This window comes from Equus caballus, chromosome 6, assembly GCF_041296265.1.
Source record: "Equus caballus isolate H_3958 breed thoroughbred chromosome 6, TB-T2T, whole genome shotgun sequence".
Lineage (NCBI taxonomy): Eukaryota > Metazoa > Chordata > Mammalia > Perissodactyla > Equidae > Equus > Equus caballus.
In genome coordinates this window covers 45,993,933-46,138,111 of record NC_091689.1, presented here as the reverse complement: position 1 = coordinate 46,138,111, position 144,179 = coordinate 45,993,933, and the positions used below count along the sequence as shown (strand labels likewise).

The 144,179-nt window shown below is 46.9% G+C and overlaps 1 protein-coding gene across 5 annotated transcripts; it reads right to left on the bottom strand.

Moving 5' to 3' along the window:
* Positions 1 to 24,885: 24,885 nt before the first annotated feature.
* On the bottom strand, positions 24,886 to 91,893 carry NTF3 (neurotrophin 3). 5 transcript variants are annotated; one of them, XM_070269786.1, is made up of 2 exons: positions 91,748 to 91,893; positions 24,886 to 25,990 (listed from the first exon to the last, which is right to left on the bottom strand). In XM_070269786.1, exons 1-2 carry the CDS (start codon positions 91,784 to 91,786, stop codon positions 25,196 to 25,198), a joined length of 834 nt encoding a protein of 277 aa, XP_070125887.1. In that variant the 5' UTR covers positions 91,787 to 91,893; the 3' UTR covers positions 24,886 to 25,195. The 5 variants fall into 5 exon arrangements, with proteins under 5 accessions (XP_070125887.1, XP_023498780.1, XP_070125886.1 ...); XM_023643012.2 differs by lacking the exon at positions 91,748 to 91,893 and adding an exon at positions 89,922 to 90,205; XM_070269785.1 differs by lacking the exon at positions 91,748 to 91,893 and adding an exon at positions 87,665 to 87,758.
* Between the last annotated feature and the right edge of the window lie 52,286 nt (positions 91,894 to 144,179).

Here is a 144,179-nt window from a genome sequence, read left to right as displayed (position 1 = left end):
AAGTTGGTATTAGAATTTCTCAGTTCCTTAGTTCCGTATGGTAATATCCTGTCAAACAAGGACAATTCACATGGCATCCTAAAGCAAGGAAAATATTTTTCACATCTGATTGCTTAGTAAAGAAGATAATGTGTCCCCATAGCTTTTATGTGGTTTTCTGTTTTGAAGATGAAACAAGCACCAGCCCTCCTACCCCGAGTGAAAAATGAACATGTTTCATAGTTTACAAAACGCTTCCTCATGCATCAGCTCTCTCAGCAAAATAGGCAGTGTTCTGTCACCTTCAGGCTCTCTGTGCAGACAAGGAAACTGAGGCCGGGGAGTTAAATTTCCTTCCATCCCACCACTGTGCTTCTCCGAGGGCAGATCCGGCCCTTCTGGCATTAGTCCTGCAATGGAGGTCCCCTGTGGTCTCAGGACCCCGAGGCTCCTCCCTGATCTGTAAGTCCCTTGCTCTGCTGCCAGCAGTGGTTACTTCCATTGTAGCTCTAATGTTGGCTCCAGTTTTGGGCATGCCTGCTATATATTGGGCGGTTTACATACCTTGCCCTATTTCTCCATATGAAAACCTTGCAGTTTTGAGTAAATGCACTGAGACTGAGAGAATGTCCTGTAGAGTTTCCATTTGCTCCTCCAGATCCTCTCTCTACCCTTCTCCACCCCGCTCCATGCTACAGGGCTGACCCGCATGAACTCACACGGACCACACCAATGGACTCCTTTGCCCACTGGCATGTACTTTGGTCCAGCCCATGCAACATCCCTGTGGGAGATGTGAGAGAGGGAGGAGAGTGAGGTAAGGATGCGCAGGTCCCAGCTGCTGTCAGTCAGCCCTCTCCACACTACACTCTCTGTCTGCAGGCTCCAGCAAGCACTCCAACCATCCCCTTCCGCCTAGGGGTGGTCAAGGCCGTGTTCTGCAGGGCCATATTGGAGCCTGAGGCAAGAGGAAAACTGACTGCCCCTATACGTATGCTTTTAAGTTATTTTTAATGTTATTTTCTCTAGAACATCAGCTGAAAACATATTGAAAAATTGAAAAGTAGATGTATCAAAAATCACCTTATTGTAAGTTTAAATATTTTATTTATACTCCAAACTGAATGTATCATAATTTTATTTTCCTGGCTTTAAAGGAAACAAACTCATCATTAATACTTCCAAAATCTACTTCTTGGCTTATCTTCTTTTCAATTGAGAGTTGTGATTTACAACAAATAAGAGGAAATAACTTTCAAAATATGTTTAATGAGTGTAACACTTGATCAAGAGATATGAATAAATTTTCTGAATTTAGAAAGAAATGAAGGAAAAAGTAAGGGAATTGGAAATGTAGGAATCATGGATAAGAGTATCAGTTCGGATGAGACCAGTACATATCAGATAGATAGAAATTAAGATTTTAGATGTCTTATTTCACATTCAAAATGGAGATAGGAAAACTAAGAAAAGTATCTTTGGATGTTGAGTTTTTAACTGTAAAAAGTTATTTTCCACGAATAGATCTGGTTTACAAAAAGAAGTCATGGATTTAGCTCTTAAATTTACTGATGGTATAAGCACTGTAGAGATTTCCTCGAAAATAGTTTTAACTAACGTGCAATATCAATCGCTTATGCTGTAAAATCGGTATTGTATTTGGACCCTCTAAAACTGAGTCATACATTTGGCCTAGTACAATCTTTTCCAAATTTGGAAACAGCCCAAGAATTTTTTTTAACAACGCTAGTTAGCATTGCCCTGAGAAGGAAGTTTTGGTAAGCTGGATTTGATTCAAAATTATTTAAGACAGTCACTCGGTCAAGAGACATCGTTGAACGCGGCAATTGTCTCAATCGAAAACGACGTAAACCACGTGGATTCTGAAAATGGTACTGATGAGTTGCCTTCATTTTAAGTTAGGAAAGTAAAATTATAATACAATCTGCTATTTTGATGTTTTGATGTAAATAAAATATTCAAACTTAAAATAATGCTGTGTTTTATACACTTTTAAAATTTTCAAATTATTAAAAACTCCTTGCATGTTCTGGGAAAAAGTTAACCATTAAAAATGCACAGGAACAGGGCTGGCCCCATGGCGGAGTGGTTAAGTTCGCGCGCTCCGCTGCAGGTGGCCCAGTGTTTCGTTGGTTCGAATCCTGTGTGCAGACATGGCACTGCTCATCAAACCACGCTGAGGCAGCGTCCCACATGCCACAAGTAGAAGGACCCACAACGAAGAATATACAACTATGTACTGGGGGGCTTTGGGGAGAAAAAGGAAAGAAATAAAATAAAAAAAATGCACAGGAACATATATATATATATATATAGATATGAGGAAGCACATTTTCCCCCTTTGCCTCAGGCTCCAACATGCCTCAGCGTGGCATTGCTGGAGCCTATTTTTATTTAAGATTTTGATATTTTGTTCCCCACGGATTTTGTTTTTGTGTGAGGAAGATTGGCCCTGAGCTAGCATGCATGCCAATCTTCTATTTTGTGTGGGACACTGTATGTCCATGCCCAGGATCCGAACCTGTGAACCCTGGGCAGTCGAAGCGGAGTGTGCGAACTTAACCATTATACCACCAGACTAGTCCCTACCATGGATTTTTTTATATTAATTTTAAATTGAAAAATATTGCTTTAAAATATCTTTATCTTGATTACTGAGTTTTGGGGATCCCCTTTAATTTCGCGCCCAAGTCCTGGCCTGTGTTCTAGTCCCGGGTGCTGCACTGCCCTTGTGCCTTTAGATGGTGTCCTAATACACTTATCTTCCAATTACCCAATGTGACTGTAACTCTGCTTGGTACTGGAGACCTGACTAATGCAACAAGGTCAAGGAACTTGCTCAAGGCCACACAGTTAGCAGGTAGCAAACCCGGGTTCACATCCAATTCTCTCTGCCTCCAGAGTTCTTGCCCACGCTCTGTGCTGTGTGGCTGCCCTCATGAGAACAAGGCCTTGAAAACTCGAGACTTCCAGGAGCCGGCTAGCCTCCTGAGGGCCTGTGCTTTCTCCTCCCTTCTGGAAGGGCAGGGCTTTACCAGCTGCCACCTGGCTGGGGACACTGCTGGCTGGTCCCCCCCGCAAGCAGAAGGGTGGCAGGGCCCAGCCCCACCTGGGAGTCCCCACGCCACGGGCAGGCAGGCTTCAGGAGAGGCTGTGAGGCTGGATTTTTCTTTTTGTTTTCCAAATCATCCTGTAATTGAAAATGACCCCATGCAGCTGTCAGCCTGGAGGCCTCGGGTGTCTGCACCCCAGCCTGTGCCAATTTCAGAGATCCTCGTTTTGATGACATCAGGCACGCACGCCCAGGAAGACATTAACAACTGTTCATTTGCGCCTGACAAGAAGGCACTAGGGAGTGCAGCCCTGGGGTTCCTGAAGGCTGGCAGTGCTCCTAGCAGCCCACGTGCACAGTGCCTGTGCACAGACAGAAGCAGTTCAGCCTGCCTGCCTAGGCGAAGGGACAGCGGGACAGAGGAGGCGCCCAGGAAGGGGCGTGCTCTCCTGGTTGCAGGAGCTGAGACCATGAGGTGCAGCGGTTTTGCCTCCAAAGTGGTCCACAGAATGCCTTTCTCAGACCCCAATTGCTGGATAGCATTTGCCTCCTAAAGGTTGACCCTCTTGTTGAGACAGCACAGACTGAGGCTGCCTCACTGTGTCTGGGCTTCCGTTTCCTCATTGGTAAAATGGGAGTAACTATACTACCTCATAGGTTGGGAGGGGGGAAGGTGTGACCTAAAGAAGGAAAAGCAAATGCTTTTTTTTAATCTACAGAAGCAATGGGACTGAATTCACACCTGAATTCCAAGAGTCACGTTTGAGCTATACTATAGACTTCCTCATTCTCTTAATGATCATTCTACAAAGAAATTTAGAAACATTAGGAGAACTAATGTGAACATTTAGGCATTTATTCCACAAACATCTATTATGCGGTTGGGAAGAGCATGGTACTGTTCAAGGTGCTAGATACATGGTGGCACACAGATAGCTGGGACCTCTGCACTCAGGCAGCTCATATGCAGCAAGTCAGTAAATAAAAACATAACGTACAGTAGTGGTGAGCAGGGTAAAGGGATAGAGAGTAGAAGACATTGTGGAAGAGGAGTGGAGTAGAGGTGACGGTAGTTATGTTAGCTCTGGTGGTCAAGGAAGTTCTTTCAAGATGTAGAATTTGAGTAGAGACCAAAATGTCATGAAAAGTGATCCATGAGAAGATCTGGATTGGGAGGGTCACAGGCAGAGGGAACAGCAAGTGCAAAGGCCCTGAGCTGAGAATGTTTGGCAGATCTTAGGAAAAGCAATACCACCCATGCGGCTAAAGCAGGATTGGCAAGGTGGAGAGGTGATCAGGGCCGGGTCACCTGGGGCCTGGGAGGCTCTGATGAGAAGTTTGGAGTTTATTGTAAGCAGGTTGGGAAGCTATTAGCAGGTTTTGAGCTGATGATTAACATAATCAGATTTATGTTTAAACAGGATCTTTCTGTCTGCCGATTAGAGAGGTATGCAGGGGAGAAGGATGGAAGCAGAAAGATCAGCTTATGAGATTTTTGCTAAAATCCAGGTGAGAGGTGTGGATGACTTGTACGAGGATGGTGGTAGTGGAGGTGGTAAGAATTGGGTGAATTCTGTATATATTGTGAGGGTAGAGTTACAACATTTATAATGGATAAGCTATAGCATAAAAGAAAAATAGGTGTTATATAAATATGTATAGTTTTGTTTTCTTTTTCTGTGATGCCTCTCTATTTCTGGCCTGAGCAATGAAGTGGACAGAGGGATCGTTTACAGAGGTGGGTAAGACTGTGGGAGACGCGTTCCGGGAGAGAGCTGGAAAGCAAGGGTCCACCTTTGAATACGAATCATCTTTGCAAAGAGAAATGAGGTTTGAGTAAAATTTGAAGAACTATACCTTCATAAATAATATAAGTATCTTTCTAATTGATCTTTCTAATTGTTGATCATTGATTAATCTGGCTTTATCTCTAGACTTTTAGAAGAAATAACTAAACTTGAACCTAATGATTTGTTAGATTTGTTAGCGTATGCTACCAGTGGTTTTCAGCACCCTTGGGGTTATAAACTAGTAAATTCCTTGAGGGCATGGGCTCTGTCTTCCTCTCCTTTGTCATCTTTAGGGCTTAGCCCAGTGCCTCCCTGCTTTACAATAGACTTCTAACAGACGCTAATTGAATACATGAGGGAAATGAATGCTTGCACCAGAGAACAGGGTTGATTCTTAGCAACACTGTGGGTATAAACGTGTGTGAGGGCCCCTATGTCCTGGGCCTGCTTATTGCAGTGACCTCACCGAGGCCTCTGTGGAGTCCTCTGCCAGATCTGCATCCCACAGGGGTCCCTTCCCAACCATTAGAGTGATGGTTCCTGCATCGATTTCCGCTTCACCTGATGGCTCATGCCTCTGAGACTGAGGTAGGGGGTGTGTTCATCCACATGATGTGTATGGTCTGTCTCGTAATTCAAAAGACTAATTTTTTGGGCTACAACTTCAGATACCATGGCTGGCCCAAGTCACTGATACTTTATGCCATCCAATTTTTCAGAGACCTTGAAAAATAAAATTATATCATATAGACAGTCGTCTGTATGCCTTTATATGTAAAGTTGAATTTACAGGAGGGAAATTGCACTTGTAGGAAATAAGTTAGGCAGTGCAGAGGCAGAAAGGACAGGCCACGGGCAAGGATGCTCCAGGGCACAGAATAAGGGAGGGCTGGGACACCATGGGGGAAGATCTGGGGAGTTTCGTTTCATCAATCAGTTGTTGCTGCATAACAAACCAGCCTGAAACAGCCATTTATCATCACTCACAAGGCCGCCAGTCAGCTGCTCGGTTGGCTGATCTTGACCAGGTTTGGCTGGCAGTTCTGGTCTTGGCTGGGGCTCATTCATGTGTCTGGTGTCAGTTGACTATCCGCTAATCTAGAGTGGCCTTGGCTGGGCTGGCTGGCACTCCTCCATGAGTCCCATCCTCCAACAGGCTAGCCGAGGCCTACCTTCGTGGCAGTCACAGGTGTCCAAGGAGGAGCAAGGACTTGTGCAAGCCCTCCTGAAACCTGGGCTCCAAATTTACCCATTGATACTTCTAGTACATTCTTTTGGCCAATTTTAAGGATGGGCTCTACTTCTTGGTGGGAGGAGTGTGAACTCACACTGCAGGGGTCTCAGATACAGGATGGGGTGAAGAACTGGGGCCATTTTTGCAGTCAATCCAGCCTGGGGAGCAACTCTGCTTTTCTCCTCTTGTCAAATAGGGTCCTCGAGATGCGTTGTAGTGGCATATTCCAAGGGAAGGACAGCCCCAGGGTGCAAGCAGGCGCCCATGGGTGTACCAGAGGGCCCCAGGAAGGAGGCCTTCTGCTTCCTGTAATTTCCAGGGATGCTAGGGCATGAGGCTTCTCTTTGGGGGAGCAGCCCTCTTTGTGGATGTTACCTGGGCGTGGGCATCAGAAGCTCACAGCTTTCCAGATGGACCCTGGATAGACCTCAGCCAGCTGCTTCTCCTCCCTTTATAAAAAACTGAGTTCCAGAGAACGAAGTGCCTTGATCAAGGTCACACAGCTCCTGTTGACTGCAGGAGAAGCTAGAGATATCTGAAGGGATAGGAAGTGTTTTCTTTTTGACTTTTAAATGGTGAAATGACAACCTGTTCCAAACTGGGGGAGGAAGCCAGACTCATGAGGTTGTAGGAAACCATTTTAGAAATAGAGAGGGATTTCAGGACCAGAAATGGTACAGACGTGATTTACAAAGGGAGAGAAAACTGAGGTCAAGGGTGTTGGGAGGCCAACCCTGGGTGTCCAAGCTGCCTGGCAGGAACCACAATGGGATCTGAGCTCAAGGAGCTTGTTTGTTAAAGCAGATTATCCTTGAAGAAAAAAAAAAATTGGCATTGTTTTTCTTTCCTGATTGAGATCCCTCTCCTTAATCACTCCACCACGTTCTATTTCTCCATTCCTTCATCAAAGAAAATGCACAAGCTAGATCTTGCATATCATTCATTTATTCAGCATAATAAAAAGTATTTATTGAACTGCTCTATGCTGGGTCCTGTTACAGGTGCTGGGAATAATGCAGCACCAAGAACGGACCGGTCCCTGCTCTCAAGGTGTTTGCGTTCTCGCGAGCACAGAAATGTCAGGCGGAGAGGACAAAGCAGGACCGCGACAGAGTGCCCGCTTTACACTGCGGTCCTGGAAGCATCCGCAGGGAGGTGGCCTTCAAAGTTGCATTCTGAGAGACAAGAAGGAGATGGCCAAGTGGAAATTCCAGGCAGACAGACCAGCCAGAGCAAGAGGCTCCGTAAGCAAGTCGAGCAAGGAAGGTCCTGTCTGCAGCACGGCCTAACCTGTCACCTCTAACATGTCGCAGATTTTGCTCTCCAAACAAAGAGTTTTTTTTTTTTTTTTTGAAAACTCGTTCCTATTTGAAAACAGACTCTGTCCGAGTTGGCTCAGAGACCATTTGCTGGGCTGGTGGAGGAATGAACACACGGCCCTTGTGTCTTGATGGACTTGAGCGCAGCCAGCGCCCTGGTGTGTGCGGCAAGAAAGGCTGGAGCCCTGGAACCGCATCCAATTTCCCCCCAACCGCAGTAACAAGATCTCAGATACTCGACAATCGGGCCCTCTCCCCGCTGCCCGCACCGTCCCTGCCCCCCAGAATTCTTGGGCAGAACAGCTGCGCTGGGGGCTCAGTTTTCAATGAAACAATAAAATACTCCTGCGTGTCCCTAAGAGGATGGCATTTATGACTGGGGTGGGCCAGCTTCCCTGCACAGACACCCCCTCCCTGATTCCCAGGCTCACCAGCCCAGACGCCCACATGTCCCACAGCCTGTCCTTAAGCCTTTGGGAACTGCGGCTTGGGTGCTTCAGAAGGTCCTGGCCCAGAGCAGGCTGGTGGAGAGAAAAGGCCTGCATGTCCAGCAAACAGAAGGGCCCTTGCCAAGGAAGAAGTGCACTTTTGTGTCCCAGACCATGGAGCAGGGCACCCTCCCTGGCAGCGCACCTCCCCCAGAAGCCCCACCACCCAGCCCCACACACACAGCTGCCTCCAAGAGACTGTCTGCTCTCTGGTTCAAGGACAGGAAAGCCCTCCCTGGCTCTGAGGAAAGCGGGTGTGGCCACATTCCACCAGCACCGCCCCCCTGCCCCACTGTCTGCCTTGGCCCCAGGCTCTTCTTTAACAGAGCAAGAAGTCCTTGACTTTCATGAATTTCCCTTGCTCTCAGCACGCGCCTTTGGACGTTGCACACTGATACCTTGGACTTCCTTCCAAGTGCCAGACTGGAACTTCCATACCTGGGGGCCAAACCTTGCAAGCTCCCACGTCGGGGCGCAGTGTGCCAGCCAACAAGTCACATCAGCTGTCACCCTCTGTTCAGGCAGTTTGCTCAGTTATTTTGCACATTTAACTTAATTTTGCCCCACTGCTTTAAAGCAGTGGAAAGCAGGGGTAGAAAGCATAGGTCTTATCAAGGTAACATAAATGAGATGAAGATGAGCATCTGTAGGCATGCCCAAGGAAGAGCAAAGAAGCCACCAACAGATGCCCACTGGAATTAAGCTGACTGACAGTGTTCCAATGGATGCAGACATGTCTGCTGTAGGCTCTCTGCGCAGAACGCTCTTTTCCATGTGGCTTACTCCCTCACCTCCTGCCTCCTTTCCAAGCCATGCTCAAGGCACAGCGTATCAATGGGGCTTCCCCGACCCTCCTATTTTCAGTTGCAGCCTGCTCTCCGGCCCTCCATCTCCATCCTGGGTCCTGTTTACTCTGTTCTGCTTTCTCTCTCCCCCTAGCTCCCAGCACTTAATCACCATCTAACAGCCTGACTTGCTTACTATGTGTCATTTTTATTGTCCATCTCCTTCCGTTGTTCGACCATGAAAGATACATCCCAAACACCTTGACTAGTGTCTGGTACCTAGGACATCCTTTTGTTTTATAATAGTGACATTTCATTAATATCGATGAATGTTGAATTGTAAAGGAAATAAATGAACAAATATGTACCAAATATGGGTAGGATATTGTAAAAATCGTGCAAAAAAAGATAAAGTGTAATTTTGATGTCATAGTTTCTTTTAGATCCTTGGGAAAATACACCCCTGTGCCATGTCAGTCGAAGATTATGCTTTTGAATGTCTTATTTTAGTGCACAATTTTAGAAACACACTATACATGACAGTAGGGGATGGCTCTTGAACCAGCTCAGCCCAGAGTTATAGCGGATACAGGTCATGGGCAGAGTCCGAGGCAGGAGAGTGAAATCCAGACAGGCTTCTGGAAAGAAGCGGTGTGAACTGCTCTTCTAGTGGTTGATGCCTGGCACACCCTGGGTCAGGTTTTGCAGCAGGTCTTTGCCAAACAGGGGTGGCTGGGCACTGCAGCCTGGGTCTGTCTGGAACACTCCCAGGTGTTTGCTGGCGGGCCTTTGAGGTGGGAGCAGCCACCTAGGGCGCTCAGCCAGGGGGAGCTGAAGACCTGAGTCTCCCTGGGAGGAACCCCTGTCTGACGGGAAGCGGACTGGAGACAGGACGTGCGGCTGCTCCCCGGGCTGGAGGAGCAGAGGGTGCAGCTCGCAAGGAAGCCTTGAGGGGATGGGGTGGCCGGAGCCCTGGAGCAAGGACAGTTTCCCAGGATTCTCTGCATCACACCGTCCATAAAACACTAAGTTTCCCATTGTGAGCACTTGGGAGGGGCTCCGTCCGGTACTAAGTGCTTTACTGGCAGGCAACAATAGCTCACTTCTCACCGTGACAACCATGCTGTGTTATCAGGCGCTCTTCCCTCCACCTTACAGACTAGGAAAGGCAGGATCGGAGGGGTCAGTTTGCGCTAGTTGCATGGCTGGTATAGGATGGAGTTCACGTCAGAGTCCCAGCTGTCTGGCTCCAGAGCCCACCCTGACAACCACCAAGAAGGCCACAGAGGCCACGGGCCACGCTGGGGGACCCAACGGGACTCCCCTCACCCATCTGTAACAACTCTCACAGCCCGAGAGAGGACAGAGGCTCTATGTGGGAGGGATAGCAAAAAAGAAACCCTTTAAGATTGCTGGAAAAGACAAACAGAAAAAGCTCATACGTGAAACCAGAGAAAATCTTATTTCAGTAGACCAGATGAATAGAGTAGGCGGTGCCCCCAGAGCCAAATTTATTTTGGGTTCAGGAAATCGTTTCTCTTTTTCTACACACAAACACAAAAAATATGCATAATTTTATCCTAACTTCACAGCAATTTGCTGCAGCCTGGGACCACGGGTCTGAGGATGGGTGCAGCCGGCCGGGGCAAGCAGTGGTGCTGGAGGGGCAGCCGCAAGTGTGTGCCGTGTCGGGTCCTCTGTCTCGGTTCCAAGCAGGAAGCTGCTGAAGCTTGAGCATCAGGTTCCCACACTAGCTCCAGGTCCTGCCAAAGGCTGGGAGGTGCCCTAGCAATGTATTCACACGTTCTATGGTTTTAAAAATCTTGTGAAAGTAAGATTAAAATTATTCTGATATCAAGAAACAAACTGTAACAAAAAAATCTCAGATCACACTCAAGTAATAATTCATTAAGAGGAAGAGATAAATTTCCAGTACAAATGATACATTTCCAATAGAAGTAATGAGTAGACTTTGGATGGCTATACAATCTAATTAAAGAAAAGGGATAAATCATGTGTTCACAGTGGAAATAAGATTTTCCTTCTTTTGCTGATTCAACATAAACTGCTAACACTGACAAAGATAACGTGACCCCACAGTGGGACCCATGATGACAGATGGTTGATGAGTGTAGGCAATTCAAAGAGCATTTAAGATTAACCACTGCATTTAAAAAAATGGAAATGCCTTGACATAATTCAGCTGACATGTGAAAGAACCTTAACAGAGGTTTTCCTAAATTTGGTAACAATTCTGAAAATGCACATGACATTCCCAAGAATAAGTTGTGAGCCCAAAAGAAACTTTTCTGAAATATCAATATTCAAAAACAAAATTTGATCAACCATATTACAAGAGAAGCTAAATTATCTTTCTATTCTCTTTATAGAAAATAATATTATAAAATTATTGTTAGAGATAAAGAATATAGACAAGAAATATGAGCAATAAACTATCATCAAGGTATGCCAGGTGGTTAATGAAGCTATTAGGATTAGGTTTTCTATATTTTCTGATTTTTTTTGCGGTAACTGTCAGCCTTAGTATTTGTCACTTGCTGTGATTTTTCTTCTGTAAGCACCTGTCTTAGCTACAGCAGCCACATCAAAGGACGACCGACTGGGTGGCTTCCGCAGCAGGAATGTATGTCTCCCAGCTCTGGAGGCTGTCGGTCGGAGACCAAGGCGCCGGCCGGGTTGGTTTCCTCCAAGGGCCGTGAGGGAGGGATCTGCTCCGTGCCTCTCTCCTGGGCCTGCACATGGCTGCCCTCTCCCTGTGTCTTCACAGGGTCCTCTTCCACCCGTGTGTCTGTGTCCTCATCTCCTCTTCTTATAAATACACCAGTCAGATTGGCTTAGGGCCCACCCTAATAACCTCATTTTAACTTGTTACCTCTTTAAAGACTCTGTCTCCAAATACAGTCACATTCTGAGGTCCCGGCAGTTAGACTTCAACACTTGAATTTTGGGAAGACACAATTAAGCCCATAATAGCAGCCAGTCTTGTATTGTTTTTTAAGACAGATCCATATTTTTTTTAAGTTTCAAGCACCAGAAAATCTGGACCTAGACATGTGGGTGTTTCTTCTGCTCTTAGAATCCCCTCTTCTGAGGGTTGTAACCTCTTGCATATAAGAAGTCTTTCCAATTCAACAAACATTCTTGAGGCCCTACTGTGTGCCAGACTTTGCTCACAGCGGGGCTTCAGCAAGACGGCCACGGGTCTTGATTCCCCAGTGCCCAGGGGCAGTGAGTGCTGCAGGAACGTCACCAGGTGCTCTGGAGCCCAGACTGGGAGCAGGCCGGCTTCACGGGCGTGCGACCTAGGCAGTCACACAGGGCCCCTGATGGAGAAGGGCTCTGCGCTTGGGGTTTAATGTTGTACTGTCCCCATTTCGAAATTCTTAACCGTTTCTGACCAAGAGACCTGTGTTTCCCTTTTGCACAGGCCCCCCAGATTCTGGAGCCAGTCCTAAGGAGGGGAATTTACGCAGCTTCTGGTGACGGCCCAGTTTGCTCTAAAGGCTGGCTAGGTTTTCCCTTCAGGAAAAGTGGAGGATGAGCCCTCCAGGAAGAAGGAAGGTGCGTCGTATGCCAAGACATGTGGGCAAAGGGTCAGGAATCACTGAGGCTGTAATCTAGAACTCTCCCTCCTCTTGAGTCAGAGGACACGAGTTCCGTCTGGAGAGCATTTTGAGGCTTGAGCTCTGGAGCTGGAGGACACGGGCTCGAGGGCCAGCGCTCTCGTTTACGGCCACGACTGTGGGCGAGGTCCTGACTTGCCTGCGGTTCAGCATCCTCATCTGTCAAAGGGGGAATGAATTCAGGAGTCAGGACTTCGTACATGCGCTCCCTCTTCTCTTCCGGCCTCACTCTCGAGTCAGAGCAGGGGGAGAGCTTTGTGTGTGATGGAAGTTGCGGCAGGGAAAGGACCCTGGGGAGGGCTGGCGATCACGAACCGCCTCCGCAAAGGCTTGGAGGGGGACATGTTCAAGGCAGGGCTGGGAAATAGGGATTCAATCTGTCGGGCCATTCTCAGTGTTCGTGAGAGAGAGAAATAGCCGGAAAAGAGGCTGGGGCTACACTGACAATTACCTCAAGTGCCCAGCCAAGAGCTTGGACTCCAGACAATGGGAGACTACTGAAAGCATTTGGGTGGGACCTGATGAAAGCAGCGTTTGATGAAAATTCATGTCTGGGAATATTCTCATTCAGCCCCTTTAAAGCCTGGCCCAGAGAAAGGTAAGCCAGCTCTGCTGAGGGCTCCTGCAGATTGGGGAGAGATCTCATCTCCTTTGGTCAGCAATGCAGAGGAATCCACGGGCCGGCAAAGAGCCTAGCGCCCCTAAGTCCACTGGGACTGTGCTCTCTGTCTTCAGACCCTCCTCTGGAATTGCAGCCTCGTGGCCCCTGTGGTGAGAAGGGAAGTGTGGGTTGCCAGCCTGGACAGGGCTTGTAGGTTCCAGAGGCTGAGCGAGGCTGCAAGACCCACCCCGAGGAGGCTGACTCCAATGGGCTGACAGTCACGCTGGCATGAAACATGGTTTGTGCCCAAAGTTCAAGAGGAAGCATGATGAGGTTAGAGGGAGAGGAAGCAATGTGGACAGTGCAATTATTCCGGGACCGAGCCCCAACATCTGGACTTCCAGGTGCAGGAGGCCAGAAAGGGCAGCGATGGGAGCTGGCCCTCCCACCAGGCCGAGGGGACCCGGGAATGTGCAGAATGGTGCCGAGTGAAGCATCAAACCTGGATGAGGGGATGAGTGATGAAGTGGTCCTACTACCTCCTGAGTCTTGCCTCTGCCTTTTCCAAACATGGCTTTCCATCTGCCAGAACGCCCCTCCAAGTCACTTCCTTCAACATGACCTGGAGTACGTCCATCCTCCAGAAAGAATGTCTACAGTGCATCTTGAGGTCTACAGTGGGGCCACAGTATGACTGGCCACATCGGCTCCTCTGACTCCAGGTAGGCCCAGGTCTGCACAGATACAACGGAGCAGCCAATGTAGGTGGTCCAGGGGGTGCAGCGATGAAATTCAGAGCCCTTCTTGACCAATGAGATACATAGGCCCATGGTGACCTAGCTGTGAAGGCCATTCTCCTGTTTAATTCCACAGGACACAGGCTCCCACTTTCCTGTAAGATGAGGTCCATGCTCCTTAGCATGGCACAGTGGGCCTCCACTGTCTGGCCCTTGCTGTTCTCACTCTTTATGTTCCAACAACACAAACCTCTTAGTTTGCCTGAGGCAAAGAGTCCCTTATCTGTGCCCTAACAAGCTGTCATGAAGCTACTTCATGAAACACTGATCGCATTGCATCACAGCTGTCTGTGTCTCCCTCTCCATGCACTCTGTATCCCCAAGCAGGGCTGTGACACAGAGCCAGTGTTGAGGGAGGAGGGAGCGGCTGTGGTGTAGGGACCTCTTACTCATCTGAGGTCGTTCATGGGGACCAGGATTCCAGGTTCACATGTGCAGCTCTTGATGGGCACACTGGGCTCTCAGTGGTCTACACTATATCTCTACCACATCTTGCTAAAATGGAGCTAAGCTGTTAAAATCAGGAGGGGCAGTGCCCCATCCAGCAGCAGAGACAGGCCTGAACTCTGGCAGAGCTACTGTCTGCTGGAACACGAGGAGGAGGAAAGGCAGATGCTGCAAAAGAAACCCGTAGAGATCGGGCATCTTCTGTTTTGTGATCCCATTTCCCATCCAATTGGTACCCTGCTTTTGGAGCCTAGGGTATTTTTACAAGGGCTTTCGAAAGCCCTTTCTTTAGAAAGAGTTGGTCTGGAATTAAAAATCAAAAGCACGAAAAGAACTGACTTGGGCTACAGTGTGAGGGATTTGAGCAAGAAAGAGAGACCCCTCCCTAGAACTAGGGTGGCAGTGAACAGCAAGATAATGTGTGGGTCTGTGCGGTGGGGCCACTGGCCAGCTGGATTTCCTCGTCTGGAGGCAGCAGGCGCAGGTCCCAGCTCTCAGGGAGAGAGAGCTGATGTTACTGAGGGCTTCCTGGATGCCAAGCAAGCCGCCAAACTTGCAAAGACTTACGTGCTTGCCTTCCATCCGGACAACATTCCTGTGAGGTAGGCGGAGTGGATGTTAGGCTGGAAGATGCTGGTACAGCTGGCCAGTTGTTAAAATGCCCATTAGTAATAACAGTAATAACTGCTGTCTCAAGCTCCCCAAAGGATCTCTCCTTACCATTCCCTTCCCTTGGGGTCCGCAGACAGGAATTCCCTGTTCTCTATCACTTAACGAAGGCCTGGGGAGACCCCAGGACCCTGCTCCAGCTGACAGCTGTCCACTGGTCCACACTGCCTGTTCCAGCTACAGACATTTTCATTATCACCTTGAGAGGTAGGTCCTATCATCATCTCTGTTTTATAGGAAACTTGAGACCGAAGGAAATTGGGGAAATGCCCAAGGTCACATGAACATGAATGGTGGGATCAGGGGTCCAGTCTAGGTCTCCTGGACGTGGGTCACCACACCACAACACAAACCAGAGGGGCAACCTCTGGAGGGTCTGATAGCCACAGACGTGCGGACTTCATGCAGAAAGGCCGGGTCTCTGAGAAGTCCCTGGGAACAGCAGAAGCCCTTGAAGGCAGGACAGATGCTGGGGTGGCATCTGCAAGGCCTTTGCAAAACCTCTTCTGCTGGCCCAGTAGAAGCGTCTACACCCCTCATGTGGCTCACTCCTGTAGTTGGGTCAAGAAGGTGCCTCTTAAGGCAGTGTGGAGTCATGGAGGGTATTCTGGACTGGATAACAGAGGATCTCATTTTTATCCCTGCCCTGTCCTATATATTAGCTGTGTGACTTTGGCTGAGTTGCCTAACTTCTCTGGGGACTAGCTGGCTTAGTAGGTTGGGGTGGGAAGCGCTTCTAACAGTTTTTCTGGAGCTTCTCAGAGACCACTCCGCTGGCTTCTCTGTACCATCTCAAAGCTGTCGCCCCTGCCACTCATTCTTGAGTAGGCTGGGCTAGCTCTCAGGACACTTTGTTATCAAATTAGGAATGTTTTTATACTCACTCCTCAGGAAGGAAAACTGAGGGGTGAGGAGTACAAATGACTCAACTACAGTCCCAAGAAAAGTCAGTGTGATGCGACCCCAAGAACAGTTTTCTTGAAGCATGTCTTAGATTAGAAGAAACTTCCCTTGGGGACAAAAGCCAGAAGCCCAGCCTCGGGTTGGGCAAAGCTCCCCACCTCCCCTGGTGGAGGAACTGCCAGCAGGAGCTGGAGGCACAGGAATTCAGAGGGAGTGGCCTGCCCGCCACCTGCCCCCCTCCGCCTGCCTCCAAGCCTTTCAGCATCCGGAGGGGACCTGAGCCCGCCCAACAGCAGGAGGGGGTGACTGAGTCTTGTTTCTCTGGAATGGAACAGGTTTGACAGGGTAGAAAGGCCCCGGGAGTAGGGGAAGGCTGAAGACCCTCTGGGGAAATCAACACTGTGCATAAGGCTGTTCCCGGGGTGGGGGTGGGGGCAGGGGGCGGGGACAGGGTGCCTAAGGTCTCTGATAAAAACCTTCACCCAGAGATGGTTCATAAATTGGGCCCCGTTTACACTTCCATTGCCCAAGCTTGATTTTGCTTTTTGGTTAAAAGATTGTATGCTTAATTAGGGTCATTAATTACTCAGAGTACATGAAAATCTGTTTGGCTTCCTTTAGGCAGACTAACATTTCATGTTTCGAATTTCATAGCAGCAAGCCTTTTCTCTTCTTTTTGGTGAAGAAGACTGGCCCTGAGCTAACATCCATGCCCATCTTCCTCTATTTTTCATGTGGGATGTCACCACAGAACGGCTGGATGAGCCGTGTGTATGTCCATGCCAGGGATCTGAACCGGTGAACCCTGGGCTGCTGAAGCAGACGGCATGAGCTTAATCACTATGCCACTGTGTCAGCCTGCAGCAAGCATTTTAATCATGAAAATATATAGTATATAATACCACCATCACCCTGCCCCAAACCGCTTGTCTACACTATGTGCATTCTCTATCCTTTTATGGTTATATATTTCCTCTTATTGTTTACCACCACCTGAAATTATTTTACGTGCATATTTGCTTATTTCTTTATTTTTTTTCCTGCCACTCTCTCTAGATGGGATGTTCCATAAGGTGTGAGTGTCATCTGCCTGTTTGTTACTATACTAATCAATGCCTAGGAGGAGAGTTGGCACATAGTAAGTCTATAAAAATTTGTTGAGGGCCAGCCCCAATGGCCTAGTTGTTAAGCTCAGCATGCTCCACTTTGGTGGCCTGGGTTCGATTCCCAGGCACAGACCTACACCACTCGTCTGTCAGTGACCATGCTGTGGCAGTGGCTCACACAGAAAAAAAGGAAGATTGGCAGCAGATGTTAGCTCAGGGTGAAGCTTCCTCAGCAACAACAAAAACAACACCACCAAAATCCATTGAATGAATTGAATGGATGGATTGAATGACTGAATGACTGCTCAACCAATACATGATGTTCTTTATCTCAGAAACATGAACATGGCCCTGGTTCATGACCTTGCGTTTTGTTTTTCTTTACTTATATTTAAAAGTTGTTTTCTTTCAATTTGACTGCTCTTCTCAACATTTCACCCGTGTAATAAAGGAGTCTCAAATCTTTGGACCAAAAAGGACATTATGATTCTATATTGTTGAGCTTCTTGCCTCCGAGATATATTCCCCTAACTCATCAGGGACGTTTAAATAACCAAAGAGCAATACAGACTTTGATACTAACTCACTCATTCTCCCTTGGGTTTGACCCAAATGCTTCTTCCTTTTGTAGTCCCAGTTTATTCGGGGGATTCAGTCACCATTTGCACAACAAATATTGATTGAGTGAGAACTTAGCGCCCAGCCTTTGGGTTACAGTTGTGACTAAAATCTGCATGATAGCTACTTACAGAAATTACAGCAAATGGGGCAACAACTCCAACAAGTCATTACACAAAGAAGCATCCAGCCGTCATTTCAGAGGTATTATATGATACGAAATAAAATGCTGGGTGCTATGAGAATATAAAATGGTGGGGAAGGCTAGATGACAACGAACTCAGGAGGAGGTGTCAGGAAAGGCCCCACCCCCCACAAGGAAACGGAATCTACACACTGAGAACTGAAGACTGAGCAGGAGTGAGTCAGACAAGGGAGCCAAGGACAAAGGAAGAACATTCAAGGCAGAGGGAATGGCCCGTCTGCCCCTCCGAGCAGAAGGGTGACTGGCTCCGTCCAGGACTTCCTAAGAGAGACGAATCTTTCATTTTCCTGGTTGACCAAGAGGCTTTCAAGGAACCACTGTAACAGCTGGGAAAGGTCCTAGCCCAGAAAATAGAACCACAACAAGTCCTTTTTTTGACCAGAATCTTTAGATTTTGGCTTCCCAACATCTGACTTTTTCCTTTAAAATGTAACCTGAATTGTCTCTGAGAATAGACTCCTTAAGCTGCCCTGAGGCACACCTCTGTGGAGGGACACTGGAGGAAGACACAGATGCTCTGGGCCTCAGCGTATTCATTCCTTCTCCTCAGTCATCCCCAAGCAGTTTGTGCAGCTTGCAAAGCGATGACGCAGGTGGACAGGACAGGCTGTCAGCCACGGAGGCCTGACTGTAGGCCCTAGAGGGAGTCCTGATACCACACCCTGATTTGCTGATGAGCTTCCACCCATTTTGGCTTCCACTGATCCATTTGTAAATGGAGAGTCTTATCTATGCTGCATTATTTCTAAATAAGTAAGAGCTGTGCTTTCATAATTTCAAGCATACTTCTATCTTGATAATTAATTGTCTATTGGATATCTCTACCTTGATGTCCCATGGGCACCTCAAACTCATTACCATCCCTGCCTTCAGACTTAGTTATCTTGCTGTCTTGCGGAATTTGATCTAGACCCATGACGCCTTGAGAATGTTGTGGTCATCTGCCTTAATGCCTTACTCTCTCACATCCAATTGGTTACCACATCTTACTGATTACATCTCAAAAATGTTTCCCTGATCTGATGTTTTTGCCTGCTCCCACTGCCTTCTCCTCAGCCTCGACCCTCCCTTGTCATGTTGACTACTGCTCTTCCAGCTGTCACTCCATCAGTATCTCTCCAGTCCATCTGTCAGTGATACCGCCACCAAAATCATCTGCTGAAAAAACCCTCGTTGATTCCTCATTGCTTAGTAAACCAGTGATTCTCAAAGTGCGCAGCAGCATCACCTGGGAACTTGTTAGAAATGCAAATTCTCAAGCTCCACCCCAGACCTAAGGAACCAGAAACTCAGGTGTATGGGGCCCAGACGTCAGTGTTAACAAGCCTTCCGGGTGATTCTGATGCTTAAGTCGGGGGTGCCCAAAAATCAAATCCAAAATTCATAACCCTTCACACATGATCCAACTTCTCTCTCTAGCTTCCCACAGTTATGAACTTCTAGTTACCCCAAACCTTTTATTCTTTTCTACGGATGTCAGACCCTTTCATCATTATGCACTTTTGTACGTTGTTTCTCCATCTGGAACATCCTTCTCCTCATTCTTCCCTGTCAAGCTCCTACTCATCCTTAAGAGTCAGCTCAGAGGTCACCTCCTCAGCGAAGCCTTGCTTGACTGTCCCAAACAGCATTTAGGAGATCGTTTTCTGGGTTCCCGCAGCCCCTTTTGTTGACCATCTAGTTCTAACTGTTTTATCTGTGGATTTGGCGTCAACATAGAGAAGTACTTTCTATCAGATAATTAGAGCTGTTTTAAAATAAAGACAGCTCCTTGTGAGGAGGTGCTTACAGAGCAGATGTGGAAGCCATCCAGGCTACTCTAAGCTGCGATCCCTTAAGGTCCCATCCTTTCGACCCTCTGCTCTGCCAGGAGAGATGACATCTTTTCTGCTGAGTCCATACAGTAGAGCAGGGTGTCTGACATCTAGTAGGCACTCAACAAATTTAAAAAAAAAGTATTGAATGAAGAAATGATAGAGCCTTGAAGGGAGAATGAAAGTTTCTGTCCAAATTTGAAATTCCTGTCTTTTACCTCCACTAAAGCCCCAAAGAGATATTTATTATAGCCCTGCTGATCTTTATCCTTCAGGGAGCAGCCACAGCCCCCTGCACCTCAGTGCGTGATTGTTAAACTGCAGGCGAGGGATGGAGGGTGCGGGCGGGGGCCGCACTCCCCTCCCCCACCTACTGGAAACCCCGGCTGCAGTGAGCAAGGATGACTCCGGTGTCCACGCAGGGAGAACAATTGTGGGAAGCCCTGAGGTGTCGACCCTTGACTCTCTCCCTGTGTGTCAGGTGCATGCCACCCTCCTCACCCCCCATCCCACTGAAATTCAGCAGTCAGGGTCCTCTGAAACACTCGGCATCTTCTCCATCACAGTCTTACTCATGCAGTTAAGAGCACGTGCTTCCTAACCACACAGACCCCCTGGGTTCCTATCTGGGCACTCCCCCTAACCAGCTGTACGACCTCAGGCAAGTTAACTTTTCTTACCCAGTGTCCTCAAGTGCACAAAAGGGTTAAAACTACCAGGGTGTACACAGTGCCTTACATGGAGGAGGCAGCCGGGAAATGATGACCATTATTATTATTATTATTTATTCTTCCATGTGACCTTATCTTCCACTCCCTAACCCCAGCGCCAGCTTCTGATGCTTTCGTACCAAATCATAAGGCCCGCAGCTCCATCGCCTTCCGTTTTGCCTGGTGGAGTCTGCCTGATGCCTCTTCTGTCTTAAATCCTCAACCCTGATCAGCCTGTTTTCTGGCCCTAGGAATGTTCATTTTCCATATGCTCCCCAGCTGGCTACCAGCTCAGTCTCCTAAAGGTTAAATTCGTGTTCCAGAACATTCCTTTCAAGCATTACCTTTCTTTAAAAAAATGCAATACATCAACGGTTAGGATATCAAAGGAGCTACACACACACACACATACACACACATGCAATCGCATGCATGAGCGCCCACCCACCTCCATACGTCTCTGTGTGAAAAGCCATCTAACTCATTAAGCCGTGTTTCATAATTTCCCAGTAAACTTTTATATTTTCTTGCCACAGAGGCTTCTGTAATTGAATTGGCAATGTCATTACTGAACTCTCTAACAGTTCAACTCAGCCAAACTCATCAGCAGTAGCCAGTTTCTAGAAAAGGCTTTTGATATCTCTGGGCCTTTGCCTTCCCCACCCCCTTGCTCCTCCCCACCCCAGGCCCCAACCCCAGGTACAGCTGTGCTTGTATCATTGGCCTTCCATGTACTATGACTGAATACAGGCCAAGGACTGAAGGACACAAACCCACGGTCCTCCCAAATGCTTCCGACCTGCTCTGTGGTTCTGCTCTTCCAAGCTGAGCCAACCTTCAGCTGGAACCAAACAAGAACCCAGGGGCTCCAGTCAACTCAGAGGCGCCTGCATTTCAGCTTGTTGTGAAACACATGTGCCTTGTGAGAAGACCCCTCGGCCACCGAAACTGGAGAAGGCATATGTGAAGAGTTTGAGTCTCCTTTGATTTGGGCGTGGGGACATTGCTAAGGAAGAGCATTAGCCTGAAGAAGGCTCCAAGGGACATAAGCAGCCTTCGGTGGCCGCGGCTCTTCCTGGGTTTGTGGATCAGAGCTCACGCGAGGCCCTTGGGCCAGGGGGTGGGGTAGGTGGTGGTGTAGACAGGTGGCTGTTCTCTGGGCTGCAGAGTGCCCTGGCCGAGGCCGAGCAGAGCTGGAGCTTGGTGAGGCAACGCCGGGCCTAACCGAGGACCCAGTGCTGCCTCTGCACACCCAGGGCCGTCGGAGCTTGAAGCCTGGGAGCTGCGTCTTCCTGGGGAAGTCAGCTCTCTAGGTGGCCGTAAACTGACTACACAGACTCTTTCCTGAACACGTGTTCAAAGGTGATCAAGTAAATGCAGACAGTTTCTCCAAGCCTCAGCGGAGGGTTTCTACTGGAGTAAATGAACTAAAAAGCACACATAAACACACATACATAGGAAAGGGAACCACAAAGGAATGCTCAAAAATGCCAAATCCTAATACACCAGCCGGGAGAAGGCATGGTTGGACACAAGTGGCAGAGTGAAAGAGAGAGAGTACAAGAACAAAGCTGTCTGGGAGCTTTGCAAGAAGGCACGCACACACACACAGACACACTCTTCAGAAAATCATGCAGGGTGCTAGCAGTGCTGCAGAGAAACATTAGAAATACCTGCCCTGCAGTGTCAGCTGAGGAGGACGAAAACCCTGTTGGTGACACTGGACCAGCGGTTTGATGGAGAAACCTGTAGAAGAGCACTGGGTAAATGCTACCCTGGGGTCTGCCTTCCGTGGGATAGCTGATTGATACACTGTAATTAGGACTAATCCTTCACCCTTCCTACCAGAATTCCAGAATGAGGACGCCTGCAAATCCCCCAAAGCTAATCATCATCCTCATCATCACTAACACTCAAGGGGGCTTCTCATGTGCCAGGAACTGGATTTTTTCCCTACATTACAAAATAATCCTATGAAGTAGGCACTATCCTTGTTTTACAGATGAGAAAACAAAGGCTCAGAGAGGTTAAGCAACTTACTCAAGTTCACACAGCCTGTAAATGGGGGAACCTTGGAGACTTATGAGAGGGCAGAGAGAAGCCCCCACCAATGGCCCACAGAGCTTCTCATTGTCGCATTCATTAAGGAAGTGAGGACTGTCCAGTCTGGATACTGGCCCTCTCTGCAGGAGAGTCTCATGATGCTGAAAGTCCGCATTAAGACAGGCGAGTTACCCAAGGTCATGCAGCTACTGGCAACAAAGCTGGGCCAGAACGGGTCTTCTCCATCTGGTCAAGTTCTTCATGCTACAGCCGGGCTCTCTGTTCAATGAAGCTCCGACAAGAAACCAAGCAACATGGGAAGATGAAGGCGAGGGTGGAGTTGTCCAGGAGCTAGATACCAGCCCTCCAAGGCCCTGCTGTCTCAGAGATGAGTTTACTTCCAACCTATCGCAGTGGCCAATGTGCACATTGGCCAGAAACAGGCCTCCTATGAACCTTGAGGAAGGCTCTGCCCAGGGCCTGTAAGCCAACATGTTGACCTTGGCAGAGCTCGAATGCCCTCTTATGCCAATAAAGTTACTAAAACAGAACTGGGTAACACTTCATTGCCCTGCCCCCAGCATGGGAGGTGCAGAGCTGTCACATGGCCTGAAGCCCAGAGTTCCTTCAAGGATAGTTTTTGTCTCATCCCCAGGTTCATTTCCTCCGCAAAGTTGCACGTACCGGAGATGCCTGCTGCTCCAGACTCGCCCTTGACGTGCAGGCAAACTCCTTCCGTTCAAGGCAAAGCCCAGGACTCGCTCTGCTGTTTAGGGGCTGTGCCTTCCCAGGCTGCGGTCTGGGACCTCCATCACCCAAGCGCATCTTCCCAGGCAGCCGGACCCTCTAGACAGGCTCTGTGCCCACTCGGAATACAAGTTCCAGAAGAGGAGCATAAGGCCTCCTCAACTCCAGCCTGAGAACTGAAGACATAAGACTCCTGTTATCCTAGCAGTGGCTTTATTGTGCTCCTGACGTAGCTCATGAAGCAAGAGCTACAAAACGTTTCCACGCAGAGAACTCTGCTTTTCATTTCTCTAGGATGGTAATGTTCATTCTGAAGTGCAGTGCTGCCATGCAGAAGGGGTGGGGAGGGGCGAGCGGGAGGAAACGGGCCTGCGCCATCACTTAACCAGCGATTAAATCTTCACTCTGCCACTTTCCTCCTCAGTAATCACAGGCAAGTTAAATTCTCGAGCCTGTTTCCTCACTTGTAAATGGAGATGATCATGGCTACCTCGAAGATTTGTGACAACTAATGGTGGCAGTGTCTGAAAGTGCCCAGCACATAGTGGGCACACGGCAAACTCCTCATTTCCTGCCCTCGTATTTTGGGCATCCAGAATCGGGTGCAGTGTAATGATGCTCTTAACTGAAGCCACTGCTATTTGCTGAGCCCGTTTCAAGAGGTTCATGTCACATAAAGGACATGTGCTATTAGGCGTGTGTTAGAGAGATCTTGGGGCGTGGTCGGCCCTAGATGGAGAGAGCACATGCAGGCCTTGAAGGCAGGGGATGCAGAGAAGGCACAGGACAGGGTTTCAGGGCAGAAGGGCAGCTTCCATAGTGGGACAGTGGGCACATTGTGCCTCTGACAAGATGGGAGATGAAAGTCCTTAGGCTCCAGCCCCAAGAGGATGAACTAATTTTCAGTGGAAAAAGGAATCAACGAACCCCTTGGGGCACACAACTAGTGTCCTCCTCAAGGCAGGACAGGGGTGGCCATCGCCACAGTGCTGCCTCGGCTGTTGCGGACCCCTTCTGGAACTCAGTAGGCACCGGGGAGCTTCCTTCCATTTGGGCTTTTTACATCCAAGGGGATGAATCAACCCACAACAATGCAGAGGAACACAATACCTAAGAAAGGAGCGGGAGGGAACGGACAAGGAGCTATCATTCTCGCATGCCTGCCCTAGGCCGGGAAGTGGACGGTGCATCTTCCGCTGAATCCTCAGGCCAGCCCTGTGAGGTAGGCAACGATCCCCATCTGACTTTCTGACCTGAGTAAACCTGGGCTCAGAGAGCCTTCAAAATCTTGCCCCAAGTCACAGGGAAGAAACTGGAATTTGAACCTAGAACTGACTCCGAAACATGAGCATTTTCCAATTCCTCATGCAGCTGTAGGAGGGGCCGCCACGGGAGGGCACAGGCCATACCATGAGGATCTCCTATCAGTAAACTCTCTTGTGTGTGTAGATTATTCACGACCTATTTCAGTTTACTTCTGGGTAACCATACAATTACTCTGTCACAAATAGTTAAAAATTTTTTCCTATGTGCCTAAAAAGGATAAAAACCGCTTGCAAAAAGCAAAACAAAAACTAAAGCCAAAAAAGAATTCCAATCCTTAAACAACACCAAACCCCAAAACAACAAATGTGCTGAAAAGAAACTTCCAACACTCAAATTGTAGGTTCCTTGTTATTGTTCCAGGACCACGACACTGGAGCAAGTCATCGTTCTAATCGGCAAAACTGATGGCAGAGAGAGGGGCACAAGTTCTGGACCGCGAGCTCACTGGCCGGGATTAAGAGGGAGCTCGAAGCTGCCGGCTATCATTTTCAATGCAGGTGGTAACAGTTCTTTTAATTAACTCATCAAACGTGAAGTATACCAGAAGCGGGGGTATCACTGCGTCTACACACAACTCTGACATCATCTGATTTTAACAAGTTTACTAAAACGACAGTCATGGCCTTGACAATACTGAATGCAAAATACTGGTGTACACAGATTTTACAGACGGCTCCCGAGAGCCGGGTCACAGAAGAAGGTTTAACAGATGGGAGAGGCCTGAGGGAAGGCAAGCACACTGATTTTATTGAGAAAAAAGCTTATATACTGTAGGGTTGCTGAAGTTTAATAAATAAAGGTCAACTTATAATATATAAAAACAATATAAACATTTATATGCTACATGCATATCATATAATTTAAAGTAATAATTTATATATGGGGAGAGATGCCAATTCATGTTCTTCCGATTTTTCTCGACAAGGCACACACACAGGAAGTGTCTATCCGTATCCATCGCCAGCCTACGAGTTTATTGTTTTCTGACGTCAGTGCTCGGACGTACGTTTGGGACGTTTTGCACTGAGAGTTCCAGTGTTTGTCGTCGATCCCCCTGCAACCGTTCTTGACAGGCCTGGCTTCTTTACATCTCGTCTCATAAAAATATTGTTTGACAGGAGAGTTGCCGGTTTTAATCTCCCCCAGCACCGTGACCTGGTGTCCCCGAATGTCGATGGCTGATGACTTGTCGGTCACCCACAGACTCTCGCTGTCACACACGGAGTACTCCCCTCGGTGGCTCTTGTGCTCCGCGTACCTCTTCCGCCGCGATGTTCTGTTGGCCGCCACGGGGTTGCCCACGTAATCCTCCATGAGATACAAGGGCGGGGGCTCCAAGGGCGTGCTGTCACTCAGCAGGACCCGGGGTGAGTTGTAGCGTCTCTGTTGCCGCAGCAGCTCGGTGTCCATGGCAATCATTGGCTGGAATTCCGCCCTGGCGGGCTCTCCCCGCGCCGGCTCCCGGGGGGCGTCTGCTTTGGGCAGGGTGCTCTGGTAGTTTTCCTTAACGTCCACCATCTGCTTGGAGAGCTTGTTTTTCAAAATATCTGCCTGGATCAGCTTAATAATCAGGGAATTGAGTGAGTCTTCTGGCAAACTCCTCTGATCCATGTTGTTCCCTTGGATGCCACGGAGATAAGCGAGAAATATCACATAAAACAAGATGGACATCACCTTGTTCACCTGTAAGAGCTGAAAAGGAAACACAGGTGTTACTAGCAGGCTGTGGCAGCTGAGTCCACGTCATTCGGGGACCAGCCACCTGTGAGAGCGGGAGAGCCAGGCATCACCACCCTCGGCGAGCACCCGAACTCTGGATGTCCAGACAAGGTTGTCTGTTTCTTCCCCGACCCTGGGAAACACTGCTTTAATACAAGCCCTCTGAATCTCTAAGGCACCTTCTCTCCTCGACTTTCACATGCCTTCACTCAACAATCTTTCTTCTAGCATTGTGGTTGTGTGACAGGGCAAGAGATGTTCTCTGTGTCTGCATGTGGGTTGTGTAAGTGAGAGAGAGAGGACAAAATCATTTTTTAACAAAGTACCAAAAACGTTAATGGAGAGAATATGGTATAGGGCGTTTAAATCTCTTTCTAGGACCAGGCCACAAGGAGCATGAGAGGCTGAGGCAGGATGAGGAGGCCGCTCCGGTCTGGTCTCTGCTTTCTCTCCTGGACAGACAGCACCTACTGCATCTGCATCTGAAGTCTACTATATCTGCAGCCTTCTGTTGTGTGTGGACGATGTCCTTCTGCTTCTTTAAATATCACTTGAGCCTGGAAAGACCATCGCCCACTTCACCTTGGCAAATTATGAAGAAATTGAACCTGAAAATTATAAACACGTGTTTACAGTCTTTTATCATCAGCAGTAGCCTTGCAATTGTCTCAAGAAGTATAGCTCTACTGTCTCCCGTCCCCGGCCAATGCAGCCCCTGGGGTCTCTCAAAGGAATGAACACCCTGAGGCTGGGGGCTGGGTCAGCTGCCTCTATACTGTGGCGCATCCCTGGCCGGGCCAGGCCCGGTGGAATCATTCTCCTACCCCTGTAAATGAACATATGGGGCCACAGCCCACTCTGTGCAAGGGGCCTGAGTTTCGGGGTGCTCTGCCAAGCTCCCCAATGGACATGCTTCCCCAGGGCACCTAGTTGCTTCTTGGACACCTCCCTCACAAGGCAGCAGCCCTGCCAAAGCTCTACTTGCGAAGATGGAGATGCAGCAACAATCAGCTCAGATTAATGGGCTGGACTTGCCCTGAATAGCAAGATTCCTCGTTGATTAATTTTTTCTTGCTTGGTTTTTTAAAGTTTCCATTACAAACTGTTTCTTTTAGTGGTTCTATTTCTAATTCTCTCATCTAGCGTAAGTGGCATTTTAACCGATCAACGCTCTCATCCCGTTGCCATAGTGGAACCTCAGCACAGGGTTTCTGTTGAGTCCTGGTGGAATTACACGGCTGATCTTGAGACAGCTTCCTTGCTGGTCTCTCCCTCACTAGAGCAAAGCCCAGATTTTCCAAAGCTTGGCGCTCTCCAACCTCTCCGGGGGGTGGGGGGGGGTGCGGAGTGGTGGCTACGCTAGCGACATGACCTGTCCCCTGTGATTCACGTCACCTGCCTGGAGGAATTCACTCTTTAATGACCATTGCTACCACCTCACTGGCCGCCAGGGGAACATCGTTTCCTCTTTAAAGCTCTGTCTAAAATGGAAAATAAAAACCCTTCCCTCCGTTCACCTTTGGTATTTCCAGACTTTGCTAAACCTAGGGGGAAAAAAGAAGGGAAATAAACAAAGGTGACACAAGAGATAGAAAAGCAGTCCAGCTTACCAAGTACCCACGTCCGAGCCTGCCCTGCCAACCTGCTCCCAGGACTCACAGCCGTGGCCGCTTCCTGTCTTGTCTGAAGAACCGCTCTCCTGTCCCCAGGGGCCAACAGCGGCGCAGGCACTTTGCTCCAACTTCCTCCTCCCACCTCCTGGCTTGTCTCTCTGACAAGGGATCATCTTCCTTCCATGGGAACCCCTCTCTGGACCACTGAGTCCTTTAAGGTCAAAGATGAGGGGAGCCTAACTTTGCTGACCAGCCCTAGAGATTGCCCTAGGAACTGTATGATCCTAGGAAGATGGTTCCCACAGGCTAACTCATCTCCCTCCCATTCTGGATATGAGTGACATTTCCTTCATCCTGCGGGACCAACACAACAAAACTTGAACAACCCCAGAAGTACGGCATACACGCAACTAGAATTATACCTCCCTCTCCCCATCAAAATAGAATAGAGCTGCAATAAAATAATTTGGGACTGAGAGTCTATCAAAAAACAATTTATTAAATCACCCCAAAGTCCAGCCTTCGTAAGCTAAGAATATACAGGCTGTCTGCTCCCAGGGAAACAGATCAGGTGTGGTCAGCGGAGAGGTCCCAGGTAGAAGCAGAGTCAATGTATAGATGTGTAAGGTACTGACAAGGGTGAGTTGATAGGAAGGATGATGGATGATGCTGATTGACTGGGGATGCAAAAGGAAATCACTTTACGGGCGGTGGCCTGCATATGGAACCAAAAGGTATTAGAAGGAGGAGAGCGTTCAATCCAACTCCTTCATTTTATAGATGATGAAAACCTCATCCGCAGTTTAAAGAAGAGGAGAGACACACCTGGGTAGGGAGGGGTCCTTTGCACTCCAGGCCCAACCTCTCCTTTCAGCTTATTAAGATCAGGCTCACACGCCCCGTGTTCGGCCCCGTTCACCGTTCAAAAGCTGCTTGAATAAGCTTTACGACCCCCGCGCATGTGCTGTTGCCCTCACCTTCACCCTTTCAACACCTCTCCTGCTGACACTGGCCCAGTCTTCAGTGCTGGTTCAAACGCTAACTTTTCCACGATGCTCTCCGAGAGCAGCGACCACTGCTTCCTCTGCATTCCTGCACCATGTTTCCAGAATGGCTGGGGTGGTAGGTATCACATCCCTTATGGCATTACATGGCTTCTTCACTAGATTCTTTCTTCTCGGAGGCCACAAACCCCTTCCTTCCCGTGTGTGTCTGCGCCTCTCCCTTGTGTCCACGCCGCAGTGAACACAGGTGGAGGTGAGGTCCGGGTGCAGTGAGTCAGAGAGAGAAGTGAGGGTGGCTGAAGGCAGAACCAGCCACAAAATTTGCAGGGCACAGTGCAAAAATTATTCAGAGGCGGGATAGTGGCAGGAAGCATGAACTTGTTTGAGCCAATGCTTTGAGCCCCCAGGCGCATGCTCCATTGTCCCATTGGACCTCACTTACAGAACACACATTCAAAGATAAAATTCTTAAGAATTTCAGGAGGATGACCAGATAGCATTAAACCCTAAGTGTGGGGGTCCCTTTCTGAGTGCAGGACCCTGTGCAAAGGCAGCAATTGCAAGTCCATGGAGCCAGCCCTGGATTCAGGGACTAAGACATTCCATCTCAGTGAAACGGTTTGAAGGTAAGAGTAGAAATCCACTTTTGGTCAGGAGGGATGCGCAAAGCCCAGAGAGCACTGTGCGGCAGGGGCTCCTGTTGAGAGCTGTGGACAGGAGCTGTGATGTCAGCGACAATCTGGCGGGGAGAGCCTGGGGTTATGGAACATGAAAGAGCCCTTGAGACTGCCTGCTCTCCCCTTCCGGGAAGCCGCGACCAAGGAGCGGTGAACTAAACGGGGGCCATGGGAGGGGTCAGGATCAATAGGGAGGAATATTTTATCACTGATGTTGCTAAGAACTGCCAAGCACTGATCCTAAAAAGTAGACTGACTTTTACTTGATTTTATTATTGTTTTTAAATTCTCTACAGACAATATGACTGCTTGTACCTGGGGGGACTGTTCCTACCACCCAACCCGGGTGTGCGCATTTGGTTGATTACAATGCGGATCTCCTGATTCTTTGAAAAAACCCTCCCCCTTCTCGGGTCCCAAGCACGCAAACTCAGCACAAAGAAATCAGGCCACCACTGTTGCAGGTGGTGTGGCACAAATGGAAAAGATCTATAATATAAAAAGTTCCCAAAATGCCCCTTAGCGTAGGTCCTACCCATTTCTGGATCTGTACTGTTTCTTATCAACAAATCCAAAAACCTGCCACGATACTTTGGAATAAGTAATGTGAGTAAATCATCTGCAGGTTGGTTTCCAAACTATTTGAAGGCTGCATTAAAACCCAGCAGGCTTCCTGTGAACTCCACTTTGATAGTCTTTTTTAGCTTTTTCATAGAGAGCGAGCCCAAGAATGTTGCTAGTAGAACTTGCCAAAACACAGACGTTTAAAGCTGCAAAAGACTCTACAAGACCTCTTCCTTTTTAGAAATAAGGAAACCGAGGCCTGGAGTGGTGGCAAGGTGAGTTGTGTAAGGTCAGACTGCTAAATCTCGGCTGAGGGTGATGGAGGACACTCAGTTCTTAAGTGCAACAAAAACCATGTGGCTTGTGCGTAATCATGATTATTGTGGGTGTAAATAATGAAATCTATACGAAAGCACTTAGCACAGTATTTGGCACATAGTGATACACTGGAAATGTTCAGTGAACGTGAACCTGAATTATCTGTGACAGCAGAGATGATGCACGCCTGCCCTCTGTGAACACATGGAAGGTACCAGAGAACTGGTTTCCTGGAGTGCGGTGGTGAAAAAGGATAGGCAGTGCCAGCTTGACCCAGGCAAGGCACACCAGTGAATTCTCCAGTTGAGAGAGACTTTCATGCTCCTTCTCTGGTGGTCACTGTAGTTTATAAAGACTCTCATTTAAGCAACTGACCTATTGTGTTCTCATTGTCACTATGTCCCCTCTTTGATGATGGGGCCATGTCTTTTTCATCCACACATGCCTGATGCCTAGCACAAGGCTGGACTGTTGCAGAGTCTCAATGTCTATTTGTTGAATGAGTGCCTACTACGATCAAGACCCACCCAAGACACTGGCCTGAGGTCCTGTATGGCCTTCTGCCAAGCCTGGTTTGGAAGCCAATCAACTCTGCCTTCTTTTCCCAAAGAAAATACAGGCCCTGGCTCTGAAGTAGGCCATGGTCCCCAGGCTCTTCTTGGCTATAATTGGAAAAAGACCTGTTAAAGACCTCAGTAAAACCCCTTCCTACCCTCTCCCCAGTGCCCGTTTCCCCTGCTCAGAGTTTTCCAGATCCTGACCAACTTGCATATGCTATTTCCCTCACTTAGAAATGCTTTCCCACATATGGTGTTTTCTCAGTCCCTGGAGCAACATTCCTACAAGGTTTCACCATCCCTCAAAATACTCAAAAGAGAGCAATTTCTGATTCCTCCTTTTTGGCTCAGTTTACAATACACACATAGCGTTTTCGGGTATTCGGGAAGCAGCTGAAATGGAAAAGGAAGCTGGGCTGGAGAGTGGCACAGGACCTGAGCCCCTAGCAGGCACCCGTGCCTGTCCTGTCACATAAAGAGATGGGGGCTGTACCCCCTGAGTTCCAACTGAGCTCTCCAGGCCTGGCTCCCTGACACAGGAGCACCTCCTCCAGACCATGTACCATCGCTTACTGCACGTGTGCGGGGTAAATTTTTAGCCTGGTGAGAGGGGGAGCACCAAGAACAAAAACGCTATGTGCCAGGGACTGACATACATTAAATCTTTAATCTTGATGACGACTCCTCTGAGGTAGCTGCTTCCATTTCCCATTTCAGATGAGGCACCACATGGTTTAGGAACTGGCTAACAAGCAGCAGAGCCAGGGTTTGACCAGTCTGGCTCCAGAGTTGATGCTCTTAACAATTATACTGTGCTGTCTCTCTGTCTGTCCCTGCTCTCAAAGAGCCCAGAGGAAGCTCCAGTTCCAAGCCTGGAGCCAGGACAGCTGCCACCCTGCAGGTTAAGCACCACCCCCTCCACGAAGCCTCAGATCCAGGCAGCATCTCCAGGGACTTGCAGCCACCACTCCTGTCCCCTCCTCCCCATATGCCCTCGGGAACTGTCCCCATGAAAAGAAACAAAATTCAGCTGACTCCTGTCCCTCCTGGGCCTGCTGTTCTCTGAGGTCAGGCCCTCTGCAGGTCAGCCGTCCCTGCAGAGGCCATGTGTTGTAGTGGACACAGCACCGGACATACCTCCTCAAGCCCTGGGTTTGGCACCAGCCCTGGAAACCAGGGGGACTTACAGAGGAGGCATAAAGCCTCTGTTCTAGCTTTCCTCAGGGAGAAGGCATCAGATCCAATGTGGAGCCATTTTTTTAATTTGCCAAGTTTTAAATATGCAAATTCAAGAGATTTTGTTATTTCTGGTCCAGCCACATCCTCTGGAGGCAAATGCATTCTCTGGCTGGGGTTAACGAGGACACAGTCCAGCTGCATCCAGACGGGCCTAATTCTTTGGAGAATTTCTGCAGCTATGACATGGTCTCTGACTAGTGCTAAGGGCTCAGAAGACCACATCCTGCCAGATAACGCTAATATCTTGTTCAGGGAATGGAAAGGGAGAGAGTTGGGAAAGCAACAGATGTAAAGTAGAATGACACAAGGGGAAGGAACGTGGTGGAAATATTAAAGGAAGGCCATAAAGACTGGCAAAACTTGTTCCCCGTATCTTAATTGCAAAATTAATGCAAACTGGCTTTGTTCTGAACACAGGTCTTGAGGCCTTAAAATTAGTCTGTGGGGCCACATGAAGATGTTCTGACCCATAACACGGCTGGGAGCTGGGAGAGAGAGATCCTGGCGGAGCCTGCACTGGGGATTGGTCTGGTTTTGGTTAATCTCTTTATTAATGATCCGGAAGCAGGAGAGAGGAAAAAGCGGCAGATTAATTAAAAGGCACAGATGACGTTCAAAGGGAAGGTGCTGCAAACGGCGCTGAGGACAGACCAATTATTCCCCAGCGCCCGGGGCGGGGGGGGCAACCTGGAAACAGCATGTGAGATTCAAACTGGAAACATGTAGGTTAACTCACTGGGGGCAAGATGAATCCAAAACCAACACGGGAGGGAAATGCTTGTAAAAGGATGAAGGGAAGGAGTGACTTGGAATGGCTACAAGGCGTAAATGAGAAATGAACTCACATGAACAGGGCTGTGCGCGTTTCCACGGCACCGTCTCCCCTATGCGCTTTTCTAAAACCCGCCTCGTTCACTCTTAGCACACCTCTGGAGTGGTGGCAACTATCACAGTCCCTGTCTTAGGAAGCACACAAATACATAAATTGAGCTTTAAAGAGGGCAAGCAATAGATCTGGGGGCAGGGAGCGAGTCACCAAAAGATGCTGATGAGCATGCTTGAAATTCCTCCAAACCAAAAGTGAGGAGTGATCTCGAGCAGGGAGGGCCGCCCTCTCTGTGCCAGATTTGGTGGCACCTCCTTGGAGGACCCCTAGCCCCTGGGCAGGTCTGCATCTACGCAGTCCAAACCGGCAAGAGCAGAGGCAGGCAGATGATTCCTATCTTCTTTAAAAATTCCTCATTCTGCATAGTTCCTCTTTAGAGCTTAAGTAACTCAGGGTTCTGAGACCGAGTGACATGGACAACCCTTGGCCCCAGATCTGGAGAAGGACCAGGTCCTCAATTTTCAGGAGATGCCGGCCTCCCAGCAGAAACAAGGCACACCGTCAACAGGGGAGGCGTATTCCAGGATGAAACAAAATGAAATAGAGAAACTCAGAAGGTTGACTCGCCTCCTTCAGAAAGGCCTTTCTGAAACGGGTCCCTCTTAGAGGCCAGACAATGAGAAATAGAGACCTCTGAACCGACAAGGAGTCTCTGTCCAGAAACAAGCTCAGTGCGCTGAGAGGGAAGTCGAAAGCTGTGAGTTGGCTTTGCATAGCTGTTGGGACAGCAACTTTTCATTGTTCAAAGCACACCCTCCTGTGGCCTGAGGCAGTGAAAGACGAAGGTATGGCGCATGTAAAAACAACGTGAACCAGCAGCTCCAGGAGGAAGGTGGTACAGCGATGCCCCAGGCCAAGGAACCCTCTGTCTTGGCCCCGTCTTGGCAAAGAGATCTGAAAGGAGCTTGGTATGCTGACACAAGCCCCAGGAAACTCAGATTTACTTCATCCTTTGCATACTGCAAACTCTCATTTCATGGCCAGAGGGTGGACAAGGAAGCATCAGCGGAGAAAATTTGTCAATACAGCTACTGGCCATTATGGTATTTATCTAGTAAATTTAGATTCTTTGTTTGGGGCACTAATGCTCATCCACCACGTGCATGAAGGTGTGCATGCATGGGCTTGTGCACGGGTGCACACACATGCACACACCCTATAGCCCCCCAAGACGAGGATGGGTGACAGTCAGCTTACTTCCAAATTATTGTATCATTTAATATTCTAAGACGTGATTTCGGTTTATTTTCTGCAGCTAGGTTAACTCCACTTTCCAAATGTGAAATCACACAAGGGAGGGCTGCTACAGTTACACAGAGGGTTGGGGGTACAGCTGGTGTTAAACTCTCAGCATCGGAATGACTGCCCCAAGTCAACTTTTCTGTTTTGGATTTATGCCTCATGTTTGCATTGGGTTTATGTGTCAAGCATATGCATTACCTGCGAAGTGCTATATAGCTGTAAGTTAATATTATTACAAAGTAGGGACTGCTGAGTAATTGATGTTTAATAATTATAATAAGTAATGGTGATGATGATATGTATCTTGTTTACCCAGCTGAGACTGGGTCTCAAAGTGGCAGAATAAAGCAGTTGGTTTTATCTTGAGAACTGGAGGCTAAGGGGAATCCCAAAGCATGACTTCCATCCACTCTGATGCCTCTTCCAAACCAAGACCACAGCTGGCTTGGCAACGCCCAAACCTTGACTGTGCATCAACCAGAGCAGCAGCAGCAAGGCCGGGATCAGCTCAAACCATAATGGTTTGGCCCTCAGAGACATGGCCGCGGTAAGTGTGGTCAGATGGCAGCCTTCCTCCTCCAGGCTTGGCGATCAGGCCTGAGTCAGATACAGCCAACCTTCTTTCATGAGGACAAGGGATTGGCAAACGGGCCGTGGCTGTATTTGGTCTGGATCTCCTCTCCAGGAAACCACGATGTCTGAAGACTCCGAGGGCCAAGGCTTCCTGCCACGCTGCTGGGCGTCTCTCCCTTCTGCTCACCTTGGCCGCCATCATTCACCTGAACACTCTCACAGACCAGGAAACTGAGGCAGGAGAGACGTCTATGTGTGCTTTTCTGTGCCTCCTCTCCCCAACACGTGAAGGGATGCTGGGATGTGCACACAAAAAGAAAATCAATCTTCCACCCAAACTGGAGTATGTGGTAGGCACTTCATAAACGTCATGATTCCAGTCCCAAACAGTCTACTGACTCTCGTTCTGGCAGCTGAGAGAGACGAAAAAGCAACCAGAAGCTTGTCCTCTGGAAGAAATTTTGGCACCAACACTCTGAGCCCAAAACTGTGTTTAATCACAGACACAGTAATAATCATCGTTTCTAATAACAGCTAGCACTTACTGAGCCGTGCCATATGCTAGAGATTTTGTGGGACACTTCACGTGGATTACCTCAATGAATCCTCACAGAGACGACATTCTCCCCACTTTTCAGCTGAGGAAACTGAGGCTCAGAGGGATTAAGTCATTTTGTCTGAGATCATACATCAATTGAGAGGCAGAGCCAGGATTCAAACCCCTGTCTGTGTGGTCCCACAGGTCTTACCAGTAATACCTCCCATTACACTCCAGAGAGTCTAAGGCACCTGCCACCTGCCTGCAGTGAACTAGGCAGCGAGCACCATGCTGGTGTGTTAATGCTGCTTTCCTTTTTGACGGAAAGAGACAACCAAGACTGGTGCTCTGAAGTGGAAAGAGGACATTTCACAGTGTACAGCTGGAGTCACCAATTCAAGTGGCTGGAAAGCATGTCTACGTAACATGGGGCTAACAGGCTCATTTATCTACGCTTTAGTTCCTCCAAATGTAAACTATTCCTCTCCTCTTTCCTTATTGGATGGCAAAGAAGACCAAGAACGCTGGGATCCTTTTTGAAAACTGAGAGATTTTCGGAGGTGAGACAGATTTCTGATTACGTGGTTTTCATAGATTTGAGTCGATTCATGGTTGGTAAGGAGAGACAAAATGACGTGGACTCTCAGCACACCTCCTGCTCCAATTTGTGAATAAAAGCCAACTCTGCCACCAGCCAGCTTTGTGGCCACGGGAGGATCGCTGTTGCTCTTGGGGTCTCCACCCCTAACGCTGTTTCTCCGTGCTACTGCGACTCAGGACAGGACTGCCCCTCATCGTTCAGTTTTGTCCTGCACACATGAAGCTCTGGCTCCCATCTACTAAATATCAATCGTGTCCCCCAGTCATTGTGACAACCGAAGAAAAGCACTCACACTTTTCCAAATACCATCTGGGGGGCCTGATCCCTCCTGGTTAAGAATCACATAATGCTCATGGACTAAGGCAGTGGTTCTGAACCATTTTTGGATCTTTGACCCTTTTTAACATGTGATAAAAGCTGAAGAACCTTTCCCCTAAAAAACACACATACTAACATAAGAGAAAACTTTTGCAAAAAAATCTCAAGGCAGTTCACAGACTCCCTAAAGCCCAGCGATTCTAGGAGAAGAATTCTTGAACTAAAGAGTCCCAAAGGTGCTTTCTAGCTAGAATACTCCATGCTTCTATTACTCTCTGCCATCCTTGAGTTATTTCTTCACTAGATCAAATAATTCTCATTACCAGTCTCATTTTATGGGCCTCCCTGTTTCTCTGTGTCCCTTTGAAGCTACGCAGAGGCAGGCACTAGCATCCTAACATACTAGGATTCTCCTGTAATGGGAAGGCTATGGCGGGAATGTGACCTGCCTGGAATGAAGCAAGAAATTAGTGGAAGAGCCAGAACTAGAACCCAGCTCCCCAGAGGACCAGCCCTCTGCTACAGAGCAGTATATTTAAGAACAGGAGGGGAACCTGCCCACAGAGCTTATCTGCCTGCAGGGCTTCTCTAGAAGACATAGGGATCCCACGTGAGCCTGACCAACATGGCACGTTTACCAATACACTATGAGATGGCTGGGGCTCCTGTAGCCTGAGCTAGCCTAAGAGGTAGCCCATGGAGGCAGAATCCTTCCCTTCTTCCTTTTACAAATATCTGTGTAGCATCAGCACCGTCATCTGTAACATCCACATCCCTCAAGGGCTTTGGAATTTCATACATTTTCCTTTCTATCTTTCATCTTGCCACCACTCTGGATGACTTTGCCTCCAACCTGATGGCTTTCAAATTCCTTTGCTCCCTGTTCCTCAGTGCCCTCAAGAGCAGTGCTTTCCATTATGTTTGAACACTCATCTGTTTCAGAAGAGCTTCTCTCCATTCCAGCCAACTGCCGTTGTGACTCTAAGGATGCTGAGCACTGAGTGTGGCTGCACATTCTCTCAGGAGGAAAAGCTGGAGGTGGCAGGACTGCAGGGCAGTCGCCGGCCACTGGCCTAGGGAGACATCCCTGGACGCCTGAGAGAGGACGTTTAAGACAAATCGAGTCTCTCTCCATATGTCAGACAGCACAGGTGGGTAAATTCATTACTCTACAAGAGGGTCTATCCAGAAAATACACTGGGGCAAGATTTTGTGCACAAGCACATTGCTAATTTAGAACAGGGCTGCTGATTTTTGATGCTCCTCCCATCTGGAGGTGGTGTCTACGTGCCCTCCACTTGTCTTGGGGAGTTTGTGGTTATTTTGACCCATCCAGTATAGTGGAAGCAATACTGTGACCTCCAAGGCTAGGCTATAAGAGGCCATGCAGTTTCCGCCTATTGGAGCCCCGAGCGGCCGTGTGAGTTGTCTGACAGTCCCGAGGCCACCACGCTGGAGGGGCTCCCCAGGTCTTCCCGTCAGCCCTGCCAAGGCTGGCAAGTGAAGCTGGCCTGGTTAATCCATGCAAGCCCATCAGTCAATTAAATACCACCAAGTGACCTCTGTCAAGCCGCACGGCACCAAAGAATCACCCAACACAGCTCCACCCAAATTCCTGACCCACAAAATCATAAAGAAATGAAAAAATAGCTATAGTTTCATGCCACCAAGTTTGGGGAGATTTGTTACACAGCAAAAGCTAAGCAAACACCTAGGGCTGGAAACCCTACAGAGAGTTCGGGTTAGGGGTGTCATCTTTAAGTGTCAATGATGACAGGGCATTAAATTTGCTCAGAAGAGTCTGGGTAAATTCCTGGAGGGTGGATCTAAGATGAAGCTCCAGGATAATTACTGAGGTGTACTAACTTCTTGAGGCTGGAGCACAGGAGTGGGAAAGTCCCCTGGAGGCGTCAACCACCTGAAGGTGCTCTTGGTAACGAGCTGCGGTGCCAGCGGGCCGGCTGCCAAGGGGCAAAGCAGAGGCGTGAAGCCACTCTCTACTCTTTAAGACTTCATGGTGAGTGACTGTGTGTGTGTGTGTGTGTGTGTGTGTGTGTGTGAGAGAGAGAGAGAGAGAGAGAGAGAGAGACAGGGAGGGACGGAGGAGGAGAGGCAGGCAAGTCTTTCTTGAACAGAGGGTTTCAGCTGAGTTAAAGGCCCCTGGACAGGTGGCTTTTTGACCTTCTGGGGAAAAACAGGGGGAGTGGGGGAGAATGCCCTCCCCCAAAGCCACCACTACTGTAGTCCCAGAAGGGTCTGCACTTAGACCCATGTTAGAACCCACTCCCCCCGGAGCTAGCGAAATCCCGCTGCCAGCTTCCATTTCCTTCCTGCCGGCCAGGGAGATGGATGTGCTGGCTCTGCAGACAGCGTGGACAGCCACGGGCCAGGCACCGTGGGAAAGCATGAGGCATGAGCATTCGGTTTCAGAAAGTGATTCCTGGCAGCGATGCAAAGGTCCACGAAACAGGCCATGATGCACAGGCCATTTGTACCTTGTCCCAGGAGTGGTCGGGGGCAATGGCCAGCAGCACTCTGCCATGAGAGGCCGGGAAAAGGAGCAATTCCAACCAACACAAGTGCCATGGGGAAGTAGGCCAGGTAGTGTGTGCGCCAGACTGTGTGTAAGTGTGTCTGTATGTGTGTGAATGTGTGTGAGTGTGTCTGTGTGTGCGTGTGTGTGCACATCTGTGTGGTATGTCAGGAGAGGGATGCTGAGAAGGGGAGAAAACCCAAGGTTCAGCGGGGTCCAGAGGCTGGCTGCTCCTCCTAGCTGTCCCCGTTAGTCAGAGGGAGACCTTGGACGAGCTTTTCTTCCGTCCTCCCGGGCATCAGTTTGCTCTTCTATAAAGTGAGGGAATCAGAGTGAATCATCCCGCATCACTCCAGTGCTAGCAGTCTGCCTACCCACAGGGCGTCTAAAACGAGGCTCTGGCTTGATGCTCTCTCTCTGGTCCTCTTGGACACGGAAGAGTGACAGACAGATGGCTCTGGGGGTCCTACGTACCACCCCCTCACACACACGCCCCACCAGCTCTGCTCATTTGAAGTCAGGCACACGGCTCCAGTGGCCTTCGTGGGTCCCTATGAATTGGAAACATGTAAGGACAAGCCAGGGAGAGGCCTGGGAAATAGAAGGAGAAACTCTGGGTCAAGTTTGCATTTCTCATTATTTTTCCAACCCTTCTCAAATTCCTTTTGTTTAGAAACCTCCTTGCGTTTCTGAAGGCTTCCCCCTCCCCCATCCCACCCTGAAAAAGTCTAGGAGCTCCTCCAGCCTGTAACCCTGCCGGCTAACACGTTCCATATGTCGGTCACTCTGCACGAAATGTCTGCACTCCCTTTTCTGGTCACCTCCTCCGTGGTCTCTGCACACTGCTTCTCCCCAGAGCGGCCCACCAAGCCCCTCCTGAGCCCTCAAGTCCAGAAGCATGGCTTTGGATCAGGCTGGCACACGCTGTGCTTTCCCTCCCAGGTCAATTCCCACTTAGGATTCCTGCAGATTTGCCTCCTGGGTGCCCCAGAGTGGGCTTGCCTTCGCTCCAGCCGGCCGCCCGCCGTCGCGGACAGCTGCAGGGAGACCCTCCTTATGAGCTGGGCCTAACTGAGCAGTGCTCTCACTGAGCTTGCCACATTATTTGCTTGGAGCATGCTTCCACGGCAAGGCAACACAGCTTCTATTGTCTTCCTTTCCCACCCCCTCCTCCCGTGGCTACCCACCGTGGTAAATAAAGGCGGAAGAGATTATTCCAACATAACTTCCAATGCTCCTTCTGCAGATGCAAACAGACCTTCCATCGCTCCCTGCCTGCTCTCCACCCCACGCACCCGCCTGCATCCAGCCCCCTCTGATGCATCTTCGGATGATTGAGCTTGACTCTTAAAAAACGCATTGTGCAGCTTCACTCTACTTTTTGTGGGTTCCAAAAAGACAGAGAAAAGGTGAGTTTCTGCAGCTTGGAGAAGTTGAGCTGAAAGGGCTGAAGATGACTTCAAATTGGTCAAGGGAGCCTGAAAACCGCGTGTAGCTCCCCTTCCTCAAAAGCATAACCGTACTTAAAGGCTTCACGCCCCTGTGGGCAGTCTGGAGAGCAAGCCGAGGCCCCCCAAAACAGGCAGCAAGGCAACCCCTTAATTTAACAAGTGCCAGCAGGACCAAGTGGGGAAAACAGGAGACCCTGGGGCCAGATCAAGGGCTCAAGGCTTTCCAAAACAGACACGAGGGTCTCAGGCAGAGAAACACATCCGGGGACGTGGCAGAACCATGAATTCTCTCAAAGGAAGGAGGGGTGATACATTGAGCACCTACAATATGCCAAAGTCTGCCATTTAAAACTTATGTCCCACTGGCTCTAGATTTTCTGGTGGAGATGGAGTTAGGAAAATTATAAGGAGAGGGCATTGCTATCCAAGCTGAGAAATTTAGGGCACAGAGTAGGTGAGTGATGGGCTCAACGCTGTCACAACTAGAGGTCAAACGAGAACCAGAACCCCTGCTCCCCGACTGCTGACCCTACACTCTTTCTCAAAGATTACCCACTCTGTTACCAAAGTCTTACCGTGTCCAGGGGAAGGACCACATGCTGCGATCGCCCAGGAAGTGGGGATCTTTCATCCATCTGTGAACTTTGGGAGAGCCTCAATGGCTGCCCCCTGCAGCCTGCGCTTCCCCCTAGGCTCACCGTATCTGTGATGCACCATAGAATGGGGATCGCTTCCAAAGCTGGGCCACCTCTGGTTGCAAGAGCGTTCTCTTGGAGATGAGATGGGACCTGTCATTGGCCCAAGTTCTGTACCTACTGTTTTCTAAGCCCTTCTTTTCCTCCCCTCCCCCGATTTTGGTTCTATTTAGTCTGAAGATTTATTGTTTCCTGGAGATCAAACAACAGGTTAAGCAAAAGTGAGTGTTAAAAGCAATCTTTCTCAACAATACCCGTATTAAGAAAATGAGAACAATAATGAAGGAAACACGTTTGATGATGGGTTTGGATGATGCGTGGGGACTAATGAGACCACTGAACTAATGCGACTGAGGACTTCAGAAGCTCCAATTATGCTTGATGGGCTTGGCAAGGAACCCTGCAATTTGGTACTAATGAATGGATTAATACGGAGGATAAGTCGGAACCCAAGAATGTGCAGGAATGTGTCCTAACACTGTGCTGGGCGTGCAGGAGGGGGGCCAAGAAGGGCCTGATGAACTGAAGTGGAAAAGGTTGGAGACTTTATAATAGGCAGTCATTTCTGGCCAACACATTAGCTCTCCTGCCCCTGGACCAATCTGCAAAGCATTAGAGCCGTCTATTTAAAGGGAGATCTATTTCGGCTTACTAGAAAGAACGCTGTAGTAAGTTTCCAGGCATGCAGTCTAAATGACCAGATTAACTGGATCTAATAGAGAGGATTGCAAAAAGCTTCCTTCCAGACCTGGGGCTCTGTGATTCTACGTTGATGGCCTGAAGGAAAACCACTCCCGCAGAGTGATGGGGCTGCAGAGATCCGTGGGAGCAGAGAGTGACTCCCACCCCAAGGTGGGTGAGTCCCATGGCTGAGGGGCGGGGACTGCTGCCAACTGTGGTCAGACTGAAGGGTCTGGAAATATACTGGCTTTGATTCAGAATGTGGAACTTTTGATCCTATAACATGATGCATTTTAATTCCCCTTGGTGGTATTAATAATGTAGTTGGCTAATGCCACACTAACAGAATTTATAAAGTGCCTACTCATCCAAGAAAAAGAAGTAATGACCTCAGTTTGTACTCTACTTAGGCTTCTGAAAAGGTTGAGTGCAAATCAAATTTTTGTGAATTGAATTATATTTTAAAGATACTAGGAGGATTTGCAATAAAATATCTTATGGTGAATTCCTATGAAAAGCAGTAAATAATCACTCTTCAATTTAAAACATTTATTTTGTGGACTAGTTTAGCTTAAAGCAAAGTACACCTTTAATGCAGAGCAACTGTGCTGTAAATATATGACAATTCCACAATGAACACACGTGCTTTGAGGTTAAATTCTTCACCAAGGGAGTAAGACTTATTCTTCAATTAGCTCTTCAACTGTCTGGGTACCCGTGTTAACGTACATTATTCGCTGTGGCTTATTCTTCAGGAAGCTAGAAATGTGGAAGAAGCAAAGAGGCTGGAAGTTCCCATTTTTCCATTCCCGTGTCCTAGATAATGTCAACCCAGGTTCCCACAGGGAATGACACTTGAGTCTTCTTCTCAAAGATCCCAATAAGGAAGGGATTGGAAGAAAGAGAGGACGCAGAGAAATCATGCACTCTGTACTTAAAGAAGGCTCAAGAACAATTACAGTATCAATAACGAGGATCGCTAACATCCTTGAGAACTCTGCAATCACCATCTGATTGAACACTGCAATAGCCTCTGAGGCAGGTCCTGCAGTTCAGTCTCTCATCTGAGTCCTGTGTACTACTGAACATTAATGAATACTCTCAAAGGGCCTGGGGCAGCACCCTGTCATTAAACGAGTTAATATTTCTGCTGCAAAATTATCAATACTCACTTAAGTGAGACAAAGATTATGTCAATTCAGGCCATATTTTGCAGCCAAATGAATCAGCTGTAACCTTAAGAAATGACTCTGGGTTTTCAGAGCTTTTTGGGTTTGGGGATGTAAAGAGCCTGAGGGTGTGTATTATTCTCTCTATTTCGTAAACAAAGAGGCCAAGCCCAAGAGCAAGTAGCACCCTGGACCACACCATGGCCACATTGCACAGTACAGCTAAGATTAGTGGCAGAGCTGGGATTCAAACCCAGGCATGTCTGACACCAGAAGCCCTGTTCTCAAACCCCAGGCCATGCTGGTGGAGTCCTGTGCATGGGAGAAGGAGACCACTGGTTTTCATTTACAATGGCTTTCTGAGGAGACCAAATTAAACTGTGGTCGCATGCACCCTTTTTTTACATTTAAAGAATATTTTCCTTAAATAAATCTCTGTAGAGAGGTTCTTTTCCTTATCATCAAAGTAAGAAGAGCACACTGAAGAACATCTAAAAATACAAAAATATATAAAGAAATCTACCAGCTCCCACAAGTATCATTATGGAATATTTATGTCCAGCCTTTTTTTAAACACATGCAAAGTTTTTCTATGCATTACATAGCTGAGGTTGTTTAATATACATCATTCTGTGACTTTCTTACTTAATCTTATAACCTAAGCCTTCTCCCATCATATTAAAATTCTACATAAACAAAATTTTGATGGCTACATAATATTCCATCATAGGAATGTGCTATAATTTACTGGGTTATACCCCATCTGTAGGAAATTTATTATTTCCAATTCTCCACTCTCATAAATAATGCTGCAATAAATGTCTTCCTGTACAAAGCTGACAATTGGTGTGAGTTATTTCCATGGTCCCTCACTGCAGCCACTCTCCTACCCTCTGGTCACATCTGCCCTGCACGTCCCCAACCTCAGATCCATTCAAGCATCCATTTCTCCTGGCTGACACTCAGACTGCTGAGAAGGAGGAAACACGCATACACGCTCTTTGGTGCCAAGCGAATTTATGTTCCCAGGTTCAGCCCAGCCCTTGCTGTAGATCAACAATTTGTTGCTTTTATTCCCATGTCAGGTCTTTCTTACATTCCTCACAACAGCGCTTTCAAAAGTGCACTTATCTCCTGAAGTCTCTTAGAACACAGAAAATCTTGCCTCCTAATTCTCAGAAAAAAAGCAACACAAGAGTCCCTCAGGTAGGAACTCCTCACCTCTCTACCCCCCATAAATCTACTTAAATGCATAAACTGAAGTGACCAGAGCCTTTATCACTCAAACCAGTACACTTCAGAAAGTGAAGGGAGCACCATTTACCATCTGTTGGGGATGACGGTGGCACAGCAGACTGCCCTGGGGCAACCAGGACGAGTGCTCACCCTGAGAACAGCCGTGGTTTCCTCCCAGTGGGTGGGTCATCCTTGTCACACCCCTCTCTAACAGGCCCTACACTGACACACTGGTCCCACTCCCTCCCTCCTGTTTCCTAAGGGCCCCATCCCAGCCCTATCTCCAACCCGCCCCTCTCGATAGGTTTCCTCCCCTCGGTATATAGTGCTCAGGTGTCACCAACCTTAAAAACAGAAAAGAAAATAGTTGTCCTCCTCACAGGATGACTACCTGGTCCCAGACCAGCTTCGGAGAAGGGCATCCGCATGCATTACCTCCATTTCCTCAATCGCTCACAACAGACAGAATTCTCTCCTCCCCTCCTCAGCACCAGCACCAGGTCCCTCATGAAGCAGCCCCCCTAGGACTCCCCTGAGTTCCTCATTTTAAAATCAGACAGGTGCATGGCAGCCCTTCCTTCCTTCCCCTCCCGGGTCTCCCTCCTCCAGCCTCTGTGACAGTCCTCTCTCCCAGTTTCATCTAAGCACCACCAGGACTTACCTTTTCACTCTTTCAGTGAAAATCCCGTTTTTCTCTTCCCATCTGTGCTGATGATGGTGCGATCTCATGCGCCAGGTCTATGTGGATAACTTTCACATCCACGTCTCCACACAGACCTCAGTCCTGAATGGAGATCCCACTGCCGACTGGACATCTCCCCTTCACTATTTTAAGGCCACCTTAAGGCCAAAATATCCAAAACTGAATCACCAATTCCCCTAAACCCTGCTCCTCCTCTGCCTCCCATGCCTGCTTCCAGGAAAGGGCACCAGGGTTCACAGAGTGTGCCCCCATGCTTCCCTGTCCTGTATTAGATTCATCTTTAATTCCACCAAGATTCTGCCTCCTCAGACCTCTCACTGTCCACCCCTTCTCCTATGGCCCAGGCTGCCTCTCTTCCTGGATCACTTCAACAGACTCTTAGATGCCTTCTGAAATCCTGCTCTTTCTCGCTCCCAGCCTCCCTACCGTTTCTCCTCCAGGCTGGCATAAAATGATCTTTCTAAAGTTAAGCCTAGCTGGGTCACTCCCCAGCTGGAGAACTTTCTGTTCTTTTCTTTAACCTTCAAGATAAAGCCAACATTCCTCAGCCTGGCACGAGGCCCTTCACCGTCTGACTCTTGGGCGTCTCTCTCGCCAGCCTCATCTCTCACCAGTTCTCCTCTCACATCATGCTCGCCAGCACAGGGAGGGGCTGCGATTCTGCAGACACACTGTGTGCTCTCTTGCCTCTGAGACGATTCCCAGCTACCCCTTTGGCCAGCAACACCCCACCCCTGCTCCCACCTGGCTGACTTCTCTTTGTCGCAATCCTGATTCTTTCATAACCATCCTTTTACTTGTCTGTCCCCTTCCCCAGACTGTAAGTGCTTTCTATGTTTTGGGGTCCCTAGCACTTGCAATGGTGCCTGGCTCCTAGTAGGTACTCAATAAACAAAGCCGCTGGGTCAAAGGGATGAATGTCTTAAGAAGCATGACCACTTAGGACTGTGTCCTGGTGGCCTTATTGTTAGTTTTCCCTTTCCTGCTCACTCTTCTCCACTGGCCCCTGCTGGACCTGCGCCCTTTAAAGATACTCACTCAGAGTCAAAAGCAAGACAGTGGCTGAAGTGACTGTGGTGGACTAGTTGAGGATGCTTATGTGAGGGTGGAGGGAAGAAGTTTCTGGATGTCCTGGGAGATGAGGGAAGACATGGGTGATCTCTCAAACAAAACAGTGTTAGCAACTGCAAAGAAAGGATTCAGACACCGAAGAGGAAAATAAAAAAATTTCATGCCAGCAGTGCCAGTCCGCTGCCCAGAAGTGGCACAGTTGTCTCCCTGGAAGGAGCCGGAAGAGGAAGGCAGCTCTCTGGTGCGTAGAGAAGGACACCTGCACTACAATGGGAAGGGACTTGCGCAGAAGTCAGAGGCTCCTCGCGACCTGAGCCTCCTCTCTTTCACACTCCACCCACAGTAGACCATCAAGCCCCCAACAAGGCCTCCTGGCCCTACGGCTCTGGTGGAATCAGGATTAGATTAGGAATTCTTAGGATAGGAGAGAATGCGCAAGACTAGAGAACCTGCAAATAAAAGCCAGCGGGAGCCAGCACCCGACAGGACGTGTGAAGGTGAGACTAGGGCTGGGCGGAATGCCCCTGAGCCGTTGCTGTGAAGGCCACGTCCAGGCTGGTAAGGCCCAGGGAGGGCCTCCAACTAGCTCAGGGGCTTGTGCAGCTCCAGGTGACTGCTGGATCTCACTGTTCCTGAGGGCAGACCCACATCTCATCCATCTCTGCAGCCCAGTGCCTAGCATGTGAGTTGCACAGTTATGTGCATGGATCAAAAAGAATTTACTCCCAGGAGATGTACAAGGATATGGGAAGAGTTGGGCAGCCAAAAGGTATGAGAAAGAAGGCTTAACTCCCTCACAGTGACAAAAAGAAGCATGTGAGTCTGAGGCTTAAGTTTAGGCTCATGTCTTTAACAAGACCACTTAGGGGAGAGGGGGTTGTTTTTGAACTAAATAATAGGAATTCTGCTGGAACCTCCTAAGAATATATATATCTTACAAGTAAACCTCAGGGAGGGTGCTCTCCTGGCCCAAAGAAAACTGAGACTTGAGAAATTTTTTTTTGCCCTTAAGAAAGTCATTGAATAACAGCTCTGGGGGTAAATTAAAACAAGCATCAACATAGAAATCTGAGGGCCCTGATTCTCCAGAACAGAAAGCAACAGGCGAACTCTGAGACCAATTCCTGGCAGTCTACGGCCCCCAATCCTGCCACTTCTCACCGCCGTGGCTTTCTCCCTTAGCATCAGCCTCTGAGGAACCCTGGGCCCAGGGAGGAAAAGGCAGGAGCAAATGGGAAAAGAGGCCAGCCATGGTGGTCAAGCCAGCCTTGAAAACTGCTCAGTCCCTCGGCATCATGGGACATCAGTGCTTCCCCAGACCCGAGGCAGGTTCAAAAGGCAGTGACAGAAGAACTGATCCAGAAAGAGAGACAGAGAGTAAGTAACACTGGAGGGGAAAAGCAAGGATGGCGGCAGTGGTGGGTCCCATATCTCAGCATAATTATTCCTAGCATTTTTTTAACTGATTCTACCTGTGTAAACTTTCCTCACTTTATTTTTCCTTTATTCTTTTCTTTTCTTTTCACTTTTGACCCCCTTCATCCAGGGGGTGAAGGTTTGACACGCTAATGTTTACACTGTTCTGTATATTTTTGAATTGATCATTACAGCAGCACAATGAGATATAAGGACCAACCTATTCTTCATTTTAAATTGAAGAAAACTGAACCTTAGGAAGGTTAAATGATGTGGCCAGTGGCAAACACCCGTGAGCGGCAGAGATGGCGCAGAGTCCCCATCCTGACTCCTGTTCTTTCTCCTGAGTACTGATGTACACACAGGCCCCATCGTGCGTTCCCTTCCCACCACACTGACTCCCAACTCCCTCTTCACCAACACTGTCTTGGGATTCTTACTCATTCCATGTAGGGAAAGTCTGTGTGCAGAAATTTCAAATTATTCCCATTAATAAATAAAAAAAAAACCCAAATCTTCTTTAGAGCCTGATTATGTATAGATGGCAAACTTACCATTAGCCAAATAATATACCTCTTATCAAATACGCTTCCTCGACAGGATCCCAGACAGCACATTACCAAAATGAAAGCAGGTAAAAATTGACAGCATGCAGACAATGTTCCCAGGGCCCCAGGCCTGTCTTCTGTCTCGGACAGCAGACGTTTCCGCATCAGAATGCTGGGATTCTGCAGTGCGCTGGCGAGTCGATTTCCCTGTCTCTCCCAGGCCTCCTATCACTGACCAAGGATGCCTAAAGCCCACTTTCTACCTTCCTCCAGGAAGCAGAGACTTCCCTGCCAAGAGAGCGATCCTTGCATTCTACAGAGATTCAGAAATATATCCCCAGGGAACAAATTCCAGTCTCCGTGCTGAGGCCTCCCCTCTCCTCACTGCCTCTTCATGGAGAGTTCTGACTGTATTCACCGCCCCCACCCAGACCCCCTTCCTTGTCCCCACAGAAGAGTGCCCTGAAAGCATGGCCACAGAAGAAGATGCACACACGAACAGACGACACTGAAGCTGCCTCCTGAACGGCCTCTGGGAAGGGCCCGGTGCCCCCAGCAGTCCACGCCCTCTGCACTGGTGTGCCTCCTGCTGGCCACCCAACCTTCTTCCTGCTGCATCAGTCCCTTTTCCTCTGGTATGTTCTTGGTGGGAACATCAGAATGCTGGGACTCTGCAGTGCGCTGGCGAGTCGATTTCCCTGTCTCTCCCAGGCCTCCTATCACTGACCAAGGATGCCTAAAGCCCACTTTCTACCTTCCTCCAGGAAGCAGAGACTTCCCTGATCATGTGTCTGTGTTTCAGTATTACTTTATCCATTTCAATAGATTATTATATTAGAGTTTGCCGAACTCACACAGTGCTTCCGTGTGACGTGAGGAAACTGAGGCCCAACAAGGAAAGTGATGTATCTAAGGTGACTCTCTGGTCGACAACACAAGGGGGAGTATGGATCCAGGTGTCCCGAACTCTTGTGGATTGCTGTTTCCAAAGGCAGTCTGCTCCACGTTAATAGCCCGTGAAACAGTCTATAAAAGCCAGAGGAATTTTTAGTGCCAAAAAAGACCTTAAGGTAAGCGAGTCCATGTTTCTCAAAACAACCATACTGTGGATGACTAAACTATGTAAAATGTCAATTGCAAGATCTAGTAATAGGGGAAACAAGAGGAGACCAGTAATGGAGGAAGCGAAGGGCAACTTGTATTGCCAGAAGGAAGGGTGGGGAAAGGAAGGCACTCAGAGCAGGTGCTGACAGCATGTCCAGCTTCTGTGAACACCAGCATTTGAGAGACACACGTTTTGTGTTTCAAAATAATAGACTTTATCAGAAGTCATCTGGGCTGCATACTCCTCCGACAATCAGTATTTTATTGTGGAGAAAGCTGCAGGCTGGGTGGTGGCCCAGAGAGTGCATTCGGACTTTGTAGCTGAGGGAATAAAATCCTAGGTCCTCTGGTCTCAGCACTGCTGGGCAGGTACAGGGAGGCAGCGGCAGGGGAAGGAAGGACAGTGTCGAAAGCCATTTATGGCCCCCCGGTCCCCCTTCTCCAGCCGCTGCACCCGGGACCTGGAGAAGGCAGGGCACCCCCGTCGTCCGGGGACAAGAAGTAACGAGGAGGGCATGGCCCCTGTCCTGCAGCCAAAGGAAGCTGAGGAGGCAGAGAGATTTATCAACAGGAACCGCACAGACGGTTCGCTCAGGTCAGCGGGGCTCCAGGCGGAATGCCCCAGGAACATGGCCACCGCTTCCGCCTCGGCGCCCGGACCGGACCCTGACACAGGACTCAGGCGTTCTTCAGGGTGGGGCGTTTGCCTGCTGCAATACTGGGAGGTACTAGCCGCTCCCTCCTGGAGCCTGTGGCTGAACCCAGCTCCCTGCTCTCAAGGGAGATAAGAAAGGGATCTTGTCCCCACGGCAGAAAAGGGGAGGAATCCCAACCGTATGGTTCTTTCCCATGAAAACCTCTACGCCAAAAGTCTCTCTTAGCATGAACTGGTGAAACAGTAAGAGTATGAAAAGGAAATGGGGTCCCTCTCGTTCTGCTGTTATACTTTTAAATAGAGGGACTCTCACTAAACCAAAGACATGGCTGACTAAAAAAACATGGATACCATGAGTCAAAAATTATCTCAAATTAAAAAAAAAAATGAAGAGTTGAAAAATGCATGGTTCAAAAAGTATTTTTCTACATTTTTAAATGTGGATGAGACATTATATTCAACAAGATTTGTGATCTTCAAGGAAGGCGTGGCCGATGTTTCCACATTTTGCCTTACTGGTCAGGGTTAGTTCTAGACTCATAAAATCTCACCCAGTGCTGTGCTCACCCACAGCCTGGAGCTGAGTGAAGATGTGCGGTTTCCCCACACACTGCACGCTACCTGACAGTCACGACCCCCCACGGTGATCCCTCCAAGGCAGTCCTCTCTTTCTCTAGGACTCCACACATCCGGTCCCCATGCATGGAGCAGGTCTGAGCTCTGTTGCTTTCCCTCCAAACCCTCCCTTCCTAGCCTGCTGTTTTGGGAAAGTGGCTCTGATTCCTCCAGACTGTGGCTCTGAATGTGTAAAGCTAAATTTTCAGAATTCACAAAAAACTCTTCTCTCTTAAGTGTCTGACTCTGGCGATTAATTAAAAGCCGTGACTTGTCTGTTATAGATTTGTATGTAATGATACAAATCCATTCAGCAATTCAATTGACTTCTGTGTTCTAGGTGGTATCCAACTTTGCACTGAGGGGATGCATTTTAATGACCCAACAGGCTGTGGGGGCCTTCACTACCACTCAGAATAGTGTCCTGCTTCCCTATATCCTGGCACAACCAGGGCAGCGTGTTTACTGGGCTAGTGGAATTCAGCACGTGGTGAGTATATGGAGATTCTACCACTCAGTTGCCATTTCTGAACTCATATTCATTTGTCTTCTGTGGCCTCCATGTGTCAGAGCTTCCCTCCTATCTTCTCTTCCAGATAAAGGAAAGGACTTGTAACAGGATGTGAACACACTTTGTGGCACTGGCGAGGTGTGGAGAAGCAAACTGCTCATCTCACTCTTTACTCCTCCATCACGTGGACGAGATTTATGACGGGATACAAGAAGTCTGCTCTCAGTTTATCACTAGTTTTAAACCCAGATTTAGATAGCTGTTCTTAAAAGGTAAAAAGAACTCTTAGGGTTCTCAAAATGAATCCAGTTTAGGTGATATGCATTAAGATACTGACTTGGAGAAAGAGGAAAAGAAATTACAGGCGTGATGGAAAATGTATCTCTGTTTCAATATAGGACATACATACATTACATGTAGTATATGCACACATATATGTATTTGAGTGTACATGTAAAACAGCCCGAGAGGTGGAGGACACAGCGCGAGTTACAGGAACAAATCAAGGCAAAGTTGATATCACTGAACAGACTGTGATTATGTTGATTGAAACCAGATTGAAAGGACCAGGGGAATTTGTTTGGGAACAGAGAACAGGACCAAAATATTCCCTTAGAGAGGAAATCTCATCAGAGGGAAAACCATGGGGGTGGAGGGGCAGGCGCGGGGAGGTGGGGAGTGGAGCAGGCGCAGTGGCTTTACGGCGGAGCTTGGGAAAGTGGAATGGAAATTATTCATCTCTCCACCTTCAAGAGTGTAGGAGGTATACAGCACGATAAATCCAGCGGAGAGGATGGTGGGACAAAGGGAATTCTAGGCAGGGAGAGAAGAGAACAGGAGAGGCTGGGAATAAGGACCAGCCTGTTTATCCCTCTGCTCCCGCGCGCTGGGAAATAAATTCTCTCCGATTTGGTAATTGAACAGTGAAACATACCTCATCTCTAACTGTCTGAATTCAGGGATGGACGTTCATCATGTGCAGGTTTGAAAGAAGCAAGATTAATGGACAGGTCTAGCAGGATGCATCAAAAGAATCTTTTTAGACGCAACCATTTGAGGAGGGGTGGGAGGCCAGAGAGGGAAGAATCTGGCATTTGGCCAGAATCCCTTGGAGAAGAAAATGGCCAATTCAGAATTCCGCCCTTCTGAGTGAGTCAAAGCCACTAGCAGCTGCAGGTGACCAGGGCCTGACCAAATGACCAGACCTCTCAGATAAACACAAGGCCAATGCTCACCCGGGGGATCTCTCCAGGTACATGCTTTAACATGATGGCACATTTCAAAAACAGCAATCAGAGAAGAGCAGGATTTGAGCATTCTGAGGGCCTTGGAAATCCTCTAACCCCTCAACTGTCATTTTGCAGATGAAGAAACGAAGGCCCAGGGAGCTAAGGTGAGCTACCCAATGTCATACAGCCAGTTAATGGTTGAGCAGAAACTGGCTTTTAAGCACCCAGTTACATATAAATTTTGTGCTGCTTCTGTGACAACTTTGTAGCCCTCAATAGGTCAACTAAATCATAGAAGACGCTCAAGGGAATATGGCGTAAGAATAGGTCAGTTACAGATGGAGGAAGGCCCACCCCACATGGAAGACCTCTTCCTCCCAGGCGCTAGGATGTCTACATCTGGGAGAGCAAACTCTTCTCTTTGAAAGCAATGCTGTCACGCTCATCCTGAAGTTATGAAGGATAGAGCGAAAGGTCTGATGAAGACCAAAGAACCCAAATGTCAGGACCAGCTCTTCCTAATTTTCTTCCCAATGCTCCCAAAGGGGCTCGGTAAGTCCCCACCCTACACGGGCACGGGGACAACTTCTAGTAGTGTAGATTCCTGGTGCTCTCTCCCTTCTCCCATTCTTCCCATGAACAAAAATCACAAGTACAGAGAGTTCAGGTCCCCGAGTTGGTCCCAGGGCCGACGGCTGCCAGTCCTCCTGGGAAATCCCAACCTGCGGCATTTCTCGCCTGTTCATTCTGAAGTGGAGGAATTTTCATGTTCAAGTTTGAACAGGAGACTCTACCCAAGGCAAAAAAAAGAAAGCATTTAGGTGAGTAGTCACTGCTTTCTGGATCGATTTCTCTACCACATTTGAGCAGATTCATAGTTCCCATTTCCCCTCTTATCCCGTTCCCTGGATCCCCCTCAAGCATGTCTGTGTGCACACACACGTCACTTCTGGAATGAATCCATGCCTAGGAAAGTCTGGATCAAAAGGAGAGTTTGTCAGAAGAATTATGAGGGAAAAAGAAGTTGTCATAAAAGACACTCTTGGGGCTGGCAGTACATTCTTCCGGCATTATCCTTGCAGGCTGGCTTTAGAGCTCCACTGCACAAAATGGGACAGGCCCTGGTTCCGTGGAGACACTGGGGGCAGCGCTGAAGTAGAACGCCAAGAGCTGCCCTCACCATGGCGCATGTCACCCTGGGCCACAGCTGAACAGAGCCGGGCCAGCCTTTCGGGAAGAGCACACTGCGTGTGATACTGAGACACAATCCATGTGTAAAGCTCCAGTATCAACGGCCCTGGGATAGGCTGGAGGCAGCTCGGCCCGCAGACAGCGGCATAGCCCGATGACGCGCACACATCTCCTCCAGCCCCGCTTCTGTCTAGCTTGGCCTCGGGACGCATCTGAATGCTCACCGTTCTTCAGAGACGTTGAGCCATGTATGGTACAAGGACAGCTGAGTCACGAGAGTGGCCTTTTAGTCCTGGCTCTACCACTTACAAGTTGGATGGTCTTGAGCAACTCCTGTCACCTCTCTGAGACTCCAGAGGGGGTTAAGAAGAGAAGTTTCTTGTGGAAATGTTTCTTGAGTAGCCACTCCTGGTGCGTGGTTCCTATTAGTTAAACACGGAAGCTGGTGTCAGATAAATGCTGAGCCTTTGCCAGGGCTGCCACTGCGTGCTTCCTTTGATGGAGCAGTTTGTAGGGTCACTGGCCTGGGACACAGGAGATCCAGTTCCTCTAGGGGAGCTGTGCAGTAAGGGCTTTGAAGAAAGGGGCTGGACTGGGAAGTCAGACAGATCTGCACTCGAAGGCTTGCTCTGCCATCTCCGAGCGGTCTGACTGTGAGTAAATCGTAATTTCTGTAAGCCACAGTTTTCCCAACTGTAAGATCAGGCTAGTGATGCCTACCTCACAGAGCAGTTACGGGGAATGAACGAGGCACTTCATGATATATGCCCACTGTGCGTACTGCCTGGCACACAGAAGGCATTCAATAAGCACTAGTTCCATTCATGTTGGAATAGTCCTACCTTCGACCCTAATTTTCCTACGTGGTAAACTCTGGGTAATAAACTGTCTTCTTTCTGCCTCACGTGAATTCTGTGCAGATGAAATAACATAAACACACGTTGTCATGGCGTTACTACCTGAGTGTGCAGACATGAAAAGCTGTCATTCTCGGCAGCAGGCTCATTCCAGATCAACGATGTGTCAGCTGTTCTGCTCCCGGGAACAGGCTCCAGCCAGCGTTCTCCGCCACCTTGAATCCAGCTCTCCATTAAGCTGTCCCCAGGGACCCCCACCCACACAGGCCTCTCCCAGCTCCAGAATTCACCGCCTGGGGGGAAGGGACTCTTCTCATTTAGCATGGAGCAGGGGGCACACGGAACTGAGGGCAAGAGTCTAGTTTGGAGCCCCGGCTCTTACACTTGCTACTTCTATGGACTTGGACATATGGCTTCATCTCTCTGAGCCTCAGTCTTCACATCTGGAAAAAAGAGATAATAACACCTGACCTGTCCACCTTAGGGCGCTCTTTTCAATTTCAAGTGATAGAACGTGAGCCTTAAATGAATACTAAAGAGAATGGTGACGATAATAACGATGACATCATTTCACATGGGAATGACCTGCCTTCCTAAGGAGGCTGTAAGCTGTGCAGGCACACGGAAGTGGAGGTCTTGCCATATTCTAGCGTATATTCTCCATCTCCAACCCCTACCCTGGGACACAGATGTCTATATCCAGCACATAGGACAAAAACCAAAAATATTCAATAAATTCATATAAACACAAATACGGTAGAATGTGGTCTTTCTGAGTAGTGATGGTTGAAAATCATCCTTAGATCAGAGCTCGCTAAACTTGGCCCAGCATCGCAATCATCTGGGAGCAGTTAATGGTACAGATTCTCAGGCCCTATCCCAGCCTCACTGAATGAACATCATCAAGGGATGGGGCCCAGGAATTGATAGTAAAAAAAAAATCCTCCACGAGGAGTCTAATAAGCCCCAGGTCTGGGAAGCACTGCTTCCTCTATGTCTGTGTGCCTGGAGATGGCCAGGAATCTCTACCCCACACGACCCCAGCACAGGAGCTGGTCAACATGCATTTGCTGAATTGAGCTGAAGTTCCAAGTTGGTGGCCCTGAAATACAGAATCCGTTGGGGCCTCCCAGATGAGGAGGAGTAGCTGTGCTGTCCACCTGTGCCTGTGCAAAAAACAGACAAGGACAGCTCAGGCCAAGCCCAGAACTGGACCCCTGACTTCTACTTTCATGCGGAAATGGACACCGCGTTGTTCCCACTCCCATGACAAAGAGACGTGACAGACAAATAAATAAACAAATAATGTGCTTCTATCATCTTTCATTATCATCACAAAATCATAGGTGTCAGACTTAGCATGGGCTAATTCAACCTATTCATTTTACAAGTGTGAAAACTGAGGTCCAGAGAGAGGCAGTAGCTTGACCAAGTTTTCACAGCAAGTTGGTATCCAAGAGGCGTTGCATAATGGAAAGAGAACTGAGTCAGCATGCAGCTATCCAGGCGTTCCACAGACCTGTAAGATCCCACACTGGATTCATTCTAGAACCTATATGCACCAGACTTCTGCTTCTAAAACCTAACCTCAGCAAAAGAAAGAGTCCTGTCTCTTAGGAGATGTCCCTTATAGAAATCTATCCTCATAACAACTCATACCCTCCAGGGCTCTTTATCTCCACAGCCTCACTCTGGCGGTTCCTTCCACCTGTCAGTCCTGCTGCTTCACCCAAAACCATCCCTGCCTGGCCCTCTCGAGTCCTGGGGCAAGACAGACCTCGAATGCTGCCTTTCCTGCCGCCTCCACGAAGCCTTTTGGGACCTGCCTCCTTCCAACTTCCAGGGCATTTGGATGATCTTCTGTTTTGCCTGTCCTTTGTGTATTTCTTTATCCCTCATGACAGTTGTTAAGCTGTATAAGGGCAGGGACCACATTTCACACCTTTCACTATCCCCATATTGCCTAGCACACACTTAGGTGATCAATATGCATTTATTCAATTAAACTGAATCTTGACCTGATGCAATGTTCCAGATCCTGTCCCTTTCACTCCAGAAGAAAGGACACAACATCCTTGAGTAACCTTGGGTATGAAGTACCCACATTTGGATAAACAAAGCAAAGTCCAAAGAGAATTTGAAGCCACCTGGAAGAGATCTACTCAGCTGCTCTTTTCACTGCATATCAGCAGGACAGGAAGTAATATATATATATTTTACATATATAACTTGAGAAAGGCATTTTGAAGTTATTGCTATCTCAGGATACGTGAATTTATGATGTTAAGGGTTTGATTTGCTCAAAGAATGTTCCCTGAGGTTGCTGTTCTGAAAACAACACCTTCCCAGTCTGGAGGCAGCATCCAAGGCTGGTCTGATACCGTCTTGGAGTAGGCATCCCGAGGGATGCCCTACGCACCACTCTCCAGTCTTCTGACGTTCGAATGAGGTGAACTATAGTGAAACCTCTTCCAAAAAATCCTCCATGTCACCCCAGTTCTGTCATCACCACCCGTGGGAACACTACGAAAATGAGTTAGACGCAGATCACTGCTGGGATCTCTTTCAGGTTTTTCCTCAGCCACAGTGAAGATGCTCTGGAGAGCCGAGTACTCGAGCAGGCCCAGCGTTGGCACATGGCTGCACACACACGTCAGGTCCTAACACACAGGTGCTGACTCTGTCCTCCCAGGAAAGTTAAAGTGAGGGAGATTTAGAGGGCCCAGCTGTTCTTCACCTGCCTTCACTGAGGACATTAAAAGAAGCAGTGAGGGCAAAAGATGGACCACCTACTGTTCTACACGTTGCAGGCAGCATGACGTGCCGGCGCCACTTCAGACTCTCACTTGGCCATCATTGGCTAAGGGCTTCCCATGTGCCCGGCGCTGTTCCAGGCAGCACCACATACGTTATCTTATAGGTTATACGTTATCTTACTTAATCCTTCCCTCGGACCTCTGTGATCAGCATTATTTTCTTAATATAGAGGAAGAAACTGAGGTTAGATAATCATTATTAAGAATTAATTATTAATAAGTAGTAGGCTGGGGATTAGAATTCAGGTACTCTGACTCTAAGCTGAGTGTTCTTTCTAGTAAACTACAGGCAGCAAATGGGTTTCAATCTAAGTTCTAAATTCAGTTCATTGATATGTGGCTACCTGGAGACCAGTGTTAAGGACTAAAAGACCTTGTGAAGCTCAGTGGGAAAGAGTGCTATGATTGATTAGTGATGTCTGCTATGAGCAAAAGTGGAGAATGATAGCACATGTGCTGAATTTATTTGTCATCCCTGCAGGGAAGCACACTTCAGTGAAAGAACAGGTTACCCCATTGCAAAGTTTTACCGCAGATCCAATTCTCTACTATGCCCCTTTAGAATTTACCCATACACATACCTCTCAAATATTTTCAACATTCTCTCCATTTTCTTTTCCCAAATTTTCCAAGTTCTCCACATTTCTCTCTAAGCAGCTAGCCCAAAAAATAAGTCTTGGATCAGCGTGGCTTATGGACACTGATTTCCCTTCTAAGGGCTTCTTCTTGTAGCCCACCCCAGTTTGACCTTCTTCATTATCCAGAAAGGCCCTTTGGGGATGGAAAACATTCTCAAAACACAGACGGGGCATGTTGTACATAACCCTTGACAATTGCCCTCTGGAACAAACTTTACTGACCCAGAGCTGCAGCTGATGGAGCATGAGGAACGGCGTCAAGGAGAGTAGCGTGTAGAGGACATGGAAGGAGGGTCGCGAGAAGGCAGGACCAGGCTTGGCAGTCAAAGGCAGAACGTGGGTAGCTGAGAAGTCAGTTTCAGAGTTCAGGCAAAACAGCACCGCCTGCTTTGAGCAGGGAGCTGAGCAGAGCAAAGCACAAGTTTAATGACCAATCGCCATTCAGCCTAAAAGTGATTAACTGCCTTGTGCAGCCAACCATTAAAAAAGAATAAAAAGGAAAAGAGTGGGGGAAAACATCTCTTCCTCATGGTAACCCATTGTCTTAATCATCCAAGTCATCGGGACGTTGTTCTGCAGGCAGGACTGACCGCAGCTGAGAATCTGGAGAAACCGGATCCTACCCTGGGTCCCCTTTAAAGTGATTAAACTCCTATCAGACCAGGCTGGACCCCCTGACAGCAAAGACGTCATGCTTGGAGCAGCAACGCTGGGAAATGCTCATTGGGCAAATCAAGACCTTAAAAAATAATTACAGTTCACACATCCTGAAGCAATAATGACTTCAAAACTCCCTTCACATGTGATTTATATATGAGCATATTTCCCCCTTGAACCCTCTCCCCCATTCCCATTCTGCTCACTCCACCCAAATCCAAGCGGTTAGAAAGTCAATATTCTTAGGTCCTGCGAAAAGTCCAGATGGAAAAACCCTGGTCTGTATCAGGAGGGAAAGAACTGCTAACACCACCTGCCATTAAAATTCTTATACACCCCATTGTGCACGAATGTAAGTATGCGTGTGTATTCCAAGAAGTTCAAAGGAGAAAAGAGAAAAATTAATTAAGCCTACACATCTCTGCCAAGGAATCAAATGCTCTCCAGGGCCTGGTTTTGAGGCAAAGAAATGTACTCCTACAGGGCTGCTGGTTCTGATCCAGTTTACTGTCGAAAGGAGGGAGAATGAGGTTAAACCTGGGGTGGGGGCAGTGGAATTGACCTTGCCCTCTTCTGTTGTCCCTGGGAAGGTGTCCCGGGTCTTGGGACAGAATGATCACTAAATGTGCATCCATTACATGCCAAGCACTGGCCTATGGAGAGGTAGAAAGAAACACGTAAAGATGAAGAAACACCTCGGATGACTGGCCTTGTGGTGACAAAAGAACAAAACGGAGACCAGTTCTGCTTCCGAGAGGTCCCAACGGGGAGCTGACAGGTGGGATCAGGAAAAAGGAAAAAGCGAGAGGATATGCTGGCCCCTTAGGACAAACTGCAAATTGGAATGAGCATCTGGAATGGCTAACCAAATATCTTTTCAGCGTCAGACTTCAAGACGTGAACCAAGTGCACAGACGGAGCTCACATGCCTGGGAAGAACTAGAGGCCAGAGACCCGAAAGAGAAGGCAGCTGATGCAACACGGCCCCTCGAAGGCCGGCTGCTGAAGTCTGCTGTACGACCACAGCCCCTCTGGGAAACATCAGCCGAAGCACCTTGATAACCTGGGTCTGGGACGTCAGCTGGGCTACGGTCTTTCCTTTCTCATGTTGCAACCATAGGTGTAAAGAGATGGAAATGAAATTTCACAGCCAGGCAAAGATCCAATACGCATGTTCCTCCTTGAAGATAATTGAAAATGAAAACAGCCCCAAAGAGGATGGAGTCACTTCTAAGACCTCCGGAAAAGAGCATCTTGCTGGGGTGTGAAGGGCAGCAGCCAGCACCATATGTCACTCTAGCAGGGGAATAACAGCCACATCTTTGAGAGCAAAGGTCAGACTCCTTAACTGAATGGCCTGGGGACAGGCATGGAGCCTCGAGGTTCCCAAGGCCTCTGCTCAGATGCGTCTCCACCGGCAAGAACCCGCTGCCTCCAGGGAGCTTCCAAGAAACTTTATGGGGGTCAAGGAGGAAGGGTGTGGTCAGTCTCCGTCCTCTGACTTCATCCCATCTGAGAATCCAGAAGAGGAAGAGACGATGAACTCTAAGCACAGAAGGGAAAAAGCCAGTTTCGGAGGAGCCAAATCAGGTGTCAGCTTTGGGAGGAAGGAGAGTGCGACAGCAGTGCTCACCAAATGAGAAATGGGGACATATGGGAAAGATGGAGCAAAGATGACCAGGAACGTCACTGTTACAGTCACACCTGCTTCCTCAGGCCTAAAGCTGATGGGATTTTCCCTGCCATGCCCAGAGCGCAAACTGAAAAGAGAGTTACCAGCCTGTCAAAGAGAAGAAGAGTTTGGGCATGTCCACGTGTGTGAGCATGCCGTCTGTGAGTGTGAGTGTGTATGCATGTGTGTGTACATGCGTGTATGTGTATGCATGTGTGTGCATGCATGCCCCCCTTCTCTATATCACTGGTCACAGGGAAAGAAGGACCATTTCATCTACCTGCCAAAATCATTTCAGAGTTGTTTTAAGAGACTTTCAAAGAAGGAATAAGCTCCTTGTGGGAAGGGATTAAACCCCGTCTGACTTCTTGCCTGCTGTGTGGCGGGGAGTAAATGTTTGCCAAAGTGAACGAGAGTTAGTCACTCTGTGGGAACTCATAATGCCACCCTGAGGAAGTTTGTTCCTTAATCCCAGGCCCAATCCTTGATCTTACTCCAGGTTTCTGCTGGGCAAACACCTTTCATTCACTCATCCATTCATTCGACGACTATTTATTGGCTGTTTATGATAAGCCAGGCACTGTGTTAGGTGTGGTTGGAAATGATGCTCTGAACAAGCAGGAATAGTTCCTGCCCTCAAGAAGCCTATAGTGTAGTAAGAGAGGTGTTGGACCGGCAGTTACAATAAGAAATGTTGGGTGTTAGGGAAAGTGTAGGGTGCCAGGAAGCCCTGGCATAAGACAGGGGATTATGGACAATCTCCCAATGGAAATCATGCTCAAGCTGACACCCGAAGGGTGACAAGAGTCAGGCAAGGGGCATGGGGGCAGAGATTGTTCCAGGTAGTAGGAACAAACACCTGGGTACTCAGGCTCAGAGGCAACGAGGCACATTGTGTATTCTGAGAAACAACAACAAAGCCCAATATGGCTGAAAGAGAGGCAGGGAAGGGGGTGGAGAGGAGAGAGAGAGAGAGAAGGAAGTATAAAGAGAAGGGAGATTGTGAACAGCCCTGAAAGTTGTGTTAAGGACTCAGAAGCCCTGCGGAACCATGATAAGATTTCAAGTAGAAAAACGACCCAGTTGGCTTTGCAAGGTGTGGAGAACGGCCAGAGAGGGAGGCAGTTTTGCTTAGGGTAGTGGCAGTGGAGAGGAGGAGATCTGGACAAACTCAAGAGACAGTTTAGAGATTAGAGGTAGGGTGACTTGGAGGATGCCTGATCATGGGAAACAAGAGTGGACCAGCCGAGGATGACTCCCAGCTTCTGACTTGACCAAAAGCAGTGGCAGGTGGTTCCATTTACTAAGCCAGGAAACAACAGAGAATGTTCACTGGAGGTGGGGCAGGTTTGCGGCACAGAGGGAGCTCCTGCTGAGTTTGGGACACACTGAGTTTTAGGTTCCCATGAGACATTTGGGTGGAGTATCTACTGGGCAGCTGGACATACGGGTCTGTGGCTTAAGAGAACGTACCTGCATGTTCTGGAGTCAGCCTCATACCGATATAAGAGACCACTGGGGAGCTTGAAATTGGCTATGGAGAGTGTGTGGCGAGAGAAGAGCCCAGGTCAGGCAGAGGAGCAAAAGTCTGCTGAGAAACTGCCACAGACGTAGGATGAAAAGCCAGGACCGTGTGCTAGATCAAGGGAAGAGACAATGTCAGGAAAGAAGATAACATGAGAAGGGTGTTCAAAGGCCAAGCAAGACGAGGCTGGCCTTCCTCAGGGGGTTTAGCAACACAGAGGCCATGGGCCAGAGAGGGCCCTGCAGCTTCTCCATGGCAGAAGCCAGACTGCAGTGGTTTTGAGCACTGAACAAAAGTCGCAGAAATGGAATCTCCATTAAAGAAGCCTGGCTGTGAAGAGGAGGAGAGAGTCAAGGTAGGAACCGGAATGGAAGTGGACCAGGATGGTGAGAGGGACACCCGTGGCCTCTAGGTTCAGAGACCCCCAGAACTTCCTGGCAATGACATTCATGGCTGGATTATATTAATTTCTAACTTCTGACCATGCATAACTCAAGTCCTAATACACCGTGAATTTATATAGTTCCTGTTCTCTCTGGAATTCAAAGCACTTCATAAATATTTCCTCTTTGTTCTGATTCCATACCTGTGTAGCAAAAGTAGTGAGATGATCATTTTCCCCGTTTTGCAAACCCAGGCAGAGACAGCCTCGGCCCTGTGACCCTGGGGTGGGTGGTGGAGATGGGAAGGCAGCTCGGCGGCCCCCCTCGTCCTCCCTTCCTCATCTCTCCTGGACCAGCAGCTGCGGGATGCTCGGCACACTTGCACTACCAACAGAGCAGTAATTCAGGGACTCTGATGAACTGGGGCCCAAATCACTTGACCTAAGGGAGCTTGCTCTGTTTCTCTGTCTATTCCAGGAAGCCTGGTAACAATCTTGGCAAATATCAGAGCTCAGAAACGGAATCTGGTCCTCGTCATCCCATCTGTGCTGAGCTGCTGAGAGGTAACCTTACACAAACCTCCCCTCCAACAGTCAGACACTTAACAGACTAATGCCAGAGCTCCGACCCCGAGTCACCACTCCAAGCGGGGAGGGGTGGAGTGGAGGTGGGCTCCCAGAGCTCACAGCTGGACAGAAACAGAATGAGGACCACCTGGACCTAGAGCGCTTTCTGAAGAGCAAGTGTCAGGACTGCCTGAGGCAGTTAGGTGCAATCAGCCCCAGCAGCAGGGAGAAGAATTAAACAATGTTGGCAGGGTTCCACCCGGGGCTGAGAGGCCAGTGCTCCCAGCGCTCTCGACATTTTTAGAGTTGAGAAAAGGAAGTTCAAGTATGTTGCAAAATCACAAAAGTAGGATCTCATTCACTGGTTTTTCACTTATCTAGTTCATATTGATCAACGTGATTCCCAAAAAGGGCTGGTACTGCTCCTACTAAGGGGCATTTGGACATGTGTGGAGGTGTTCCTGGTTGTCATGGTGACTGGAAAGGGAAGATGCTACTGGCATTTAATGCTTGCAGCGCATCCTGCACCAAGAACTGTCCCATGCAAACTGACCGTGTATCGCTGCTGAGGACATGTCACTGTCCCTGAAGACTGAGGGCCCCCTGAGGACTGTGCAACTGCCAGGATGTGTGAAGGAGAAAGCGTCCACAGGCAAATAGCTTGCCTGCCCTACAACGGGCTCACGCCCCTCCTTTTCTCTCCTGGCCCCGCAGCACCGAGACTTACCCCGTCTGGGGCGGGGTGCATTGTTCCCCGCAGTGTGCCAGAGTTGGTCCTGTTTTCCTAGACTCTGAACTATCTGATTCTAACCACTCACCTTCATTCCTGACCCTCCTCCCTGCTTATCCTTCACTGTCCCTGTCAGTCATGAAAAGAGCTTCGGTAAAAGGATGGACAGAATCAGCTTCTTGCACGTGAGCATCTTTGAGACAGCAGCGTGTTCTCAGTTGAGCCGCTGAGTGGCCCTAAGCAAGAATTCACCTCTCAGAGCCACACCTACCCTCCCCTTCCCCATCATCCATAAAAACAGGGTGCGACCTTGGCCTTGCATTACCCAGGGTGCAGGCAGCCTGAACAGGATGGCGTGAGGCAGGCTTGGGCTCCTGTGAATATGGCGGCAGTGTGTATGTGCGTTTTGCATGTTTGTGTGCGTGGTACTGAGGTGAGATGGATGGGTGACCACAGCCCAAAGGTTCATGTAATCAGTTAGGGCGGCACTTCTGGAGTCAGAGCTGGAGGCCAGGCCCCAGAGCTTCTGCCCCGCCCCGATCTGCAGGCCTCTTCCTCTCACCTCCCAGCTAACTCACAGCACACAGCCCAGGCAGCCGCGGGCTGTGTTCAAGAAGTTCAGCACAGCCTCCCAGCACCGCCGTGGATTGAAGACAGATGCGTGCAGTCAGAGAATAATGGGAATCATGAAAAGGAGTAGCAAGCTTACATGTGGAAAGAGACAGGAGTCAGGAGGGGGAGAAGCGGGAGCAGTTTAAAGAGGTGCAGGCGGGGTACCAGATGCACGCTGGGCGAGCCTGTGGGCAGGCCAGCCCTGCTCCGAAGATGTTTCCACAGGAAGAAGGGCTGCGCTCTCCGCAGGGGGCGGGCCCAAGAGCTCCCATTTGCTCCACACATTAGGCTCTAAGGGAGAATTCTGTTCTGGCCAGGAAGGGGTCTCAGAAAGCACCATCTGCTTCCCAGTCTCACCCACGGAGAAACTGAGGCGCAGAGAAGTCAAACGCCTAGGCCAAAGGCACACAGCCTAGCGGCAGGGCTGGGACAAGAACTCCTGGCTGTGGAACAGCCTTCTGAGCCTCCCCACCAACCTGCTGCTCTGCTCCCTGCACCTTCCTGGTCTCCCACCCTCTGCTTTCCCAGACTCTCCAGTGTTTCCCTCTGCTCCCTACCAGCTGGCCTCCTGCTGTGCTGGTTTCTCCAGAGGCTCCCAGAAATTCCCAAATTGTTGAAGAGAAAGGCAGAAGTTGTGTTGAAAATAAAAAATGATTGGAGGGAGACGAGGCAGGCGAGGCAGCTTCCTCCTTGGCCATCCCCATTGCTGAGACAGACAGAGACCCCACTCAAAGCTCTGGCCCCTACTCATTTTAATCCTGAAAAGAACTGACTACATATTTGCACACAGCCTGCCCTGCACGTGGCGAGTGTGTGGAGAAGACACAGATCCACAAAGTCTTCCTTCCTTCCTATTATGGGCTGAACTGTGTCCCCCCAAAAGACATGTTTAAGTCCTAACCCCCTAGTACCTCAGAACGTGACCTTATTTGGAAATAGGGTCTTTACAGAGGTGATCAAGTTAGAATGAGGTCATTACAGTTGGCTCTAATCCAGTATGACTGGTGTCCTTACAAAAAGGGGAAATTTGGGCAAAGACAGAGGTGCCCAGAGGGAAGACAGTGTGAAGACACGTGGGAGAATGCCACGTGAAGGTGGGGGATTTGCGTGATGCCTCTGCACACTAAGGAACACCTCAAGCTACCAGAAGCCAGGAGAAAGGCACACATCAGTTCCTTCCCGGGCACCTTCAGATGGAGCACGGCCCTGCCAACACCTTGATTTCAGACTTCTGGCCTCCTGAACGTGAGACAATAAATTCCTGTCGTTTTCAGCCACGCAGGTGGTGATGCTTTGTTCCGGCAGCCCTCGGAGACTCAGACGCTTGCCCACCCTCCATGGTCTTCCTAGGCACCGGCCGTACCCAGGGCCTCCCTCTGTTGTCCACAGCCAACGATATAAGGTTGACTTTCTGTTAACGTGCCACAGAGAACAGGCTGCATCATGTATGTTGTGCTTCAAGAGAACTCCTAGAACCTGTCTAGAAACCTCAAACTGTACCCTGCACGGTCCCCAACGACCCCGCCCTCCTCCCCCTAAGCAGGCTCTCGGGAAAGTCTTGGTCGCTTGCCACTCTTGGTGCTGCTGGGCAGAGAGACCTTCAGGACAGATGTCTCCAGTCTGTGGTCAGCTGGGAAAAGATCCCAGACAAGTGCGGGAGCTTGAGGGGGCATGAGGATGGCAAACGGGAGGAGGAAATCCTCCAACTACCCAACACATCTGTTGGGAAAACAAATACAGCTCAACACGGATCAAAGAGATTTCTGAGTAACAGAGAGAATGGTTTTACAACGCAGCACGCAGATAAAGCCAAGTGGAAAAGCTGCCGGCCAGGATCCAGTTCTTCCGAAAAGGAATCCATAAACTGATGAGGAGGGAGCGCCCAAGAAGGATGGGGAAGAGAAGCGTGCACATGTGGGCAGACTGGGAAGCCAGAGAGGAGCCCACGCTCTGTAAAACAGCCAGTGTGTCAGGGGAGGAGAGAGAGAAGGATAGGAAGACACGGAAAGGGAGGAGAGAGCTGGTAGTGCGGACCGGAGAAAAGGTCTTGTCAGTAAGTCACATACACACTGGAGTGTTAACTACTTTTGTAGCAGACTTTGGAAGGCCAAATAATGTAAATATAGATATTAATAATAATCTGGTGATTTATCCATTTTTACATTTATGTACTAAACTGCTATTTATTCGATGTTTCACACACACCAGGCACTGTTTTAAGCTTTCTCCGTGGATTCAATCATTTAATCCTCACACGAACCCATGGGGTAGTTAGGTTATTAGCCCCATTTTACAGACAAGGAAATTGAGGATGACAGGTGTGTACGGCAACTCACTCAAGGTTACCCCACTAGCAAGTGACGGAGCTGGGATTCAAAGCCGAGCCAGCCCGGGTCCTTCAGCCCAGCTCTTTTCCACCACACTATGAAAGATGTGCACTGAGCTGAAAGGCAGGGGAGTAGAGAAGACAAAAGAACAATCCAGAAATTACATCAAGAAGGCACGTACACCTGGAAGATACACCAATTAAGCAAAGAGGCGGCGACAGTCTTTCTCCTACCCCAGTGTTCTTCACTGGGCCTGCGCCCTGGGGCGGGGGGAGGCAGGGACACTGGAGCTGGCCAGCGAGCCGTTCTGCTGTCCTGTGATAAGTGTCAGCTCAAGTTCCCCATCAGAGCTCTCAAGGCTTTCAAAAATCACCGCTTCTCTTTAGAACGTTTCCAGAAAGGTGACTTCTGGAAGTCTACTCTAAGAAAATAACCAGATATGTGTATAAAAAATTATGTAAAAGGTCAGTTAACTGTAGTATAAAAACAGTGGCCAAAAGGAAAATGTGCCACAGTAATGAAGGGGTTGAAGTGCGGTACATGATGGAGTATTACACAGTGAGAACCATCTTATACAAGAATAGTTACACACATGGGGAAATGCACACAATGCAACATTAAGTGGAAAATGTCAGTTAAAAATTGTTTATAAAGTATGACGAACCCCTTTATTTAAAAAAGGAAACACACACACACAGACACATCCACATGCATAGACACAAACACACACAGAAAAATAACTTCAAGGCATACATACTGAAACGTAGATGGGATTTCTGGGGGCTGTATTCTTCTTTATTCTTTCTAACATTTGCCTAATTCTCTATAATGAACATGCGCGAAAACATTTATTTCATAATTAGAAAACAATGCTATATGTTATAACTACTTCTGGAAGGACCTCTAAAGCTTTAGCTGTCATCTTTTCCACTTTCCACTGACCAGGTGCAAGAAAGAGGAATTTTGAGCAGCCCCAATCAGCTTTATGGTATTTCTGTGGTCCTACTGTTAATTTAGGAAAAGCCAAGACTCTTGAATTAAGGAGGCTAATGTTTTGTGTTTCTGATTAGATAAAACAACTAAAAATGTTAACTATACCTGCTGATTAAATAGAGAATCAACAAAAACTCTTGTTCAGGAGACAGAGTGGAATGAGGATACCATGTGGGGGGGTACTGTCACTTACTGCGTCTAGGAAATGACAGCTGTGCTATTCAATTACAGCAAGAAGGGTGAAGGGCACTGGAGGGAGAGGAGGAGGGAGAGAAAGGAGGGAAATTATTTATAAACAAACAGGAAGGCGGTGTGAGGTCACGGTTAGGCACACAGACTCAGGAATCAGAAAAGAATGAGTCCAAGGTTGGTGCCACCACTTCCTAGACACTGAACCTTGGGCAAGTTACGTGGTCATCCCACAGACACTCATTGAGAAACTATCATGTGCCATGTGGTAGTCCAGGTGCTAGAGATACACCACTGACGCAGAGACAAAGACAGTACCCCCTCCCATGGAATTTACTTATAATAGGGAGAAACAGACGATACATTAGAAAAACAAGTAAAATATGTAGTTTCTCCAATGATCTTAGGAGCAATGTAGAAAAATCTGCTGAAGCCTCAGTTCCCTTGTCTGCAAAATGGAACAGAGGTAATAAAACAGTTATTTCAACAAGGAGCTGTGAGGACTCACGGGATCACATATAAAGCACTGCGCACGGTTCCCAGTTCAATAAGCATTAGCTATCAGCATTCCTTTGAGATTGAAAGAGCCAAATCTACTCTTCTTGTCTGAGTGATGACACTGGGAAATTATAAGAAATGGCCACAGCCATTCAGAAATTACAGAGGCAAAGGGGATTCAACCCCAAGCGAAGAGGAAAATTTAAACCAACAACACTGTTGTAGGGTATTGAGTTTCCTGACGGCTAAAACAAAGAGCAACATTTCCCTCACTCTGGGGTTTATCCAACCCCATAAACAGTCAGAGGATTCCCTGATCACTTCTGCTATCATTTAATAATGGTAGTATCTGCTCCTTTGGTTTCTGCCACTCTGGAATGGAGTTTAACAAAAGGCACAAGATCTGGGGAGTTTCACCTGCTTCCACGCTGCTCTGCCATAGTTTCTTGCCCTCCGTGTCTGTGGATGGCTGGATATCAACTTGCTCTTGCAGAGGCCGAGAGGAAAAGCCATCTGTTGCTCCTCCGAGGCCGCACATTTCTGGGTCCATTTGGGAGTCGTGAGATTGGTTAAAGACTCAAACGGGGTTCTCCCAAAGTCTGCTGGAGCCAGACTACAGACCACAATGTGGACTCCCACCTGGGCTTCAGGGACGGACCCCCAGAATACAAGGGTGTTTCTGATCAATGGGGCAATGGCCAATGATTCTCCAGATGAAGAAGGAAAGAAATGACACCCTGGCTCAGCAGAAGAAAAAGCTTTCCAGAAGTCACATCTTACAAGCCTTGGCTTCCAGCCTCCTGGAGAGGAGAGAAACCATCAGGGGCTAGGGAAGGCCACAAAGAGGTAGATGTGTGTATTTGTATATGCGTGCGCCAGCAAATGCATGTGCAAGAATGTTTTAAGTAACTAAACGCTGGGCTTAAATCAGATGGATTATCCTGGGGTTTCACAAACCAGTAGCTTATTTTTGGCGGGCCTCAGAGGGGCTAAATGATTTGTTTGCACTTGACACCAAAGAGGATAACTTGCTAGTGCTTTTCCTTTTCTCTGTAAAGCCAGGTTTGGCCCAACTCTGTAAACTTGGGTGTGCGAAGTGTTAGGTTTTCTCTGAGGTCCTGCTCCTGCACTCAAGGGGAGGCCTTCCCTTCCTGGGCAACGGGACAGCCACACGGCAGCAAAACACGCACCCAGTGCCGATTCCGAAATGCTTCAGGAGGGCAGAATCCCAAATGCTGCAACCCGCAAAGCAGAACCTCGTGAGGTGGAGCATAGTGTTAAACTAGGAACAGATGAGAAGACCCCAAGAGGAGCTTCCAGAAAGTTCAAAGAACGCTCTTAGGGGGAAATAATGCAAACCAAAAACAGGAAAAGGGAAGAGAAGCCATGAGGGAATGCAATAGGTCTTTTCTCCCGAACCACAATGCCCTGGGAGTAGGGGGACCCACTCTGAGACACAGCCTCTGCGACTGCTCTGCATGAACTCTCCCTTTCAGGCATGTTGGTCAAGCCCCAAACACTCCATGCGTCTTCCCTCCCCTGGGCCTCTGTCCGTGCTGTCCAGATCTACCCCTAAAATGCTCTTGCCTGACCCAGGGATCTCCTCAGTCACTCACCAGAAGTCTTTGGAAATCCAACTGCCCTCTGTGTAGCACTCCCAAGGCCCTAATCCTTTCTATCCTGAGTTTTATGTAGTTGGGAACATCTTACTTCCTGGGTGTGCTGTAAGTCCCAGGAGGTGAGGAACCCTGCATTTCTGTATTCCCCACGAGCACAGGACACCATATCTCACCTTATCAGGACTCAGTCGCTAGCTGCTGAATGAATGGCTTTTTGGAACCAGAGTTTACGCCCGAGCATAAACTCACTGAGCAGAGTTCATTTTTCAGATTAGATAACTGAAACATACTGAACATTCTGACTATTTTTCTTTCTCTTGTGCTCTTGGCAATGACACACACAGTGCTCAGGCATGGAAACTAAGCTCTTTTTGGTGGGCCTTTGGAACTCATCAAGAACAGTGGTGTGTCTTTCTTCTGGGGTCACAGCTGTCTTTCTCTCTCACTCCACCGCTGGTCCATGAGCAAGTCCTTCCACCCGTACTCCCAAAACGGGTTCCAAATCTTCTGGCTTCTTAACACCTCCCTCATGACCACCCAAGTCCAGGCCACCATTCCTTCTCTCTTGAGGACTGTACAGCATCTGTTTCATCTGCCTCCACAGCCTGTCCCCCACAAAGTCGGCAGAGCGCCCTTTAACAACTGTTAACTGGATGGCATTATTCCCTGCTCCAAACCCTCCAATGGCTTCCCATCACTCTTGAGGGAAAAAAATTCTGGCTTCCCAACATATTTGGAGGGGCTACGGGGAAGTACTGGCTTCTCATCACAGCCTCATCACACAAATAAACCATGTAAACTGGCTATGAGGCCTTACCCCATCTAGGTAGCCTCTCTCATTCTCCATCCCAGCCACACACGCCTTCCTCCAGTGTCCTGAACATACCAGTCGACAATCCCACTGTCTATCGCATCACTCTCTTTGCTATCATGGCATTAATCCGCATAGGAAAATTTCATTTATTTATCTATTTACATACCTCGCTCGTTTCTGAGTTTATGGATTGTCTCCACTGGAATGTCTCCACGAGGACAGAGTTAATCTTCCTCATTCGGTGCCTTATCTACTGCACTGAGAACAGTGCGTAGCACATAGCAGGAGCTTACTAAATATTTCTGGACAGAAGAATCTTTCCGGATACTGCCGTAAGAATTACCTGCCAGCAGAGTTCTCCCTAATGCCAATATTAATGCCAAGAGAAATTCTTAGAGATCAGAAACTGAAAGCCAAGACATTATAGCCCCAGCCAGCAATCAATCATCTGCTTTTTAAAGTTACCTAGCAGAAAATTCCCATGGAGAAAAAAAGCAAGGCTTTGAAAGATAACCACGAAGAGAACTCGACAAAGATAGATCCATCAGTGCTGAGAAGTCTTGCCAAATTTTGGGACCCCTCGTGCTGCTGTCGGTTTGCCTGGAGTTCAGATCAGTGTAACCAAGATTTCTTGAGCACTGCATTAGGTCCTGGTAGATATAAAGATCATGAGAACAGGGCCCTTTCCTGCGCGGAGTGGACAGACTCACGGGGGAGAGAGACACACGAGCATACAGCATCTGTAATTAGTAAATGGTAAACCAGAGACATATTTGTGCTTTAGGGAGGCTTCCTGCACGAGCACCTGTGGCAGTCAGCCGGGCAAACAACGTGGGGAAAGAGATCTTAAGCTTTGGGAACAACAGGAACAAACGTATGTCTGCGAGAAAGCCCACGGAGGCAGGAAACTCCAGCAGAAACTATGAGGCCGGCCCAGTGTGTCATGGAGGGACAAGCGGCGCACGTTCGAGGAGCTCTGACTGTACTTGGCGCGTGACGGGGAGAGCCTTCTACCTCACCTCATCAGTTCAAACACGCAAGTGTCAGGTAGTATTGGGTGTATTCACTCTTCCAAAAGCAACAAAAGTGTCATCCACAAAAATCCCAGCTAATGAAGGAAACAAAGAGAGGAGTGAAAGGCAAGACGATAGCTTGAGACCATTGGAAGTTAGCTCAAAACTTAACCCAACAATTAGATAAAAGCCTATGATAAGAGAAGAATTTAACTAATGAAATGGTGTATTTCTTACAGAAAGGTATGTAGCTTTATTTAAAAAATGGATGAATGGAAGCTGGCAGACAACAAATCTAATCCTGAGCGGAGGAGACGCACTGTCACGTGAGTTTTGGAGCCAGAGAGACCTAGCTTCCGATCAAGGCCCTGCTGGGCAAGCTGCTGACCTTCTCTGAGTCTCAGCCTCCTCATCTGCAAAATGGGGGGAATTATATCTGCCATGTCGAGTTGCTGTGGAGATGGGGATTGTGCACACAAAGCACCAAGCACAGGGTGAGGCCTGATGTCATGACCCAGAAGCAAATATATAAGCCAACAAATCTAAAAAAATTATTGCATTAGGGGTCGGCCCAGTGGTGCAGCGGTTAAGTGTGCACGTTCCGCTTCGGCAGCCCGGGGTTTGCTGGTTCGGATCCCGGGTGCAGACATGGCATCGCTTGGCACACCATGCTGTGGCAGGCGTCCCACATATAAAGTAAAGGAAAATGGCCATGGATGTTAGCTCAGGGCCAGTCTTCCTCAGCAAAAAGAGGAGAATTGGCAGCAGTTAGCTCAGGGCTGATCTTCCTCAAAAACAAAAAGAAACAAACCGATTATTGCATTAAAAACCTTCCTCCTGGATCAGAAACTGATTACCTAATTTCCTAGGATTTAAGTATCTGAATCTTTGCCATTTTGGATATTCTTAAAGCCTTCATTGTATAATCCTGTGTTCAGCTTGAAAAAAGCAGGGAATAAGAAGGAAAAAAGCTCACACGAATTGGGAACTGCACGTATACAGTGAGGATCTACACCTTTTGAATTTAAAGAAGTAGAGCCCAGGGGAGCTTTGTAGAGAAGAGCCTAAGATCTGCACTTGCGACAGGAAGCTGAGCCATGGCCTCCAGCCTTTCACCGAGAAGGTGAGCTCCGGGCTCCAAGTGCCATCACAGCGCGAGGGAGGGAGATGAGAGGACCCATCCTAGCAAACCTCGCCGAGCCTCCCTAAACCATTCTGCACAACTCATTTCATGCTGTCCTCTCCAGCAAAGGCTCTGATTGAATTGTTGCCCAAAGATAAAGATGAGGGATGGTCCTGAGCGTGCCCGTGGCTCCGAAGAACAGTCTTTCAGGGACACGGGAACATGTCCTTTTCCTAATTGGATGCTCCGTGTGGTCTGCTTATTTGTCACTCCTATTAGTCCACATTTTGTTGACTGCTTCTCTCCTCCCTGGCGCAGAAGCTCCTCAGGAGAGGTTCTGCTCTGCAATTCAGCACAGGGGCCAGGTGCAGCCCAGAAGAGACTGGCCTCTTCAAACTGCCCTGTGTAAACTCACCTGAGAAAATCCACATGCCCCACAGCTGTTATCAGTTCTGAAGTGATTCATTGATCATCTTATGGGATAATTTGGGGGTAAATGCTCAGTCCACAGGCCTGTCCTTTGAGAACAGCCGCACCTTTGCTGCAAGGTTGGGCCTCGGAAGTTATTTATGTATGCCATGGCCTGACCCCGCTCCCTGGTCCGCAGCTGATGAACTAGCGCGGACCTCCGACTCAAGTTGGGCCAATCAGAATCTCTCTTTAAGGAATTTGGAAGTGGGGCCCTGGGACAGTCAGTTGGTAGGCCTAGAATGAGGGAGAGAGAGGGAGTGAGAGGGGTACAGATACAGAGAGAGCCGAGCCACATGCCTTCACCTTCCTTGGACTCCCTATGATGGCACTGTATCTGTTTTTATTTTTTCTCTTGGGTTAATTAATAATATTAAAAATAAGGATATCGTAATAATAATGGCTAACATTTACTGAATCTTGACTACGTCCCAGACTCAGAGAGTTACAGACTATGTCTTATTCACTCCTTCCGACAATGTGATGTTATCCTTTTAGATTTAAGGAAACGGACTGAATCTTAGAGAAAAAGAGGTGGAGATGGGATTTCAAATTAGGCTAATACTCTATTTTTTTTTTTTAAAGATTTTATTTTTTTTCCTCTTTCTCCCCAAAGCCCCCCGGTGCATAGTTGTATATTCTTTGTTGTGGGTCCTTCTAGTTGTGGCATGTGGGATGCTGCCTCAGCGTGGTCTGATGAGCACTGCCATGTCCACGCCCAGGATTCGAACCAACGAAACACTGGGCCGCCTGCAGCGGAGCGCGCGAACTTAACCACTCGGCCACGGGGCCAGCCCCTAATACTCTATTTTTAATTACAATAATATACAGCTACCAAAACCGTTTTGTCTATCTACAACAAGCCCCTGCCGTGGGGCAGGCTAAATGGTCCAGCTTTTATGACCATCGTCTCCACTGTGGCAGTCTGCTTCAACGTTTCCCTCGCCAGGGCGTTCTGAAGAACTTTGAAGGGATTCCCATTTCAAGATGCAGACTGAGTACCAACTGCAAGCTCTTCCTCCTGTATCCAACCCATATATATAGAACAGAAAATACGCTAAAAACAAATTTATAACTGCCTCGGCTTGCAAATCAGACGGGAGACTTTCACTGGCCAGAACTATAAGGAGTCGCTAAAAGCAGGTGAACATTCAGGAAGCCACAGACAGTTTAAGAAGCTGAAGCCAAGCACAGAAGCCACATGCAAGTCTGCAGGAGCAACTGCCACAGAAGATAACCTGGCAATAAGAATAGCCAGCCACCCATCTGAGGAAAGCCAGCGTCACGAAAAGAAACAGCAAACTCTACTACCAGAAAAACTCAAACTCAGGGAAGCAGTTAAAATAGCAATCAGAAGAGGACTTTGAACCTTTCATGATCTCAAAGATATAAGGCGCTACATCCACAAAACGAGAACAGGGAGGTTTCAAGGGGATTTTCATAATGATAAGAAAACAAACAAAAAAGGTGGGGCTATCGCAGTAGGGGAGGTCATCTATGACATCCGCAGCCGGATCCCAGATGCTGCTGGAAGGCAAGTTCTGTTTCCCAGACACAGATACAACTGTGCAGAGAGAGTACAACAAGAAAAAGCAGCTGGAGGCACACTGGGTGACTGGCCTCGCAGAGGGGTGGGCAACACATACTTAAAAAAACTCAAATTTCCTGCACATTTTTACTGGCCCACTCTCAACATGTCCACTCTGCCCGTGAGCAGCCCCTCACGAATGGCAGTACCCTGAGCCTACACCCCAGATGACATCATCAGAAAGAGGTAAGGGAATACATCGATTCTGGCAAGCCGCAGCTGTCACACTTCTCCTCATTTCTTATGCTGCCACCGGAAGGCTACCTCCAAAAACTCTCAATGTTGCAGGAGCACCCAGTTGCTGCAGGGTCTTGTTAAGGAGCATTTTCCCAGCCCGACTTGGAGGAGGGCCGCCTTCCAAACAGAACACTGTGCTGTTAGCATAAGAATATACCAGTCCAAACCATCACACATATTTATAATGTAATTTATAGCTTGCAAAACACTTTCCTATGCCTTATCTCATCTGAAACTCCACATCAATTATGTTAAGTAGGTAGGGTTTGTTATCCCCATTTACAAAACAGGAAACTAAGGCTCCAAGAAGTTGTGACTATCAGTGATTGACAGAGTGGAAACAGAAGCTGAGTCCTCTTCTCTTAAATGTCAGTTCTCTGTACAGGTCACTGTAATGAGGTTTATATTCCTTCACTGTTAGCTCTTAAGCAGAAATAGCCTGAGGAGAACTTTCTCCTTAAACTCCTGTGCGTAATCCTATGGGAGAATCATCGGAGGGCCACCCTTAACTCCCCTTACAGTCAATGTATCAAATGTTCCTAAATACCATAGTCAACTGTCTACTCAGTTTGTGGTCCCTTATAACCATGTTCTAGATTAGACTTTGTAAGACAAAATAAATTGCCTAGATTCCAGATAGAAATGCTTTGGCTCATCTCTCTCCTTCCTCGAAACATTACCGTCTCCTGATTAAAACAAAAAAAGGTCATCGCAGAAGGTGATTGCTGTGTGTATTTAGAGCAGGGGGATGCTGGCAGCTCCACATTGCCATGAATGACTTGAGCTCCATCCACATGATATACACAGAGAGGGCTGTGTGGTTTTCTGATTCCACTGCTCTTTGCAGGGCTTGTCTCTGTCCGTGGTGTGCAATCCTCTCATAGTCCCTTCTGCAGAAACAGACTGTCCCCACCCCATCATCCACCACTGCAGATCACGGGAGCACCACTGTCCAGTCTCCTCCCTTGAACCAGCATCCCAGGCCCCACGTGTGGTCGGTGTGGCTCTCTCCACCACATTATAGTTCTTAAACTACACTTAGGCCACTCGGCAGTCCGGAGAATCCCACATCCAAAACGCTTATAGAAGCACGCATTAGCAATGGGTGCTAGACATCAGGCCCCAGCATGCCTGATGGCTTACACAGTAATATCTTTGTATAAATGAGCGCCCAGCGATTGCAACGATGCCATACGGTCCACTTTACAATTCGTGAATATATTGTTGGAAACAGACCTTTTTCAGGTCTTCTTAATTTTTTCAGATCTTGATTTTTTGCTTCCTTCTCTGACCCTCCACTTCCTGGCCCTCCTCTTCCCGGCCCTCCTGCGAGCCCTGGCTTCCTAACAGGAAAATGACAAGGAGGAGAACAATTGCTGTCTTGATGCAGAGGCCCATCAGTTAAAGCACGTCCTCAGGCACGGCCTCTTGGAAGCACCATCCCGAGACTAGCGCTTGGCTTGGACCACAGACTCAAGAAGGAGGAGAGATGCTCTCTTTCCTACTGGGCATCAGTGCTAACCTCAGCAGCACTGATCCATTGCTATGCCTAGAGGAGGAACTCTGACTGGTGTGCAAATTCCCAGGAGAACCAGTGCAGGAAATCTGATCATTCAGAGACCACGAACCATTTTGCATTTGGAATTCACTGTGGAAACCGTGCCCTCCACCGTGGTATAATATCTGCCTCTGAGGGCTGTTGGGGGTACTAATGAGATGACTTATATAAAGGTACCTGCACAGTGTTAATGTGCTGGGAACGCTGGTCTGTGTTCCTCTCTCTCCCCTGCTCCCCACCCTCCCCCTCAATACCTCCTTGAGGGGTAGAGGGGGTGGTGAGGCACTTGAGAAGCTGCTGAGCCCCTGTGATCTGCCCTCTGGTCTCTAGCTTCTGAGGCAAATGCAAGATGGGTAGGCAATGGGCGAGCTCAGCCCAAATCAGCTGGACATCTTAAACTGATGAGGAATTCTCACAAGCTCTCCCAGGGTGAGAATGGGACAAATGCCATGGCAGAGCAGCAGAGGGCAGGGACGGGGTGGAGAGAGTCACACTGTAAGCTAGCGGTCCTCAACCTTGGCTGCTCATTGGAATCACATGATAAGCATTAAAGAAACAGATGCTTCTGCCTCAACCCTAGACACTCAACTTTAGTTGACTTGAATAACATCCTGAGCCAGCACCGTCAGCCAAAGTCAAAAGATCTCAGAGGGCAAGGTGATATCAGAGCAGGAGCAACACAGGCGAGTCTTTGTGGAGCAACGATCTTTCAGACGACTCTGGCTCCCTGCGTCTTTACCAAAGAGAATTGTGGTGTTCCCGCATTCCAACTTGCTGGATGGCATGCTAGATGTCTGTCAGGATCACTGTCACACTCACTCTCCTTACATATGCTAAACAATGTGACCTTGGACCTAGACAGATCCACTGCTGGCAGAAGACGCTCTGTGGAGTCTGCTAATTTTCAGGAGACTTTGAAACACACCCACACCCACACACTAATCCATAGGAATCATCTATAGGTGACTTTGATGTCTGGCTATATGGGACCCCTCGGATGCTCCAGAAACCTTAGCATCTGTCCACATTCAATGTTGAGCCTATGAAAAGGTCTACAAGGCAAGCAGCCCCTCTGGAGCAAGGCACTGCCATGGTTTCAGATTTTCTGGGACACAGCTCCACCCTTTTTTGACCCTGAATGAAACTGAATTAGGATCAAAATGCATAGAAGAAGGAAAAAGATTGGGAGATCCCCCCACCCAACCACCCTACACTCTCAGTGTTAAAGTTGCTATTTTATTTTATCATTATTATTATTATTATTATTTTTGTTGAGGAAGATTAGCCCTGAGCTAACATCTGTGCCAATCTTCCTCCACTTTATATGTGGGTCGCTGGCACAGCATGACTGATGAGTGGTGTAGGTCCACTCCCAGGATCCAAACCCGCAAACCCTGGCCTCCGAAGCTGAGCGCACTGGACTTAACCACTAGGCTACAGGGCCAGCCCCTAAGTTACTATGTCAGTCCCTGTTTCTCCACAGCCAGACCCACTCTGGGCAGAGCACTGCGTTCTACCCGCCCAAGCTGGGGTACACAGCACTGGTTGGGGTACCCAGAGATCCACTCAGGCTCGATGCTCCCCTCTGCATTGCATTCGTTTGTCCACTCATTCATTCTTCCACCAGTTCAACCAACTGTCCTTCTTTCATTTATTTATTATTATTTCAACTATTTATTTAGAGCCATCTTCCACACTGCAGCCAGAGTGATCTTTTTTAAAACAAAAGCCTGATTGTGCCCTCCTCCGTGGGACTCCAAAGCTCCTTGCCACCCTTGGGGCAAAGAGGGAGTGCCAAGGGCAAAGAGGGAGCGCGCTGCTGGCTCCTGCCTGCTCCCCCTCACCACGCACATCCTCCCACGCAGCTCTCTGCGCACCATCTACCTGAACTTCTTGCAGTGCGTTCAGCCCCTGTTTTTCTCATCTCGGGGCCTCTTTCCACCTGCTTCCTCACCTGGATCTCTTCTTCCCCGTCTCCTCCTCCTTTCACTCAGGATTACAAGTCACGTGGCAGTCGGTCAGAAAATTTCCCAGGTGGTTCCTGGGGTTGTGTGGCTCCTCAAACATGGCTGGGAACTGATGACTCCCCCCCGACGCTGGCTGCTCTCGGAAGACTTTCCCTGTCTGTCTCTAGCCTAGCACCTGCTCACCGTCTCTCTGGATGAGTCACAGACATCACTGTACCTCAAGAAGACACATGAGAAGCAACCGGAATCCTTCTCCAACCCCCTAACATTTTTTTCCCTCTTAGTCAAAAATTGGCTCATCTCTAAAGGCTCTATCCTTGACAGTGCCTCTGTCGAGCGAGCCCCCAAGAGCTCAGGAGACCTGCAGCAGACAGACGGTAACTCTACACGGCAGCCCCAAAAGAGACGTTGACTCCGAGCGGGCCTGGGCAGAGGCATTCCCGATTCACACGAGAGCCAAAAAGTAAAGGGAAATGGCAGAGGATTACGGTGACAAGCTCTCCACCCGTAACTCAACCCAAATTCAACTTGATTTCCTAGACTTGCTAATAGGCCACAATCTAAAATACCTTCTCTCTTGTTCCCTCTCTCCCCGCCGCTCTCCCTCTCTCTCACACACGCAAACACACCAAAAGACAAGAACATGACAGAAGCACACTGAAGATGTCCTTGATGATCATTTAAGTTCTAAGAAAGAGAGAAAAGGAGGGAAGGAGAGTGACTGATGAAAAACAACGTTTTTTCCCATTTTAATCCACAGTCACCAAAAAGTCTCAGATACTTAAAAATCTTCTGTAAAAGCAACAGTAGGATGAATTCCAACATGAAGGGATCTTAGGCCTGAGCTGCGACCAACACTGGGGCAGCAGCACGGTTTCTCTTGGGAAGCTACCTTTGATGCAAGCGCTATGAGATACATCTTTGGAAGGAAAGTCTAGGAGAGACACGGAGAGAGGTGGCCCAGCAGAGGCCTCATGCAGCCGTTCACCGCCTCATATTTGCGCAGCGCCCAACATTTCTCCGGGGAAAGTCTCTCTCCCGCTGTGTAGGGGGTTGTCAGGACAGACCACACCTGCAGGTGCCCCTCCCTGCAAAGGATTCAAGTGGGATACTTTGGACTCTGGCTCCAATGCTCCTTGACAAGCTGGACCCCAGGAGCCTTCTCCCACTGCATGCAAGGGTGGTACAGGGAAGGGAGAGCCCTCAGTCAACAGGACCAAGAGCCCTGGGTCACAGGGAGGGAGCAGACCTCAGGCCTTCCAGCTCCCCGGACTCCCACTGCCAGTTCAGAGCCTGCTCCACAGCTCCTGCTGCTCCCCCAGGAGGCTCTCCCCAAACCCGGGCTTGCTAAGAGCAGACCTGGGTCAAGTTGCCCACACTCGTCTCTCCCAGTCACCCCAGCCTACAAGACTCTTCCTTCCTCCAAACTCCCAAAGCCTCTGTGGTCCCTGCCACTCATGTGCCACTTACCAAACACGTCCTGCCCCACCCTATTGTCATTTCTCTGCACGTCTGTCCTGGGCCCTCAATGAGACTGCAAGGCTCTTGAAGGTGGGGCCTCGCCTTTCACCTCCTGGTGTTCCACACGGTGCCCGGCAAGGTGGTCAAGAAGAATCAGAAAAGGCAGGAGGCCCCCTTAAAATAACACTTCTTTTAAGAAGATAAGAAAAGCATCTAATAGACGCGATATATTTACTAAAGGTCCCCTTCTGAGTTCCAAAAAAGTTACTAAATAAGGACCTGATGTCTATTCTATTTCTTCTGGTATCTGGACCAATTAAAAACAGGATGTGGAAAAAAAAATGTCGAGGCACTCAGTGAACAGGAGGGACTCAGAGGACAGAAATGGACAGCAGATGGCAGTCTGTCCCTGTGTCAGAAGTGGTCACAGAGACAATGCACCGTGCAGGGAGGCATGGGGAGAAGCTGTGCTTAAGCGCCTCAGGCAGACGGGCGCACCTCCCCGGTCTGTGCCAACCGCAGTCGTGAGCAGGGAGGCTTCTGAGAAGCACACCCGTCAGCACACACATCCTACACATCCACCAAGCCCCGCCACCTGGACAACACGCACCTTCCCCGAACTCTCCCCACGAAGAACCAAGGGCTCGCCTCACAAAGGGCTCTGAGCATCCCCAGCCAGAGCCTCAGTCTGGTATTGGGAACCTCGGGGACGAGGAAACCAATGTTCTGCAGAAGTGAAGACTGTTCATGGACCCTTCAGCCTGCTCCTGACCAAGAAGCTTCTCCACCGTCATTCACCCTAAAAAAACAACACTCCAATCCGGAACCCTTCTGTGCCCACACTGCCCCTCCATGGAGCACAATGATGTAACCTGTCCATCTCCCTTACCAGCTCCAAGACCCTCGAGGTCAGAGCCACAGCATTCATCTCCGCATCTTCTCCAACAGCGAGCACAGGGCCTGATACTTAGCAGCCACCAACAGGATGCCTAATGAAAAATCTCTAACCATGTGCTTTCTGAGCATCTAGAGAGGGACTGCCCTGATTCATGTGCAAGGACACTCAATTTCCCTGTGACCAAGAGCCCACGTTCACATAAGAGCTAGGCAGGCTGGGACCTAGGGGAGAGGGGTCTCTAAAGGGAGCAAGAACAGCTTTTCCGAGTGAGCAGGCAGTGAGCTTCATGACCTCAGCCCTGGGACAAACCAAAGGGAGACACAGAGAACACGGCTCTGGACCCTTGGCAAGGCACATCACCTCTCCGAGCCTGGCCTCTTACTGCTGTCCAGTCTGGACTCCCTGATGACCTGTCATGCGTTCGTCCACCCAACACAGCCCTGTGGCAGACACAGTGCGAGGTGCTGGGGGACACAAAGATGAAAAGACCAGACCCCTTTCTTCGCAGGCCTCATATTCTAGTGAGAAGATAGGAATGCAAATAAAACTAAGGCTGCTAAGTGGTATAACACAGGGAGGCTGGGGAGGGAGCCCCAGGCTCTCGGGGGCTGCAGGGAGGCCTCCCAGAGAAGGTAGTGGTGAGGCAAAGACGTGAAGGATGATTCCAGTATCCTCAGTGAAGATGAAAGGGAGAGTGTCCTAAACACAATATATACACAGAATAGATCCTCCAAGGCCATCTCGAATTCAAGAGCAGACATATATTCCTGCCACTCGTATTGTTTTGCAATCAGAGGACATTTCCCTCTATGTTTAGGCCCCTTACCGATCCATCCATCCAGCTTTTTCTACTAATCCCCAACTCCCACATAAATGATGAGCAGGAGAGACATTAGGGCTCACCAGAGCCAGGAGCCCTTAACTCTCTCATTTTTTAACACAAGAGGAAAGTGAAACCTGGTGTGATTCAGGGGCTCCCCAAAATTGCACAGTTCCTCTCTGGTAGAGTTAGGGGTGGAGTCTGGTCTCCCAGCTCGTAGTTCGGGATCTTTTTGATTTAGCTTACCAAATGCAGCTACCCACAGACAATTTGATCCCACATAAACCTCCCCCTATGTTCCCAACTTCCAATCCAAGATCTGCCACAAATCTGGCAAGCTTGCTTCTTCAGCACTTTATAAACATGCACTCATCCATATGTTCAATAACTTATCTGGCATCACATAACTTAATTTCCTCCTCCACCCCCTTCACATTTCTGCACATAAGTCCTCCAGCAGGAATACCTGGAAATCCCAGGCCTGGGCCACAGGGAGGCCTCGGGAGCGGCAGAATCACAGAGTATGTGAAACGTCACAACTGGCAGGGCCCTTTTGACCTTCTAGTGACTCTGATTCTCTTTTTCCAGAAGAGGACACAAGGCCTATGGAGGGAGAGTGACTCTCAAAGTCACACAGCTAGTTTGAATTCTTTGCAGGGAGAAATGTGGCAAGCTGTTCAAGGTAGCAAGCTGGGTGTCAGGAGAGCCAGGCTCCTTCCCAATCAGGGAACACACTTGTTGGGCATCAGATGATTTCCAGAGCTGCATTTTCCCCCTGAACCCAGTGGAAGCCGGGAATATGCCCTAGGAACAATTAGCTGTAGGTCTGCTGACACAGGATGGAAATTATCCCAGACTAAGAATCTGAAGCATATTCCCGAAGGGATAATTTGAAGCCAGGTGGGGAAGATAGTTTTAAATGCTAGGGGCTTAGACTTAGAAACGGGGGGGGGGGGGGGGGGGGAGGAGCAGTAAATTGCAAGGACCTGGCTATCATAAATAATAATCATAATAACAACAATAACATGGCTATATCCTCCTATAAACAGGATAAAGCATCACCCAACATGTGCAAAGTTGTTTTATGTAAAGTACATATTTTCTGAGCACCCGCAATCTCATAGGCACTAAGTTAGTGATCTACATTTATTTGCACATTGAAAATACCTTTAAGCAAGAGAACAAAGTTACTCTCATTAATCGCTTTGAAGATGTGTGTGTGGTAGCGGTGGTGGGGAAGTCAGTGGAAGAAGAGGGAAGAACAAGAGCCCTTGCTGCACCCTTCAGAGGGCAACATGTACCCCAAGCACCCCTCTGGCCCCCCTGCTTCTGCTGCTGCCCAGAGAACAGCAGGAGGCAGGCAAAGCAGGCGCCTAGAGCAGCTCTGCTCCGCGTCCGACAGAGCCTGGGACCCGTCCTGAGCAGCAACGCCTGCCTCCAACCTCTCAGCGAGAAATCCATCTTCACTTTGGCCCCAGTCTAGATCGAGGGAGTTCCCTAGCCTATCAAGGAAAGGTGTTTTCCAAATCTGAAGAGCTCTCATGTTCTCCATTCAGATTCTCTTTTACTCTGATTCTGTGAAACCCTCATCGCAGGACTCAAGAATGCTGGGACCTACCACCTCTCGTGGGCGTGTGGATCAAAACCAGATGTCCAGCTCCGATCTTGAAGAGTTTACAAGGAGGCAATTGTGGCTTAAATCAATACCCCCACTCTGGAAGGGCAGATTCCCTTGTCAACAGAACGGGAAGTAAAGGGGGTGGGCTGGTGGGAGCTAAGACAGATCTGACACATGCTTGCCAGCAGGTGGCTAGAAAGCTTCAACATTTGTCTTGCACATGAAAATGAACCTTCCAGTGGAGCAGGTTACCCTGTGGGGTGACAGACTTTGCTATCAAAGGGCTGTCCAACAATCTCCCATCTGGATGACATCACAGAACGCAGAATACAGACTCTGACTAGCAGGTGACCGACTTGGGACAGCCGTGGCTTCAGGATAGAAAGCCAGCACATTGACATCTAGCTGTGCAACCATAAGCATATCCCTTAACCTCAGGTAACCTTAGCCTCTCTATCTGTAAATGAGATTATTTGGGGCATTGAGACAATACCACACAATATTTGTAATAATGCCTGGCACCAAGTAAGTACTCAACTATTAACTATCATCATCATCGATCACCTTAAAGGCGGGTACTTATCTTACTCAGAAACACTGACACTGAAAGGCATTCATGTAGAAGCTGGATGATTAGCATCAGGCCTACCAGAAAGCCAAAACCAACCCCGTCCAGCTCTGCACACACTGCGCTGGCTGAGCCAACTCTGTGAGCATTCTTGGCCAAAACAAAACACTATGGTAAATTCTTTGCATGCCTTTCTGCCTTTGACTCCGGCATTCCCCAAAGACAAAAATGGGAGCTCATTTAGGGTATGCCAAGACGCACTCTAAGCAAGACATGCGAGCACTGATCGAGTAGGAGGATGGGGCTACTGTAGAATCCTAGGATGGTGGAGCTGCAGTGGGACTTGGCGATCTTCTGATTCAAGCTGTTTGTTTACAGATGGGTAAATCAAGGCCTGGAGACAATGTCCAGGGTCACACAACAGCAGCTGAATAATGACAGAGCTTGGCTCCCCACCTCCAAGTCAGCAGGCTTTCTGCTGCTCCATGCTGCTGGAGATCACCTTGGCCGGGGATCTTTTGAGATCAGTAAGCTGCTGTCCACTCCTACAGCTCTGGCTTTGAATGAACAAGAACCTTAATCCTTTCAAAAATCCCTGATGGAACAAATTCATAAAAGATTTGGGGCTCAATAAATTTCTCTGGAGATGCTGCTAAAAGTGAGCAATCACAACAGACCACAGCAAATTTCACTTCAAAATCTGTTCCTCTCCAGCTAAACCACAGTGATAGTCAGAGGTTTGTCCTGTAAGGATGCCCAGAGCCACAGACAGCCTCTAGTGATTCCTAGTTAAGATTGCTTTGAAAGGACCACGCGCAGATGAGGATACAGAACAGCCAATCCATCTGACCACCCAGGGGTGTGCGTAGTCTCTATCCCCTTGGTATTTTTAAGTAGAAGAAAGGCTGAGTCATGGCAAACTATCAACAACAAAAAATACTTTAAAGATCTTGCGCCATCTATATGTGCTGTCACAGGTTATGAAGCGAGTCCTCTGAAAGGCTTCCTTTGTCCAGCCTTGATCTTAAGGGAAATCTGTCCAGACAAGAGTAAGGTACTATCTACACCGGCCTCATACTTCTTAAAAGCTCACACATCCTCTATCTTCATGTACAGATGGTCTGAAAGAAGCTGCTCCCAACATTTCCCACAAGCTGACCCTTCTGCAAGAAACAACAGGATGACAGTCCAGTCTGAGCCAGACGCCCAAGTACCTGCCACCCATCACATAAGCTCTATGAATGATGCCTCTTGTCCCCTCAGGGCCACTTCTGTGCTCACATGTCCCCCAGCACACACACCCATCCCGTGCTCTCCTCTCACTCTGCACACGCCTGTCCACACACAAAGCGCATCCACAGACCTTATCAGCAGCACCACGCGGGGCTTAAGCTTGTCTCCAGTAGAAGATTTGGTCCTTCTCCAAAAAACTCAATTTTAAGCAAAACTAAATCTAAAACCCTAGCAACGGTCATTAGTTCAACATCCCCACTGCCAGAAACTGCCTGCCTCATTAAAGAGTAAAACAGCAGCTGGGGAGGTCTTAAAGCAGGGAGGTGGGTTTTAAAGGTCTTCTGTGTCGGCCTGACTCCCCTCTCTCACTGCAGCCAACACGTGGATTTACATTCCCTCCAATTGGGATGGGAGAGCTGGAAAGGCTCAGGAAAAGGTCTCGAGGAGCCTGGAGCAGAAGCCGCCTGCTCAATTAGTCATCCTGAATGGAGGGAAGAGGAGAGGCCTGGACATCTGACACATCTGGGAGTGGAACTGTGGAGATGGGAAATGTTATGTAATTAAACTCTGCTGGCCTGTCCCGCCTGGGGAATGTGAGACCCATCAGCAGTGACCTCTTCCAATCAACTTAATTGGCCCAATCTCGCCAAGAAAAGCAACAGAATTGGTTTAGTGCCTCATGGAAACAGCTTAGCTCCTGCCTATTTATGGCCACTGAACTCAAGGATGGGAGCCTGACTCTGAGCCAGGAGTTGACAGCATGTGCTGACTTCTGGGCAGACTCGGAGGTTCAGTGGGTTTCCTTGCCCCCCTGTGCCTCCATTTTTGTCTCTGGGGAAAGCGGCTGTACCCACTTGCTGCATTGGGCGCACGCCATTTCACAAGCCAAAGCCCATGCCCTTCTAACAGGCAGGCTCTCGCCTGCTAAGGACCCACAGTCTGGAGGAAAACAGACTTTCAGAGTAACCCAGGGTGGCTGAACTTTGTTCCTCTTTTATTCAGATATGCCAAGGACAATTACTATTTTCTCTGTTCTCAAAGTCATATTTGTTTTGGCATCATGGTCTGCATAGCTCGTGTTAAAGAATAGAAAAATGTCTGTCTGATAATTAATAACGTTGATTTTTGGACCACCATTCTTCTGAATAGTTCAAAGATCTTTTATGAATACACATTTTCATCAACTATAACCTAGGTTTGACTGCCTCTGTTTTATGGATGAGTAAACTGAGGCAGTTCTAGAAAGTTCTCTTTACACAGTGGGTGAGCAGTAGACATGCAGTGGGCATTAAGACTATTTTACCAGCTTGCACTGTAAGGGGGAAGAGGTACAAATCCCATTTTTACAATGGCTCACACACATGCTAGTGCCTGGATTTGATCAGACTTCACCTGAGTAAAGCTTTGTACTCCTAAACACACCAAGCTTTGATTGGGGGAAAAGCAGAGTGAACTTTCCTCCTCATCATGTCATTATAGACACTGCCATTTTACATAAAGGATCAGAGAGATTAGAAAACGTTCCCAAAGTCACACTGCTCCAGAGTGGCAGAACTGGACTAAAATCGAGGCATTCTCAATGGAGAGTCTTCCACTCCCACCGCATGACGCTCAGAAATATCTGCCCAGATCTTCTGACCAATGGTCAAACCCTATATCGACTCTCTCTTACACAGATGAATTTCCCCGAAAAATAAGGTAGAACCTCCAAACGGCACTGCTACAATTTCCTGAGTTCAAAAAAGTCGTGAATCAAATAAAGTCCCCCCAAACATATGGGCTTACACAATTAGAACCTAATGAATGATGTTCCCCAGCACCTGATCCAGGCAAGCAGGTATGTGCAGCCGAAAGCACATGGGCTCCCTGCTCTGATCCGTTACCTCACCGGCTCTCACAGGGAATGAACTCAACCAACTTTCCATTTCCCTCATTCCCCAAATGCTGCCGGAAGCCTACAGCCCTCTTTCATCTACACCTTTTTTGCTTAAGATACACATCTGAGCATCCAGGACCATTTTCATCCTCCCTCAGACACACACAATTCCTGCAAAGAAATACACCCCACCCCCTCACAAGAGCCAGAATATACACCCCTCCTATCCTCCAGGCTAGCTTTCTCCCAGTTACTGAACTCCTGCCCCGCAGTGTGTGTGCACAAACGCCCACACTCCCACACCCCAGGTTAGCTTTATACTCATAGCCCAGAATACATCAAAGATTAACAAACGCGTCCTCCTGGTCACTGCGTCCCCCTCCTCCAGCTCCACACAGCATGTCTCATGCCTGCTGGTAAGTAGGCACTACACACTCTCACAAACTCAGTCCTCAATGTATTGGGACCCGCATTCTGATCTGGATTGCAGACCCCCCCAGTTCCCAGCACACACCCCCTACAAAAAATAGGGACACCCCTCAGCTCCCTCCCCACACACAAAACCATGCATCATCCCTATCTTTACCCTCCCTTTCCACAAAAACCACAGATACATTTCAAGTCAGCTTCCCATTGGCCCCCAAGATCCATAAGCAGCTCTAGAAACTGAATTATAGTTCTTGAAGAAACCTCAACAAGCATCAACCTCTCTTCATTCCTCCTGGAAAAATTGCGGCAGTCAGCTGAGGCCCGAGAAGGAATTTTTCCAGGGCACTGTGCCATGCCCCAGTAGCCAGCAACGGGCTGAGTATCCAGTAGGCATTCCATAAATTTTAATTGATAATCAATATTAATTAGTGAGTGAATTCCTCTATTAAATAAGAAACCCATTATATAACATAATACAACATGCATCTCTGCCACTAGACATGCAAAATAGATTCCTCCACTTGCTTCAGTCTCAGGCAGGCATCCTCCCTGGTCCCCACCCAGTGCTGACACACGTCCTGTGTCTTCCCTTACAAGTACAGTCCTTCATTCTAAGCCTTCTCCAATTCCCAGCTCCCTGGGGGGCTAGGAGGGCAGAAGGCAAAGACCAACCCAGTACCCTTCCCCGCAAACATCCTGTCTCTCCGCAATGAGCTTCTAAGCCCACACTCTTCTATCCTCCAGATATCCCAACGCCATCCCAGCCCATGAAGTTCACACTCTGCTCTCGCAGATAATCTTTCCCGCCCCCTACACACATCCCTTGGGTAATCCTCAGGGCCCCACCTTCCACACACTCCACCTTTCCCTCCCACACAGAGCCGCCCTCCCACGCCACACCCACTCCATTTGTCTGTGCAGGCATGCACAAGCCATCTGTCTTCAACACACTGTACCTCTCCTCCTGCTCTGACACCCTTCACAGGCACAGATTTCTCATTAGTTACACCTATGTTCCCGCATGCTCTCATCTCCTGCTAGTCACGCGTATGCCCATTCAACAGTCTGCTCAGAAACACACACCTCCACCGCGCACAGAGCAGGGTGAAGCTCCCGCCCTCTGGCCACCCCCATACATGCCCTTATGCAGAGACTGTCCAAAAACCTCCTTCCGGGACCAAAGAGAGCACCCAAGGGTCCCGATCTCCCTCCAAAGGAAAACACAGCTCATTCACACACAACCCAATCTTTCACTTCCAGCTACGATACAGTGATACTGTCCTCACCAACACAAAACCCTGCACACTCTCCCTCCTGCAGACCCCCGCAGACTTTCTACTTTCCTCGGACGCTGTGCATGGAGCCTGGTTTCCCTTCATCTCCCCCTCACTCCCAAAGCCAGACCCAGGTCTAACTGTTGGAGCCTAAGGCGGAGGCGGTTCGATTTTATCCCCTGAATCCTACCTCTCAACGTTCTTTGTGCAACATGTCAGGAAGGAATTGGGAGCGGGAGAGGGCAGGCTGAGTATGCTGGAGAATTTCTGAGCGTTGTGAAAACAGAACCTATTGCAAAGTTCCCTCTGTTACAAACTCTCTCCCATCCTGACGTCTAGAGCCAAGGGCTTCGACGGTTTTTTCGTTAGCTGTTCTGGAGGGTGGGAGAGGGCATCTCTTTATGAAAAAGCAGGCGGCCCACCATATTTTGTAAGCGGCTGAGTTACAAACGTCAGATTCCAGGAGTGACACCCACCCCTTTAGTGTTCCCCCCCCACCCCCCAGTTCCCGCCCCCTGCTCTTCACACACATAAACAAGTCCACCCGCGCGCAGCCTCCGAGTTCTCCAGCTCTGAGCCCAGCGCTCCCGCCGCGTCCAGGCAGCTGCCTGCACGCAGACTCGGAACCTGCCGCCCGCCGCCAGAGGTCGAGACGAGGCCGTCTGGTTCGGTGTTTTCTCCACGTGAAATGCCCCCCCAGCCACGGATCCAATGAGAGGGATCCTTACTAGTCAGCAGCCCCCACCTAGTTCGGCGCAGGGGTCTCAGTTCCGCGCATTGGAAGCGCAGATGAGGGACGCAGCAATCTAACTCCCCCAAAGAAGGAGCGCCTCCTCGCCGCGTACCCGCTAGCGCCCCAAAGCAACAAGCAGAGTCCCCTCCCCCACCCAGCCCCTCCTTTCCCCTACCTTCAACACTTAAGCGTCCCAAATTTCATTAGGAGTATGAGTAAAGCTCTGGGGCAGAGGAGCAATGTGGTCCGTTGTGGGTCCTTTTAACTCCGACCTAGCTCCGCCGGTCCCCAGGTCTCCCAGCCTTCCTACCCCTCCGCCTTGTTCCTAGAGCCGGCTACGAGAAACCGCGAGGAAGTCCCCAGGGATGGCCTGGCCCCCGTGCCCGCCGCTCCCCCGCAGGGTCCCAGGTGCACGGGCCACGCGGGGAGCTCCAGCATCTGCACAGAGACCCAGGGTGGAGTAGCCGCGGGGTGGGCGCTGGCCGAGACCAGCCCGGGGTACGAGGTCGTTTCTTAGAAAAGCTTTCGGCGGAGGCAAGGGGACTCGAGAGCAGGTACGCCACGCCGGGCGAGGAGTCTCAACTCCCCAAAGTGGGAAGCGACCCTCCAGGTCTAGAGCTCGGAATCGACTCCCCCAGCCTACGCCCGGGCTCTGGGAAGGGGAGGCGTGCGGAGAACCCGGCGCGGCGGGGCGCGGGGCGCGTGCCGGGGAGCGGCGGCGGCACCCTCGCCCCTTTCCTGCCCAGGATCTCTCTGCCACCCGCTTTTGTTACAGGATGCGCGGGGACCCTACTCTGCAGGAGCGGACGGGTGTGTTGGTGGGGGGATGGCGGTTCTGCTGACTCCCTTTCCTGCCCTTCCGTGGTCCCCATTTCCCCTCGCCTCCGCCCCCCATTTCCAATCCAGGTCCCTTAAACCTGATCATTTTCCCAGATATTGGGCGGTTTCTCGGGTAGCCGAGGGACGAGAGAGAGGAGTGTCCGTGAGTGTGTGTGTGTATGTGTGTGTGTAAGGGGTGGTTGTGGTTGCGCCTCGGCCTGGGCAAATCCCAGCGCAAACTTCGGGGAAGGCACAAGCCGGGGAAAGTGAGCGAGTGCGGCGCGATGGGAGTGGGGGCGGGGGCGGCGTTGGGGGCCCGCGCGCTAGTCCGCTGGAAAATCCCCCCACCCCAGAACCTGCCCACCCGACGTGCCCGCCTCCCCTTACCGTGGCAGAAGTAACCATGGCATCCGTGTGACTGTTTCCAGGGACGTCGACATGAAGAGAAAGGTGGACGCGAGCTCGGTCATTCAAAGTCTCCCCCACCCCGCCGCCGCCACAACCCAGCAGGGGATAAAAAGAGAAGAAGAAAGAAAGAAAGAAAGAAAAGGGAAGAAAGTAGTTGCGCCGGGCTCTCTCGCGGGACCGCGCGCGGAGCTGTTCGGTAGGGAGAGGAGCCTTCAACTCTGAGTCCCGTGAACATAATCTGCGCGGTTATAACCAGCCAACCCGGCCAGATGGCTCGGCGCTCAGCGCCTTAACCCCTTGCGCGCCGCGGGCCCGCCCCCGCGCCGGCCCGCCGCGCCTTGCAGGCCTGCGCCCCGGCGGCCCTCCGGCTTCGGTCTGGGGGCCACGGGGGCACGGAATCATTTCTCCTAGCCTCTCTCAAAGAAAAACACCAAAACTTCCAAATTAATAGTATGTTTCAGTATCCCCCCTGATTTCTCTTTTAGAGATCCAGGAAAAAACGAAATAGACAACTTTTCACGACGTTTTACATGTTAATGTCTTCAGCCTGTCTTATTTGTTCTTTTTCTTGAAAAATTTCTTTTTGATCTCCTTGTTTTTTTTTTATTATTTAAGATTTTCTTTACGAGACAGAAGGGCCTTCCTTGCCCCTTCCCTCAGGCGTCTTGGGTCTAAAGTGCAAACTCCTCCTCCAAACCTCATTCTTCCAGCTCCAGATCTCTCCCCACCCTCTCTGAAGCCCACCCGTCCTTCCTTCCCCCACGGCAACACGAACACGCCCAGGGACAATCGCTCCCCAGTGAGCTCGCTGCTCCCAGGGACCAGTACCGGGGCGCTGTGCAGGCGGTCAAGGGAGTTCAAGGTAGAGAGGTATAGCCGGGCGGGGGTCTGGGGACCAAGGGAGGGGCCGGTGCGTGTGTGTGTGTGTGTGTGTGTGTTTCCGCGAGCGCAAGCGTGAAGGGAGAAGGGGTTGGATCAGAGCCTCCTATTTCACCCAGCCTCCAACTTCCCCTAATCCCCTTCCTTCCAAACCAGGATGGGCCCTGCAGCTCAGCACCCGCCCAGCGCCCACAGTCTGCAAGCGGGGACAGCGCGCGAAGCAGAAAAGGCAAGCCGCACGCAAACCTCTTCGGAGCGCTCCGAAAATAGTGACGCTCCCTTCCCCACCGGTAGCTTACTCGAGGAAAGGCTGGGGGGGAGGAACGGGGAGCAAAATCTCATATTTGGAGATAATTTTAGCAGCCCATTAGACCCCACTTGTTCTGAGATCGTTGTCTCTAAATTTACTGAGTGCAGTCATCTTGCTTTCGCCCATTTGCCCTCGAGAGAAGCAGGGGGCGGGGGTGGGGGAGGGCGGCTGTCGCTTAGGGGTCAAGGAGAAATCCAGAACCTCGGAGCAGCGGAGGTTTGCGCTCTTGCCCTCCTCCTACCCGGTTGCCCAGGTGGTGGCGTCGCAGACCTTATCTCCGAGCCCGCCACCGCTTCCTCCTTGCGGTCTCAGCCACTCCTCTCTCCGTCTCTGGCCCGGACCTTCTGACTCTAGCGCGATTGGGGGAGGGGAGTAAGTATCCCATCTCCTCCCTGGCCTGCCATCCCAGGTGTCTAATAAGCAACCCTCTCTGTGTTTCAGCTAAGGCCCAGGTTCAGAAAATCCAAATTCCTTAGACTGGTTTGAGAATTTGGTTAAAAACCGAGAACACCGGCCCCTGAGATCGGGCCGAACCCGAGGCAGAAAGAGGCTGCGGGTCCGAGGGGAGGTAGGAAGGGATGGGGAGGCTGGGGGCTGCTTACTAGGTAGATTGTACCTGCCTCATCATTATCGTGGCTGATGGAGGCTGCCACATCGAAAACGGCTGGCAGCGCCCACGGAGGCCCAGGGGCAGCACCTCCCGCGATTCCTGGGAAGAATAGGGAACTCCTTCAGTGCCTCCCTAGCGCCAAAATGTCCAAGTCCTCCTCCTGGCCAGATTAAGCTGCCGAGTCGTTCCTTCCACCCGGCACACAGCACCATGAAGGTCTGGATGGGGCGTGATCTGTTGGGTTCTGGTTTTCTCCCTCTGCTCTGGCCCGCCTCCCTGCCCTCCCCCACTTCCCGCACTTGCCCCACTTCCCCTGTCAAAGGAGGGACTCAGGCCTCAGTTTCAGCTCCACTGGCCGAGTTCTAGGGGCTCTTTTCTGGAGCTCCAGCTCCTCCGGGACCCTGAAGGTTGCCGGGAGAGAGACGGTTGGCTCTTGCTGCAGCGAGGAATGGGTTAAAAACATGTGTTGGCTGATCTGCCTGCAGCTCCTCGGTCACTGGCAGTCTGGAGGCAGGAGGGGAAGGGGTGGTGGTGGGGGGGGGGATCTTATTTGAAAAATCAGAAGAAAAAAAGAAGAAAAAAAGGCAGCAGTGACTTTAAGACCCGGATTTGTTGTGTCGATGCCGTGCACTGACCGGCCACCTCACTCTGCCACGACCTAGGCGATGGCAGGAAGAGTTTGTGTGCTTTCTCAACTCAGGGGCTTTGTCCTGAGCTGGTGGGTCTGTCTTTGCCTGCAATCAACACTCCTTGTAATATGAGAGGTGACACCTTAATCTTGCCAAATATGTGTGGTGCGCCTTTGCAGGGGGGAGGGGAAGGAGGGAGGGGCTGGGGGGAGGAGAGAGGAACAGGGAGCGAACCAGACTGAAGCAGAGGGTGAGAGATGCACTTTTCCTGCTTTTCCCAAACGCAGAGCCACCCGCCCTTTCCTGTGCGGAAGACCTTTTCAGACAATCTCCCTGGAGCAGGCAAGCTGCCTTTCCCTTTACTGTCTTCCTTTCTAGTCCAGAGCTAAAGTTGTCTGCTCCTCTCTTAAGTCAAGGGACTGACACCCAGGTCTTCCTTTTGGCTTCCAAGAGAGTGACAAGGTGATCAAAGAAGAGGGTGGCCAGAAAAAGGAGTCGAAAGGTGCATTTTGTTTTAATATAGTGAAAGATTATTGTATATAACTGAGAGTCATTTTGGAACTGCAGAACATTGTGACTTCTAAGAAAATCTGTTTCTCTAAATAGAGAAAGATCTTAGTGGATAGATAGCTAAAGGAAAGAACAGAACTGGGAAGTAAGCTGGTGAGTTTGTAATCGAGAGTGCTGAGTGTGGAAATCCACCCAGAAGCAGGTCTCTTTTGACTAGCTAGGTTATCACCTCTCTCCAGGTTGACTTCGTGGTCACGGAGTTGGCCGTCCATCTCTAGACTGTATTTTTAGGTTGCTGAACTTTCTTTTTCTTCCTGCTGCATCTGAGGGTAAGGCCTTTACTCCTAAAGTGTTTGTGAGAGCAGGAACCAGATCTAGTGTTTGAAAGCCCCCTTTAAATCTCTCTCCTAAAGCAAATTTCTAGAGCTTGCCTTCTGCCCACCCTTACCTTTTGCAATAGCACCACTCTGTGGTTGAAACATTGAACAGAAACAAAATGGAAACATTGGAATGAATTGAGCCTTTACCTTGTGAAAAGCAGCATTTCAGGGCTTCAGTTAAGTGGATTGTGTGCTGAGTGGGGGGCGCTCAGCATGTGGCCAGCGGGGAGGTCTTGTGTAGAAGCTGCATGTGCTTAATTCATTGTGACATGTTGAGCCAGGAAATGAGAGAATTGGGCCGAATGGCCTCTAAGGACACTTTCCTCTGTGACCATACGTGGCAAAGAGAAGCCTGGTTATTTTCCTCATGATCATATAACTAGCCTTGAATGTCCTTTCTCGTTGTTTTTCTGCCTTCGAGGTTGCTAAACTGTGCTCCACACCTTAGCTGATCCTAAAATGTTTGCAAGTTGCATCTTCTGCTGCTGGAGGGCACTGTGGAGAAGGTTGGCAGAATACCCCATCCACCCCACCCCCTCACCCTGAAGGCTGCTTGCGCTGCTGCAACTGGAAAGTCTACGTTTCTGAAACAATTAAAGTGAATGCAAAAGGTGTTTGCATGGGAACTGGGAACCCGAGGGTCCAAGGGTCCGGACAGGCTGTGTGCTGCCTTGGCTCCTGGCACTCCAGAGATACCTGCTTGCCCGCCCATTACCACACACACATACTAACAACAGCATCATTAACCGAGTCACACGAGCTATCACGCCAATTGGCAACTCCACCCCAGTGCCCCAAGAGGCATCGTGTGAGACGTTCTTCTTTTTTCAAAGTGGGTGCAGTTGTCCACAGAAGTTGAGTGCTTGTCTGTGTGCATTCAGCAAGCCCGGGTCGTCCCTAAAGTTTCTGTTGTCTTGAGAAAGCACAGCTCTGCTGTTACCAGCATTGATAGTTAAAAAGAGCAGGACTATTAGAGATCAAATTCCATCAGCTTCTGAGGCCCCACCTTGCATTTCATGAAGAAAGGGAGGCACCAGCCTCTCAATGACTTTTCCCAGGGAAACAGAAAAAGGGCAGCCACAGATCAGAAACTCGAACTCTTTGAAAGAGTGGATTTTGGAGTCGTATAAACCTGAGCTCCACGCTGCCTTCTTCACCTGATGGCTGTGTGTCCTTGGACAGGTTCCTGAACTTCTCAGAAGCCATCTGTAATTGACAGAAACAGCACCAAACTCACAGGAGTATTATGAGGACCGAATGAACCAATTTATTTAAAATGCACAGCACAGGCCCTGGTACAATGTACGCACCAACTCCCAATCTAATATTCCTTGCACTGAAACACTGCCACCCCACTGGTGGGGCATGTCAGCTTCTAGAAAGAAGCTTGACTCTGGAATGTCCTGTTTGTTATTTGTAAGCCCTCTTTAAACATTTCATTAACGTAACTTCATGGGTGTATATTTTCCCTTTTGGACAAAGACAGAAAGAAATTAGCAGAATGAAGTAGTAGACATATTTAGAATTCATATAGCTTTTTAACAAGGGCCTCAAAGAACATGAAAGACATAGTTGAAGGATTTCAAAATCTCATCTTATTCATTCTTTGCCTCTAAGGCAGAACCACCTCATCATTGAAAAGGAAATTCCACCATGTCCTTCAACTCTTAACAGATTGCCTACTATATGATTGGTTTGTTGTTGTTGCTAATTATGTTTTAGGGCTTACATCGAACAATATAATGAATTACATTGAGCAACAATGGATCAACTTATTTTGTGAAATAACATAAATATTCATAATTGTGTTTTAAGAAATTACCCATAATGATAGAGGGAAGGTATGTATTTCTACCACACAGGTGGATATAGAAATCATAATAAAGTCTCCTATTTCTCCAGTCATGACATGAATTCTTAACCACCCTATAAATTAACTTTATGCCGCACCAAACTCCACTCATAAAAAAATGGCATTAAGGTTTCCTAGGTAACTAATGCATTTCCAAAGGGAATAGGCCCCAAGAGACAAAGAGGGCAGGGGAAAGGGTGGGGGTTGGGAAGTCAAGAAAAAGAGAAAAAAAAACATTAGATTAGACCTATGTGACATAAACAAAGTATTTCATGGGGAAAGACTCATAAAGTTTTATTACCTGGGTTAGACATAGATATGGCACTGCCATTAATTCCGTCTTCGGACAAGAAGACACTCGATAGGCCGTCCCTCTCAGCATGTATGCCAGCATTTCATATTTCAGGTTCAGATTTACAAATGGAGTCATCAGTCCCTTCCATTTGTCCGCTGAGCTGTGTCCACTCATGAGCCAGCTGTTTCTCAAGCCCTCCACGTATTTAGACGTAAACAAATGTTGAGATGAACGTGAAAAACAGGGTCCAGTGAAGGTTTCAAAATATGCAAATGTTTTTGATTTTATAAATTCTGAGAACCTTGGAGCAGGTCTGTTAGTCCCAGGGGAGGGCTGGGGCCCCAGGGTTGAACTGATAGAGTCCAGGTGCGATTTCCAAACCCCCAGCCTGGTGGTCTTTTCACCGTGGCTTCCTTCATCTGGGGAAGGGTCTGGCTGCTGAAGAACACTCTTATGCTTAGGAGGAAATGGAAGATTGTGTGTGGGGCTGAAGCTTCAGTTTATGCTGTGAGAACACTGAGTAATCCCCAAAGGCAATGGGATCCAGAGAATCATCAGTGAGCTGGAGACTGAGAGAACACGGAGAGCAAACGCTGCACTGCCTTGTGAGCTGGGGGAAATCCCAGAACTCTTCAGTTCGTTGGTTTTACCATGTGTAAAGGGGACTTCACCTCATTTTCTTGTGTTAACAGGGAATATACAAAAGAAAACAAAGAAGCATACTGATCTGAAGACAGTTGGGAGTTTTGTGTTATCTGTTCTTCTCTGCCTTCAGTAGCCCCAGAGCGACGTCTCTGAGTGAAAATTCCGACTGATTACCAGCCACAGCTCCACACTGGGTGACGTCCTTCAGCAAAGCATCGCGAGTTTTCCTGCTCATTCCCATGCCTGAATGGTTCCTACGCACCACTACTGGGCAGTCAGTGTTGAGGGAAGCCTGCCTTTCTCACTTTCCAAGGCCTCCTGAATAAAGGGCGCAAGAGGCAGGCTCCTGGCTGGAAAACCAGTGCTGTTTCCATCACACACTTCCTTCCATTGGGTATTGAAGTCATTTTGGGATTTACCTCTGGTTGGGGACTTGGGGTGGGATTAAAGATTAGGAAAGTTTTCTGGCCGCACCACCCTCCATTTACTATCTTTACTGGTAGAAAGGGGTGGGGAAAGTCTGGGAAGTAAATATACAGCGATCCAAAGGTGCAGTTTTTCGCAAGATTGAAGGCTGAACAGGACAGGAACCCAGGTCTTCTTACCCCTAACTCGGAGCCCAGTCCCATCTAGCCATGGGCATGACCACGACATATAACAATGTGTCCTATGAGTACTTTCCTCCTACACGTCTCTCCTCAGAATTCAAGGCTGGCTGACCTGGCAAAGGTCATTTCATCCGTCATCTTGCCACCAAGATCAATTCTCACTTACCACTAAGCAGATAGGTATGAAGTGTGTGGGGTGGAGTCAGGTGCAAGGAAGGTTCATTCTATTATCCATATCTCCTTGAAAACACTCTTCTTTCCACCTCAGTGGTCTAGGAAAACTAAGGAAAGCGGATTAATCACTGAGTCTTTTACCTTGAAGACCTCACACCCAGAATTCCCAAAAAACACTAATAAGAGATGTTAACAGCTCTTACAGGCCAGGGAAAGCTGAGTTCAAGTTAAAATAAGCTGACATACTCCCACTATCCCCAACACACACAAACATGAACAGACACACCCACGCAGCCAATCCATCTGATGGTGTGCTATATTTACCTGTCAATTCACTGACAGTTCTGGCCGTTGCCACCCAGAGAGCAGGCTGTCCTCAGGCCCTGTTCAGAATGCAAATAATGCTCAAGCAAAAAAGGTACCCAAGCTGGGTTCTCATAGCACCATAGACACCCAGTGCTGGAAGGAATGTTAGCAGGGGGAACTTTCTTTACAGATTATCATCTCATCATCATAACAATAGGTTACATTTATTGAGTGCTTACTGAGTGCCAGTACTGTTAACAATATTAGCATCATATGCCAGGCACTGTTTTAAGCACTGTGTGTATGTATATATGTATGCAGACACAGGGTGTGTGTGTGTGTGTGTATACCACCATGTATATATTTGCTGGTCTTAGCACTGGACTAGGAGACAGAGTTCCTATCTAGCTGCTGTGTTATCTTAGGCAAGTTACCTGTCCCCTCCTAGACTTCAATTTTTTAAGTCTATAAAGTGTAGATAATAATAATACATACTTTGAGGGGGTTTTTCTAAGGATTAAATGATATATAGGCAAGTACTCCACCTTGCAGGCTTAAAAATTGAGGCATAAAGAGTTTATATATAACTTGCTCAAGTATGCATAGGTGGTGAATGAGCAGCAAAACAGAGGTTTGAATTCCAACTGCCTGTTACCTCTACACCATCCACACTGGGGGGGTGACATGTTTGCAAGTGAGGAAACTGACGCCTTGGAGGGGACAAGTAACCTGCCTAAGATCACTCAGAGGAGCTCAGATGTGAGCCAAGTCTCCTCTCTAGGCCACTGCTAATCCAGCAGTGACGGATTGAATATCCATAGAGTCAATTCTCCTGGACTCAGGGTTGTCCTAGGGTGGTGAAAGAAGGAAGGAAATGGAGGATGCGGCAGAGTAGGGTCAGGTCCATCTGTGGGCCATTTGTCTGCCTTTCTAGGTGAATGTAACTTGCACCAGGCAGTGACTTGGTACATGGAAGAAGGACTGATTTCAGCACCTACTCCTCTCCTCAGCAACTTCCTTTGTCCTGACACATGACAGCCTTGGGTAAGGGAGCTCCCACAAGCGGCAGACAAAGCCACTCGGTGCCAGGTTCCTAGGAATTTCTTCCAAGGGGGCAGGCCATTGGCTTGGCTCCAAAGATTAAAAGGCCTCTAGTCAAAACTACTAGTGTTTGCAGCATCAAGATATACAGGCAAAAAGCTGAGTCTTGAATCTCAAATATGTCGTAAGTCTGTGAATGCCTGCTCAGAAACTATAGAACACTTGATTAGAATATTATGGGCAATTGATGTTTTGTTTCATATGTTTCATTTGAATCCCATCCAGTCACAAATGTATGTTCATGCAAATGTCTCTTCCTCTAACACTGACATAGACTTACATGCCACTTAGAGCTCAGACTCAGCAGGCAAGTCAGTGTTCAAAACCTGCCTGTGAATGAGCTTTAAAATCTGGAGCTGCTGCCAAGATAGTAATCATGAGGCATCAGACTTGTGTTTCACTGCTCTTACCATGTCCAGGCTCTCTGCCTCCAAACAAGGAGAAGAGAATTCCATTGCTTCAAATGTCTTTTGCCAAAAGTTTTCAACAATGAGTCCAAAAGTTGGAAATTAGCTCCTTTAGAGTGAATAGAAAGAATAACTTTGCAAATGATGACAGTGATTATCTTTCCACCTGTATCAATCTCCCCCAACTGACCTTATAGACATCTCAAAAATAAAGTAAATAAAAGAAGTGCATCACAAAGTTGGGAATAGCATTCTATACATAGAAACTAATATGCCCCAAACTATGCATTTATCACAGAGTTCGCAGGGAGTTCATGGTTAAGATGAGAATGGAATTGTAATTGGCAGGAGATTCACAGTATGAATGACTGGTCCACACTCCATATCTCAAATTGGAAAACAGACTGTTTGCAGTGTAGAACGAGTGAATGAATGACTTGTGTTCTTTCAGAGTTGGAAGATTCCCCCAGTGAAATCCCTTATTTTACAGAGGATGTTATTAAGACCCAGGAAAATGAAGGGACCAGCCAGAGATGACACAGATCATGAGACTCATCAGTGAGAGTGTGGAACCCAAACTCCCAACTCCCAAGATGCTGTTCTTTGTCCACTTTGTCTGTACAACCCCCAGGACATAGACACATCTTCTGCTTTCCTTCTGGAAATGTTGTTCCATTTCCCTCTAATTCCTTCTCTATCTTTTCTTCTTTCCTCTATTTTGTTACTTTCATTTCCTTTATTTTGTTCCCATTGTGCACTACTGGCAAAACATGAGAAAATTAACTTAACATGCAGGAGGCAAGGTTTCAGTAGGAACTGGAAAAGGAGTTTTAATCACAGGAGAGATTAAAGGACAATTTTAAAAGTAAAATGGATACTTTCCTATTTTTGATGACAAAGAGTTGGTCCTTTCTGAGGAGACGGTATTAATAAGATGAACTCTATCTGTTTTTCAATAATGGTATAAATAAATAAACCTTTAAGATTCTCACCTAAATGAATCTTTTTCCCCCGTATCATTCTTCTTGCCTTTTCATCTTTTTTTCCATTACGTTAAAGATGGCAAAAGGAACTATTTTGCTAATGTTTCTTTTGTAGAATTTTTTATTCTATTTTTCTTGTAATAAAGCTATCAATAAAACCCAAGGTCAAATTCTTTACTCTCCTATTTACCTCCTAATTTCTTCCTTGTGAAAGAATTGACACCAATACCTGGCCTTGGCACTGTGGACCTCAGGAGCCTAAGAGCATCTGATAAATAGGAGTTGAAAAGACCTGCATATGTAGTGGGTCATGATGGAAATGAAACGTGATTGTTCCAAGGGGTAGAACTACGATTAATGAGTAGAATTTGCAGGGGTGCAAATTTCAAGTCAAGGCGAGGGTGATGGTCCTGACATAGAGAATTTTCAAAAATAGAATCAATTGCCTCCGTAACTAATGAGTTGCTCTCTGTCAGTGGATGAGCTCAGGCATAGGATCACCTTGAAAGAATGTTGTGAGGGGCCCGCTCCGTGGCCGAGTGGTTGAGTTCACATGCTCCACTGCGGCGGCCCAGGGTTCGGATCCTGGGCGCAGACGTGGCACCGCTCGTCAGGCTACGTTGAGGCGGCGTCCCGCATCCCACAACTAGAAGGACCTGCAACTAAGATATACAACTGTGTACAGGGGAGTTTGGGAAGATAAAGCAGAAAAAAAAAAAAAAAAAGAAGATTGGCAACAGTTGTTAGCTCAGGTGCCAATCTTTAAAAAAAAAAAAAAAAGAATGTTGTGGAGGGGTTTCAGATTTAGATGGGTGGTTGAACAGTTAAGATCCCTTCCAAACTTGAGCAAGTACGTACTTTCCCAAAGCATGTTTGTACCACCAATATATTAAGATTCTTTTGTTGGTACATGGGTAAACATTTTAAATTTTAATAGTTATATTTAATTTGTTTTAGTGTATCAATTCTATTTATGGAGATACAAAACTTCCTTTAAAAACATATTTATTGGGGACTTTCTCTTCTGATTATGGCAGAACAAATTGTAACATGACAGTCTTTCCACCAAATTTACCTAGAAAAGCTGGAAATGATATTTTTAAAGCCATCTGAAGATTCCACTTATGGTGAGACTGCATAAGCCCTTCCAGACCAACCCTCCCACAGGTAACAACTATATACCAGGGACCTGAGAATGAACAAAAGCAGAAAGATTCTGGAGGAAAGTTGAAATTTCAAAGAAGAAAACAAGGTGGGATGACTTTGCTGTTTTTTACAGCTTTTAGCTTGAGGGCAGGCCACAGTTGGGACCACATTAGGTAGCAAAGACTTACAGATATAGAGGGAGAAATAGACAAATCCTGGTGATAACTTGAGATTTTAATACCCCGTCTAAGCAATTAGTAGAATAAATAATCAAAATACCAGTAAAGACACAGATTACACTGTCAGTCACTTTGACTTAATTACTATTTGTGGAGCACTACACCTGATAAATGCAGACTATACCTTCTTAACAAGTGCACGTGGCATGCTTACAAAGGTGGATCATTTGCTGGATCAGAAAACAAGCCCATTAAATTTAAAGAATGAAATCGTACATAGTGTATTCTCTGACTACAATGGAGTAAAACCAGAAGTCAAAAACAATAAGAGGTCTAGAAACCCTTAAGTAATTAGAAATTACACAGCACACTTTTAGCTATTCCACAGGTCAAAGAAGAAATCACCTGGGAAATTAGAAAATATTCTGACCTCTATGATCATAAAAATACAACATATCAAAAGCTGTGGGATGCAGATAAAACAGCACTTAGAGGGAATATCATAACTTTAAATGCTTATATTGAAAAGAAAGAATGGTCTAAAAATCAATGATATAAGGGTCTACCTTAGAAATCTGCAAAGAGCAAAGCAAACCAAAAGCAAGTAGGAAGAAGGCAATAATAAAGAGAAGAAATCAATGAAATAGAAATTAATAGTGCTGAAATTTGTTCTTTGAAAAGATCAACAAAATTGGTTACCTTCTAGCTAGACTTTCCTAGAAAAATGAAAGAGGAAAAAATTACCAATATCAAGAATGAAAGCAGGATTATCACTTAGATCTTCCAATTTTAAAAGGAAGACAGAGGACTATCATGAACAATTTCATGCAATGAGTTTGATAACTTAGATGAAATGGTCAAATAGAATATCTGAATAACCTTTTATCTATTAGAAAAATTGAATTTGTTATCATAAACCTTCCCAGCATTAAAACAATAGTAAAAGATGCTTTTACTGATAAATTCTATGAAAATTTAAGGGAGAAATAGCATCAGACTTAAAACACTTCACAAATTATTATATGTGGCCAGTATAATGCTAATACCAAAGTCTGACAAAGATATTATTTTAAAAGAAGGAAGAAAAGAAAAAACAAAAGAAAAAAATTAAAGAAATAATGAAAATTACAGACCAATATCTCTTATAAACATAAATGCAAAAATTCTTAACAAAATGTTGACAAACAGAATCCAGCAGTATATATTATCATCAATCAGGTTTTATCCCACTAATGCAAGGGCAGTTAAATTTTATACCAGTCAATATAATTCACCCTACTGATAGAATAAAGAAGAAAAATTATAGGATATTTTCAATAGATTCAGGAAAAGCATTTGACAATATTAAATTCAATATCTATTCATGATACTGAATAGAGCAACACACACAACACAACACAACACACATAGAGAAAACTAAGAGTAAAAGGGAACTTTCTCAATCTGATAAAGTGAATCTACAAAATACCTACAACTGACATAATACTTACTGGTGAACTTTTTTTTTCCAGGAAGATTAACCCTGAGCTAACTACTGTCAATCCTCCTCTTTTTGCTGAGGAAGACTGGCCCTGAGCTAACATCTGTGCCCATCTTCCTCTACTTTATATGTGGGACGCCTACCACAGCATGGCTTTTGCCAAGTGGTGCCATGTCTGCACCTGGGATCTGAACTGGCAAACCCTGGGCTGCTGAGAAGCAGAATGTGCGAACTTAATCACTGTGCCACCGGGCTGGCCCCTTACTGGTGAACTTTTGAATGCATTTTCCTAAGATCAGGAACACAGCTACAGATACAAATATCTCAGGTATCTCTCAATGGGAGAATGGATAAACAAGCTGTTGTATATTCATATAATAGAATACTTTTCCACAATAAATAAGAGCAAATTATGAATACACACAACAACATAGATGAACTTCAAAAATATTGTATGAATTAAAGAAGACTTACATAAAATCATGTGTTTTATGTGATTCCAAACTTATGAAGTTTTACAACAGGCAAAAATGATCTATTGTGCAAAAAAATTATAATAGCCATTGCCTCTGGAGTAGTGAGAGTGGGAAATGACTAGAAAGAGGCATGAATGATGGAGGTTTGGGTTATATAGTGATACCCTGTCACTGAACACAAGATGGGGGATAGAGGCTTGGGTTATACTGTGATACATGGAGTGATAGAGGTTTCTGGAATTATAGAGGCTTGGATTGTATCCTGTATGCATTTGTCAAAACTCAGTCCACGATCACTTAAAATTTATGCAATTCATTTTATGTAAATTTTGTGTCTAAAGAAAAATATCTGTAAAACAATATTGAACTGCAATTAATGAAATGCATGCTGACATATTTAAAGGGGGAAATAAGATGAATTGAGGGATGGACAGAGGGATAAATGGATGGAGAGACATGGAACAAGCTAATTACAAAAAAGAGTAAGTTACAGAATTTGTTCTGTAGGCATTTAGCTGTTCACTGTAAAATACTTTTCTTTATGTCAATAATAAAATGTTGAGAAAAAAACGTGTTTGAAGTAATTGGAGAGCTACCGTGGGAGCATGGACATGAAGGGACAAGAGCTCAGAGAAAAGGGAAGCACAGAGAAGTGAAACTTATCTTCAGCTCCTTTTCCTCTTGAGGCATATGCTGATTTGTAAGTAGCAACTGAGAGAATTAAAAACTGAAGTCAAATTTCAGTAATTTCCCCAGACTTCAGAGATGAAAGTTGGAGTTTAAGATTGATCATGGAAGAAGTGCTCTCGATTTTGGTTCTTGAAAGGCTGCTTCTTAGGAGTAAGAGGGAATCAAAAATTGAAGGACTTTTGCAATGACTGAAGCCCAAGTTTCCATCAGCTTAATCCAAAATAGGATTAAGATGGTCTTTCCTTAGCCTACTGGAGAAAGAATATGCCATGCTTCAATTATTTGTATGGCTTTCCTTACACATACCAGAAAACAAACAATTAAGAAACAGAAAAAATCTGATAATAGATAGATAATAGAAAGAAATAGAAATAGAAAGAAAACCCAAAGATATCCATATATTGAAGTTATTAGACACAGACTTTAAAATAACTGTGATTATTATGTTCAAAAAATTTATAGTAAGTTGGAAAATTTCATGAATCTGTTTAAAAGAATCAAACATAAAGCTAGAACTGAAATATTACAACAAAAAATTAAGAATGCAGGTTAAATACAACTGAAGAGAGAATTAGTGAACCAAAAGAGAGGTCAGTGGAAATTATTCAGGCAGAAGCATGGAGTGAAAAGATAATGAAAAATACACAAAAGCATGTAGGAACATATAATATAGAGAGAAAAGATCTAACACACGTATAACTGGTGTCCCAGTAAGGAGAAGAAATAGAGAATGGTGCAGTAGCAATATCTGAAGACACAATATTCAAGAATTTTCAAAAATTCATGAAAGACACCAACCTACATGTGCAAGAAGTTCGACATACCTGGAACAAGATAAATAGAGAGAAAATTGCACTTGGTGCTTCATAATAAATCTGCTGAAAACAAGACAAAAAGAAAAAAGTGAAAGTATCAGAAAAAAGATGTGGTACCTTCAGTTGCAATAAGGCATCTTGATGACTTTTCAATAGAAACTATGGGAGCCAGAAGACTATATCAAAGTATAGAAGAAAATAATAGTCAATTCTGAATTGCTTTTCCAGTAAAAATATCCTTCAAAAATATGTAAAATAGTTATTTTCAGAAAATTAAAATTTGAGGAGCCAGCCCAGTGGCTCAATGGTTAAGTTTGCACATTCTGCTATGGTGGCCCGGGGTTCATCAGTTCAGATCCCAAGTATGTACATGGCACCGCTTGGCAAGCCATGCTGTGGTAGGCGTCCCACATATAAAGTAGAGGAAGATGGGCACAGATGTTTTCATATAAAAGTAAGGAAATATGGAAAAGAAAATAATGGAAAGTCACAGAAAGGTTAAATATGTGGCAAGTGTGAATGGATACTAACTGTATGGAACCACAAACTATTTTATAGAATTAAATTCCTGACAATGAAAACACGAAAGGCAGTAATTGTAAATGGGTAGTGGGTTCTAAGGTCCGTGCATTCTTTGGGAAGTGATATGACTACTAATGTATATTAGACTTTAATGCTTCAAAGTTACGTGTTGTGGTCTCTATGATAACCACAGAATGAATAATAAAAGAAGGTTTATTTAAGATGCTAATCTGGGGTTGGGAAAAAATATTAACTCCAAAAAAGACCAGAAAAGAGAAAAAGAGGAACATGGTGCAGGTGAGACAGAACTAATAGTAAAATCGTAGGGAAGTGAACCCAACTATATCAGTTATTTGAACAAAAATCCGTTTTATTTATTAGCAGCAAATAATTAGAAAATGAAATCCAGAAAATACCATTTCAATTGAATAAAAACATTTGTATATAAGGATAAGTCTAGTAAAAGATGTACAACACCTTTACATAGAAAAGTACAAAATATTATTGAGAGAAATTAAAAATATTTACATAAAGGGGTATATGCCATGTTCAAAGGCTAGAAGACTCCATATTGTAAAGATGTTGGTTCTTCACAAACCGATATATTTGTTTAATATAATGCCAAACAAAATCACAGGAAAGTTTGTGTATATGTGTGTGTGTGTGTGTGTGTGTGTGGAAACTGACCAGCTGATTCTCAAATTTATATTCTCAAATTTATTCTGAAAACCACCAAGTTGAGCCAGGCCAGTCTTGAAGAACAGCAAAGTTACATGATTTATACTACCTGTGTGGTATTTGCACAATAACAGACTAATACGTTAATGGACCAGTACAAAGAGTCCAGAAGCAGACCCATACTATATGGGCACTCATCGCACTGAAAAGCATGGGGAAAGGATAATTTTAAAAAAATAAATTGTAGGGGCTGGCCCCGTGGCCGAGAGGTTGGGTTCGCGCGCTCCGCTGCAGGCGGCCCAGTGTTTCGTTGGTTCGGGTCCTGGGTGCGGACATGGCACTGCTCGTTGGACCACGCTGGGGCGGCGTCCCACATGCCACGGCTGGAGGGACCCACAGCGAAGAATGTACAGCTATGTACTGGGGGGCTTTGGGGAGAGAGAGTAGAGAATAAAATCTTTAAAAAAAAAAAACATAAAAAAAATAAATTGTATTGGGTCAATTAGATATTCATATGGAAAAATATGAATCTTGCCTCCACTTCACACTATATACAAAAATCAACTACAGATGAATTTTAAATCTAAATGAGAAAGGTAAAATAATAAAGCATATAGAATATAGCATGAGAATTTATTCATGAGCCTAAGATAGGAGAAGATTTCTTAAGACATAAAGAAAGCACTAATCATAAAGGAAAAGATTGACAAATTAGACTATATTAAACTTAAGAATGTTTACCTGAAGGTACTATTAAAAAGTGAAAGGGTAAGTCATAGAGTGAGAGAAGATATTCGCAATACATATTATCAGCAAAGGACTTGTGTCCAGAGCATGTAAATAACAACTACAAGTAAATTTTGAAAAGTAAGACAATTTCTACCACCAGGAAAATACGTGAAAAGCTTGAACTTGAAAGCACTTCATTAAATAGAATATCTAAATGCAAAGGTGTTCAACCTCATCAGTCAAAATGGCAATAAATCTGCCGAAAACAAGACAAAAAGAAAGAAATGAAAGTATCAGAAAAAAGACATGGTACCTTCAACTTAGAACCACGATGCAGTGCCACTGCATCCAAACCAGAATGGCTGAGAGTAAAAAGACTGTCCATAACAAGGACTGGTAAAGATGTGGGGCAAGAAGAACTGTCATGTGTTGCTGGTGTGCATATGAAATGGTACAATCATTTTAGAAAACTTTTATCAGTATTTCTTAAAGGTGAACCTACACTTATCTTTGGCCCAGCAATTTCACTCCAAAATATATACTCAACAGAAACTTGTTACACTTCTGCACCAAAAACCATGTGCAAAAATGTTGGTAGCAGCAATATTTGAGGAACAATCTAAATGCCCCTCAACTGTAGAATGAATAACTACATTGCAGTGCATTCACACAATGGAATACTCTACAGCCAAAAAAAATTAATCAATTATTGCTGCATTCAGCAAGCGTAGATAAATCAGTCTATCAACATGTTGAACAAAAAAAAGCAGACAAAAGGTTATATAATATCATAATTTCATTTTTAATGTTTCTAAAAGAAGACAAGCTTATTTGTGGTTTTTGAAGTTAGGATAGTGATTGCCATTGAGAAGAAAAGCGTAGTGTTTAGAGAGAGGCAGAAGCAGGGCTTCTGGCGAATTGGTGATCATTTCCTGATTTAGATGATAGTCATGTAGGAGTGTTTATGTTTCAAAAATTTATCAAGTTATGTATTTACAATAGGGGTGCTTCTCTGGATGAATATTATACTTCAATAATTCTTTGTAAAGCAAGAAAGCACCCCTTTAATTAAGTAAAACATTAATTAATTTAAAGAAAATATTAAGTTTATAATAGCTTTGCTAATATGCATATATGGGAAAATCATTATGTGGTTTGCAAAAGACAGAGTTTGGGAAATATTGAGCTCATGTTCTGCGTTTCTCATCTTTTTCCTGTATCTTTTTGTGTCTTATTAGGCTAAGGACAGAGGCAGTCTGCCCTGACTCTTTAGGAATTTCCTACCCCTCACTCTTCTGCTGCCTGTGGGACCTTATTACACTTGAGACAGCATCTTGTCTGAACCCTCTGATTTTATGAACAAAAGTACTAAGCAACAGGGGAAGTTTCAAAGGATGTGACATGTCTCTGGTCTCTTAGCCCAGCCTTCATTCCATTCATAGTCCAACAAAATTTGGTGAATTTAACATACACCTCCATCAAGCTTCTGTGAAATACTTTCAGCAGTCCCTCTTGGATGACCTCTTCCCTAAAATGGGCTAATATATGTGAGAGAGTGTAGGGTAATTTAAAAAAAAAGAAAGAAAGAAAGAAAAAGAAGGCAAACAAGAGCTTTAGAACCAACAAACTTTTTTGAATCCCAACTTTCCTAGCCACTTTCTAGCTGAAGAATTGGACAAGATCATTAACATGTAATTGTTCCTCTGAGCCAATGTCCCTCATCTGTAAAATAAATTGTTGTGATGATTGAATGGGATAACATATGTGAGGTCTTTGGTACAGTGCCTAGAAGAGAGGCACCACAAAATTATGGGTTCCGCATTGCCTCAGCATTCAATTGCTTCCGTCGAGGGATTAACAAGGAAGAAGTGATCTCAAGGTATTTGCGTCCCAGGCATAGGGTGTTATTATTTACCTTACCAGGCAGATGGCTTTGTCATATAAGGGGAAAGGCAAGATTAACTCTCTTGAAAAAAATTTTAATAGATTGTTCATGGGGCCTATACTCGAAAAACGTTTGTTGACTTCAGTTCATGCAAAGACACTGTCTCCAGAAAGCCTTGTTGAAAAGTATAAGTTGAGAAGTAGAGCTCTTTTGTGCTCATTAGCACATACCAGTTTATCAGATCAGCTGGATCAGATACGGAAGGCATGTTTTGTTGGAAAGAACCAGTTACCCCTGTTAGGGGCCAGCCTAGTCGATGTACCCCTGGGAGCCATATGTGAACAGGAGATAGAGTTTTGCCTGATGGTTAAGAACACAAATTCTGGAGCCATATTGCTTGGATTAAAATCCCTTAGTAACTCTTTAAGTTTAGAAAAATTACTAAATTTGTTGTGCCTCAGTTTCCACATCTGTAAAATGGAGACGATGGTGGGTGCAGGGAATGACAGGGAGTAAGAGATGAGGACCATTCCGAGGAATTTCTACAAGAGCTGTGATTGCTTCTATTTCAATTTCCTTATTTATAGTGCCCTTTCACAAAATTACTTACAGGTTTCACTGTTTCTCCCAAATCGGTTCCATCATTGATAACTGGTTCTTCTGACCTGCCAATTAGGGTTTGGAAAAGTTATCCAATATGATGGAAAGAGCACTGGATTAGGAGTCAGAAGATAGAGGTTTTAAGTTTGTCTACATCATGGACACACCACTTAATACTCGTTAAGCCACTTTTCTCCTGTGAGTTTCACTTCTTGTCTGCAAAATGAGGGGCTTTAGAAAATCTCTAAATTCCCCCCAGTTCTAAAATTTTACAATCCTTTTTACTTTGCCAATCAGTTTTAGGTTCTGAGATGATGAATGTGTTTGGGACATACCACGACTAGATGATGTTGCCAGCTGACCTCATGAGACATCTTTCCACTCCTCATCCTCTGGTCTTGGGTGGATAACCAGAGCTTTCTGTTGCCCTCAGTAAAGTCATAACGGGGAAGGTGCTCATGTGTGTGTGTATGAGGCAATAAATAGATTCCAAATCTATTTGCAGCCTCCACAGGAGAATAGGCAAAGAGACAACAAGAGGATGCCCAGTCGCTTTTGAAATGCAAATCTTCTGGCTCCACTAAACTACATATCAACATACCAACTGAATCACAATTTATGATCTTAGACAATAGTTCATAATCTTTGAGATATCATGAAAAATGGACTAGATACTAGAAACGGGCGAGTGATTTTTATTTTCAAACAGGAGAGAAAGATGACTGTAGGACACTATAGATTAAACTGAGCATTCTAGAATTGATTATTAAATAGATGGCTTTGAGTTCTTAGACTGGAAGCTGGTGGTCTCTGGGACGGAGGAAGTTTCACTGAAAACGTGTTGTGGAAGCTGGACTGCTCACCAGGGAATTAGGCTGTGTGAGGGAGTTGAGGTCAACCTGTAGTCGGGTCTCAGAGACGTAAATGGAGAACTGTGTCCGTGTTCAATATTTTTCATCAATGACTTGGAAGAAGATGTGTTCAAGCTTTCCAAATTTGTGGATTTCTCCAATCTTGGAAATATTTGACAAATGACTGAAATAACAGTCAAAAGAATTTTCAGATTTGTAATGCCAGGTGAAAACTAGCAAAGTCAAATTAAAAATGAAAGAAAAGGACAAAAAATCCAAGTCCTGCATGTGGATGCAAAGGCAATTCTGCCAGCGTAGGGGTTCAGAGATCCGACTTGACTGTGAGTAGTTCACGTGGAAGAGAGGAGGTTCCGGAGACCACAGACAGAACTGAGATGGTGTTTCAACCTTAGGCTGCATCAAATGAACTTTAGATCCATTTTAAGGAATCCATTTTAACCACTCGGCTACGCAGGCTACCTACCCAGGAAAACTGGTTAGACATCCTGGAGGTAAGGGGTGCGGAGGTGGTCAGGTTGGCAGAGGTCCTCAGGGCCCAAAGTCCCTCATGATTGATTAGTAGAAGTGTCCCTGTGAGTCCCAGGGCAGAGTTTCATCATGGAGTCTTCTGGCTCTGAGTACAAGAAATTTCCTTTTCTCTCCACTGGATAGTTTATCTCGACATGATTATGTCCAGAGCACCAGCCCATTAGGATGACAGATAAACTCCTCTGAAGTTTCCCCCGATATATTGAAGAGTTCCTTTTAAAAGCATTCTAGCAGCAGCTCAAAAGAGCTTTTGGAGGCAAAGTGCTTTATCACCCAGAGAATATGCTTGAGGGCCTTTATCACACCCACAGGATGAAGCTGGATTCTGGCAGGAAGTCATAGTCTGGAGTCTGAGGGAGCAGCGAGAAGGCAGGCAGAAGCTCAGCCTATCAGTAGAGAAGGGAGGCTAGTGGTTAAGAACTGGGGTCTGCAGGTCAAATCCAGGGATGGGGCCAAACCCCAGCTCAAGACCTTACCAGCTACGAGGCCTTGGGCAAGTCACTGAGCTTTTCCATGCCTCTGTTTTCTTGCCTATAAAATGGAGAGAAGGATGTCCATAACAGCACATACCTCATAGGGGTGTAATGAGTGTTAAATGAGCTAAATGAGCTTAGAAACAGCTGTGCGACCTTGGGCGGTCACTGGATGTGTCTAAGCATTGCTTTTCTCATCTGTAAATGAGGACGATAATATTGACCTCTTACAGAGCTGCTGTGACGCTCAAGTAAGACAGTGTACAAAGTTCTTATCACAGTGTCTGGCACCTTTAGGAGCTTGATGGCTATTAACCAGAGGGAAGCAGACAATCTCTAGTCCTTTGACACAAAATCTATTCCAAAATGACGACCCTGGTTTGATGCCAAGAAACAGGAATGCCATCATATCTTAAACAGACTAATGACTGCCCTTCTAATATCCATTCAATGAGAATATTCATGAAGACAAAAGATAAAAATTTAGCAATTCTTTTAAATGGATGTTTATTTGATAATCCTAACATGTACGTCCACCTGAAAAATAGTAGCACCTACATGTACAAAACACCTGTCTACAGCAGCCCTTCAGGCTGAGGCAGTAAGACCACAAAAGCTGCAGTGTGTGGGCATGCTTCCCTGTGTGCTTGGTGCCACAGGGGTGTGCTCTCCCCTGAACCTCTGGAAAAATGAGGACATGGTGGCCTCTGCAATGGGTCTCCCCTCCCACTCGGCTACGCAGGCTATTGCTTCACTTTATATCAGGGCTTTTCTCTCGCCCCTTCCTTTCTTTACAAAACACACCCCCAGCACTTTTGCCAGAATACTAGAGAGTGATAAATTGGACATGGACTTTGGAATGGCAGTGACCTTCCCCTTGCTGTCTGTGTGAACTTGGGCAACTTATGTCGCCTGTTTCTTGACCTATGCAACAGAGATAATAGCAAAATCTTCCTGTTAGAAAGAAAGAATGTAATGTATATCAGACACCCAACAGAATATCTGACAGTCAACAGATGCTAACTTCCTTACTCCTTTTCCCTCTCTCCTCTTTATGTGCCTTTCTATCCCCCTACAGTGCCCAAATCCAGGACATTTTAGATAAGAGACACTTAATGAATGTTTGAGTGATTAACGGGTTGTCTGTCAATTCTATGTCTTTTCGTATTGTTTGAGTGAATGTTTATTTTGAGTGATTGAGCTGAAGTATTAGAATATGATTCGAATAAAACATTTTCAAATTTAAATAGGCCTTGAGCCAAGGAATAATTAATGTAGGAATTCCAGGTGTCCCGACAGGCCAATGAACCATATATCTGGCCCCAGCAGCTCGGTAAATTGTTACATCACATACATCGTGATATGCTCTGCCTGAGGATGCCAATCACTCAGGTGTGGCTCTTCCTCTGTGATCCCCCTGGTTCATACTTCCAATAACGTATGATTATATGGTGCTTTAATTCATACATTTCTATCTTGTTCCTATCAGACAGCAGGAGATTTCTCTGGACCGGGTCGTATGCATCTTTGTACCACTGAAGTCTATCATTAGCGTAACACAGGTGCTTGACAGATGCTGAGTGAAGGAATGAAAGTCATAAGAAGAAAATCAAATCATATGGCCCTCCTGAAACAGGAAAACGCTCTGCTCTTGCATCTGCAGAAGGCAGGTTTTTGTTTGCAGTGGTGGAGAAGCCTCATCTGGTCCAGCAAGTGAGACCCACCTTGACTCGCCTCTCAGACGAAAGGCCTCCAGCACTATTTTCAAGATTTGGCCTTGACATTCAGAATTGGACACGCCAGGCAGCCAACAGAAGGCACACATTTCTCTTCCAAGAATACTATAACGGGAAAGAGGAACTATATTTCACTTTTCCAAGAAGGAATTCAATTATTCAACAGCTAACGTGACCATAGAGACTCCCCACGTAGCATTTGGGGGCCTCTGATTTCATTCATTTCTTCCCTTAGCATGGCTTTGGTTCAAATACAAGGAGGAACCAATGGCATTGTGCCTGTAGGCCTTTACAAAGAAGGTGCTTACCTTCTTTGGCCAATGACCTTCCCTCAAATCTGACCTCTTTGGCATTTGTTCTGAGACTAAGAGAGCATTGCCCAGATCCCATATCTTTGCAGTTAGGGCAACCTCAACCTCCACCAGTGTGGCTTCCTCACTATTTGAAAATGGCCCGGGGCACAGCAATCACTGTCTAAGTGGGATCCCTGTCTGCGTCTCTCCTCACTCTAGTCCATTCTCCATCTGCCACTTCAGTAACATGCCTAAAAAACCCAGGTCATCAAGTCAAAATGTTCTCCCTTTTCCAAGCCCCAGCCCTACTCTTGCGCCTACAGGATGAGATCAGGATTCTCAGCGCACAAGCCCAGCCCTTTACCCTTAGGTCCCATCGACCTTTTCCGTCTTATCTCCTAACCCTCCTGCATAAGACACCACCTATACTCTCAGCTTTTCCACTAGGACCTTGCCGTGATGGTGGTTTTGCCTCACCTGTCCCCTCTGCCCGCCATTCCCTTGGCGTATTCAATCTCTATTAGAGTAAGAAACAGTTGTGGGGATTTACCCAGACACCTCAGGGGAGCTCAATTTGGCAAACTTGTGTGAAGGACCCACTCTGGCCATAAGATTCATTCAGTCTTTTGGTACTTTACAAAAATGGAAGCTTTTTTGTTTTTTTTTTTTCATGTGAGTTGCCTTAACGTATCTGTTTTATCATGAGTATAGGCAGCTGCCTTGTTGTTGAGGACTGAATTGTGTCCCCCTCAAATTCATGTGTTGAATCCCCAACTCTCACACCTCAGAATGTGACTGTATTTGGAGACAGGCCCTTAAAGAGGTGATTAAGGTAAAACGAGGCTGTTGGGCCCTAATCCAATCTGACTGGTGTCCTTAGAAGAAGAAGCAATTTGGACACAGAGACACCTGGGGTGATGCACACGGAGGAAAGGCCATGTGAGGACGCGGCAAGGAGGAGGTCATCTGCAAGCCCAGGAGAGAGGCCTCAGGAGAAAGCAACCCTGCCAACACCTTCATCTTGGATTTCCAGCCTCCAGAATTGTGGGAAAATAAATTTCCATTGTTTAAGCCACCAATCTATGGTATTTTGTCATGGCAGCCCTGATAGACTATTATACTTGTAACAGGCAAAATTTTCTTATTCATTTTTGAATTCTTTAAATTCTTAGTACTTAGAGCCTCTTGGAATATAGAAGGCCATCAATAAACGTAAAGCAAAAGACAAGAAGACTCTGGGATTGACATCATCCAAGGAGAGTAGGATGTAAGGAAAGCCAAGCCACGAATCTTGAAACTCACTGTCATCCCAAAGTGCTATGAAGAGAAGGTCTCCTTTTTCCACGTCATCCTTTATTAGCATAACCTCCACCCCACATACTGCCTTCTACCTCTTAAAAATAGGACATTCCTCTTTAGTGAAATAACATGCCAGCGACAAAGACAAATGGAGAGCAGCAAGAAAAAGAACTGGGGAGGCTGTGAATTGCTTTCTTTCTTTCCCATATAAATATAGTAAGAGAATGTCCAAATGCATAATAGCGCTTTGGGGAAAGATCTCAGCCCATTTATAGGGGAATAGTAAGGACTCTGCTTTTTACTGAGCCAACTTCTACTTGAGGGAAAATTAATGTTGGAGCCAACTTACACCCAGAGTGACCTTTTCCCTCTCTTCCTCCTCAAATGACAACATTTCCAGACTGTCTTCTGGGATTAACTTTCCCATTTCACCCTACCTCCTGTAATGTTCCTTTACCCATATCCTCATACCACATTCACTTGCATAGTTTTGTGAGCATCTCCAATTTATACTTGCTAGTATATTTTTCTAAAGTAGGTTCACAAAGCTTTTGTTTCAAGGTGTGACTACTTGGCTTTGTGTCTGACGCCTAGTGGGTGCTCCACAAATGTTTGTTTACTATGTGAATGAGTGGATGAAATCTTAATCAGCTTGTCTTCCCCAGCCCTGCCCAATGCATAAACACACACACGTGCACACACACACACATACACACACAGATTGTGTTGGTTGACTGGCTGTTGCCTGCTGCTGAAAAGACCTGATCTGGTTGAATGTGTAACTCCAAGACACAGGGGAAAACAGTGAACTGAGATGCTCCCAGGTAAATTAGAGAATCAAGTAAATCCCGAATGATAGAGCCACAGAGACACTAAGGCCATTCAGCTAGTACTGGCAGAGCCAGAATGGAAACAAGTCCTCCAGACTTCCAAATCTGTTCTGGGCTGTGGCTGCCCAGCTATCACTTGTAGCTGCCTGTTTTGGGACACCAGTTCACCAGCTTGCCCAGTGATTCTGAAAGCTATCTAATATGCTTTCAAGAAATTCTACATACAGTTGGGGAAAGAGGGAATATAGAGATGGAGTAGACCGGGGGAAGATATCAACAATGACCGGCCCTCCTACCAGCTCTGTTGGGGAACTTCTTTTAGACACTCTCTTCCCTGCACACATGTAAACACACACACACACATGCACACATACACACTTGCATGCAAATACTTCTCCATTCTACAGCCTTTCCTTGATAGCCCACCAGCCTCAATGTGCTGATGAACTTTCACCTGCTTGGCAGGGTGTCTTCATTCAAGTTTGCCTTTAAGCAGGGTACCATCCTCTGGACTGCTCGTTCTTCATCCTTACCATCAGAATTGCCAGTTTCAGCTCTCGTAATGTCCATTGCACCTATTCAAGAAAAAAATTTATCAGCACAAAGAAGTGAATGGTGGTACGCCAAGTATCGCCAGGAGGCCACAGAGGAAGAGGTTATTTTAAGGGGAAGGGGCTTCCTTAGATTACACCACAAGTGTTTCCTGTATTTTAAGCTGGCTTTACTTGACATGTTGGGACTATAGACAGGCTGTTGCGGAATTTCCACCTTGATAAGAGCTTGGAGAGAAGCCTGGTTAGACTTAGGTCGTCAATCTCGTAAAGGGAGTATCTCATCTACTTTAGAAAACATATTCTCTATGCAATTCTAACATTTAAATATAGATGAATGTGATCATTTCATATTCAGTCAATAACTCATTTCAATTTTGGTTCCCAGTTTCTGGGTGTGCAGTACTACAAGAGAGCAAGATTGTGTCTCCACTTCTCTCTCTGGGTGTGGAGACTAATGATCCCAACCCGGGTAAGCCCTCCAGAGGTGAAGACAGCTGGTCCTCTAAAGTAAATTGGACAATGCAGCTGATGAATGAGGCAGCATTAGTTAATGAACCTAGAATGAATGGCTTACGGTAATTCATTCATTCAGCATATATTTGCTCACAAAGCAGCTTTGTTTTGATTTTCTCAAGGAGACTCCAACATCTCGTTGAAAGTATAAGGAAGTCAAAATCTGTTATTACCAGAAATAAGGGGCTGGAGAAACAAGAACAAAATTTAGGTTCCCAATTTGAAGTTTCTGAGGTCAGAGCATGCTACATGTGACATAGCATATGTATTAGGCTCCACTTCCACTTCTCGTCAGTCTTACACAGGCCCAGGAAGTCCTGTTGTTCTCCCGCATGGCTCATGTGATGATTCCTCCATTTCCTTCAAATTCATATGGGTCCCAAGCACAAGTTGTAGGATGATTTTTTAAAATCTTTCATCATAGAGAAATGCCAAGAAAAGGATTTGATATCATCAAAGGACTCTCTCCCACTCAGGCAAGTCGGGAACGATTGGTTTTGTGAAAAAGCTCAGGCTGCAGAATTGGTAAGACCTGGGTTTCAGTTTTCTAGTTTGAGCAACTTAGCTCAGCTCTCTAAGCTCTGTTTCCTTCATCTATTAAAAAGGGATCATTACACCCACCTCTAAGAGCCCTGGGCATGTATGTGTGTTTTGGATCAAAAAGAGAAAATACCTATGAGGTGTTTCTCACAGGATGTGGAACATGGTGGGTTTTCATAGCTCTTAACTCCCACGTCTTCAGAGCTTCAGTCCTGAGAATTGAAGGAGGCCACACTCACCTCTCCTTCTTTGCAGCATGCCTGACCCTTCAGCTCTGAAGTTTCTTCTTTCCTCCACATGGACCTGAGGGGCAGTTAAGGCAGAATTATGGGGGTCCTCGGAGCCTATCCTATGGCCCACTTGACACCCTTGTCACCTCAGAGGACTTCATAGAAGGAAATTCCCATCTCAATGCCTTCTCTCTACATATGCACTGCACACACACACACACACACACACATGCACACACACCCCCCCCACATCCCCCCCACACACTCTCTTTACCTGCAATTGCTAAATGCTCCTAGGTAGGCTCTAATACACTGTGAATAGCAGAGCAATGTCAGCTGACCCTCAAGATGTTTCTCCAATTTGCTTCCATAGCCTTATGTAATTAAAAAATGGTTGTGAGATATGAAAAAAGAGTCAAAGAATAAACACACCTCCGTTGCGTCCAGTGGTAAAAGATCCTTTAGTTGAGAAGCATTTTCTTAAGGAAAAGGTCAGGCCTGTTCTCTACGTAGCTGAACTTCTCTACTTCATGCTTCATCACAGCTCACAGAAAACTCCAGAGGCCTGCTTAATCCAGCCTAGGGCAACTGTGCACTAACCTCAGAAATCTCCCCCACTATCCAGCCATTCCCCAGGCTCTCTAGCGAGGCCTGCTTGGTTCCCACTAATTTAATCAGCCACGCAAAGGAAACAGAGGGGTTGCATTTGGCTTTGGGGAATTTTCACTGTGCTGTGTTGTTAGAAGGGAGTTCTACCTCGTGGAAGAATATCAGGGACAGACTCGCGTAACATCAGACCTAGAAGAGTCCTTGGAGACAATCCAGTTCAGCCCTAGACTTTAAGGAACAGAAAGCTAAGGCCCAGAGAGGGAGAGTGCCTTGTTCAAAGTGACACAGATGCTGCAGTTGGTGACAGATCTCGGGCAACAACCCAGATTTCTAGTTCATGTTGCTGCCTTATCTTTTTGGTTCTGGCATAGCAATTCTGTGGCCTTTGGAAGCCAGTTTGCTGAGGCTTGTATTCATCGTTTATTTTTAAACATTGGTGATTGTCCTCACTACTTGTATTTCAGCTACCATTGCTTGAAGGTCACATTGAAAAATAGGGATGAGTGAATGGAGTCAGTGAATCCAACTCCCAGCATGCACTGGCCTAAATTCACTGCACAGTGGGCAGTTATTGGCTTCATTTGGTGCCAGACAGATAGTGGCCCTTCCCCTCCAGTACTTAGGAAAGCAGGCAGTCCCTTCTTTCTTGTCCTCACAATGCCTCCCATATAGTGGGTTCTCAGTGACATCTTGCTAAAAGAAAGACGGAATGAATAAATAAGCAAATGAATGACCTGATTCCCGTCTGTTGGACTTCCACTGCGTTCTCTTTACCTAACTCCCTGGTGTTCTTGTCCTTTTTTCCACACTGCCTAGAATCACAGATTTTTAGAACTAGAAAAGAAACTTGTAGATTTCCAGATCTGATCCAGTCACTTTCCAGAATGGGGTTTGGAGAGAGCAAGTGTCTGGTCAAGGGGCACAGAGTGACTCATGCCAGGGCTGGATTGGATTCCAGCTTTGTGATTCCTGGCCCAGAGGCTAAGATTTTCCTGTCACACTATTCCTTCTGTTCTGGTGTCCTCTGCAGGAACGTCTCAGATCTTGACTCTCAAGTAGAAAACGTGTCCAGGAGCTTCTTTATGAGCTCATGACAGGTGTCCTCCAGGATGGTATCCTCATTAAAAAAAAAAACGCCCAAATAGCTGGAATAAAGACAACCATGCAAAGCAGGCTAATCTCTGTATTGAGAGATAAGCATCTGCTTTTCCACCTGACCTGAAGGATCTGCCCAGCCCAGCTGAGACACCCTTGGGAAAGTGGCATTCCCCAAGAGTGTCTGAGTATTGAGGCCAAGGAGTGGGGTGACAAGCATCATCGTCATTCCTCCTGTAGGGCACACTCCAGTTTATTGCTCTCTCATATGGTTCCCAGAAATCTGTGAGGTTGGTAGGGGTAATATAATGACTATTCTTAGAGATGTGGAAATAGAGGCTCAGAAATTAGAATGACTTGGCCAAGGCTTGCAGTTACTATGACAGAGTGAGGACTCAGGTGCCTGGTTGAAGGAGTTAGGATGAATTATTAAAGTGGATGGATATTCTTTAGTCTCCAAGGCTGACCTCAACGAAAACAACCACTACCTTCAACATCACATTCCTTGGCACCAGTTGACAGAGAGAATCAGGTTGAGAGAATTGTAGTCTCCATACCGATGTTTTTAGTTTTCTTCCTAAGACTCCTAATAAGAAGCTGTATTAGTTGGGGCATCTGCTATAACAAGGCAACCCGGAAATAAGATAGATATTAAGTCTCTTAAATAAGATAGAAGTTTTTTTTCTCTACTTCATAACTGTCCAGAGGTGAGCAGCTTCTCCTTGAGGCCATACAGGGACCTAGGTTCCCTTCAAATTGTGGCTCTACTCTTCCCTTGATGTTGTCTTCTGCGTGATAGAAACTCAGTCTTGCCCAAGTCTCTTCCAGACTATGGGAAGGGGAAAGGAAGGAAGTGAGGGTAAGAAATAGCCTTTAAGCAAGTGACAAGGAATTTGCAAGTCATTTTTTCTTATTGGTAAGAACTTCTACTTCTATCTGCAAAATCCTGAGAAACGTAGTTTATAACTGAGTGGGTGTGTGTCTAGCTAACTTGTGTGTGTGTCAGGAGTGGTGGTGGTGGTGGTGGTGGTCCTTTTATTAGAAGAAAGAAGAGAAAAGAGGTACCAGGGACAGTTAGCAGTCTCTAGCACAGTGGCTGAAACCAAGTACCTCTCTGAGCCTTACTAATAATAAGGAAAATAAGAATAGTGAACCTGTACTGACTACGTACTGAAGGCCAAAGACCGGGCTAAGTAGTTTATGTATATTATCTTATTTAATACTCAAAATAACCATGTAATGTAGGGACTATTATTAGTCCTATGTTCTGCATAGGGAAACTGAGGCTGGGATCACACAGCTAGTAAGTGACAGACCCGAGACTGACACTCAAATCTAGCTGACTCAAAAGACCATGATCTTAATTTTTATGCTACAATTCCTTATTCCTTATAGTCTGAATTCAAAACTGGGAACTCCTGTTTGGCAGGATGGCCTAGGCAATCTAAAACATTCAGTCAAACAAAGAAAATATCCACTCGCCACTCTTCTTCAACAGCTGATTATACTTAACGTAAAAGAAGTATTGGAACTGCTGTTCCACCAACTAAAGCAAGGCAATCCATGGGGGCATTCACAAACAGTTCATTCATTCATGAAGGAGAAACAATACTGAGCACCTTCTAGGTAGCAGGTCTCATCATTGCTTATTCAGTGCTGAACAAAACAGACATGGCGTCTGTCCTCAAGGAGCTTACAAACTAGAGAAGGATGTGGACATTGACTGGGACAGCAACAATAAAACAACAACAACAACTAGTAATTTCACAACTACAGATTGTACTAAGTACTATAAAGAAAAAGCCATGAGAGAAGACAATGGGAGGAGGCACTTCCTTTAGATTGAGTGATCTGGGAAGACCTCTCAGGAGAAAGAGCATCCTAGCAGTGCTATGAAACGTGCAAAGGAGGCATAACAAGAGTGTGAAAGGAGGTCTCCAGAAAGAGGGAACAGACTGTGCAAAGGCCATGAGGCAGGAGGGAACATGGCATAGTCAAGGCATGGGAAGGAGATCAGCATAGCTGGAGCTGGGTGAGTGGGGGAAGAGCCAGTAGAAAATGAGGATATTCTAGAAGACCCAGGTCAGGCCATGTAGGGCCTTGGAGGCTGTGCTAAAGAGTTTATATTTTTATCTCACATTGATGAGATGTTTTCAGTGGTAAAAGCATTGGTTTATATTTTACTAAGATCCCTCTTGTTGATGTATGGAAAATGGATAGGGGAGAAGCAAGAGTGGAAAAGGAAGAAAGGTTAGGGGATATTGCAGTAGTTCAGGTAAGAAATGGTGGTGGCTTGGACTAAGGGGAGGATAGTGGAGATGGAGAGAATGGCGTGGATTTGGGATCTATTTTGGGTCAAGTGATGAATTGTACTGGATATGGTGGAGGTGATGTGGTCCTGAGCAGAGTTAAGAAAGATTGACTCTCCCAGGTTTCTTGTTGAGGGGCTTGGTGGGTGGCAGTACCTGCTACTGAGATGGCAAAGATAGAAGGAACAGTTTAAGGTGATGAACTAAGGTGACAAGCAAGGCGGGCTTAGTGAAGATTTTAAAACGAGTATAACGACTAAGGGACAACAAAATTAGGTTAGGCCTGCTCTGGGTGAACATTCTACATGCGTGTTACACATGCACATTGATAACTCCTAAATGAGGGGCTCTTTGGGGATTAGAATCAGTTCACCAGATCAATCCAGAGGTGCGGGCAGAGCTTTTCAAATTGTGCCTGTCAAGGGCCATCCCTAAATCAGGGGAGAGCGATAGTGTACCCCCGGGGAAACAGTGCCATTGAGAAAACAAACTTGAAATTACTCTGTCTTTTGTTTTATTGTAAAAGCTAATGGGAAAACTTTTTTCTATTTCAGAATAAATGTGTATGTATATATAATATATATTTATATTACAATATACAAATATAATGTAGTAAGATTAATATTATTAACATTAAATTGTGTCTCAAATTACTTATGATCAAGTAAAACTGACCATTCAGGAAGAAGTACCTATTACACGGTGGTTTCATGTACCTCCCGGCATAAGCCAGACATTCCTAGTGGTACATGTGCCCCTTTCTGAGAAATATTGCTGTTAATGAATAAATATCGGAATAGGAATGAGTAGGTCTGGCTTCACTATCCTCTTCAGTCTTGGACGAGACAGTTTTCCCATCCCTGAAATGAAGAAATACTGTCTATCTCCTCAGCCTACAGTGACCAATTGCTTTCACAGTGCCACATGCACTTGGCAGGTCATTTTACTGATTGCCTGAGCAGGGATTGTCTATCTCTAGTGCCTTTCTGCTCCTACGCCATCATAGTATGTGAAGACCAAACTAAGCAGTAACAGCAAACTACGGTAATACACTGTGAAACTGACCCAGGGCACACAACACAAACACACACACACACACACACACACACACACATACAGGATTCTTGTCTGAGGAGGAAGCTATCTCCCCAGTCCTGGGCTCATTTCATAGAAGTGGGAGTGGGAGGCCTGGCTGGGAGGTAACCTTCATTAGCTCTGAACCGGCACTTCCTCCTCTTTCTTTCTCCTCTCAGAGATTTATTTATTCATTTGCCTTGGCGTAGTTAATGGGGACTCAGCTTGGGAATGGCGGGTGGCCAGTAGACTGCCATGGATGGAGGGTGTTATATATTACTTCCTGAAGGGTGACATCTGGGGGTGGGCAGGCGGGAGGGAGAAGGAAGGAGATGGGCGGCTGTGGTCCGCTCTAATTGAATACCGAGTGAACAAGATGGATGATTCCCCCCTAAGGAGCAATTAGAACATGAAGTAGCAGGAAGAGGAGGGAAAAGCCTGAGTAGGCAAAGAGAAAAGGAGTCACAGAGACAAGACCCAATGGGTCCAAATATCAGAATAAGGCAGATAAACCAGGCCATGAAGGTGGAGATGGATGGGAAGGGTGGTGGAAACTGCATCATGTTCCTAACAGCAGGCACACCCCCGGACACAGCGGTCTGGGTGTGATTTAAAAAAGGCCTTCTTGTCTCCCCTTTGCACCTCTCATCTCTCTGTTTGATGATGCATGAAATTCAGTATTTGGGTTTAGGATTTTGAGTCCCTGCGAGAGGCAATATTTTAAGCTGTTGCCATTACTTTGCACCACGGTGTGAACGAGCTGTGTGGTGGTGGTGGTCAGAGGGGAGGTTGTTAGGAGCAAATTAATACCAGGAAAAAGCAAGTTAGGAGGTATGAGAGGAGGCATGAAGAGAGTGAATGGGATCAAGGATCCCAGAAACAGATCGTTTTTTCTTCCCTATCACCCTGATCCTAGTGCTCCATGGCTGAATCTGGATGCTTCAATGCCCTGATGCAGAAACACTGAGGAAGTCACACAGGAAGGATGCTCGAGGGAGGTGGAGGATGGGGGTGAGCTGGCGGGGAGTAGAGGGCATGGGTGGAGAGCATGTGTAAACATTTGGGAAGAGATGATGGAAACCTGATTCGGGGACTAGTATGTGCCAAAAGCAGAGGTTCTTAGAGAGAAGTTGATAGAAATGAGGTTCCAGAAGGAAGGTGAGTGGGTGGCAGGCAAAATGTGAAGGTTCTTAAACATACACTGTGGAGCTTGGACCCAATTTTGTAGATCACCAGAAAGAACCACCAGAGTTTTCTGAGCAGGGAGAAGAGGAGGTTGAGAGGGAGAGTGAAGAAAACTAGCACCCGGACCGTACCTTGTTTGCTCTTCACCACACCGTGGGGAGGTAGGTCCCATCCTCAGCCTTCTGCAGATGAGGAGCCTGTGACCTCAGAGGCTCTGCAACTTGCCTGAGAACGTTCAATTGAAAAGCAGTAGAGCTGAGATTCAGTCCAGGTCTGTCTGACTCCCAAATCTGTGCCATCTTGTGACAACATGTTGAGGTGTTTTAGTGAGAAGGAAGTTTTCCACCAATACGCCATGTTTCCTTAATGAGTTATTAGTTTTCTAGGGCTGCCATACTGAATGACCATAGGCTCAGGGGCTGTAAACAATAGAAGTTTATTCTCTTAGAGTTCTGGAGGCCAGAAGCCTGAAATCAAGGTTTCCTCTGAAGGCTTCAGGGAGAGTCTTTCATTGCCTCTTCTAGTGTCTAGCGGCTCCCAGAATTCCTTCGCTTGTGGTGGCGTCACTCCAGTTTCTGCCTCCATCTTCATACGGTCATATCTTTGTGTCTCTGCCCCTTCCTCTCCTATATGGACTCTTGTCATTGGAATTAGGGCCCATCTTAGTCCAGTATGATCTTGCCCTCAGCTCTTCAACCTTATTACATCTCTAAAGACCCCTTTCCCCCAATAAGGTCATGTTCACAGGTTCTGGGTGGACATATCTTCTGGAGGCCACTACTCAACCCACTCCAGTGAGCTTGGTGCAAAGAGAATAGAGACCAGAGGTTCTGAGATCCACTCTCTCCCCTTTCACTTGCAGAGTCAGTAGCTGCGTGGCTGTGGCATCCTCTAGTGCTTTACTGTCCATGTTCTTATTTTCTTCTCACAAGGAGAAGAGAAGGAAGGGATGGTGTTTGTCCTCTATATAGATGGGGAAATGAAGCCCGAAATCTGAACAGTTGCCCTGTGGGTCCAGTCAGGCTAGAAGCAGACTTCCAGTTGGTGGCAAGGTGAGCGAGGGGGTGCCTGTTTCTTACCAGCTGAAATAGCTCTTTGTTCTAGACTCCATGAAATAGTAGCAGCATCCCCTCTCCGTGTGTCAAGACTCATTTCTTGTCACCACAATTTGACCCCGTGCCCTGTGCTAAGCGACACTTAGCTAAGAAGACTCTTAGCAGATGGCCACCATCATATGTCTGCAAGTGAACGAAAACTTTTAATAACCTTGGCCAATAAGAAAACTTGGGTTCCTGACTTTCAGAGAGCTCAGGGGAAGCTCTTTCTCATCTCAAGTGTTCCTGGTGGGCTGGTGCAATGGCTGTGGATGCTGAGCTGCTGAAGCATGGGGCTCCCCATTGCTGGCCACCTTCAGGGCTTACCAACAATCCATAAGGGTGACAGTGTCTTACATTTGTGAATGACTGTGCAGGCCCTGAGCCCCAGCCTCCAGTGCTGCCCTCCATCCACGTGGCCACAGGGTAGCTGTTCTGAAAGCCCTGGCCGGCGGTCACTGAGTGGGCCTGGGGAAGTGGACAAGCAGACATGCTTTAGCGTATGTTTTATGTGTCAAGAGAGGGATTCGGGGAGTGTTTCAGATGCCCCCTAGTATCCAAGTGAGGTGTCAAGCCAGCCCTGTCCCTCATAACTTGGGGGAACTGCTTTTCTGTACTGGGACTCATATGTCTGACACGTGTTTGCTGGGAAGGCAGGGCAGGAGGAGGGAAAGTAGAGCAGAGAAGGGGAAGAGGGGAGAGGGAGGAGGAGGGAAAGGAAGAGGATGAAAGAGAGACTGGTAGGGGAGTAAGGACTGCAGAAAGGCAGAGAAGGATGGATAAAAGCAAGGGAAAGAAAAATTAAAGGAGAGAAAAAAGTTATTGGTTCTTGTGTGGTGGGAGACTGAAGGGACTCTTGACTGATTTGTTCATCAGAACAGACAGCCTTTGATCATCACATCCACTGACAGGATGCTCTTTGAGCCTTGAGCACTGAAAAACGTAGGATGCTCCTAGCCATGTCATCTAATAATACTAATAGTAAGCAAATTCATAGAAGTTCTGATTTTTTCATGGACTTTTTAATAATAGCAAATAAAAATTTAATGATATTTTAAAATGTCAAATATTAATTTCTTCCCAAAACTGTTTTTGATGATTTCCTTTGCTTATGCTCCAAGCATAGGCCTAAGGCTAGGCTTACCAGGTGACGCACACCAAACAGATAAACATCTGCAAAGTGAAGGTGATGTTATTGGTGAGAGTCATTGTATTTGTTTGGTAGTTCAAAATTTACAAAGCTTTTCCACATAGACTATATGACCGGATCCTATGAAGAAAGATACAGCAGGTTTTTATTTTTAATTGGAAAACATATAGCTAAAGAAAACCAAATCATTCAGTCTCACCGTCCAACTACTTACATTTCTCCAGAATGTCTAATAATTAAGCACATGTGAAGATGTTTACGCAACCTGAAGAAGAGTATTACAAATCTAAGCCATCCAAGAATGGAAGAACCAGCTTCAGGAAGAAGTGAGTAGCTTGTCAATAAAGGGTATTGTGGTTTCAATTGCATCCCCACCCAGTCACCTACAGATAAGTCCACATCCCAACCTTTAGTACCTGTGAATGTGCCTCACTTGGAAATAGGGTCTTTGTAGATATAATCAAGTTAAGGATCTTGAGATGAGAGCATCCCGGGTTTAGGGAAGGCCCCAAATCCAGTAACTGGTGTCCTTATAAGAGAAAGGAGAGAGAGGTTTGAGACACAGACACAAGAAAGAAAGCGGGGACTGGACTCATGTTGCCACAAGCCAGGGAACATCAGGAGCCACCCGAAGCTGGAAGAGTCAAGGGGGAGTTCTCTCTGGAGTCCTCAGAGGGAGAGAGGGCCCGCCTGCAGACACATGGAGCTCAGACGGCTGGCCTCCAGAGCTGGGAGAGAGGAAATTCCTCTTGTTGTAAGCTCCCATGTTAGCAGCGATTTCTTGCAGCAGCCACAGGAAACTGATAAGGAGGGGTTCAAGCAGGGGATACACGCCCCCCTGGTAAAGACGTCTCCTCCAAAGGGATCTGAGCTCAGAAAACAGGGCATGTGGCCAGGTGACTTTGCAGGTTCTTTCTAATCCTTAGGTTTTATAATTCCAAGCATTTTTACTCAACTGCATTGTGAACTTATAATTTCAGGTTCTGCTTTTATATTTAGTATAATTTTATATGAATTTTTTTATATACAGTTTCATATTTTTATCTGTAATGGCTACATAATATGCCATAAAAAGAATGTATCATAATTCCCTAACCCCGCTCTTACTGTTGATGCAAATTGCTTTCATATTTGTTATTATTACGTGTAATGCTGTTACAGGTCTCATTACTTGTGCAGCCATCTTTCTTGTGATATCCTGGGACAGTGGTTCTCAAGCAGGGTGGCTATTGTCCTCCTGGAGACATTCGGCAAAGTCTGGAGACTTCGATTGTGACAAGTTGTTGGGGAGGGTTCCTGCTGGCATCTAGTGGGTAGGGGCAGGGATGCTGCTAAGCCGCCTGCAATGCACAGGACATCTTTCCACACAAATAACTATCCAGTCCAAAATGTCAATAGTGGTGAGAGTGAGAATCTGAGCCATAGGATAAAATCTTGGGAGTGGAATCAGTAGGTCCTTGGGTTTGACTCCTGATACCTGATGGAGAAGTATAAGCACCTTGGTTATAGCTGAGGTTCCGAGAGTAGAGACCTGGCCCAAGAGTCACATGGCTGGCTATGGCAGAGCCAGGGCCACAGCTTTGGGACAGCTTTGTAGTCCAGTGCCGTCATTATGCCTGCCCACTTGCCTCTTCTCCAGAGTCTAAATCCAGAAAAGTAGCCAATGAGGTGTCTCAGCACCAAGAGCCAATGAAAGAGAAATACGCCTGGGCCTTCAGCGCCAAATGTCTTGATGACATTGTGGAAACGCAACTTGCTCTTCCTCTAATTATGTTAGGAAGACTTCCCCAAACACTCCAGTCCACATCGTAAATGTTGCATCATAAATGCTTCTCCTTGCCTGCACTGCTCATTAAATATGTTCTGGTAGGCCCTTAATCGATGCTTGGAAAATGTCTGAATGATTATCAGTTTAATACGTGGTTTTCTGCGAATTATGCTGGGTGTGAATTACTGGTCTGGAACTGTAGGAAAATACATTGTTATTGAAACTTGGAATGGTGGCCGAACCTCCACCCTCTCCTGCATCTCCTGAGGCTCAGGGGCTGCTCCCCATCAGATGGTGGAGGAGCCCTGCCGTCATTACTCTCAGAGTGTAGTCCAGACGTGGGCCACCTGTGCGTCATCTGGGGAGCTTGCTAACAACGCGGATGGCTGCTTTACAGGTTTAAAATCCACCGTCTTCCCGAAGCACAGAGTCATGTTTACATGTGGAGTTGAAGAGAGGCTCCCCTCCCCCACTGTGATCACGGAAGGAGCTAGTGGTGTTCAAGGGGATTGATTTGGGCCAGGCACTATTCCTTGTCAGCGAATGTGATGAAACTGTGCAATACAGCATAGGGCAGGAAAGGGGCCAATATTCCTTTAGCATAATAAGGTAAGGATTATTATCTTGCAAGAAATAAAATTAAAGTAAAAGGAATACAAATTTCTCATGATGACCAGACAAGAGTCTTAAGAATGACGTAATTATGATGATATAATGTGCTAGTCCAGAGTAAGGCCGTTTTGCCCTCATTTCTCTTCCTCTGCCCCCGAGTGTTGTCCAGAAACCCCTCCCCATGCCACCCCTTCTCACTCCTTGGAGAATAGAACATGGTCCCCTTTTTATCAAAGCAATAGGGATGAGGGATTAGAAAAAGTCATTAGCATTAAGTGGATGTTTCGGGCATAAGAAAGCTGAACAAATGGGGATTTCATTACTCTATGAGAAGGATGGCGCATCCTGGGCAAGGGAGGGAGAAGAGACACCAAAGGGAGAAGGTGTTAAAGGAAGAGAGCCACAGCAGGTGGAAGAGTCAAAGAGGAGACAGACGGGCACGTGAGATTCCCCTCTTCGTGAGGTGCGAGGACTGGGGAGTGAAGCCACGGGCTAACATCTGATTCCCACTTCCCACCGTTTCTCTTGATGCTGGAGGAGCGTGATCAGATAGGGAGCTCCAGTAGGAAGCTGCTTCATTGGACCCAGAGTGTGTTCGGTTGGAGAAAGGCAAGAGACAGAAAAAGAAGGAAAACCCACATTTCATCCCTATGGTCATCTAGCAGGTATAAACCACACCCACTTTATGGATATTGGGTAACAGGAAGTATTTTCCCTCAGACTGTGAGTGAGCTGGAAAAAGGTAAATAAAATTCCCCTTAATTAGCTTCACTGTCTGTGGGACAGTAAACAAGGGTCCTTTGTGTGGGTTATATTCAAATAAAACAGAGAACCAAAGGACTCTGTTAATAGTGTCCTGGTAAAGTAACATGTTGTGAGTCCAGGGCATCAAGAACTCTGCTCTTCCCCATATCTGACTGTCTCTGTGCCCCTGTGAGGAGAGGCGGGAACTGCCTGTATGGTCTCTGGGGGCTGGTGGTGCCCAGCAGGGGACATGGCCATCCACACAGCCAAGGGAGTGGGTGTGATGTCCCACTCTGCATAACACGTAAGGTTAATGAATCCCAATGCGTGACCCATAGCACTTAATTTCTCCCCTCAGTGTTGCAGTGAAACTGAGAGAGGCTTTGCTCTCAAAAAAGCCTCAGTAGAGCCTTTGAAAGGCATTGATAATTTCAGCAGGGCGCGTTACCTCCCTGAAGGACAGTTGGTGGCAACGGAGCAGTGTCAAGTGTGTCGTGTGCTGTGGATAGAAAGTCCCTATTGTCTGATACACAGTGGAACATGTGCACTGGACTTCTTTCAGAGAAATCCTTCATATTTGTAAAGGAGCACAAATATCTTTTCTGCAGCAAAAACACGTTCACAATCCTCTCCTTAGCTATCACAGCTCAATGAAAACTTAACCTCTTTCTTTCTGTTTTATTTAATTTTCAAGAAGGGAACATGTTGGCATAGGCCTTCCTTTTCTTCTTCTTTTCGTCACTTTTCTTTGCCAATTTTGTTCAAAGGAGGCTGGAAGGTGGATGTGGAGGAGGCAGTGATTATCTTCATGAAAGGATTGACTAGAAGTACTAGTCAACTGTTTAACACATATATTTCTTCATGCATTCAACAACTAAAAATATCGTTTATTCACTCAACATATATTTACTGAGCAACTATTATGTTGGTACTCAAGAATACGCAAGGTGAATAAGACAAATCTAGTTAACAAAAGAAAGTATGTATCCTGATTACTACAATATGAAGAGCAAAGCCAATGCCTGAAGATATATATATGAAATAATATAGAATTTGAGAGAGAACTTCCAGCTCAAAAGATCATGGAAGGCTTGATTAAGTCCTAAGATGGCATTTTTGTTGGGCCTAAAGAGTACGTAGGATTCAGGCATGAGAGAGTCGGAAATAGTAGGGGTTACTGGCAAATGAACCTGCATAAACAATGTGGTAACAACAGAGAATTATAGGTTAAATACTGAAGATGGTCAATCATATAGATTGCATGAAGTTTAGATAAAGTGCATGATAGGAAGTAGCGGCAATTATGTTTGGAAAGATATGTTGGTATCAGATGGTGGACCATATTTGGTGGATTACCATGGCAGTTTAGGAGTGGAATATGATGAGTGGTTCTTCACCCACACTCGCAGACAGCTGAGTGGAACTGAGTCAGAAAAAACAGTTATAAGGCTACTGCAGAGGCCTAGAAGAAAAATGATGAAGACCCAAGCCGTAACCACGAACTGGGATAGAAAGGAGAGTGTGGCTGGATGTTAAATTACAGATGTTGAACTGATAGGGTTTATAATTGATCATTTATCAAGCCAAGGGAGAAGGGGAATTTCAGGATGACTTCGAGGTTTCCAGACTGTGAAGTAGAAATCAGGGTGATCTATTAAGAGAAATGGGAAACAAAATGAAAAGTAACTGATTTTTGAAGGAAGATTGGAAATTCAGTTTTAGAAATATTGAATGTGTCAGTCCGCCGGGATATCTAGATGGAGATGTGTAGCTGCTCTTTTTCTGCAAATGCAAGGTTGTGGTTTCATTAGGAGTCTTCAGAATAGAGGTTATAATTAGAGCAATGAAGCTGGCTGAGATTGTCAAAAACAAGACCAGATAAAGAAGAGGAGAAGGATGGAATAGAGAAGAAAGGAGAGGTGAGATCAGATCTTTGAATAAGCTGTGGTTTAAAAGGCAGAAAAAAGAAGAAAAGTTAAAAAGAAAAGAAATTGAACGAGATAAGAAAAAGGAAGAGGAGGAAGAGAAAGAGGAGAAAAAGAGAATGAGTGACCAAGAGGAGTTAATTTGAGAAGCTGGAAGACAAAAATAGCATTACAATGTATTAGAAGTTGAATCAGAGATGATTACATTTGTTGTATAAAATGGAAAACTAAAATAACAATGGTTTAAAATTTTAGAGATTTGTTTTTGTCTCACACAGAAGCAATCTGAGATAATAGATAGAGTGTCATGGCTGTTCCATGTTGTCATCAAGGACTCTGGTTCATTCTATGCTACTGTTCAATGATGTTTTATATATGTCTTCCTTGTTGACGTTTGCCTCATGGTCCAAGATGGCTATTGGAGCTCCAACCATCATGTCCACATTACAATAAATGGAAGAAGAGGGGAAGAGCAAAAGTGCTTGTGTCACCTTTTTGCACTACCTTTAATAAACTTTCTCATAAGTTCTGTCAGAGAACTTCTACACCCATATTATGGTTGCATTTAGCATCAGTGAGACTGGGAAATGTAATATTTGCATTGCTGCACAGAATAAAATCAGAGTTTGTTAGTAAGTAAAAGGGGAAACGAATATTGGATAAGCCGTCAGCAGGAGGCTCTACCATCCAAGCCAAAGGTGGAGAGTGTTTCATGTAGGAAAGAAGAGTCAACAGCAGTGGGGTTAAAAGTGTGGTCACCAAACCAGCAGCTCCAGCATCCCCAGCATCCCCTGTGAACTTGTTAGAAATGCAAGATCTTGGCCCCCCACCTTTGACCTACTGAATCAGAAACTTGGGGGCAGGACCCAGTAGTCGCTGTTTTGACACGTCCTTCCAGTGATTCTCACGCTCCCTAAAATTTGAGAACCGCTAACCAATAGGTTTAAATGCCACCATCTATCTCAAATGGTTTGCTTCAAATATCATGTGTCAGGTCCCTCTATCTATATCGTTTAGCAGATGGTTTACTTAAGGGGCCATGAGAGCAAATCACACTTAAAATTATAGTAAAATGGTTAAACGTTTCTTTGATGATTTAAAAAGGTCTATTATAACTCAATGACATTCTTCTGAATATCGCTTCTTATTTTACAGGACTAAGCAAAAATCTGGTCGTGTGATCATTCTGTTTAATCTGGAGTTTTAGGTAAAGAGAGTTTTGACCAGAAAGAGTTCCCAATCTAGTGGAATATCTGGCACATGTGCAGTGTGAGGTGTTGTCCCAATGGACAATGCACGATTGTCTGTTACTAGTTGAGGAAGAGACACATTGTCAACCTAGAACTCACCAATAATCTCATAACCGTGAGGCCATAGAACCATGGGCACTTACTTCCTCTTATAAGTTTTAATAAGAGCTGTGAACAGACGGAAGTAGACTGGTTACAGTCTTTCTTAGTTCCTATTTCCCCTACAAAGAGACAAGTAAGAAAAGAAATAGTAACTAAGATCGTTAGAAAACTGAGGTAGGAAAGACCATAGTTTTGGATAATCAGCCAGAGAGTTACTGAGGTTTATTCTCATTCATTCATTCATTCATTCATTTAAGCAGCATTTTTAAAGTTCCTACTACATCGGGCATGGTGCTAAGCATGGGATACAAAGGCAAGTAAGACCCACGTCTGCTCTTAAGGAGGACACGGGCACTCTGCAAAGAGGGGAGATGAGTAGGAGAAATACGTGCAATTGAGGGCTGCATGGTAGACATGGGTACAAGCTTCCATAGGCCACAAAGGCCAATTCTTCCTGGGAGAGATAGGATTCAGGATTTCACTCTTTCAATTGGCTTCTGTTCTAGATTGGAAGTTTTTCAAGGGTAGCAGTAAATGTGTCACAGTATTACAGAAACTCGTTCTCTCTCCTATTGTCAATCGGCCCTATAAAGCTTGAAAGTTGATAGTTCTGTTGCTGCTGCAGCCAGTGAACTCCCAGAGAGCAATGTCTTGAATCTTCAGAACCTCCTTTTGTTGCGTGCTTACTCTAGATTTGCAGACCCACGTTAATATCCAAGGGTCAGCCCTGAACCATAACTATAGCTTCAGTTAGCTGTGCGTGTTGTGTGTGTGTATAACATCTGGAGAACATTAAGAAAGTAAAGAAACCCAACCTCATTGTGCTGAAACACACCATTGTTATTAAACCCGGGTACCCCATAAACGTTCTCTTTGACTCAGAAAGGAAATATTTGTTCTCACACCTGTTGTTGGCTGTTACCAAGTGACTTCCTATGGTCTTCGGTCAGATGCACTTTTTTCTCTCTTGTTTTGACATTTTCTTTCCTAAGATCATTGTGAATTCCTCCCAGACAGTGTTCTTACACAAAACATGGTGAGACATTCCCATGACACGGAGAGGCTGGGCAAACTATTTCCAGGGGTGGCAAGTGCCACTGATTCCCCCATTCCAGTCATAAAAATATCTACCCAGGGGCCTGCACTTTGATCCAACTCGCCATGCTATATGGGAATGAAAAATAGAAGACATACAGGACGACATTGTGTTGTGCATGAGACAATAAAGAGCATGGCCTAACTGGAATACAGAGTTGCAAAGGGTTCCTGGACCCAGTTCTGACGTGTGTGTGTGTGTGTGTGTGTGTATGTGTGTGTGTGAAGCCTCCACACACCAACAAGCAGTTCTTGACCCCTTTAGGGGTCTGAGAATTCAACTCAATCCTGACGCTGTCCACCCAGAGATAGAATCAGATTCCACAGGTATAGGGCTCAGCCCCACAAGACTGCCCTCTACTTCAGGTGCAAGGTGCAAGCCCAGGTTGTTCCCTCTGCTTTTGACCAACAGGCTACAAACTTGAGGTCCCCGCATGCCCTCCTCAGCTTCGACGAATTTGCTAGAATAGCTCACAGAACTCAGGAAAATGCCTTTCCTCACTAGATTACTGATTTATTACAAAGAATACCAAAGAATCCAAGTCAACAGCCAGGTGAAGAGATACATGGGGCAAGGTCCTGAACAAAGGGCTTTCTCTTCTTGTGGAGTGTGGGGCCTGGCACAGTGGCACGTGGAGGTGCCCTGGTTCCCGAATGTGGAAACTCTCTGAAAAAAAAGAGTCTGAAATGAAAAGGGCTGTGAGCTGTCCTTTTGCGTTTTCATGGAGGCTTCATTACATAGCTGTGATTGACTAAGTCATTGGCCGCTGACAGTTGACTCAACCTCAAGCCCAGCTCCCATCCCAGGAAATCAGGGGTGGGGCTGAAAGTTCCAATCCTCTATCACATGGTTGGTTCTCCTGACAACCAGCCCCTATCCTTGGGTGGGGTCTAAAAGTCTCCTTCATTAACATAAGCAAGACATCATTTCACCTCTATGGCCCTGAAGCGTTTTCAGGAACTGTGGACAAGAGACCAAATAATATTACAAAAGATGCTTCCATTGCTCTTACCACTCAGGAAACTCCAAAGGTTTGGGGAGCTGTGAGCCAGGACTGTGGATGAAGACCAAATATATCTGAGAGATGTATTTCACTCATCTGAATGACCAAATATATATATATATATCTATCACTGTGGTGCCCTCCCGCCACTGCTCAGAATTCCAAATCAATGGTAAGGCTGACTTACTGGTGTAGCTTTCCTTGGTCCCCCAAAGAGATTAGCGTAACTTCTTCTGGATGGCTGCGGGACGGGGTCTCAGGGGTAGTGAGGCCTGCTGTCTTGCCCTCTGGTTCTCAAACAGCCAAAGTGATCTGCAGAAGCAGGCCAATCACATCAGCATGGAGGATGGACCACAGATTGTCAGTGAACTCAATTTTTCAGTTGCACATGCAGTCCTATGAGGGGCGAGGAGGTGGGACGGCTGGTCTGCTGCTGTTACAGCTCTCCCCTCTATCAGGGCCTCCGGGTTCTTCTGCAGCACAAGGACCAGCGCTGTCCCCTGCTTCTGCCACCTGTATTTGCCAAACATCCTTATAACAACATTTGTGTTGGTGCAGAACTTGGCTGTTTAAACTGGTCCCCGCTACAACCCTGCAAGTAGGTGGGACAGAAGTTGTTATATCCACTTTATATATAAGGAACCTGCAACTTCGTTTTGGGGTGACCTACCCAGTCCACAGAGCTACTAAATTTCGAGCTAGAACTCTGCTTGAGTCTGCTGCCTCCAAATCCATTGATTGATTCTGGCGGATGGTCTCACCCGAGCCAGGGGAGTCCACCCGACTTTGAAGAGACTTGGCTATTGGAGAAGGAATACTCCACCTCTCTCGTCCTGAACTCCAGGCTACAGCCAAGGACCCCCATTTCCAGAACCCATTTGGGAACTGGGCGGCAAGAGAGTCTGGGTGGTGCTGCAGAGAAGGGCACTGTGGACCTGGAGAGGCAGACAGAGGCTGACCAGCATGCCTGGCGTCTCACGCTTACCTCCGTCACTGCACTCATACTTGACCAAGTTTTCACTAAACAGTGGCACCCTAAAAGTGGCCAAGATTTAGTGCCTGCTGCTCTAGGGTGTAAGTTCATAACTTTCTCTGACATAATTCAGGGGATCAGTGCACTTGGATTGGTAAAAATGACATCTTTGTTTTCACTAAACTCTAACTGAAACTTAGCATTTCCTTCAATTATGAAATAGGCAAAAAGCCAAGGTAGAATTAGCAGTAATGGTGACATTGTCATCAATAACATATTTTTATGTATATTACAGATTTTGCAGATATCTGGAAATATGCTTTACATTCTTTCCTATTTCAAAATCACGGTAATTATTAGACCTGACTGTAGATCATGTTATTTAATGTGTTATTAAAAAAGCATATCTATCATTGTATCACAAATTTGTTTTTTATTATTTTGACAACTGTATCTCAATAAAACTGATATCGCTTTTAATCTCATGTATTTTATTTTATGCACTTAAAATTTTTTTTTTCTGAGTTCTTAGACTTCATCAGACTGCTAAAGGGGTCCCTGGCACAAACAAGTTTTAGGAACCCCTACTCTCTGGACCACGGCAGAGCTCCCAGAGCAAGGGTCTGGTAAAGTCCTGGGAACACTGGTTCTACTGAGAAAAACTCTTTAATACATCTTTGGTTATAAAAAAGATAAAGCTCAAATCCTATTCTGAAATGGAAAAGGGATGACAGTGAGGACCTGAACTGTTCAGCACGGGTTGCCCAGAGAAGCAGAAATTATCAATGGTGTTGCTCCCTTTGGGGGTTTGGGTCCAGGGCCCAGGGAGTGAGGGCAGGAAAGAGGGTGCGCCATGTGGGAAGTCACAGTGGTAAGGGACTCCCTGGAAGGGGCATGGCTGATGCGCTTGAGCAGTTGTGGTCGTTGTGACCAGTCCTGGGTTTTCCATTTCTGCGCTTTAATTCTCTTATGCTCTCCTCCACCTTCCAGACAAATACGTTACAGCCCAGTCAGTTGTCACTTGGGGAATTGAGGGCAAAACAGTGAGAGGAAGGGGTAGTGGTAGCCTGGCGAAGCAATACCGAGTGTCAATGGATGGCTAGAGAGAACCCAGACAGAGGTGACAGTCAGGACATACATGCTGGCCTTGCGATTCCTGAGGCGGTCTAGAAGCCTTCAGTAAGAAGACCTGACAAAGATTGGATCCTGCAGACACACAGACTGGGGGCTTGGCTGTGTTGCCTCCTACATTGAATCTAAAATGTCAGATGACTATAAGATGCATCATAGCTTTATGCACCACTAAAAAAGAAGAAACGCTGCCAGTTATAGTTGTGAGACACCATCCGTTGTAAGATGAATCCTGGTTTCAGACATGTTAAAGTGTGAATAAATGTGTCTCTCAGAATTGATGAAATGCAGTAGTTAAATATTTAATTGAAGAGTGACTCCCCCCTCCCGAGGTTGGCAGGCTCAGGGACATTCTTGTTTCCTATAGTGATCATTGGTGGCCTTGTCTTTCTCCTCCATATGTGAGCCTGTTGAGACCCAGGGCTGTGTCTTAGCCATTTCTGTTTCCCCAGCAGCAAGCACAATGTCTTTCTCACGGTGGATGCTCCAAAAATGCTTCCTGAATTAATAACTGACGGGCTGAATGTACTGATGAAAGAATGAACGAATGAAAGTGTGGTTCCGTGGTGCATCACGAAGAGACAGGGAGCGCAGGAGGCCGTCCACCCAGCAGGACGGACTAGTCCGTCACTGGCATTCTTCGATTTGTGATGCCATGGTGATAATAAAATGCAGACTAGCTTTTAATCCATTTTGTTATTGTTTTTAAATCCTCTGCCCACAATGCACCCCCTTACTGCTTGCACCCAGGGCAGAACATCCCTCGGCCCCTCTTTGTGTTCCCCATGCAGATGCATGAAGTTGTGAAGCTCCAATTCACTGCACAATGGGTCAAACCAGAGTAAAAGTGCCCAGATGTCTCTGGTTGACGACTTAAGTCATTGTGGCCTTTCTTTATTTGAAGTTTCCCCCTAGAACCCTGCAGAGGCTGAGGAGCACTGAGAAGATGTACTGAATGCAAGACTGAAGCACTGAACAGACAAGTGGGCAGCGCTTATTAAGTATTTCTGTCCTGCTCCAGACACTGTCGCCACCCCTCATTTCACTATGACAGAATCAGCACTGCCATTCCCGTGAGGAATGATGCCCCGAGGGGGCCACTGAGCATGTGCTTTTGGCACCATGAATTGGGAGAGGAGAGTGTCACGTGGGGCTTCTGCCCCTGTCAGCTCTGCCTCCCAGCCCTGAATCTCAGGGACCGGACCAGCAAGCTTGGTGAAGGGAGGATGGGGCTAGAGAGGGAGGGTGGTATTGACTGTGGCCAGGTGGCTTCTGGGGATGACTTGGGAGGCCTGGGGCAGCCCTGTGTTCATGAGTCACCACAGCTAAGTTTAGTGCTGGCTTCAGTGGCAGAACAGATGGGAAGTCATAGCAAAGACATTCTGCTGGACTCTAGCCCGGCATGGCCCTGTCCAAGTGGTCAGCCTTAGAGCTGATCGACAGCAGCCAGGTCTGAGCTGACACAGACATGTGCCTGGAACAGTGCTCCTAGGTCCTGGGAATGGCAGAAAGAGGACAGGAATCTGTGACTGCCCATGGTTCCTTCTCCACTCACTCATTTGGAAACATTTATTGAGCACCAGTTATACAAAAATGAATGTGACAAGTCCCTCCCTCAAACAGCATGCAATCTACGTGGAAGATAGACCATAACTACATAGTTATATCAATAGAATGCAAATAGATGGGAAATGGACAGGAAATAACAATGGCTGAAACTTGGACAGTGTTTTACAATGAATACGGCATTCTCTCAAATGGATCACTTTATTTGGTTCAAACCATAATCATGTGAAGTTGTATTATTATCTCCAAGTTATAGACCAACACACTGAGAAGTGGAGTAAGTTGCCCAGTGTCTCAGAGGAAACAGACTGTGGGAGTCAGGCGTTGAGACTTCCTCCTTCGATTCCCAGTTCAGAATCTTTTTCATACGACTCTGCCATTGGGTCAACTTGTTCTTAGGGTGGGTCGTCCAGGATGTGATACCCATTTGCTTGATTGAGAGAGAGTGTTGCTTCAGAGTCTTGGTTCAGCATAGTACTGGTAACGTAATGATCTTGGCATCTCCTGGCTTCATCCTTCTCTCAGCCGCTGAACTTAACATTCATTGTCTCCCCCAAGATACTGTTGGATTTTTTTCCTTCCAGACATGAATGTGCTTTACCCTCTTTATATCTTGCCCTGCTTCTTCAGGAATCATATTTCTCTGCATCTGTGGAAGAGCCTGTGTCCTAGACAAGGGGAAGGGACAAGTTGGTGGGAAAAGGCTGATGCGATTTTTATGGAGCTGCTACGAGAGTACTATGATACAGTCCTCGAAGCCTTCACGGAATCTTTTTGTTCCTGCCGGTATCTCTCAGGGTTTTGGTTAGAATTCAGCATAGTGGCACCCATGACACCTTCCGTTCTAGGAACTCAGGGCCACATGCAGTTTCTTTAGGGAAACTCACTCTTCTCCCAGGTAGAGAAAGCGCAGGATGAATCATCCGGGTTGGAATCTGGAGGGCAGGCCTCTTTAAAGTCTGTTTGATGCTTTTTCAGGCAAGACCTGAGACCTTGTGGTTCTAGGATCTATTATGATCCTCTGATGGCCACTTGGTGGGTTTGCTAGCCTGAACTCAAGCATGCTCCCTGTTTTCCCTCTAGGCATGGCTCTTGCTCATTTCCAAACTCCAGCTTTTAACACAAAATGTGAAACTGTCTGTAAGGCAAGCTCTGGCTGCTCTTCTGATCAGGAGCAATGAATCCTGTCGGATGTCACTTCTGGATGGGATGATTCGAGTCTCTTTGGGATGTGGGGAGAGAGAGGGCTGGAGGGGAGGGGACTGTGCGGGGAGGGTGGTGTTGGGGAAGGGGTGGGAATGTCGACGTGGTTTATTGATAGTTGGCAGGATGACATTTTTGTTTCATCACATGATGAGCGTTTTCAAGGCACTGAGCCAAACCAGCCGTAAACCTGTCGGGGGAAACATCTCTGTGAAATATTCCCGGGCTTGCAAAGCAGATGTCCACAGAGGCATCAAGGCTCCCCTGATTCGTTTCTTGAGGCAGTCCTCAAGCATGTGATCTAGAAGGTGGTGGTGGGTGGGCTTCCTACAGCCAGATGGTGACAGAGCCAGGATTGGAACTCAGGTCTAGTGAACCCTAGGTTCCTGTTCTTTCCACAGCCCCAGAGTGTAGACACTCAAGTGGTGGTCATTCTGGTTCTAACTGTGCCACTAATTCATTTCATGATCTTGGTCATGTTACTTAACCTCTCTGGGCTTCAGTTTCCTCCTCTGTAAGATACAGTTTTGGAAAAGCTGACCTCTAGTGCCCTGAGGGCAGGGACTGTATCCCCAGGGCAGGGAGTGCTGCCAGGCTCTCACTGGGAGCAAGATGAACGCCTATAGAACGAGCGAATCCATGCTCTATGATTCTGGGCATGTCCATTCTCATATTAGCTCCACATCTTTAAATCTGCTCTCCATTTGTTTATGAGTGATCTTCCTTACTCTCCCTATTTTATAGGGTGAGCTTTTAAAAGAGAAAAACTATTTCTAGCCCATTCTATTAGTGTGGTGACCACTGCAACACTCTTGTAACAAGAGGCTTGACTTGTTCTGTTAACAGTGACAGCGACAGCGGTGGTGGTGAGCAGGTGGAAACTTCAGGTGTTATAATTCTTTCCACTTGAATGATGGTCCTTTTTCACCCTTTCTCTTAAGCCTTGGGTCATTTGTTTGTATCACATTAATGTGCACTTCTTTATATATTACTGTTTTAAGGGCATGAGAAAGTATGTATGCATAAGAGCGTGTGTGTGTCCTAGTGTTCAATGTAGTGAACCTCTATTATCTTTACATTCCTAATATCTGTTTCCTTTCGTCCTCTAACACCTCAATTTTCTTTAGATCTCGCCCCACCCTCCCCTGTTATATATCATGAGTAGAGCTGGACCTGCTTCAGCCCTAGATAATTAGAGCATTGAACCCTCCTGGCCACAGGGCTTTGTCCCATGATGGGCATGTGATCAGATCAGATCTAAAGAGCCTCGTCTCTAGGACTTTGGAGGGAACCACTGGGACTAAAGGTTTTTATCTTTCTTCTGGATTTAGAACTGTGAGATGTAAGCCTGTACTACCAGAAGACAGTATTCTTACCTCCACTATGAGGGGAAAATTTGCCTGAGAATGAAGACTGCACAGAAGAAAGCAGAGCTGAGAGATAAAGACTTTGTCTGAGCACCTGGAGTCAACTGGGCCTGAAGCCAAACCTCCCCCAGGGTTTTAGTTGTGTGAGCCAATAAATTCATACTTTTAGTTAAGCCACTTTGGGTTGGTTTAGCATCACTTGCAACTGAAAGAGTGATAAAATTCCATTAAACTGTGAAGCTCTGGATAGTCAGAACTTGTGTTTTCTCTCTTTCCTCGGCATCTCCTCTCAGGGTCGAGTTCAAGTTGGATGAATGCCGAGCCCTGGTTTTGTCCTCTTATCTGACATGTGTTCAAGCACAGCCTTGCACCAAACCTCAGGTGAGGACGGGTTAGGGGGTTTGGGGGTACCCCTGGAGCCTGGCCTGCAATTATCTGCTACTACCACTGCTTCTCATCGTCTTCACCCGGTTTTATGGTTGTTTTCATACTTACAGTACTGTGCCAGCTTCCACAGAATGTTCAGATGAAGAAGATATTAAATTTTTTCATTTTAAGGGAACTTTCCCCTGTTACCCATGTCATCTTTTTCTGCCTCTTTGTTGAGTTCTCTGCTTCAAGGAAATCAGTTACATAAATTATCCATATGTTGAATTGTCTTTCTTCTCCTCCATGTCCATTATATTCCAATCGATTTTCTCACATTATCTTTTTCTTCTGCATTTGCTAGGATTATCTCGAACCTTTCCTCTATGTTAATACTTTGATTTTCCACTAAAACTGTCCTTTTCCTCACTGTTTCTTATTTATTAATTTTTTTGTTCTGTAACAGCATTGTTTTTACCTCAGAATTTTCCCTTAGATCTAAAACATCTTATCTCATTGTTTTACCATCTGGCCTTTAAGCTATTTTGAAAAATTTAGTCAAGCTCTTATTAAATCGTTTTAGAGCGTGAAGCATACGCACTTTGATCCTCTTCCCTGGATTATGTTTCTTCCATGCTGAGGTTTTGGCCCTGAGTTTGCGTTGTTCTTGCTGTTGTAGATTGCACATGATTGTCGTTTCTTTTCGTTTCGCTCATGCTTGATGTGAGTGTTTTGTCCAGCTTCTAACTGCTCCGATACCTGTAGGTGATTTTGCCTCTGCTCCTTTCCCTCCTGTATGGGAGAGCTGTGTGTCTTCTCCAACCACCTAAGTCTGGGAGGATGAGAACTGCATTTCATCCACGTCTTTGTATGAGGCCCTGATATCTTAAAGGAAGTGTCAGCCAGGGCTATGCCGTTTTGGTTAACGTCCTATACCAGAATTGACTCCCCTGGTGGGTGTGGATCCTTCCGTCCTGGGGAAACGCCCACATTCAGAGCCGGTCCACGGAGCTCAGCTTCCAACAGAGAGGGCCAACCTGTATTCATTTCCCGTTTCACCCTTGTCTCTTATCCCCATCTACTCCCACCCAGCCAGAGGTGGAGGAAGATAAAAACACCCACTTCCTCTGCCTCTCCTAAATTCAAGAGTGTTAACAAGATCCCTCAGTATTTCTCAGCACACTAGTTCTGTTTCAGGGGTGAGGGGATGTCAAGAATTCCATTTCTTTCCTTGGGTTCCACGTTTTGAATTTTTTAGTTTGAGGTTGTGTCTCTTTCCTTGTTTAGCTGTTGATAGTAAGATTTGCTGACTTTTAATATTTTTATGTTATTTAATATTTTTGCTGAATCTTAATATATTTGCTCCCTAGATCTAAGTGAGAGAGACATCAGCAGAGGCAGCATGGCGTCGTCAAAAGAACAAAGGTTCTGCAGCCGGCCAGACCAGCCACGGGACCCTGAGTCTCTCTGAGATTCCATCTATTCTCTGGTCGTGAGAACAGTCACACTTAACTTGCAGAACGGGGATGTGGCTTAGGGATGCTGTAGGCAGAATGCTTGGCACACGATACATGTTCAGTACAGTGATGTTACTGTGTAAGGTTGGTGCCAGGTCACGCAGGGTGGGCGGCCCTCCTGAAGCAGTGCGGAGTGTGAGGGGTGAGGAGTGGGGGTTACTATGTGCACTTTCCTGGGCTGTCTATAAAACTCTTGGCAAGATGTGGAGCTGGTATCTATTTGGGGACAGGATGTCATCTTTGCCTTTGCACTAACCTGGCCCTTGACCTACTTGTCCTCTCTGTCTTCATAGGGACCAGATGGCTTTATCAGGGAGTTATCTTGGTTCACCACGTTTTCTTTACCTTTTTTTCTACTAAACCTTTTGTGAACTTCACCCATGACTATACGCAGAACTGTGACCTGTGGCAGAGGGACAGTATATTACCGTTTCTGGATAGCTATGATGAAAGTGCCAGGAGATAAGGAGCCCACTGGTTTTACTGCCCACATTTCTCATGACCAGTTTGTGGTCGACAGTAGGACTTTCCAAGTACTGGGCTCTCCCGAATGCTGAAACCAAGCCTGGCTGAGGGCGGGGCCTGCACTTGGAGTTGTGATAATCTGCCAGCTCTCCTCAGGTGCTCCTCTCAATTAATGAGCAGTGTTTGTAGCATGGCTGAAGCATGGTGGCCCTTCTGGCACAGTCAGTGGCCTCTAGGTGGTGTGAGGATCAAAGGCCTCCATGAGGAACATGGATGACCTCTTAAATATTAGATACAAAAAATCACATCTTTCAGACTCCTGAGGCAGCCATGTGTCAGGCCTGCCACAGCCACTGCAGCAAAATACAGAATTAAGAGCAGAGGTAGCAGAACAGAATGCAAGAAAGCAGAGAATTTACATGGACACACATTGGCGTCAATCCTGAAGTAAGTTTTCTCACCCACTGCGCAGCCAGCTAATCTCTGACACGGGCTGTAGTGGAAGAAAGTAAGAATTTTATTATTGCACAGCGCTAAGCAAGGAGAAAGGGCAGCTAATGCTGAAATCCCAAACTCCCCAAAAAGCTAAAAGTAAGGGTTTTTATTTGGGGTTTTAGATAGGGGAGGGGGAGCATATGGACTTTGCCAGTCAGAGCTTTCCCACCAGCCTGTGTTTGGCCTCGAGACTACTTGCAGAGAGAAGGGAGCCCATGACCTTGCTGGTCAGCAGCTTTCCCACCAGGCTGTAGCTCCTTGGCGGGAAGGAGGAAGAGGAAGAGATAACGAGTCTAGGTGTTTGCCCTTGGCTATATCTGTCTCCATGGAAGACAGTGGATTCTGGAGCCAGGAAGCCAGGGAATAAGCAGGGAAAGAGTGCTTTGGTTTAAACCCCAAATATGCTGGGTTTAATGTAGGGAAACTGATATCAGGGCTGGTATCAACATCTATCTCTGCAACCTCACTAAGACTCATTTCCTTGTCTGTGCGGTGGGATAATGACAGTACTCATAGATTAGTTTTATTGTTAGGAGTAAGGTTTGTAGAGTGCCTGCTATATTGCCTGGCAAAAAGTAGGCACTTGGTAAAGGAAATCCGTTAATGTCATTTTCTTCTAGTTGTGTTCATTTACTTGTTAATAGTCAAAGCTCATGTGATGCATGTACACACACTAAGGAGCTGTGTAATCATCCTCTTCAATTTGAGATCATGATGTTTATGCAGGGGAAAACTAGGGACTGTATCTCCTCTTGATTTTGTCTCTGGTGCCTGGGCACCAGGAGGGACTTAATCTATTTTGTTGAATTATCTACAGTATGGTACCTGGAGAGGTGTGCAGAACAGTGCTGACACAGAGTTGGCATTCCCTAAATATTTATTGATTGAATTCAAATGAATGAACAAATCTCCTTTTAAAAATATCTTAAAAGAAAATGAACTTGATCCGTATAAACAAAATATAGGCAAACCACAAGAGATGACTTCACAACACTGAGCAATGACAGTTTATCAAAGATAATTAGAGACTATAAGCTCTTTTTCTTAAAAATATAGGATGGATCTCGAGGTGAGGGGAAGAAATAAACCAACTTTACACCTCATGCAGTCCTCAGACTCTAAAAATTCATTGATGCAAATCTTTGATATTGAAGAACTACAGATGGGTGCTTTCAAAAGCTATTTGTGTCACAAATTGAAACAGGGATAGGACATTTTGAGAATAAATTAAAAGAACCCGACAATTCAACCCAAAGCAAGACAACCCAATCAAAATCCCATGTTCCAGTTCTAGGCTCCTGTGGTCTGTCAGGATCCTATACCCAGCTCGTTCATCTGGTCAAGTAGAGGTGCAACCCTAATGGGTGGAGTTGTGAATATG

Coding starts and splice junctions, on each gene's coding strand:
- NTF3 (XM_070269785.1), bottom strand. CDS start 87,739: ATGAGAGCATGCGGGAACATAGGTGTAACTAATGAGAAATCTGTGCCT. Junction 25,991..87,664: donor GTGTCAGAGCAGGAGGAGAG/GTACAGTGTGTT, acceptor TTTCCTTTTCAG/CTCTTACAGGTGAACAAGGT.